This window comes from Carassius carassius, chromosome 36 (genome assembly GCF_963082965.1).
Source record: "Carassius carassius chromosome 36, fCarCar2.1, whole genome shotgun sequence".
Lineage (NCBI taxonomy): Eukaryota > Metazoa > Chordata > Actinopteri > Cypriniformes > Cyprinidae > Carassius > Carassius carassius.
In genome coordinates this window covers 18,413,386-18,557,564 of record NC_081790.1, presented here as the reverse complement: position 1 = coordinate 18,557,564, position 144,179 = coordinate 18,413,386, and the positions used below count along the sequence as shown (strand labels likewise).

Below are 144,179 nucleotides of genomic sequence, written 5' to 3'. Positions count from 1 at the left end.
GTGGAAAATGTCAAAGCAGTATCTTCTCTTGACCTGTCTCTGGACCATAAAAAAAGAAACTCCAGACAGTTGCCTGGATGAAAATGTTACACATTGAATATACAAAAAAATCCATAGATTGATTTCAAATCATAAAATCAAATACAAAGATAGACTGATTAAAAACCGATAGACCGATTACAATCATATAAGATATACCGTGATTTAAAAACTAGATGGATAAATGTTGATTGTTTAGTCCAGCTGAGGATGGTGTTTCTCAGCACATTAAATCGACAGTAGACTGTTAGATTGTCACTATGTAATTTCGCTGCCTTAAAGCTGAAGTTGTTTACAGGTTGGGTTTATCCTTGGCTAGACTTCATTAGTTTTGAAGTTTCATTTCAAGGTTTGGGCCATAGGGAATCTTTCTAAATTCTCTCTGTAAGTCTGTATCTTGGTTATAACGACCCAAAGCAATGATTGCTGCTAAAAACATTTTCAGACCCAATCTCTTGGGACGGCCACTTTTTGAGGTATAATCGCTTTAGAATTCACTTGGCTGTACACCGAGGGTCTTAATGCTGATCCTAAAACCACATTTGAAATGATCTGGTCTGCTGCCAGCAGAGTCATTTTTACCAAATACACGTCCATGCCTGGACTTGTCTATCCCAAGAAGGTATATCATTCAAAATTTCATCAGGTTTTGTGACTAATGATACCCATCTGCTTCTTTGGCCCTATGCTATTAGGGGGGAAATATGTGCTCATTTTAATATTTGTCCTATCAGTCTGATAGGTTTAGTATATATGCTACAGAACCATAAATACTCTGATCAGCAGTCCTGTATGATGTTTTAACCAATAGAAAAGTTAATTAAAGGCCAATTTCAACTACTGTAAATGCAGCTGATCCACTAAGTTGATGCTTCTTAGAACACAAAAGGTAATAATCCAAGTCTCACTTAATTAAACATGATGTAGTAAGTAAATTTTAGGTATCATAGGTATCATATCATAGGTATCATTGAAATACCATTGAAAGACCAACCTTGCCTTTCTAAACAATATAAAAGTGGACGTCGGCCAGTCAGATTAACCAATTAGAAGCCGCTTTTATCCTGTCAATAATTTTGCACGTACGCAGCAGGAAGTACAAATATGGGATTTGGAAGCTATATATTAACTTGAAGTATTATGTGAGAAATGTTTGCAGCCAAACATTCTAAAAGGAATAGAAAGAGGAAAATAAGGAGACCAAAGAGCAACAGATAAAAAAAAAGAAGCAGCAAAATGAGCGTAAACACTGTCAAAGCATTTGATCGCTGGAGGGAGCTGAGAGTTTCAAAGTGTATAAAAATGGATGCCAAGCTCGCTTTGCTTCTGCTTGACAGGTAAAAATACCAAAGGGCAGAAAGGTCATGTCTGGTTCTGGTGGAAGTTTGTTATTTACAGTTCTTTCATAGAGATGTTTGTGAGTAAGCAGTAATATTTAATAATAATAAAAAAAATTGATAAATTTAATTCAAGATATATTCGTTTTTTTTCTCAGTGCATTTTTTTTATGTGTTATTTTCTTTAAAATAAGTCAAAATGCTGGTTAAAAATGATTTCGTTTTTTGTAATTTGTATAAATTCAGATATTATTTGGTCTTGTGGAATGTTTAGGGATATGTTACAGTATGTAAATAGTTTAAACAAGGCAGTACTATACGTACAGACACTTATGTTCGCTTTAATTCAAGAAGTTACCATAACAGATAATGAATGAAGTATACTTATGGCAGAACTTTATTGATTAATATTTTTACCGTAGGAACAGTAAAGGTTGTAGGCCACTAGGTACAACATCTGGTGTCAAGTTTATGGGCTGCTCAACAAGCATGATGTCCGTCCTAATGTGAAGCAAATGGCCTGCAGAAGGAAAAAAAACTCTTTGTGGCTAAAGCACTGTTTTGAATTTAGACATATATTATTTTTTTTTTATGAAGACATTGTCACAGTGGCATTTTTATTATTAGTTTTACAATCTTGTTTGCTCAAAAAGACATTTGATGCCTGCAGTTGGTTAAGTAATTAAAATGGTTGAACACTTGTATAATATTATAAATGTAGTTTGAAGCATGTTTATAGCCGAAAATAGATTTCGTTCCATGGAAAATGGAAGCTCAGGGTCCTCTGCTTTTCGTCCTCTTGGGCTCATAAATTGTTCAGCGGGTTTCGTAAATGAATAAATCAAGTAACCTGAGGTTCTGAATTTGTTGCCGGTAATACATGTGCATCTTTGCATTTCCGGATTTCATATTTTGACAACATTTTTCAGATGTTATTTGACGTTCAAAGACATGTTGGTTATCAAACACATGGAAGCATTTATGCAATGATTTTTGGTGGTATATCCACAATTCTTTCAAGCAGTTTGTTCCTATGAGAGGAATGCAAGAGGATGAGAAGTTAAGACAGCCTAACATGGCTTGATTTGTGCAGTTTATAGAGTATATATAGAGATATAGCTATGATGTCAAAATCCGAAAGACTAATTGACTATTGGTTTCCTCAAGATTTCCCTATGGGATTTTATAATGGGTTTTTCGATTCTTGAGTAAAGTAAGGTCTGTGGTTAACAACTTGATAATACTTCTATAATGTAAACTACACACACTCATACCCCAAATATTCTTATGTAATCACTTATTAGAATCATAGATGTTTTTTTTTTTTTGTTTTTTGTTTTTCTTCAAATAAACGTAACCGTAGGGGCGTGTGAGTAATTCACTAAGTATCTTAAAGTTAATTTTACCTCAGACCTTCTGTTACTCATTAATTGAAAACCCCTATTATAAAAACCCACGGAAAAATCTTGATGGAAACCACGGCACATTAGTCTTCCGGGTTTTGACACCACGTTTGCAGCAGAGCACTGATCAAAGCCGACCAGATTTTTTGGGTTTTGTCAACCATTACTTTAAAAGTCATAGTTTTAATAACTTAAGTTGGAGCTACATGATTATGGATACATAGATAATCCCTTTTTTGTTTGTTTGTTTGTTGTGAGTATCTGCAGCACATTTCTGTTTTTGTAGCATGTTTCTGTTTGTTTGTGTTGTGAGTATTTGCAGCACATTTCTTTATTTGTGTTGTGAGCATTTGCATCATTTTTGTATTTAGTTGTGTTGCAACTATTTGCAGCGCATGTGTTGTCAAACTGATGAAAATGTTTTCTTAATTTGATGGTGCTTTTCTATTTGCATGTGTTTTGTGAAGTTAAAGTCGCGTTGAGCTCACTCGGCCACCATACCTCGCCCCTGTTTTGAAATCTCCGTCCCACACATATACAGACACAAAACCATGGCAATGATGATCGTGGAAACAAGTGAAGATGACACGCAAGCATATTCAAACAAAAGCCAGCACAGATAAGTTCTTTTAAGATTAAATTAACATTAAAATTTTATTGAAACTACCCATCATATGCTATATTCTGATAAAACTAATGTAAAAGTTAACACACATTTTGAACCTATTTCTGAGCCAGTGTTTACTGAAAGCTCAGTCCTCCTTTGTCTCTTGTACCAATTATGAGCCAATTCCATCAATCCCTCTCAGCTTCTTGCCGGTTGATCTTTGACATCAGTGCAGTCTTCTTAAGAACCTCTGCAAAACTTCTTATTTTTATTTTTTAGATATACAGCTATATAAGATAACATTAAAGCTGAGCAAACATTAGCTGAATCATAGTGATACTTAAAAAAACAACAACAACAAAAAAAAAACACTTTGTCAGGAAGATGACGTATGAGGATGCTGCCACAATTGTCTACATGCCATTCCGATAGACAACTTTTCTAGGATGTGTTTAGTAAACGTGAAATACTATGTTACTTACTCAAGTTAAAATACTATATGAAATAACGTATACAAAGGATAAGAAAAAAACAATATTGGAATATCAATGAAAGGGACAAACTAATAGAGAATTACTCTTTATTTATTGAGACAATTCTGATTTCAATTTGTAATGATAAAATCAGCTTATAATGTATGCATATGCATTTGAGATATTTTTCTGTTAGTTTCTCACATTCAGATTCTCTGACATGGACGGAATAGACCGACAAAATAATGCATAATAAAGGTTTTTTTTTTCTTTTTTTTTCACTATTGACTTCCACAGTATGAAGTCAATGGTACCCCACAATTGTTTGGTTACAAAAATTCATCAAAATATCTTCTTTTTTGTTGAGCAGAATAATGAAATTCATACGTGTTTGGAGGTACTTAAGTGTAGGTAATTGATGACAGAATTTTTGGGTTTTGTCAGCTATTACTTTAAAAGTCATAGTTTTAATAACTTAAGTTAGAGCTGCATGATTCTGGATACATAGAGAATCCCATTTTTTTTGTTTCAAACAGACATCACAATTCTGAACAGACCACTTAAAATAAAATGTAATTTACTAGAAGTTCTGACTAAATGTTAATGGCTGCTGTCTATTTAAAATGCTTAATGCTTCAAAAATGGTCTGAATGAAATGATTAAATGACTCATTAATACATACTTGTTTCATTACTGGATGAATGCGGGTTTTTTAATTAATCTCTTAAAAGATTTAATGACAAATGCATTTGTTTAACAGTCATTTGTCGGCAACTACTGATGTAACGTCACTGATATAATCTTTATCTAAGTGTCAACTTTGTTTCAAATGATTTGCTCTATTTTGATACTGTACGCTGTACAAGTGTTTATATTCAAACTAAACTTTTACCCCAGTACTTCTGTGATCATTTGAATAATTCTAACACAGAAAATAAAAAGATAAGTGTTGTTGAAAAACTTTGTGACACTGTTGTGTGGGGAAGTCGTGGCCTAGTGGTTAGAGAGTTTGACTCCTAACCCCAAGGATTGTGGGTTCGAGTCTTAGGTTGGCAATACCATGACTTAGGTGCCCTTGAGCAAGGCATCGAACCCCCAACTGCTCCCCGGGCGCCGCAGCATAAATGGCTGCCCACTGCTCCGGGTGTGTGCTCACAGTGTGTGTGTGTGTTCACTGCTCTGTGTGTGTGCATTTCGGATGGGTTAAATGCAGAGCACAAATTCTGAGTATGGGTCACCATACTTGGCTGAATGTCACTTCACTTCACTTCACTTCACTTCACTTTGGATGGTTTAAATGCAGAGCGTGAATTCTGAGTATGGGTCACCATACTTGGCTGTATGTCATGTCACTTTCTGTTTCACACAGCAGCACAGGACAAAGCTTTGTGTGCTCGTCTTCTCTTAATTAAACTTAGAAAAAGACAAATGTTAAGTTTGCATTTTAAAACAAATAGATGTTTACACCATGTCAACACCAGACAAAAGCACCGCGGTGTGGCTCAGGCTCAACACGGTGCGACTAAATACAATACAACCCATTATAATTAGTGACTCTGTCTACACTGGATGCGGCGCAACATGATAAATCCCCAACAGCAAACGGATGTTATTTATGACATACTGACACATAGTTAAAAGATTTTCAATGGTTGCTTGATCGTGTCTAGTGTAGACAGACTTGAAATGTTGTGCCGCGGCGCGAAATGAGAACTTTGCGTCTGGTGTAGACACGTTGGTAGTATGCAAGAACAATCACTGTCATTTAGGAATAAGAATAAATAGGATTTGGATCTAGATTATGATCTTTTAACCATTTATCATGCTGCTTTAATTTCTGATAATATGTGTCTCCATATATTTCTGATAATATTTTTAAAGAAACATTACACTTTTAATTCAGAATCATAATTATACATTGTATTAAAGGGATAGTTCACTCAAAAATTAAAATTCTGTCATCATTTACTCAAATCAAATCAGTTGACGCGCCCCATTGATTTTCACAGTAATTTTTCTCCTACTACTGTATGGAAGTCAGGGGCTACTATGAACTGTTTGGTTTTACCATTCTTCAAAATATATTTTTGTCTTCAACAGAATAAAGAAATTCTTACAGGTTTGAAAAAACATAAGGGTAATGAAGGGTAAATTATGTTTTTTTTTCAAAACTTTCATTTTGGGGTGAACTTAAGTAAAGTATGTAAAATCAAAATAAGTACAATTATTACATTTAGTAAAATCTAAAAAATCTCACATATCACAAAAAGTCATTGAATACATAGCAGAAGTGACAGTGCAGTGTAGCAGATAAAGGAAGATCCTCCTCCAAATGGCCTGTTATGAAGCTGCGGTCATAGAGGCTGGCGATGAAGCTGATAGTGGGCGTTTTCACTACTGGTTGCCTTAACAACGAGTCAGGTTTCTTGTCGCTAAATACAAACATTTTGGAGGCAAAAGACTAAATATAACATAAATACAAATTAAATCCATAGATACAAACTAAAATTAATAAGAAGCAGAGCCTACTTTTTTCTACTGCGTATGTTTATCTACGGTTGAGAGAAGAGCGATCACATAAGCTCTATCATCTTCTTTCTTATTGGCTGTTGCTCCCGAAAGTTAAAGGAATCTTTCTGTATCCTTTCCTGTCGACGAGGTACTCTAGCTTACCATCAAGCCGCTGGGATTCCAGGATTTGCTTGACCTTATAGATGGTTCCTTCCTCCAGGAGTAATGGTAGAGGGGGGTTCCTCTGTCCGGTCAGGCTCTGTGGAAACAGGAGGGTGAAAGGGTTTTAGTAGGGACACATGGAAGGTAGGGTGAATTTTGTATTGTGGCGGGAGCTGGAGTTTATACGTGACAGGGTTGATCTGTTCCAAGATGGTGAAGGGGCCGATGAATCTGGGACTGAGTTTACGGCAGGAAAGTCGCAGTCTGATGTCTCAAGTGGACAGCCAAACCTTCTGTCCGGGTTGGTAGGTCAGAGGAGGTGTCCTACGAAGGTCGGCTGCCATTTTCTGCCTGCACACTGCCCGTTTGAGGTGGTGATGGGCCTCGTCCCAGACTCTCTCGCTCTCCCGGAACCAGTAATCTACCGCTGGAACGTCGGAAGGTTCCCCAGACCAGGGGAAGAGAGGAGGCTGGTAACCGAGTACGCATTGGAAAGGTGTTAGCCCAGTGGTTGGTTGGCGGAGGGAGTTCTGGGCATACTCAGCCCAGCCTAGGAATTGGTTCCAGGAGTCCAATTGAAAAGAAGTTCAGCAGTTTCTAGGGCTGTGGGCAGACCCTGTAGGGGAATGTGGCAGCAGGATTTAGAGAATATATACACAATTACTAGGATTCATGTGTTACCATCAGATGGCAAGTCCATGATGAAATCCACTCCTAGGTGTGACCAAGTAAGGTTGGGAATGGGAAGTGGGTGCACTTTACCGGCAGGGAGATTGGAGATGGTGCACTCGGTGCATTCACGGACAAACCTTCTGACATCTGCTGCCATATTGGGCCACCAGAAGTGGTCTTTAAGCAGCGAGAGAAATGCGTCAGCCCCTGGGTGGCCAGTACCTACGGATGTATGGGTGGTTAGAATGAGAGCAGTGCGTTGTTACGTGGGACATACCGACAATCCAGTGGTCAGCCTGGCGGAGCAGCAGGAGGAACTTCCGCAGTGACAGGCGGTGAGGACCACTGAATGAGACTTGAAATAAGTTGGGTGGATTATCATCTCAGGTTCTTCTGTACCTTCCTCGGGACCATGGAGATGGGACAGGGCATCTGCCTTGATGTTACAAGGTCCCGGCCTGTACGAGATAGAGAAATTGAATCGGGAAAAGAAGAGTGCCCATCAAGCTTGGCGGGGGTTCAGCCATTTAGCCTCTCTGAGATAATGTAAGTTCTTACGGTCTGTGAGGACGGTAAATGAATGGGCCATCCCCTCAAGCCAGTGTCGCCATTCCTCCAGTGCTAGTTTAATGGCCAGTTACTCTCGGTTTCCGATGTCATAATTTTTTTTCGCTGGGATGAGCTTTCTGGAGAAGACACATGGATGGAATCGATGAGGAGAGCCTTGCCGCAGGGAGAGAACCACTCCCACTCCAGTGGTGGAGGCATCCACTTCCACTATGAAAGGGAGTTCCGGGTCCAGATGTACCAGGAAGGGCGCGGTAGTAAAGGCCCATTTTAGGGTGGTGAAAGCTTCGGTGGCGGCTGGTGTCCAGGACAGAGACTTGGGCTTGTCACAGAGGAGGTTGGTTATAGGGCTGGTGATGGTACTGTAATCTTTGTTGAATCGACAGTTGAAGTTTGCGACTCCTAGGAAGCGTTGGAGTTCTTTAATGGTAGAGGGTTGTGGCCAGTTGGTCATAGCTTCAATCGTCCCCTCGTCCATATGGATACCAGTTGCATTAATGATGTAACCCAGGAAATGAATGGTGGACTGATGGAATGTACATTTCTCGGCCTTGAGGAAGAGGTGAAATTCTCTGAGTCTTGAGAGGACGGATCTTACATGCATGCAGTGTTTGGCGAGGCTCCGGGAGTAAATAAGGATGTCATCAATATACACAATCACAAAGCGGTTGAGATACTCCCGGAGCACTGCATGAAGTCTTGAAAGATGGAAGGGGCGTTGACAAGGCCGAACGGCATGACCTGGTATTCGTAGTGGCCAGTCGTGGTCACAAATACCGTCTTCCACTCATCTCCCTTACGAATGCAATGAGATTATAGGCACTGCAGAGATCTAATTTTGTGAATACGGTGGCTCCTTGGAGTTGTTCTAGGGCAGCTGGGATGAGGGTAAGAGGGTATCGGAACTTGATGTTGATCTGATTGAGTGCTCGATAATCTATGCAAGGCCGCAAGTCTCCGTTCTTCTTCGCCACGAAGAAGAAGCTTGAGGTGGCAGGGGAGTTAGATGGTACAATATAACCTTGTTTGAGGGCTTCCTCCACATACTCCTCCATGGCCTTCTGTTCTGAAAATGTATCCCCTCTCCATACCCGAACAGAAGGCCATGAAAGAGTATGTGGAGGAAGCCTATATGGGACTGGTTGTGTTTGCACATGTCGAGCCAGTATGGTTTGGCCAAGAAAGCCCCAAATGTGTTTCCCCATTCTGAACCCATATAGAGGTTGCCTATGTGGGTACTACCTTGGGACAATGTAGGCAGCCTATATGGGATTAATTGTATTTTCCCATGTCTAACCCATTTGTTAAACCCATATGGGCCCCATTTGTGTCGCCCATTTAGTGCCCATGCCCTCATTTCCCATTCCCTAACTAGGACCCACATAGGGAGCCCATACGTTTTTGCCCCTGTGGGACCTATTTAGCTGACCCAATTGGGCCCCAGATAAGATGCCCATTTTGGGACCATGCCCACTTGGTGCCCATGTAGACCTAGCATAAGTCATGTGGGGCCCACATATACATGTTTGCTGGGGTGCAGTCAAACCGAGTGCTTTCTTCTCTCTTTCATCAAAAGACATGCCCCCTTACCACTGATTGGCTACAAGTATGTTTTGGGACTTAGTCAGACACTGCGGTCAAAAGCGTTTTTCAAAAATCGCTTAGTGCGGTTAAGGAGCGGAGGGCCAGGTCGCCACTACTTTGGCTAATGTACATAGCGGAAATTCTGATTAATCCTCTGTTTACCAATGTCATCTTTAATAGAGACAGTGAGGGGGACGGATCGGGTCACTATGAAACTGGGGGGGGGGTCATGTACCCCCATCCCTAGTACCATCTTTGCACCTGTGTATGACTGTCTGCAGTATCTGAATGTATCTATATGTACAGTAGACATCAGCAGATATCAGCAGAATATTACTGATTATAAGAGACAGTTCGAAAATTGCTCTTAGCGTCTAATGAAAGAAAATAACAACTTGGCAACATTCTTCCATTTCTGTGGGAATTGAACTGAAATTGTTGTGGTTTATTTTTACAACTGGAGGCTGCTCAATGTTGTGGCATGTTGGAAATCTCATTGGTTTTTATAGTGAGTGATGACAGCATTTGAAATGTTGACCATGGTGAATGTGTTGATGTGTCTGGAGCAGTTGAATGAGGTATCACTGTAGGGCTGAAAAGTGACCGAGACCCATCCAAGATGTAGGTGATAATGAAAATAGCATTTACAGACACCACAAAATTAAAACCTGTGGCTCCTGATGATATATTGAGCTCTTATGAAGCCAAACAATTACTCTGTGGATAAGTCATTATGCAACAGGAAGTCTTGTGAAAGCATTCAGGACAGTTTGCTTGTGGCTATGGATTATAATGTTGTAAATATTGCTCAGTTTGTTGCACAGACCAATCATTTAGTTTCATAAGACCTAAATATATTGTCAGAAGTCACGAGTATTAATTTTGTGATGCTTGTATATGCGTCTTTGACTCTCAAAGTGACAGTAGCAGTGGACTTGCATTTTATGAATCACCATGGACAATGAATTCAGTAAAAAATATGCTTAATTGTTCTAATGAATAAAAAAAGTGATGGCCTGAGGGTGAGTTAACAGCAGTTTTTCTTTTTCTGAGTGAACCTCTATCGCTTTAAAGCTCACAGGGATGGATTAAAAGCCACATGATTCTTATATTGATTACATTGTTTGTTAAACTCCTCACAGAGAAAATTATTGTCTTGTATCCCAGTAACAGATTATATTGTTTATATTGTTATTTTCAGTGATAATGCAAAAATATCATTGCTCCAAGAGAAGTGCGCTTACACATGGGTCCTGACTGCAGTCACCTCAGTGAGGTTGATTTGACATAACTGTCTGCTGACGGCTCCCAAATGCATCGTCTACACTTGAGTTGTGCCCTGCTCACAATGTAACCCACTTTCTTTCCCTTTTTGCTAAAAGCAGAAAAGTTCATTTTGCAGAGAACCCCCTCCCCCACCTCCCCATCATTCTTTACCTAACAAACTCGATTGATTACTTGTCACCCTGTGGGTTGCTTCCTTACTTTTGTCACTTCAAATTCTCCCCATCATCCATCTGAGGCGCACAAGGACCCGTGCTATGTCAAAGAGTGATTTAAGTGAACCCTCTCAAATTGAGTCCATGTATATGCCACGTTTTGGGGTGAGAGATTTTGAGGACTGAAGCTAAACTACAGCATCTAGAGCCAGGGAGAGGCGTTTGGCTCTGCCACAAGACATCAAGGACACTGATGTTTGTTAGCGGGGGAGCGAGGCTCAGCCGGAGGTGCAGGTACAGTTAGGATGAGGAGATGCAGGGTGACAGCCGTTCCAGGTAGATGCCAATGCTGAAGCCGTGGGGAAATCCTGAGCTCAGCAGTCTGAAGTGAAGTTAACAGAACAGGCAGCTTGCAAAAGTGCAGGGAGGAGTGTGAGGTAAGAAGTCACAGCGAACATGACTGAGCAGACGGGAATTTCTTATTGTTTACCAGAATCTGCTCATAAGGGAACGTGCTTTGGTTGTGAAAGAGGTATTGTTTTTTTGTTTGTTTTTTAGCTTGAGCTCAAAATTTTAAATATGGAAAAATCAGTGCATTACCTCAATTCATTACACTCTCTGGAGAGGAAAGGCAGATTTTATTTTATATTTGCATGTGCCGACATGTTTGTAATATTCTAAATCCAGCTAAATGTTTGTCCAGAGCATTTGCAGGAGCTTTGATGTCTATGACACACATCCTTAAGCCGTATTGCATGCTTTTGTCCATCTGGAGAAATAAAAGGTGGAGAGTTTTGCTTTACTATATATTACCTATATATTAGGCTTGCAAAGTTTGGCCCTTGATTGTCCACGCCATCAGGGTGAAGTGAATTAGGTCACCATAAAAAGAGCTTCTCTTGGAGATGAAAGTGAAAAGTGACGTGACATTCAGCCAAGTATGGTGACCCATACTCAGAATTTGAGCTCTGCATTTAACCCATCCAAAATGCACACACACAGAGCAGTGAACACACACACACACACACACTGTGAGCACACACCCGGAGCAGTGGGCAGCCATTTATGCTGCGGCGCCCGGGGAGCAGTTGGGGGTTCGATGCCTTGCTCAAGGGCACCTCAGTCGTGGTATTGAGGGTGGAGAGAGAACTGTACATGCACTCCCCCCACCCACAACTCCTGCCGGCCCGGGACTCGAACTCACAACCTTTCGATTGGGAGTCCGACTCTCTAACCATTAGGCCACGACTTCCCGCAATAATTAAAGTAGTAAGGAAGAAAACACATTCTGAGTGGGTGATTTTAGGGAGCTTGCAGGGAACATGTTGTTGTCAAGCCTAATTTTAGAATAAGCTCTTTGAAAGACAATTTGATGAAACCAAGAACCTGAAAGCTGTGAACCAGAAATATTCAAATAAGGATCAGTTGCTTTATACTTTGTCTGTGTTTGAAGGGCCTATCAGCAAGCTGTCCTGTGATTTAATACATCAGTGAAGACTTTTGATTTCTTTTATTGGACAAAAAATGAGACAGTAATTTATGTTGTGGCGCTGAGCATTGTGGAGAGGCTCACTAGATTTACAGACAGGAAGAGCAGTCAAAAACAAACTGTTCCTAAAACACCAGGGGATTTCAGTTCTTTAAGTCATTTTTTTGAAGATTTCCCCTCCGTTCCATTCCAGTTCTTTCCTGTCCAAAGTTTTAATGCCTTTGATCATGGAATTGAAAGCAGAAGATGTGGTGCACATTGTGGAGAGAGCCCGCAATAGAGACTGCTTCTGGTTAAACAGAGGGATTTAACCTCTGTTTTTCAGTTCATATTCACATTATGGGGATGTTATAAAGGAAAGGAAAGGCTTTTTACAAGTCTATTGCTTTTACCATGTTTCAGAATGATGTAAGCCTTGGCACATTTAGTGAATAGGGTATGAAGAAACGTTATATTTTAGATTATTGGACTTATGATGGATATTAACATGTAATCGTACCTGACACGTTGTTTGGGTGGTGTAAACACCAATAATACATTACTATTATAATACTGATTTTTATAACTAGACATAAATTATATGATAATGGAAAGAAATTATATAGTAAATGTCACAATAAAATGTATAATATATGATAATGATATTTATTTGATCTTTTTATAAGAGTAACTTGATTAACCGGGTTTCTCAATTTTAGGCAAATTAACTTTTTGGGGAAATTATGTTATAACGGTTGTAAAATTAATTAAAAATGTTAATTAAATTAAATTGTTCATTAAAATGAGTTCATAATTAACATTTTGGTCACCCTTTATATGTGACCCTGGACCAAAATTATAGATTTTTCTTTTATGCCAAAAATCATTAGGATATTAAGTAAAGATCATGTTCCATGAAGATATTTTGAAAATTTCCTACCATAAATATATAAAAACTTAATTTTTGATTTGTAATATGCATTGCAGATTTTTTTTGCACCCTCAGATTCCAGATTTTCAAATAGTTGTATCTCTGCCAAATATGGTCTGATCCTAACAGCCATACATCAATGGAAAGCTTATTTATTCAGCTTTCAGATGATGTATTTTGCTAAATTTACACTTAAGACTGGTTTTGTGGACCAGGGTTACATGGCCTTAACTACCATGTACATACATTTAAATAAAAAATTGGATACAATGCACTTATTGTGTATATACATGTTTTTACATTGTACTTATATTTTAAATAATACCCACATGCAATTAATTACATACCTAATTAATTTCTGTAATTACATTTATAACTGCACTGTTGACCCATTCCTTACACCTTAACCCACATTTAAAACTGTCCCTAAACTTACCCGTATCCCACCTCAGTTTATTTTTATTTTTTGGATGCAAGTAGCCTACATAATATTTAAGGCCACTTAATATAAAGTGGGACCTTTATTTTTATTTTTTTCTACAATGAATATCAATTCATCAGATATTCTTATAAATATTTAACAGATAGACATTGTTCTATAAATGTGTTTAAGCTTTTTTTCATGCCGAGTAAATAAATAAAGAAAAGCAATGGATTTGCACTTATAATAATACATTTTTACACCCAAAGATGATTTTTTTAAAAAGTTGGACTATTGCATTATGTTTAATAGGGAAATGCTGTTTTAGTCTTTCTACTTTAAATTTCACTTTCAATTTAGCGTTGCTTGCCAGTTTCTTTGTAATTATTTTTGAAACTTATTAGCAGTTTCTGAGTGAATAATTTTCATTGTACCATATTCATGAAAAGAGCCCTTTATTTGTGATAATCATTGTGCAAATTTAAATCTGTTGTCTTTCTAATCTGAATCCTTCCCTATTTCCTCTGTGCTGTGAGTGCACATTGAAAGAGTCGATTAAGAGGAGGACATGTTTCCTGCAGGAGACACCTTGTCTATGAAACACCCTCTAATGAGGAGCGCCAGTGTCGCTGTGTGTAACCACGGTGACAGTCTTCCTGATCCAATTTCGAGGCAGATTCCGCTGGCTGCTGTCACAGGCATGTCTCATACAGCCCACTCATGCTTTAGCTCCACAGTTCTGTATAAGTCAGTGCAAGAGAAGAACCAGAAGACCTTGAGGTCCTCCCGGACCATAGTGTGCACTGCTGATCTGGCATATGGCTGCTCAGTGCGTTTATTATGTGCTTCAGCAGGGAGCTCTCCCAATCTTCCTCCATTAAACAGCAGAAAGGAATAACCTTCACCTGAACCCACTCGGGATATCACTTTCGAGGCGCAGCAGGCTCTTCGTCTCCACTGCTTGAGAGAATAATGTACTTACTAATGTGTGAGCTGCATTCCTTGAAAATTCCTCGCCGTTCTTAATAGTCAGCTCAGCCGTGTGATCTCACAAAGTGATGACACAGATAAAACAGGCTTAAGATTTTATTGACATGTTTGTTTTGCTTGTTAAATGTGTACTCAATATTTTTTGTGATTAAAAAGTTTACACTTAAAGGGGCGACTAATGCTATTTCATGCATTCTGAGTTATTTACACTGTCAAAGAGTTGGATCATAATGCTGAACATGGCAAAGGATTCAAAAAATGATTTGGATGCATTACGGAATATACTTAACATACTCGAGAAGAATGTCTCCAAAATAGGGGTTGAATGACCAGATTTTTTTAAAGTCGACATTTATGTCATGAAATACGAGTCGACATCGACTTGTCACCAAAGATGTCATTAATGAATAAATAAGCCTGAACCTAATTTAAGATTTGAACACATTGTGCACAGCTATGGAATATGACACAGCGCTGCTAACATGGCTATTGCTCCCATAACAGCTAATTTTTAACAGTTCCTTTGTCTTTGGGTTGTTACATTTATCACAGATTTCTGCTCGTTCTAAATCAGATACAGATAAAGTAGCACTGTAAAGATTACATTTATATGAATGCATTAGTGAGAGAGTGATTGCGTGTATGAATTCTACCTGGCAGAATAGTGAAGGTGTGGGTTTTAGCTACCACACTTTTCAGTTTCTAAGCTATATTATTGAGAAATCATAGAACAGTATTGACAATACATTTCTTTGCCACGCTACTATGTGCGTGCAATCTGTGCATGATGAATGAGCTACTGTCTACAGTCTATGAGTCTGTGTTACAATTAAAAGCTGATGAACTTACCTGTACAATATTCTGTTTAAAATGTGCATTCTCCCATTCAGTTTCTAGCATACAGACACATGCACACTTCAGGAGTGTGCATTTATTTGTCATTTTAACTCTCTGGAAACAGAGAATAAAAGTGGACTTCAACGATTTCATATCATGTTGCACCCTCTATAGGAACAGTGACTAGTTTATGCAACCTCTATTCCAAAGAAGTGTGTTTTTGGTTGTAAGGGAAAGATATCCTTAACATCCCAAATAACCCAGTGTTACATGAACAGTGGATGAAGTAACGGAGTTTCGCAAGTGTGTTTCTTTGTTCATGTCATTTCTGTGTTAAATAAACAAGGCCCACTTCAATGTCTGATTTTCACATTGTTTGATACTGAAAGATTGAGTGGTTCTAGCGATAAAAGATCCCAGTCATAATTTGGAACGGCAGGCGGTAAGTAAAACTGCATCGAATTTCAGTGTTTTGTTGGCAGTCAGCTTGAAATTGCTTGTGACTCTTTAGAGTATGATAATATAAGACAAAACTAAAGACTCTTTGGAGAAAAGATGGATTCAATAATACTCTATAGGTACTCAAGATTAACATGAGATTTGGCAAAACTGTGTGTTTATGTCCCCTTAAAAAAATAAACAGTCATATGAGTTGTCGTTTTACAGAGAGAGGGTCGCCTCGTGTGGGCAGCCATTTTGAGATCACATGACCAGCCAAATACTGTTCTGTTAAATCCCTTCATTGGTCACATTTGCTTACAGAACAAATGAATCATGTACGTCGGCAAAAAGTGAGTGGCTGAAGTTTGTGTTTGCGTGATGCTTCATCCACACCACTAGGTGTCAGTAATGTGTCCAAGAGAGCTGTCAGCACCATAAAAAAATACTGAGAATACTGAGTATGCCTTTAAGAATAAAAAATGTGTGTCTACATAGACTTATCAGTTTGTAAGTGTGTAGAAGTTTGTGTGTTTATTTTGGAAAACTGAACAGCAGCTTTCATAACAGTGCCAGGCAGCTCCTGGCTGGCAGTTTTCTTTCTGGTCCTGTAAATGTAATTCATAAATCAAGCAGCTCAGAGACCCTGCTCTTGACTCTTGATGGTCTCCAACCAAAACCTTTCAATAAAGTCTTCTTGTGGGATGAGCCACTGTATAAAATCATGACTCCTTTAAAAAAGTGAAAGCAAAACAGGTTTGCCATGGAAAAATACACTGGTGAGGTTTAAAAACCCTCATGAGAGTTGAAAGAAATACATGGTGATGTATTTTTTTCTTCATATGCAAATGTCTATCCACCAAAACAGGGGTTTTGTGCTTCAACTGAAAGGCATGGTGTTGAGGTGTAAAAAATGTTACTGGAGTGTATGACCTACTTTTCAGCAGTTGTTCATAATATATTCATTGGGCTCAACAGATTTATTGTTTCTTTAAAGGAATAGTTCACCTAATAGTTCCTTTTTTAAGCAAATATCACAAATGATTTTTTAAGAAGATCTAATTATTTATGAACACATTTCCTGTGTTATTTCTGCTTGTGTTTACATTTTGACACCATGATTTTCAATCAGTAAACAAGTAGGACATACTTGTTTACATAATATTAGAAAAAAAATCACTCAAGCTATTTACTTTCTGAGTGATTTTGACAGACATGATATTTTATAAATAATACTAAGTGTAGCAATTCTGTTGAGTTATTATGTTTATTATGACATAATAATTTTTTTTTCTTTATATGATGTCAGGACAGTTGTATCGTTACTTGACTTTATGCCCCCAAAAAGTTGATCTTAAAAGCACTGTCCAATTTTAATCTATGAAAGAGAGCAGCATTAACATTCTTCGTGACCTCATCTTTTATTTTCCACAGAAGAATAGCTTTAGAATGACATGAGGGTGAATACATTTTGACAGAAGTTATATTTTTGGGGGAACTATGAACTAACTGTCTTGTCAAGACTTGTATTTCTGTGCTTTTAAGTGCATTTAAGCGTATGTTCATGTTATCCATGTGTCTGCTCAGCAGCAGCCGTTTAACCCAGCAGGTCACGTGGCATGAGGTTGTGCGGAAGGAGTTTCAGGAGGAGAGGGGAGAGAGGGAGCAGAGGAACAAATGTGAAACACACGCTCTGGCGGGACACACTGGCTCGGCCGTGGTTCGTTTGAGAGCCAGCAGTGACGGCAACATAGATCCAACTCCGTTTTACAGCCACTAACCAGTAACAAGTCCCTTTAGGGCTTACAGCTGCCAGCTGTGGGCCCTATCCATGCAGTCTCTGATTAAAACCAAAAGCAAAGTAAGACAGCATCTCTGTCAGCTTGCTGAAGTGTCCTCCTCTTCCTGGATAAACATGAGTGAATCATATGGTGGACTTGGCCGGGTGCACCGGAACTGGAGAGAAATTCAAATAGTGTGATACATGCATTAGGACATGTTGTTGCACATGTGGTGTGTGATAACATCATCTGTCGTTATGTGACTTAAGCATGTCAGGGACTTTGGGTGGTTCATGGCTGGACGTGTTTAGACTTTAGGTTGTGTTTGAAGCCAGCCGCAGTATGTATCTGTTGGTTTATGAATCTAAAGGTTGTGTTTAGCTGCAGTATGCATCTATTGGTTTTTCCCTCCAGGCTCTATTACATGAATTTTGCTGACTCATAGTTTTTTTTTTTTTGTCCACACTGGGCAGTAAATGGGTAGGAATGCTTAGTCTATTGTCTACTGACAATAATGTGATTACAAATGAAAATTTCTATTTAAAAGTGTTGAATATGATTTTTTGTTACATGTAAATTGTCACTTAGAAAAAGTCTAATATTTATCTAAGAATATATTAAATATTAATGATAAATATATGATTTATGTTATTATTTTAAAAATAATGTTAATGCTGCTCTATTCAATACAATGGGCATTAATTTATTATTATTAATAATAATAATATCATTATTAAAAATGTTAACATTTTAAAAACCTAAGAAGATTTTCATTGTATGTAAGAGAGCAGCATGAACATTCTTTATATATACAGTCAGACACCATGTTTTTCTTAAAGGGGTCGTGTGGGGGTGTATTAGAATGAGCTGTTTAGGAGTGGCTGACTCTTAATTTTTATAAAGAATATCTCTTTGGATTTGAGACTTTAGTCTTTGCAACTTTACAGATCTTCTTTTTGCACCAAGAGCTTGTAACACCCCAAAGAGAAACAAAAATTAAAATCGCATCATATGACCCCATTGTTTTTTTCTTTAATTGCTTATTCAACCTTTTTACACCACAGACTGAACAAAATGAAGTATTGCTTGGTAATTTGTTGACCTCGATAGGTATTTTTTAATTGTGTACTTAAATTTAACAACTGACTGCTGACAGCTATTCAACGTAATTCATTACGTACCTTTCTATCAAAGTTATCTGATATTATCTAGATGAATTCTGAGTTCATATCATATTTAATTACCATTTTCTAAACTTAGTGAATAAACTGTGATAATGTGATAAATGTTAAAGGTGTCTGAATAAATTTTGGTTTGATATATATATATACAGGAGAATGTTAGCATATATTTTATTTCATTTGTGCTAGTTATCCATATAGGCATTCCAATTATAAGAATGCTTTGAGAAAATATCGCAGATTGCCACTGAGGGTGTTATTTAGACAAGGATTACATGACCATCTGCTTTCACATTCACTCTTTTGCAACTTCTTTCAGTTCAGTGAACTAAAACTCAAGTAGCTTTCCCTCATCTGACCCTATCATACAAGTTCAAGTGATAAAACTCTCAACATTTTCCAGGATATGACCTTCCCCATAAATATAAATTGCACTTTTAACAGCTTAAAACATTCTTTGGCTGTAATAAGGGTTACTATTCAGTTTTTACATGCAGTTATCCTTAAAATGTGTTCTCTCTGCACCTAGTTTACATTTTGGAGGCCAGCTACAAGATATGTTGTAAGTTTATTGCCTAGTGTAAAGCATGATAGCATGATCCATCTGGCTGAGCAATGGAGTTGGAATGTAGAGGTTTGATTAAACCATCGTCTGCCTTCTCCACAGTGACAACCTCAATCCTTTACCTCAGCCAACGTAGCATAAGAAATAGATCTAGCTCCCCTAGTGTTGTCCCTCTCAAAAACCCTGTCTTCTGCTCTACACTTAAAATCCCACAATCCGAGGTCTGTGCAGTTATGTCATAAAGTTAACCACAGTTGACTTTTGCTTACTGAGCTTATAGTTTCTTAGTGTGCTGTTTTTGTGATTGAAAATGCTTTTCCGTACACAAATAGTTCCGTAAAAATGTATATATATATATATATATATATATATATATATATATATATATATATATATATATATATATATATATATATATATATATATATATATATATATATATATATATATAATTTTGTTTTGATTTTTCCTTTTTTTTGTTTGGATCTTGGCAGACCACTTTTAGTGCAGCGTGAACATTCTGCTAGGTATCTCCTTTTTGTTCCATAAAAGAAACAAATGGGAATAGGTAAATAATGAGTATTATTAAGGAAAACAATTGAAACTTTGAAGCTTTGAAAAATCAATTTACACTATTACATTTTAAATGGTTAACAATGTTAAAGTCTGCTTGTTTGTACTCCATAGTGTAAAGCTCTATGGGTCCTTGCATGCTATCATAAGTGCACAACATTCTTTAAAATACACTGAAGGCCTGTCATTGTACTTTCAGAGCCTTAACCCAACAGAGAGGATTGGAGAAGTAAAGGTGCTGACAGATAGATGGCACATGATCCATTTCCTCCTGCGCCACAGAGATGCATTAGATATTCTTGTTCCAAGAAACCAGCATCCAAACTCACCAGGTGATTTATTTCAATAATCCACTAATTTCATAACAGAGCAGGAAGCGTCTTCTCTAACGGCTGTGTGGTCCTGTAGAAGAATATTATGTAGGCTATGATATAAAAAATACTATGACAGATTTTTAGTTATAAGAAATAGAAAGGGGAAAATTAAGAATGATTTCTAAAAGATACCATCCATAAGCTCAACCACAAGAAGAGCATTTAATTTTTCCATGAATCTAATTCTACCATTTCCTTGACAAGTGCGAATTGCTACTCATCTTCTCATTCTGAAATTGATTAATAGGAAATGAACATATTATTTATTTTACTTCTGAAATGCTAAAATAAATTAATGGGTTAGAGTTTGGCTGGTTAGTTTTGGCAGTTACCCTGCCATTAGATGCTGTAAGTACTCAATTAGGCGAGCAAAAAGCCTGTTTCTTAATTTATGGCCATGTAAAGTAGCCATTGTTACCTTTTTCAAATATTTAATTATATTAATGCTTTCTTAGTGCCTACATCTCTTAAAATTGTGAATCTCAATCATGTTTCTGTGTATATTAGGGTTGTCAGTTTAATGTGTACTTAATTAGTTATAAAAAAAAATAACTCGATTAAAATATTTTAATTCAGTTAACGCACCGGGACCCCCAGACCTGCATGTCATCTTATATTTCATACAGCTGACAAATATAATCCAGGGCAACAACTCCATACATGAAGTAAAAGTCAAAAGTCTACTGTTATGTCTATAGCCAAATTTAGTTTGCGATTTAATTTACAGTACACTGTAATTAGGTGAATCATTTTAATCGACTGAAAGCCCTAATATACATATATATCTCTACCCCCTTTCCTTCCCATTTGAATTTTTTATTTTTTTTTTGCATTTGTCACACTTGAATGATTCAGATGAAAAAAAAAATTTTATTACACAAAGATAACCCAAGTGAATATAAAATGCAGTTTCAAATTAATGAGTTCATTTATTGAGGGGAAAAAGTTGTCCAAACCTATAGGTTACCCGACCCTACATGAAAAAGTAATTGCCCCCTAAATATAATAACTGGTTGAGCCACCCTTTGCAGCAACCACTGCAATAAAGCATTTTCGATAACTGGCAATGAGTTTTTCACGTCGCTGTGGAGGAATTTTGGCCCACTCGTTGTTTTAATTCAGCCACATTGGAGGGTTTTCAAGCATTAAAGGACTGTTTAAGGTCATGTCACAGCATCTCAATCATATTTATGTCCGGACTTTGACTTGGCCAGTCCAAAACCTTATTTTTGTTTTTCTTGAGCCATTTAGAGATGGGCTTGCTGGCGTGTTTGAGATCATTGTTCTGCTGCATAACCCAAGTGCGCTTGAGCTTGAGATCACAAACTGACGGGACATTCTCCTTCAGGATCTTCTGCAGAATTCATGGTTCCATCAATTATGGCAATTCATCCAGGTCTTGAAACTGCAAAGCAGCCCCAGACCATCACACTACCACCACCATGTTTGACTGTTGGTATGATGTTCTTTATGAATTGCTGTGTTGGTTTTACGCCAGATGTAACGGGCACAAACCTTCCAAAAAGTTCAACTTTTGTTTCATCAGTCCACAGAATATTTGCCTAAAAGTCTTGGAGATAATCAAGATATTTTTTGGCAAATGCGAGTCAAGCCTTTGTGTTCTTTTTGGACAACAGTGTCTTTTCTTTTACCTTGGAACTCTCCCATGGATGTCGTTTGTGCCCTGTCTCTTTCTTACTGTTGAATCATGAACACTGACCTTAACTGAGGCAAGTGAGGCCTGCACTTCTTTAGATGTTGTTCTCGGTTCTTTTATGACCTCCTGGATGAGTCTTTGTTGTGCTCTTGGAGTAATTTTGGTAGGCCAGCCACTCCTGGGAAGGTTCACCACTGTTCCAAGTTTTGTCCATTTGTGGATAATGGCTCTGACCCTGGTTTGCTGGAATCCCAAAACCTTTTTTTAAAAAAAAGGCTTTATAACCCTTTCCAGACTGATACATGTCAACTATTTTGTTTCTCACCTGTTCTTGAATTTCTTGAGATCGCGGCATGATGTTCTGCTCTTTAAGCATGCTTCACTTTGTCAGACAGTCAGACATGTCAGACATGTATGTATTTTTATTTTTGTTGTTTTTTTAACCTAATCAGAATAACCCAACTGCATTTTGACTGAGATGAATTGGAATGCACAATGAAAAAACATGATTTTTGAAAAAAAAAAAAAAAAAAATGTAATCTGATTTTGCAAACGAACTCTTCATATATAGCCCATTTCTGTCCCCGTAAAATGGTCAATATGAAACATTATCGGCATGGTTGTTTATGCCTTTATGTAAGCTACATTTAAATGCATATGATTTGTACTCAAATTATTATTATTAGTAGTGGCAGTAGTAATAGTATTTCTATTTTTATGATTATTTAAAGTATTATTTTCTGTCAATTAAGTAGCATGACTGGTCATGTGATGTAAACATGGCGGTGCCCGTGAGGGGGCGACCCGCACCTGTAGAATAAAACGTCGGGCTGTTCTGAAATCTTGAAGACTGATATGGTTGCCTTCTAGGATGAGTATACAGACATTAATTTCTTTGTGTGTAGATTTTAGAGAACCCCCCCCCCCCCCCTCTTTATATGTTGTAGGCCTATATACCCCCATATTCGTATTTCTACTGTGTATTAGGCATACATGTTGCATTACATGCGTCTATTGAACTTATTAAACTTTCTAGAGAATAAAAAAAACGAAAAAAAAAATATTTCCTTGATTCTGACTCTGAAGAGTGAGTTTGGCACTTTTTATATAGGAGTGAATCACAGGAACCATAAGACTGGTGTTCACTTTTTGTGTTGATGGTAAGAACTATTACGCTGGTGGTCTTAGTTGCCATGAGATGATCTGCATTTACGCTTACTGTGGACTATAGAGGAGGAGAGGGGGTTGGACAGGGGCACATCTTCCCCAGTGCACTTTGCAGTCAGTCAGGAAGGGGAGGGGGAAAGAGGGGGCAGGGTTCGCTGCTGGATCGCTTATCTGAGATCTCAAAGTCCGCCTTTCGCCCGTGCGCTCTCCCCTCTCCGCGGACCTGCCATGGATGTTACTCCTGGATGTGCATTCTTCATTATTTTCCTTCACTTTCAGAACGCGAATACTCTTTACATCGCCAACAGTATAGGTACGTGGAGATGTTGTTATTGTCAGTTCTGATCACGGTTACTTTATGCAGGAGATGCAGGAGGATCTTCAGCGTTATGAAGCAGCAACTCAGTTTCTCGGTTTCATCAACTTATACTTTTATAGAGATGAATGAGTTTTGAGAGTAAAATCATTTTATTGTCAGCGACGTTTCTCTGAATTTGACTGTCTGGAAGTTTTCATGGCATCTAAACTGAAATATCTCTAACTTTTGTCACAGTAAAAAGAACGTCATGATACAGTATATAGCTCCATTATATTATATTTACCAATTTAGCGTTGATTGTGAAACTCAAAGGAAGCGCAAAATCCACGCGACCTGTCAATAATGTAAAACAGCTGATGAATCTTGTGTCTCCTGCTTGAAATAACTGTCGCAAAATGCCGACATTAATGTCAAGATGAGTACACAGGAGAGTAAATGAAGAGAGAAAGAAGAACCATGCACATTATTTATTTACTGTCAAATTAGGAAAGACAAACCATAGTGTTGACTTAACTGTAAGCTGCTCTTTCCTGATGAAGTGAAGGACACATAGGATGCATTAGAGCAGCCAAATGTGTTTCTGCTTCTCTCATCAGCATGATAGGAATGCATGACACATTGTCTGGGAGAATAGGGTAAGATGTGTCTTAATCTAAAAAATACAATTTACAGTTCTTGTCCTGTGACCATATAGATAGTGTTTGTTTTTGTTTTCTTACAAGAATTTATTAAATGTAAGTAATTTTAAATGTATTTTAATTATTGTCTGATTAATGATTGCCTTAGAACAATCAAAATGTGACTGTAATTATTATTATGATTATTGTTATTATCTTAAATAACTAATGTCACCCCCTTTAAAAAATAAATAAATACAAATGGTCTGTCCCTATGATAAAGGTGATAGAAAATATTGTGAAATATAGCTAAATATATTAGTTTTGCACGTCTCATTTCTCCTTGCCTAGAGGACAATTTAACCAAACGGTGAAACAACTTACCCCCATCTGTTCAATGTGCAATGTTTCTATAGATTTTTCTTTTAATAAGAAATGTCTTTACATCATTAACTTTTTAAAGCTGTCATTTTAAATATTGGCTGTGTTTAGACAGCTGTACTGTCTGCACAATGTAAGCCTTGTAGTTGATTTAGAGATTGGTGGAGTTTTGACCGATTCTGGAAGCTTATGTTGTGCGATGTGAAATCTGTTGACTTTGTGTTTGCATGTGTGCGCGTGCACATTTGAATGTGTGTAACTGTATGCATGCCCCTGGCAGATTCCCTGCAGCATGTCCTGAGGGAGTACGGGCTAGTGAGGCCGATGAGCGTGGATGCAGACGGACGCTTTCTCTCCCACGCCATCTCTGCCAGCCGGTTGAGTGGGCAGGGGTCCCACCGGCGCAGGAGGAGGCAGGCCAACCAGCATGGAGAGACCAATGAGGAGACGAACTCAGAGCAGGACCACCTGAGGCACAAGGAGACACTCTTTTATAACGTCACTGTTTTTGGAGAGGAGTTTCACCTTCGCCTCAGGCTAAATTCCAGGCTAGTGGCCCCTGGAGCCAAAGTGGAGTGGCTTGAGGACGATAACCAAACACACTCTGAGCCCTTGTTGCCCAGTGACTGTTTATATGTGGGTTATGTTACCAATGTGCAGGATACATCAGTGGCTCTCAGCAATTGCAATGGCCTGGTAAGTTATTTGCTGTCTTATATAAAGCATCACTGCATGGTGTTTATCCAGTGTAATGTGGGTTAATGATATGATGGTTATTTTTTTAAAACATTAAAAATATATATAAAAAAATGTAATTCAATATATATAAATATTCCTGTTCTTAGCTGACAGGAGCGGGACCCAGTGTGGTCTTCTGCTGCTGTAGCCCATCTGCTCCAGGGCTGCGATGTGTATTCTACATACCTTGGCTGTATCGAGTCATTATTTGAGTTAATGTCACCTTTCTAGCATATTTAACCAGTCTGCCCATTCTCCTCTGTCATCAAAAAGGCATTTTCGTCCACACAACTGCCACTCGCTGGATATTTTTTTTTCTGACCATTCTCTTTAAACCCTACAGATGGTTGTGCGTGAAAATCCCAGTAGATCAGCAGTTTTTGAAATACTCAGATCAACGCGTCTGGCCACAACAACCATTCCACGTTAAAAGTCACTTAAATCCCCTTTCTTCCCCATTCTTATGCTCAGTTTGAACTTCAGCAAGTCGTCTTCACCACATCTAGATGCCTACATGCATTGAGATGCTGCCATGTGATTGGCTGATTAGCAATTTGTGTTCCCAAGCAATTGAACAGGTATACCTAATAAAGTGGCCAGTGAGTGTGTGTGTGTGTGTGTGTGTGTGTGTATCTCTATGTATATATATATATATATATATATATATATATATATATATATATAGAGAGAGAGAGAGAGAGAGAGAGAGAGAGAGATAGATAGATAGATAGATAGATAAATATATTTTTATGTAACAAATTATATGAATAAGAGTATAAATATATATTCATGTAAATTTATATAAATATTTACAAAATATATACCAGGGATCCTCAAATCTGGTCCTCGAGATCCACTTTCCTGCAGAATTTAGATCTAACCCTAATCAAACACACCTGAGCATGCTAATCAATGCCAATCAATTTCTTTGGGATCATTAGAAAATCACAGGCAGGTGGCTTTGATCAGGGTTGGAGCTTAACTCTGCACCGCATTAGACCTCCAGGGCAAGATTTGAAGAACCCTGATATATACTGTATGTGTGTGTAATTACAAACCCGATTCCAAAAAAGTTGGGAAACTGTACAAATTGTGAATAAAAACACAATGCAATGATGTGGAAGTTTCAAATTTCAATATTTTATTCAGAATACAACACAGAGATGACATTTCAAATGTTTAAACTGAGAAAATGTATAATTTTAAGGGGAAAATAAGTTGATTTTAAATTTCATGGCATCAACACATCTCAAAAAAGCTGGGACAAGGCCATGTTTACCACTGTGTGGCATCCCCTCTTCTTTTTATAACAGTCTGCAAACGTCTGGGGACTGAGGAGACAAGTTGCTCAAGTTTAGGAATAGGAATGTTGTCCCATTCTTGTCTAATTCAGGCTTCTAGTTGCTCAACTGTCTTAGGTCTTCTTTGTCACATCTTCCTCTATATGATGCACGATGGGTGAAAGATCTGGACTGCAGGCTGGCCATTTCAGTACCCGGATCCTTCTTCTACGCAGCCATGATGTTGTAATTGATGCAGCATGTGGTCTGGCATTGTCATGTTGTAAAATGCAAGGTCTTCCCTGAAAGAGACGACATCTGGATGGGAGCATATGTTGTTCTAGAACTTGGAAATACCTTTCAGCATTGATGGTGCCTTTCCAGATGTGTAAGCTGCCCATGCCACACACACTCATGCAGCCCATATCATCAGAGATGCAGGCTTCTGAACTGAGCACTGATAACAACTTGGTTGTCCTTGTCCTCTTTAGTCCGGATGACATGGCATCCCAGTTTTCCAAAAAGAACTTCAAATTTTGATTCGTCTGACCACAGAACAGTTTTCCACTTTGCCACAGTCCATTTTAAGTGAGCCTTGGCCCAGAGAAAACGCCTGCACACCTGCACTTTACATAATAAATATACACAGTACACACACGTATATTATTTCGAAATGCGATTTATCGCAAAGAATCATTATGTATGTACTAATATGTATGTATGTATGTATGTATGTATGTGTGTGTGTGTGTGTGTGTGTGTGTGTGTGCACTTGTACAGCTATCTTTGTGAAGTAGCCAGTTTGGGTTTTAGACCATCGGAGTGTGGACAATCTTGTAAAGTTAGGACATTTTGACTGGTCCTCACTTTCTGAGACCCCATTAAAGTTAGGGCTGTTAAATTCTGAAATTTTTGGAATAGAGTTCAATTCCAATTCCTGGAATCGATGGGATTAAATTCCAAGAATCAATTCCTCACTGTTGTTTTCGGTTCTTTTTCAGTGATTCTTTTTTTTAGATTGAAAGAACCTAATCTAATCATGACTGCAGGTCGTAGAAAGTATCCTTCTCATAATAACAAGCTATATTTGTAAAAAAAATTACGATACATAAATTTAAATTTTGTCTGCTTTGCCCCTGAAATTAGTCATAGCCCACAGTTCAGCAGGGACACTGTACAGATACGCTCAGACGCGCTCTCTGCATTTTCTTTTAGAATTAACATTGTCTAATATATATATATATATATATTTTACGATTATTTTAGATGGGAATAAGATCAAGAATCTCAATCACGCCATGATCTATTCTGTTGTGCAGAGCTCAAAACCCCTGAATTGCCTCACAATCGAGGAATTTCTTATTTTTGGAATCAATTCCAAGCCCTATTTAAAGGCCTGCCTGAGGGTCAAGACTTGGTTTTAGGGATCAGGTTATAACTAAAGGAAAGGTTAGGTTCAGGGTAAGGGTTTAGGTGAGGCACTTAGTTCTGTTGGGTAGGATTAGGGTATGGAGATAGAGACTGCATTGTGTATGTCCTCACAAAGTATATATAGTCAAACACTCTTTAAATATTGCAAAATTTGACCTTTTTAGGGTTTGTTCAGGTTGTAAAATATCATGTTATGTGTCACCTCAAATAAATTAATTAGTTATTATAAATTGGTTTATGAATATATTTTATTATCAAGATATTTGCACAAAAAAAGCTTTTCTTAAAACAATGATTAAGATTATACTTAAATGTATTGAAAAAAAAATGTATTTTTTTATATGATGGTTACATGACATTGCATTTTTAGACATATCTAAAATTTCATTGAAAATGTCAATTTATTGAAACTAATATGAATACAAAGAGTACATTTCTAAGGACTTGTATATATATATATATATATATATATATATATATATATATATATATATATGCCTTTATCATGGACATTCATGGCTCATGTACAAACAGAACACTGTGTTAAGTGGAAACTTCAGTATAGTAATGTTTCAGATCAGTGGTACGCTGTCTTAACTGCAGTGTTGAAAGGCGATTTAGCAACTTGCTATCGGATGTAAGAACTGCTTTTATATTGGATGTCCACCAGAGGTCCTTCCTACCGGGATTCTGTGCATGCTTGAGTGCTGACTGGCATGGTTAAAACTATTGAAAGAAGGCTTCCTGTGACATCCCAAAAAAAACACTGCACATGTGTGCTGTACATTGTGTTACCAAATAACATCACAGAGGGAAGACTTAAGTATTAGTTACTGTTCTACACCATCAAACAGTTCTCCTCACAAATCGCCCTTAAAAACAGCTATTCAGCCTTGGCAGTTATCCATGAATTAGAGATCGAAATAGATATTATTCATGTGTTTATATCTTGGATGAAATTGAAAGAATTCTTATGCCCTTTGGTGGTTTGAATGTGGTAGAGATGGGTTGAAAAGTGATTCTTTATTCAAACGCAGTTCAGCTTAGGTTCTTAAAGGAGTCATCGGATGCCCATTTTCCACAAGTTGATATGATCATTTAGGGTCTTAATGGAAAGTCTGTAACATAGTTTGGTTAAAACTTCTCACTGTAGTTTAGAAAACACCTTTTCACTCTGTTAAAACAGCTCTTTTCAGAGCAAGCCGTTTTGTTGTATTTTCCTTTAAATGTTTATGAGCTCTGCTGACCCCTCCCCTTTCTTCCGAGCCACCCTCAGAGAAACTTACTAATTTAGAAAGGTGATTTGCAAAGATTCATAAAAAAAACCTTACACTCACTTCTTATGGAGATGAAGCTGGATCACAAATGATTTGCGCGTACAGAGACACATTTAGGTAGATCGGGGTGCATTCCCTTCAAAAACAAAGCTAATCCAGCTTTGTTTTTGAAGGGAATGTGCCCCCAATTTGGCAACACTGTCTGAGCTGCTGAAAACACATCTACTGACACATTTACTCTACTAACACAATCTACTGTCTTCAGCGGCTCTTTAATTGGGCTACTTCCACACTGTTTTAACACTGTTGGGCTAGTTTTGGGCTTTTTTTGAGTAGTGATTGGGCGGGTTTTCTAGTGGAAACCTGGCAACCCTGGGATCAGATGTCAGGAGTAAATGACGACTGCTATGTTCATTATAACATCCAACAACAGAACACTTCAATCACTTAGGAGCCATTCTTGTCGACATCTGCTCCGGCTGTGAAACAATGGCGGACTGATGACACTCAGGGCGGGTCTAAGGTAAAACGCCAGTCCCCTCTGTGCTAAAAACCCTATTGTCAACCTATAATGGGAAGAGCATGTCTGTGTGACGTCACACAGACAGGCATCTAAGATCGGCTCAATTGGAGAAATGGGTAAAGATTTTAGTAGATAAAAAAAAAAACACTGGGTGGATTTTTATCATTATAGGGTGCCAATGCACTGCCAACACACATTTCAGTTCAAACTACTTGTAAAAGTGCATGTATCATCCGATGGCACCTTTAAAGGGGTCACATTCAGATGATTGAAATGAAACATACTCTCCCTTATTTTTGGGTGAAATATCCCTTTAAGGATTTAATGGACACTGGACATGGAAAATCTTGAAATGAACAAAGAACTGGGAGATCGAACAGAAACTGGCTTTGAGAATAGAGGAAACAGCTTATTTATGTTGCTTTTAAGCCTCAGCCTCAGTGATGGATACACTAGCCCTCCACTGTCTGTACTTGTAACTTTGTGGCGTTCCTCACGCAGAGGGTGCTACATTTCTGCGCCTGGAGCACGTGGAGTTTAGAGCATGTCTGGGCAGCATCTGGAGTGACCTCACAAGTACAAGCCCCTGCTCCACTGTCACTGCAGGCTAAGAGGCGGGGTAACAGTAGCCCCGCAGTGAACTCAGACACGTACAGCACCACAGGAGAGCAGGGCCTGGCTTTTAGTTGATGTAGAGTGGATTTCTGGATTATTCCTTTGACCCACAGTGTTGTCACTCTGGAGACGGAGTCTGAAGGGAAACAGTCACCTTTTTATATTCCTCATAAAAGAATAAAATGAATTTAATGTTTTATCTGGGGTGAACTTCCCTTCCCTTAAGCGAAATGCAGTCTAATTCAGCAGATCCGCTTTCCACCGGTAACTGTTTTATTCTTTTTGCGCATTAAGGGGCGATTTTACTAAGGTTTTGCCAATTTTGCATTCGTTATTTCAGCACAAAAACTTTGTTTACAAAGCTAAGCAGTATTTGGCATGTGTGGTTAACACTGTGCTGTTATTGCAAGAGAAAAGCAGCTGATAAACTGAATTTTATTAAAAAAAAACAATGTCACTATGACCATTTTTCATTGAACATGGCAGAGCAATTCTGCAAAAACTGCTAAAAAATAGTTGAAAAACTACATAAACAGACAAATGGTATAGTCAAGCACATGCCATCATATGAAAGAGTCTATTCAGGTATTTGAATCACAGAGTTTAAAGTTCCAGTTTTGTTGAATTGGAATGTTGAAGTATTGCTGAAGTTCCAGTAAACTATAGGGCCTTTCATACCACTTTAGTCCCAGAACTAAATGTACCGTACCAAAGTACTGTGACGATTTTGCGCGAAGTATTTCCCAGTACCATTTAAAGGGTTGCATTCACACGTGTGTACTAGGACGTGACGTAAGCCGGTCGACATCGATGTCATTTGTGCGCAATGTTCAATAACGTTAACAAAGAAGAAGAATGTTTACAATAGGAGGATGGAGAATGCTGTGATCGGAGCTGTGTTTTTGTTGTGTCTCAAGGGTTTCACAATAATGGACATGGAATGTCGATGTATACGTAAAGCGATTGAAAGAACGGAAAGGAGAATTACGAATCTGCAACGACAACTGGCAGTGCTACATTGCTACAAGTGCCTGCACTTCAGCATCTGTATATTTATCGCTGTTCATCATACTTGCGAAATATGTTGACACAATGTTTACAGTATGTTACACAGTGATTTAAATCATGGCAGGTAAGGGCATTTTCGAACGCGTCTGGCCAATCAATGTCTACCTACATCACGGTTTGTACCAGTTGTGCTGGTTAGACCCTGCTCTGGAGTAGGAGCTAATTTGGTTCTTGAAAAAGGTAGTCCGGTACTAAAATCGCACCCAGTTCCTGCGGTGTGAAAAAAGTGGTTAGTTCCACAATTAGTTCTGGTACTATGAAAAGGTTCCTGCGGTGTGAAACACCCTTATGTCAGATTGCAGTAGTCTGCTGTATACTCCACAACCAAGCTGCAGGACAGGGAACATGCATCATGAAAATCGTAAAACATTCAGCAGTAAATTGGATTTGCATAAGTCCTTTATCAACTCAAGTGTTAAATCCATGCCAATAGTAAATAAGTGCAACTAAATGAAACTCTCAATATATGACAAAGCATTTGTCATTCTCAATGACACATTCAAATGTGTCCACACAACCTAACTGCGCTTGATGCAGACTGCATATTCAGTTCCATTCATATTTAATGTCTTTACCCCCCACATGCACACGGACAAACACACATGCCTAATTCTTACATAATAAGAGTTTGTGGAAGAAGATAATTATGTAATTCCAGGGGCTAGAACAGATTTTATGGAGATTAAGGTACACTGACCTTTTTTAACGAACAGATAATCAATTATATGGATATTTGTATTACAAATGTCCAAATTCTCCTTTCATTTTTATAATTGTGGAAGACCAAGTCAAGAACAAAGAAGGACCTTACTTTTGTGCTCAGGGCAGTGAGAGTTGTTTCTAAAGTGTGCAAAAGTAGCTTTTTTAAGGGCCATCCAATTTTATATTGAAATATTTCTTACTAGCACTTACGAAAATTAACCATGGTTTTATTGTAGTAAAAGTGTAACCATGTTTTTTTGGAGTATTGATTACCATTTGTATAACAACATTTTTACTACAAATACCTTGGTTAAATTATGGTTAGTCCAGCAATACCATGGTTAATTTGTGGTTACCATGGTTTAACTACAGTAACCATGGTGTCTGCAGAAAAGCAGATTTCTAGAATCAGGAATGATCACTTCCTGTGGTCACACACCCCTTTTTCCCCTGAGCTAAACACTTAACATCTGTCTGCTGGGGGTACAGTTGGCATGATTAGACCCTTCCTTTAGGCTCTTTGTAAGCATTCTTTCTAGAACAAAATGTTCTGATAACAGCCATAAGGAGGCTATTGTGATTAAATTTGTATTTGCACAATTGCATAATTCCACAATCCTTTTGTAATGATCTATAATTGGCACCAAACATTTTGTATTGGCATTGGTATAAGTATCAGTGACTCATTTAAACCGTTTTCATTTGCACTCTTTATTAACCATTTTTTTTTACCCAAGCCCAGCTATGACTGAAAAGAATGTGTTGAAATGTATTGCAGGATATTATAGACAGAGAATAATACAGCTATGCCGCTTTCAAAAATGTCTTCCAGTCAGATGTTACACAAAAACATTTGAACTGGATGTGACTTGATGCTCCAGGATTCGGACGTAGTCAGTCTCAACCCCTTGTTAACCAGATGGTCCATAAACATAATGACCATTTGGCTTTGTTTTTCATGTGTTACAATTAGAACCAGGGTATCTGAATAGTTGAACGTTGACGTGTGTAACCGCTATGGCAATGAACGGATTTGCAAGAAGAACTATAACTAAGAAGTTTTAATAATCATTCTATTTATATGAGGTAATTTCCATATCTATAAAGCTCCCTATAAAACAATACAGAGAACAATATTGTTGGACACACTTTCAGAATGCTTTATTTCATTTTATTTTTTTTTTGCCATCAGACGAACTACTGTATAAAAAACACACAGCCAATCAGAATCCTTCCAACTTAAAAGAGTTTGAGAATTACCCGACAATGTAACTGCAACTAAGGCAATGTTAGTGCCCATGTGGGTAACTAATATAGCTATCATTTTGCTTGTCTTTATAGTTATAGATCTTGGTGTGAACAGGCCATAAAGTCAGCATGAAATCGAAATGGACCCCATGTACTTTGTTTGCACTCATTACTAGTCTCATGGTGAAAAATATATATATTATTGCAATTTAATCCACTGAAAAAAATGGTAACACTTTATTATAGGGACCGATTCTCAATATTAACTAGTTGCTTATTAGTATGCCTGTTATTAACATATTGGCTGTTTATTAGTACTTACAAAGCACATATTCTGAATTACCATATTCCACAACCCTAATCCTACCCAATACCTAAACTTAAAAACTACCTTACTAACTAAATAATAAGCAGCAAATTACAAGTTTATTGTGGCAAAATTCATAGTTAATGGTTTGTTAATAGTCAGAATTGGACCTATAAAATAAAGTGTGACCAAAAATTCTCAAAATGTAGTCATAATCAGAAAATTTGCTTCCCCTCTAGAATATTAGAATGTTTGATGGCTTGGGCAGGACATCCTTGTCCACTTACCTCCAACCGTGTCTGCTGCAAGCTTGAGATGGCTAGGAGGTGCACTTAAATCAATCACTGCCCTAATCTGAATTGGATGTGATGCTCCAGAATTCGGACATAGTCTGTTTCTCAACTCATTGTTAACCAGATGATCCATAAACATAATGACCGTTTGGCGTTGTTTTTCATGTGTTACAATTAGAAACAGGGTATCTGAATAGCTGAATGTTGATGTGTGCAATCGCTATGGTGCCGTATGGAATCTTTTAAGACAGCCTATAAATTGATGAGTTGTCTCTGAAAATGAAAGCAGGATAAGCTATTTTAGGATCAAAAATTGGGGGAAAAAGTGCAGGTAACCAAACTTAGAAGATCCAAAAAAGGTCATAAAGGCATTATTACAGTAATCAAGTAACGGAAAATATTTGTACGGAAAATTTTCAGTATGGGGCTTTCAGTTTTGTATGCATGTGTACACAAGAGGAACTTCATTGGAAACTTCCAGTTTTATGTATTGCTACTTTTGATAAGAAACTTAAATTATGCCCATTTTATCAGGAATTTCTAAAAAATAAATTGCTGTTTTGGTGCTCTTCGATGTGGTGTGATCGATGTATAAGAGTTTAAACAGTAGAGAGGATCACGAGTGATCGTGACAATCCCTTCCTCTTTACTACTAGTTTTAACATGAAATAAACACGAATAAACATCTCATGTAATCGATCAATCAGTATTTCAACCGCGGAAAGGTGTCAGCAAATAAAAAAGTAGTATTTCATTTACCTCAGGCAAGTGATGAGTGTTCACAGCTCGTTAGTTCGCTAGAGAAATTAAGTCTAGAGCAGAGCATTTCGAGAAATATCATGAAACAAGTTATGCACCCACTGTGTAAATGAGTATATTTAGACAACAATAGTAATTTTAGATAATTTAGAAGTACATTTTAAAACGGATTTATGTGCAATTTACATGTTTGTATACAATTATATATATAATTTTTATTTATAAAGCGCCTTTCCAAAACCCAAGGTTGCTTTAGTCAGGTTTAAGGAACAGAAACAAATAAACATCAATACCAGAAGACAGAAAACATATCAAGAGCTGGGAGTAATATACAGAGACCACATACAAAGTTAGATTAGAGATACACAGATAATGTAGATAAATATCTATAACAGGGTACAAATTACAGTCTGAGAATTAAAAAAAAAAGTGTTTCAAGGAGAATTTTGAAGGAGAGAAGGGAGGATGCTTGATGGATGTTTGACGGGGAAGAGCAATTTCACAATCTGGGAGCCACAACACTAAAAAGCCCTAGCTTCCATAGTCACCAGGATTGAGTAACAATTCCTCATTAGAAGATCTTAAGGAGTGGGTAGGAACATAAGGCAGAAGTAAGTCAGATAAATATGTAGGACCAAGGTTATGGAGAGCTTTATTAGTGAGAATTAGTATCTTGTAGTTTATGCACAAAGAAACCGAAAGCCAGTGAAGGTGATAGAGGATTGGGGTAATGTGATCGCTCTTTCTTGTGTGATTAATCAAGCGAGTTTGGAACATATTGTCGTTGTTTTATATTATTAGCTGACAGCCCTTAAAGAAGTGAATTACTGTAATCTAGTTGAGATGTATTGAAGGCATGTGTAACAGTTTCAGTATCCTGCTGACTGAGAGTGAATTGAATACGAGAGATATTACGTAGGTGGAAAAAAGCTGTCTTTACTACTTTACCAATGTGATCATTGAATGAAAGAGTGGAATCAATGAGAACACCAAGATTGCGAACTTTATTTTATGGCATAATCAGATCACCATCAAGATTTATCAGTTGACCAGAGAGTTTAGATACAGCTTTAGAGCCAATCAGAATTGATACAATTTGTTAATGCAGGCGGAGGAAAAACTGAGCTGGATGGTGCGCTAAAATAAATTTGAATGTCATCTGCATAACAGTGGAAGTTAAACCGATAGCATTTTATTATTTGTCCAATTGGTGGCACATAAATTGTAAAGAGGAGAGGGCCCAAAACAGAACCTTGAGGTACACCAGAACTGATGGATTTGGTAGATAATATGTGTTTCTGGTATATAACAAATTGTTGCCTCTCGGTCGAATAGGAGGAAAACCATTCAAGGGCTGTGCCAGGAATTCCAACTGTTGAAAGCAGTGAGAGGAGTATTTCATGAAAAAAAGTGTCAAAATCTGAACTGAGGTCTAACAAAAGGAGAGTGCTGAGAGCACCAGAATCAGAAGCTAAAAGAAGATCATTAAGAACCTTAACCAGGGTTTTTTCAGTACTGTGAAATTGATGAAAGCCAAACTGGAAGGGTTCGTAGAGGATGTGTGCTGTTAAGAAGGCCTGTAACTGGGAGGCAACAACTTTTTCTAATATCTTTTAGAGAAAAGATAAGTCCGGAACAGGCCTATAGCTACTTAGGGAAGAATGTTTGAGACCATGATTTTTAAGAACTGCAGTGACAACAGCAATCTTAAGATTTTGATAGTACAGATGGTTGATATACATGTGTATACATAGATACATACATATATACAGTACAGACCAAAAGTTTGGACACACCTTCTCATTCAAAGAGTTTTCTTTATTTTCATGACTATGAAAATTGTAGAGTCACACTGAAGGCATTAAAACTATGAATTAACACATGTGGAATTATATACATAACAAAAAAGTGTGAAACAACTGAAAATATGTCATATTGTAGGTTCTTCAAAGTAGCCACCTTTTGCTTTGATTACTGCTTTGCACACTCTTGGCATTCTCTTGATGAGCTTCAAGAGGTAGTCACCTGAAATGGTTTTCACTTCACAGGTGTGCCCTGTCAGGTTTAATAAGTGTGATTTCTTGCCTTATAAATGGGTTGGGACCATCAGTTGTGTTGTGCAGAAGTCAGGTGGATACACAGCTGATAGTCCTACTGAATAGACTGTTAGAATTTGTATTATGGCAAGAAAAAAGCAGCTAAGTACAGGAAAACGGGAAAACAGGAAACAGGAAAATTACTTTAAGAAATGAAGGTCAGTCAGTCCGAAAAATTGGGAAAACTTTGAAAGTGTCCCCAAGTGCAGTCACAAAAACCATCAAGCGCTACAAAGAAACTGGCTCACATGCGGACCGCCCCAGGAAAGGAAGACCAAGAGTCACCTCTGCTGCGGAGGATAAGTTCATCCGAGTCACCAGCCTCAGAAATCGCAGGTTAACAGCAGCTCCGATTAGAGACCAGGTCAATGGCACACGTTGTTCTAGCAGCAGACACATCTCTAGAACAACTGTTAAGAGGAGACTGTGTGAATCAGGCCTTCATGGTAGAATATCTGCAAGGAAACCACTGCTAAAGAAAGGCAACAAGCAGAAGAGACTTGTTTGGGCTAAAGAACACAAGGAATGGACATTAGACCAGTGGAAATCTGTGCTTTGGTCTGATGAGTCCAAATTTGAGATCTTTGGTTCCAACCACCGTGTCTTTGTGCGACGCAGAAAAGGTGAACAGATGGACTCTACATGCCTGGTTCCCACTGTGAAGCATGGAGGAGGAGATGTGATGGTGTGGGGTTGCTTTGCTGGTGACACTGTTGGGGATTTATTCAAAATTGAAGGCATACTGAACCAGCATGGCTACCACAGCTTCTTGCAGTGGCATGTTATTCCATCCGGTTTGCATTTAGTTAAGGACCATCATTTATTTTTCAACAGGACAATGACCCCAAACACACCTCCAGGCTGTGTAAGGGCTATTTGACCAAGAAGGAGAGTGATGGGGTGCTGCGCCACATGACCTGGCCTTGGGGTGAGCTGGACCGCAGAGTGAAGGCAAAAGGGCCAACAAGTGCTAAGCATCTCTCGGGGAACTCCTTCAAGACTGTTGGAAGACCATTTCAGGTGACTACCTCTTGAAGCTCATCAAGAGAATGCCAAGAGTGTGCCAAGCAGTAATCAAAGCAAAAGGTGGCTACTTCGAAGAACCTAGAATATTACATATTTTCAGTTGTTTCACACTTTTTTTGTTATGTATATAATTCCACATGTGTTAATTCATAGTTTTGATGCCTTCAGTGTGACTCTACAATTTTCATAGTCATGAAAATAAAGAAAACTCTTTGAATGAGAAGGTGTGTCCAAACTTTTGGTCTGTACTGTATGTATATATAATTACACCCCTACATAGAACTCATATATGAGTGTGTGATGCACAAGAACCAGTGGGGTTTGTTCTAGTGTCTGATGCACGTCATATAAAGCCGACACATCTCTTAAAAAATGGATTAAACTGGTTGATTTGAATATATTACTTTAACAACAGCTTTATGACCTTTTTGGATCTTCTAAGTTTTGGTTACCTGGACTTGAGTAAATGATGATTGGATTTTCATTTTTGAAATTGTTCACTATCGACATAAACCCATTTTCTGTTTGTAACTGCAGACTGAACACACATATAAACCTCAAAGTGTCCTCGCTGACATGTTCATGTTCTTTCTGCAGCAGAGGATGGAGCTCAGAGCTCATTGGTGAAGAACCAAAACATGTATACTCACAATACTTATGGAGCTCAGTTGGGCAGCTGTGCACTGTGAGGTCTGAACCCCTGCTAAGTGTGAAGTGAGTGGGAGGTTCACCGTGAGCTTGTGCCTCAGTTCTCCAGCAGGGGCACAAGCTGTTGCTGCAGCTAAAGCTAGTTTGCAGCAGGAAGCCTGAAATTAGCAGAATCCTCCTACTCAATGAGGTTTGGCACAATATACAAGGGGGATATCTGGGCTTGTGGATAGTTGTGTCTTTAAAGATGAAATGCGATATTTTAATATTCTTTCTCCTATCCCATTGAAGTAAGCCATAGAAGGGCTGATTTCCCATGAAAAGTGTAAACACTGTAACTGTGTTGCTTTCAAAACATTGCTTTGTTTGTTTGAGTCTTGTTTGTTTGCTCTACCCAGGCTGACATAGCAACATCAACTCAACCAATGGTGTGAGTTTGGGGGCGGGACTATCTGTTTAGTTGACCAATGGAATACAGGAAACCTGTTGGTAATGATAATTAATTTTGCAATTCCATTTGGTGATGCAATTGCCTCTGACATTTCAGACTCAGAATTCGTAGTGAGGGGAAGCCTTATGAAGTGTTGTTTTACAAGTTTATTCCACTGCTGAGATATGAAATTGTTTGTTTTATTCTTTTGTAATTATGACATCATTAGTCCAGCTCATCAGGGAATAGTACAGAAACATCTGGAAAACTGAATGGAAATGAAAAGCCCATTTCATATAAACAAGCCTCCATTTTTCCCACACATGTATAGATGTTTGTGTAACTCTTTGTTAGCAATGGGTCACAATGGTCGACTAGTCATCCAACAATTGACTAATGAGATCAACTAGGTAATTTCTCCTTGTAAATCTTTTTAGCCATGAAGTATTAATTAGTGTTTTGATTAATTATTTATTTATATTTATTATTAATTATTATTTATATTCCTGCACTGTAAAATCCTGTAAAAAAAAACAACAACAAAAAAAAAACCTGGCAGCACAAACAATGCACATGATAACACACAAAAAGAATACAATAAAAATGTATTAAATAACCTAAAGCACAGAAATGTTACACAAAACATTTAATTAGCATTTATTTGCATGTTATTTACATATAATTCAGTGTTGTGCCATCTGCATTTTTTCATATATGTTTGATGTTTTTTTTTTGTTTTTTTGTTTTTTTTACCAAAACTCTTTTAGTAAAGTTTTATATTTACTTTAATTTCTGTTAAAGCAACCACTACTACTATAGCCATAATGAACAAATTCACACTCTTTGGCCATTGTGTTGTACTTCAACTTTGAAGCTTTTCCAGTCCTTTGCATTCCTCTGTCTAGCTGATGTTGAACACAAAAATACATGTAATTAATACACTTTCTTATTAACCAGTATAATACAGAATAGCAATCAGAATCTGGAAGTAAAAGTCCCACTGACTTTCTCTTCTTTTATAGCATAAATCTTCCAAGACAGGACTACCATGAGATCTGAGCTTAAGTGATGATATATTGTTCAACTGTATAAAAGACAAATTTCTGATAAAGAACATTGCCTTAAATTCTCAAATCAAAACTTGCTGTTACCATAGAAACCCTACAAAAAACTCCCACGACCATTAACCACTGCGAATGAGGTAATCCAATCTCACTAATGTCTCAAATAACTTATATTTGTATAAATGTGACTTTTTTCAATAAATGTTATACTCAAAATGCATGTCTGTATCTCAAATTTTTTATATGTTAGAGTTTTATATTTCATTTTTAGATCGTAAAAAAAAAAACTGTATATTATAAAAACATACAAAAATTTTACATTATTATCCACAGTGCTTAATGAACTGCATTATTCATTGTTGCATTCTATTGTGCATGGTTTTCTTGACACCGACTTCGTAAAAAATTTAGTTTTGCACATTACTTGTGTGCATTTCTTTAATGGGACTCCAGCAGTCATCTTCTGTGCCGATACAATCCCTTTCTCTCCACCTTTGATGAGTGTACATTACTCTGATTCAGGGTCCGACCGATAGCCTTTAATCTTCTGAACACTCTCTTTTGATGTCAGGTTTGTTCAGTGTGGGTTTGGGCAGCGTCATGAGAGCGGTGCACAAGCTTAGAGCCGAGTCTCAAATGACCTCTGAGCTGTCTCAAATGAATTGAAAAATGCTTCAAATGTGAAACCGGGCGCTGTTTTTTTGTGGGGGGCCATCTGTCAGACTTAAGCAGCAGGCCTTGGTGGCACTTTGCACCATTTGTGTGTGTGTGTCATCGTACCATGGCGGCAGAGGATGAAAGGAGAGCACTAGTCAGGTGGGGTTGCTCAAGAAATCTCCTGGCACCTGTCGCCTGGGAATCTTTCAGAGTGCTTTGATGATGTCATTAACATTCCACCAGCAACGCTCTCCAAAACAAAGTGGCAGAGAAAGAAAGAAATAAACAGTTTGCAAATTCCAGAGTGCACAGCTCTGTGTGCTAAAGTAACAGAGCGGTTTAGAGGTACAAATGAAATCACTCTAGAGCTTTGGGCACGGGATTGACTGGGAGTTGCCTTCCAGATGGATGACAGCTCTCATTTCTGGAATGGCCTCTGCACTTTCATTGGGAATCTCAACTAAAGAGTCTTGTGATGTGGCAGCTGTGAAAGAGATAGCAGGAGAGTGGTCTGGCCTGCTTCAGAGAAGTCTCATGATACCTCAAACACACACCTCTTCTTCCTGTGGAGGGAATAACAGAGACTGGACTGAGACATGTGTTCAGGGAGGACTGGAAAGGGAATCGTAAGCCAGATAAGGAGTTCCTCCCTAAGGCTGTACTTACTTGAACACACTGTGAGAAGCTCATATCTGAATTCTTCAAATTATTGGATGACATCGAGATTTGGGTTTGTTGGTTCATGGAAAGAAAGAGGTGTTTCCCTTATTACTCTGTTTCTTGCACTCCCTCTGGCCCAGTTGTGCTGAATGTGTGCTACAGTGCTGTTTTAAAGTGATATTTCATGTCAGAGTTTCAGTCGAGTAAACCAGCTTAGCACAGCACTGCAAAAATCATTTTCTTCATCAGTATTTTTTCTTTGTTTTAAAGTTACTTTTACTTGAAAATCTAAATTATTTGATGTAATAACACTTCTTTTTCTGTATATACACTTACTGACCTTACTAAACCTTACTGACCCCAAACAGTATTGTAAATCTGAATTGAGTTCAGTTTTCTTATTCCATTTACTAATATTAATTTTTTCTTGGAACAAAGCAGGGCTTGGAAACGGAAAAAATATTTTTTTTATCGGTTCACTCTGAGCTGAATCGATATTTTAAAGTTATTGTTCCTGCACTCCTCTAATATTATTACCATTCCGGTGCGGGTGGAAGAAATACCAGTTAATAAAGTTATTTTTTTTAACACAATTTTCTTTGCCCATAATTTGCCTAATAATAATAATAAAGTACAGCATTTTCTTTTCTAAAAGAAAAGGAAAAAAAAGAGATCTGGTAACGTTAGCCAATAACCCGCTGAGTGAAATCACAGCCAACTTCTTCTTTTCTAGATTTTGGCCAAATGTATACAGGCTACTAAAGAAACAAACAAACAAACAAAAAATACATTAAAGTATTTTTAAGATATTTAATAAAAAAAAAAAAATACTTGTATAAGATTGTGTTTTGAGAGTGAAAAAAAAAACCATAAGTCATGTCTCATGTCGCATTTTATTAGCAATATTAATTTCCAAAATAATGAAGGCTAAAATGCCTTTAGGCTAAAGCAAAATGTTAACAAACAATCTAAAAACAGTTATTAGTTTCTCTCCAAAATAAATCATCTAAAGTTTAGGCTATAAAAACTTCAATCCAAACACAAATTAATTTAAGGTGAAGCTGATGCCTACCTCTCTCATTCGGCATGAATCTAAATGTTTCCATATTCCCGACGTATCTGGATGCTAAAATATGATTTATTATATAGTGTTTGTACTTTCATCGACATAAAACATCATCCTTCACATCAGCTTGCAGAGTGAGTAGCGGTCACGCTGAATGCAACAAATTTTGTTTTTAAATTTGTTTTAAAATTTTCAAATATTTTATTTTGATAATGAACAGGCTTCATTATGCGCATAAGGTCATACCAACGCTGGTTGGTTATACAGAAGCAAGACATTATTCAAAGCTGTCAAGCTTTTACAAAATAAAGAAAACTAGGGGCCCACTCTCTCCTGTTTCGTTTTCCTTTCTGAAAACTTTGGAACGTGTCACAATGAACTGTAATTTAGCAATTTTTTTCTTTTGTTTCGTTAATCTGTCAATATGATTTAAGCTAAATATATTTAGTGTATGTGCCTATATTCCTTTATATGTAATCCTATAGTTTTTTTTTTTTTTTCCATTCACAGAAGTGCTGCAGATGTGTGATCTGTTGAATTCATCTCACACTATCCTCAGATAAACTCTAAGGGCGGTGCATTGCCATTGCGACTTACCTATGATGAGTTCACAGCTGAGCAGACATTTCACTCGTTGGCTTCAGCGTCACATTTGCATATGCCGTACTACTGGAATTCGTGATTGGTTGACAGCAAATTTTAAATATTACATGGAACGATAAAATAACGTTATTAACAGTTTAATGGCCATTTCAAATTTTCGATTCTGTTCTGAACTATAAAATTTTATTTGATTTGTGTTTCTGGTTCTGTTCCTGACCAAATTTTGTTTGTTTCCCGTTTTCGTTTTCGTTCCTTGAACCAGTTCAGAGCCCTGGATTAAAGGAATATTTCAACCAAATATTTATTTATTTATGTATTGCATAATTTGTATGAACTGTTGTAGATATGAAAATTAAATTAAATTCGAAATTTCAGCTCAACGTAATATATATTCAGGAAAAAAAACAGTAAATATTGCACATGGTGCTAATCAATAAAAATGGCAAGTGAAAATACATTTTGTGAGTCAAGATTTTTATTTCTATTTCTTTATTGCTACAGATAAACTGGTGGTAACACTTTAATTTAAGATCAAATTCTTGCTATTAACAAACCATTAACTATGAATTTTGCCTCATTGCAACTCCTACATTAAACAAACTGCAGCTTATTAATATAGTTAGTAAGGTATTTGTTAAATGTAGTTACTGGGTAGGACTAGGGATGTAGAATATGGTCATGTACAATATGTGCTTTATACATCTTAATACCGTAAACAGCCAACATGTTAATAATATGCATGCTAAAAAGCAACTAGTGATAGTGAGAATTGCTCCCTATAGTAAAACGTAACCAATTACCCTGTCCATAACGAATCCTCACTGCACTGAAATTCTGCTCCTTGTGTATCTTGACTGAGGAGAGTCTGAGAATTTAGAAACATAACAAATCCCTCAAGATCCATAAGGAAAATAGCACAAAGTAAACTGTCTGTTGAAGCATCACCAAAGTCTTTAATCTACAAGGTACAGGATGTGTTTATAGTTTTGCGCCTTTTAGCCACAACATATCACATGTGTGAGAAAGCATGCAAAACTAATGGTGCGTCACACCATTTTTGTTTTCCTTATGGACAGAAAAACTAAAATTGCATTGTGGCATTATGTAAAATTTTTTTACATTTCCATGTAAAAACAAGGCTTAAAAAAACTTTTGGATTTCCAGTCAGGAGTGTTTTTGAACTTAAAGCCAAAAACACACACAAAACTTAGTTATACCATGAAGCCAGTGGGAAGTCAGTTAAAGCACTGAAGCCCAATTTCCTTCTTAATACCCTGAAATATAACATCAACTTTAGCCGTATTTAATTTTGAGTTTTGCTTGGCTTTTGATTTAATGGCTTTCTGATTGAAGGAAAATGTAAAGGCTTAAACTTGTTTTAACTGTGTAAATGCATGTGTGAGGTGTGAGTATCAGTTTTTCTTTTGTTTAAGAAAGAGAAAGGGAAAAGACAATGCATTCTTGGCAGCTGATGATGTGGAGAAGAGCCTGTAACATGAGATCATGGTGTCAGTTTAACCATAGGCCCATTGATAGTAAAGGTTTCAAGTGAGAGCTGACACCGAAAAGTTTAGAAAATTACAGTACTGTGTGAAAAAGGAAGTTTTTTATTTTTAAACAAGTTATTAGCTATTTGGCTAGGTGTCCTAATTCTCTTAGGGAAGGTCTGGTTTGTCCAGACCTCTGACAGGAAAAAATGTGTGTGGGTGTGTGTGGTCTGGCTTGATTCATATACAGCATGTGTGTGCACATGTGTGTAAATACTTTCCAGTACTTAGCATCCACCATCATTGCTTCATCTCATCAACATTCCTACTAAACTCTTTGCCATAATTGGGGAATTATTTTTTTTCATCATCTGTCATTCTTTAATAGCTCCAAAACCAAAAATCTGTGAAGTCGTCCAGAGTTTTTCCTCTGTCAGTTGTTTAGAGAGGAGAAGAGACGTCTGTATGAAATACAGGCCAGCCATTGGACAGGCTGTGGAAAAGCAGTAGGTTTGGCTCGGGGAACGTGGTTGTCTTTGCCCGGCTCAGAAGATAAATGATCAGAAGGAACATGTAAGGCTGTGTTTCTTTCTGTGGAATTTGCTATTCCACTTCACTGTGTGTCTGATCATGCACACTCAGGTTTCTGCTTTTAATTCATGATTCAATAATCCTTAAGTAATCTGACCTGGATCATTGGACTGGCACAATTTGCCAAATGGGAAACAGACTAAAATTCACACTCACAACAGATGCAAGGTGACAGCATTTATTTATTTTGAATAAAGAAATAGTTTACTTCAAATAAAAAAAATCTGTCATTCAAAACCTGTATGACTTTCTTACTTTAAAAAAGAAAAAAAAGTAAAATATGATAGGTTTTTCATTTTTGGGAGAACTTTAGACATCGTTACTTTTTATCAGATAATATTAATGATTTTTTTACGATTTCGTAATTGATCGTTGTTGTATATACAGCGGTTGGACAAAATGATGTGAACACCCAGTATAATAGGGATCAGTAAAATTTGTGTAGAGAAAAACAAACATTGCGATTATCTTTTATTAGTTTGTTGTCTATACTCACTAAGTTTTATATCAGTAGTTAAGTTGTGTGTAATGAATTCAACCTTAATAATCATCGGGAAGAAAGGAGGCGGGAACCGGCGGACAATCAAATCACATTTTAATAATACAAAATAAACACAAAACAGCGCACCAGCCCCTCACGGACGACTGGTGCGCGCAAATAAAAACCAAAACACAACTAAAAGCCCAGGCCTGGTCCTCTCTCGTCCTTCACTGTCGTCGCTCCAGTTTTATATCCTTCCATCTCCTACGTGGGACTCGAGACCGGCGGTGGGCCACAGGTGCCACTGATTTGCCCAATCACTGCCGGCCTCACTCGTGTTCCCACGTCCCTCGGCCCCGCCCCACTCGCCACATTGTGTTTGGCAGTGTTTAGTACAAGCAGCCTTGAAATGGGTGACTTAACCCTAACAGCCCAATTGTTCTTTATGACTATGATTGTGTCCACACAAAGCATGGCAAGACTTCATCAGCAAAGAAGAATGTTTGTAAAAAAAAAAAAAACCTCAAGTGAATGATAGGGACCATCAAACACTAAGAAGGACTGTGACTCAGAGCGGCTACTGCAAAATTACAGCAAATCTCAATATTCACCTTGAAGACCCTTTTTCCCTAAAAAACTTACCAGAAAGAACTTTACAAAGCCAACATCCATGAAAGAGCTTCAATTTCCAAAACTTTAATCAAAGACACTAGTGCTAAAATGAAAGAAGTAGAAAAATAGTGTCTAAAATAGTATGCACATGCACTTTTACAAGTAGTTTGAACTGAAATGTGTGTTGGCAGTGTGTGTACACAACCACCCTAAAATGATAAAAATCCACCCAGTGTTTTTTTTTTTTTTTTACCTGCTAAAATCTTTACCCCTTTCTCAAATCGAGCCAATCTCAGATCGTCACACAGACAGGCCCCTCCCACGATAGTTTGATTGACAGTAGCATTTCAGCGCAGACTGGACTGGCGTCTTACCTTAGAGTGTCATCAGTCCACCATTGTTTCACTGCCGGAGCAGATGTAGACAAGAATGACTCCTAAAGTGATTGAGGTGTTTTGTTGTTGGATGTAATAATGAACATTGCAAATGTTTTGTGTTCCAGATTCATTTACAGAAAAAGTGAGTATAAGGTTTTTTTAATGAATCTTTGCAAATTTCCTTTCCTAACAATGGACTAATTGGCAAGTTTCACAATGAATGCAAAGTAAACAGTCCTCCAGAGAGCGGCTTAGAAGAAAGGGGTGGGGTCAGCAGAGCTCATGAACATTTAAAGGATAATGCTACAGAACGGCTTGCTCTGAAAAGAGCTGTTTTTGACAGGGTAAAAAATTTTTTACACTACCATTGAGACATTTTAACAAACTATGTTACAGAACATCAACTTGTGGAAAATGGACATCCGATGACCCCTTTAAGATATTAGATCTCAAAATGATTGCCATATTCAGTATAGATAAAGGATAAAGATCACAGGCATGCACAATTGGCTGTGTTGTCCCAACAAAAACACACATGAGGAAAGCTCATCATCAATGATCTTGAGTCTTCAGTTGCATAAACACACTCAAAGACCTCATATGTGCCTTGGCTTTGCTTAAAACGAAATGAATGAAAACACTGCAAATGTTCTGTGTGAATGAAAACATGAGTCACTGCTTTGTACAGCAGATCTTCTTACAGTTCTTAGTGAAGCAATCTTGTTTAAAAACAAGGTTAATATCCCATTTTCTTATAACTAGGTTATGGTTGGAAACCATCCAAATCCGATCAGGATTGAAACCTAAACCTTAGCTGCTCTTCTTTCTCCCAAGGCTAGTATTGAATAACAGTCATCAGGAACTACAGAAAAACTGCTCTCATCTGGGATCAAGAAGAGCAGAAGCATACACCGCTGGTCTTCTATGTACTATACTCCATGACTGACAGTGTAGTTCATCATAGGCTACTCTTTCAAAGATTTCTAATATACCTGGAGTGAGCTATCAGTTAGCATTTCCATTCATCTCAATAGCATTTGCTAGGCTAGAGGTGCTTTAATGCTGCTATCAGACAAGGACAAACACATTTTATTTTTAAATTTGTTTTGTAATTTGTATTTCAATTAAATGCATCCATATGCAGAATTCTTGGCTACCTTTAAAGGGTTGCTTGATTGCGATTTCACTTTTTTTTTAAGTTAGTTAATGTGTAATGTTGCAGTTTGAGCATAAACAATATCTGCAAAGTTGCAGCTCTGAAGGTTCAATGCAAATTGAGATATCGTCTTTTAAAATTCTGACAGTTTAATGCCTACAAAAACGGCTGGTAAGGGACTACAACAAGCTTCTTCCCAGTTTCGTTACATCACAAACCCAGATAAACCCTGCCCCCGGGAACACGCAAAAAAGGGGACGAGGTCATGTTGTGCTGCTTTAGAGAAGAGGAAGAGAAAACTAGGGGTGCAGGCAAAAAATCTGTTCATATATGAATCGTGATTTTGTTTTCTAATGATTATAATGGATTCACAAGTTTTTCTAGGCCTGATTGTGTTAATGTGGTGCAGTCTAACGTGTTCATGCTTTGCTTTTTTTTTTAAAAACACATTATTTTTCACATAATTAAAATGTATTCCACACCGGTCTGTCCCTTCTCTCAAAGATGCCTCCCTTAGAAATATGCAATGGGCTGAGATTGGTCAGCTGGCTCAGTGTGTTGTGATTCGCTAAACTGCCTCTAGAGCGTGTCTGAACATCCCGCCCCTCAAGCTCAGAATGTGCTCCAGTTGTATTGTAAACAATGACGTCCTCTATATTGCTTATCAGTTTGAGCCCGATTAAGACACAGAGAATATTAATGAAGAGGATCGCACAGAACCTGTGCAAGCACAGCTTAATGGTATGTTTATTTGTTGTTGTGTCATACTTTTAGATATGCTATTGTTTGTAAATGCTGCTGCTTCTGTTAGCTTTTTAATAAAAGTTAGCTCAGTTGTATTCTGATTAAAGCTTTAATACATCACAGCAACCGTACACATCTCGATGTATAACGCTTCGCATTGCTAAGTGAAAATAAGTGTATAGATGGAAAAGTTTGTTGTAGCTGATTTGATGATCTGAATGAGAGAGAGAGAGAGAGAGAGAGAGAGAGAGAGAGAGAGAGAGATGCCGAGCAGGGCGATGCGAGGATCAGGATTGAGAACTGCTGCTTTAGAACATTGGTTTTGAAACTTGTGAATCCATTAGAATCGTTAGAAGACAGAATCATGATTCCTATATGCACAGATTTGTACATGCAGCCCTAGTTTTCTCTTCCTCTTCTCTAAAGCAGCACAACATGGCCTCGCCAACTTTGCTTAGTGTTCCCGAGGGCGGGGTTTATCTGGGTTTGTGACATAACAGAGATGGAAAGAAGCTCGTTGTAGTGCCTTACCAGCCGTTTATATAGGCATTAAACTGACATAATTTTAAAAGATGATATCTCCGTTTGCATTGAACTTTCAGAGCTGCCACTTTGGAGATACTGTTTATGCTTAAACAGCAACATTACACACTAACTAACGTTAAAGAAGTGAAATCGCAGTCAACCACCCCTTTAAAGGAGTAATTCAACTATCAGGGATAGTTAATTATGGCTATTCCCTATAATGAGCTTTTCCATTAACAACTTGTTCAATTTGTCATTGTCCACACTCTGACAATGTCCCAGTGATGGATTGGACAGGACAGAACAGTATGTTAAGTGTAGCAATCTGTCTGTCATCATTAGTGTCACTGTACCCAGCCACCCACATGCTTCTCTTTCATCCGGTTGGTGCATTGGATAAGACAAATGCCTTTGGTGTGAGAGACCCGGGTTCGAATCCACTGTGAGACACCAATGTGTCCCTGAGCAAGACACTTAACCCCTAGTTGCTCCAGAGGCATGCGACTTCTGACATACATAGCATTTGTAAGTCACTTTGGATAAAAGTGTCAGCTAAATGAATAAATGTAATCCGATGTAACTCTTTTTTACACTATATAAACAGCTTCCTAATAGCCTCCTGTGTTATGTCAGAGTCTGGCCTCTCATGGGCCTCATGCTGGAGAAGCACTGCACTGCACTTCCTCCCTGTCTCTTGGGCTCAGCTCTGACTGTAATCCTTCATCTTTCTTTCTCTCTGTTTGGTTTTCCCTGTGTGTGAGTTCTCTGTCTTACACATAAAACACTTTGTCTCGACTTCATCATTGTTAGTATGAATGTTTGTTGAATGTTAGTGACTATTGCAAGAGAAGGGAAATTATTATTATTTTTGCCTTTTAAAATACTTTATTTTTTCACTAAATGCAAATGCAATGTTGTTGGGATCCTTATAAATCGATGCATTGTGAATGCGTTATGACATAGTAAAAAGATAAATCCAAGATGGCCAACAAGGTGAGAGAAATTACTAATGTAAATAAACATTCATTCTATATCTGACAGTTTGACAGTTTTTAATTCAACAGTAGTATCGCTCTTGTGATTAATGAACAGGCATGAGTTGAACAAACCTCCTTGATAACATGACAATGACGAGTTAGTTTAGAGTTCTGAATTTTGCAGTAAGTTATATATTTATATAAATAAAGGGCGTTGGCACTCAGCATCAATACCCTCGCCATTGCACCATGGTAATCCAGAGTTCAATTTGCGGCTAGAGGACCTTTCCTGATCCCGCTTTCTCTGTCCCACATTGCTTGCTTTCTCATCTACCCTTCCTATATCAATAAAGGCAAAAAATAAATAAATAGCCATTTTAACTCTAGTGTGTTATTCAATATAACTTTTATTTTCGTTTTAGGTATATTACATTACAACGTTATCAAGTTATAGTATATTTGACAGTAAACTATAACAATATTTCAAAGATATGAGAAGTAGTTATGAATTTACTATGTAAGCGGTATTTAAGTTTTAATTATCTACTAATCTATTTAATTGCATCTTGGAATTAGCATGCAATTACTTGTCCACAATTTCCATAAGTACTCTTTTTTATATATATATATATGCTAAAATCGGCTTATTTTACACAAGTTGTAGGACGAAAGGCAGCTTAGTAGAGCTTTTGTCTTATAATATATCATGCTGTTGAAGCAGGGTTTTCTCCACACTATGATACTTCAGTTCAAATGAAAACTTCTAAATTGACATTGATTGTATTTTCTCCTAGGTGTGGATTGGGTGTAAATGAAAAATATTTCTCACTCTTTGAAGTGAAGACAGTAATTTGCTAGGCGGCGGGACATTGAAAAAAAATAACTTGCATTTTGGCTATCAATTCCTGTTAAATTTGACAACAAGAAAAGTTATGTTAGAACCAAACTGGCCACCTGGAGCCAAGAAAACTTGAAGCAATAGTGGCAATTGAATAGATACAGTGCTCATTGTTTTGAGTCTGTCAGAATCAAACTAATATCAGCTTTTTGAGCAATCACACACATATAGAGTAACCACAGAGAGTTGTGGATTTCTTATTAAACAGGGAGATTGGCCGGTTTCCACACATTCAAGTGCACACAAACACAGATAATGCATCTGAATCTGCTCATGAACTCTCCGTTGAATATTTTGGCAGATAGTTACAATTCATATCAGCTGAAGTCTGCCTAACTAAAATCTCGCTGATATAGAGGTCTTGGAAGAAGTTGGATGGTGCAGCTGGCCCGGCTTGTTCTGTTGGAGGTTTTGTACTGTGTTTCTGTGCTTCAACTGTAACGAAACAGAACATTTTATTATAGATTGTTCATACGAGGCTATTAGAGTTTAACTGTGTGTGCTTGAAAGGGCCAAAAGATAGGCATTAGCCATAGTTTTTCCATGAGGAAAGAGGGGCTTTGATTTTGATGATGGGTTCCATTTCAGATTACGGGATCTGGAGATGTCCCAAAGGACTTCAAATGGAAAGAATTAGTCGGTTGAAATGCAGATGTGGTCGATTGTCCAGTAAAAACCCAGCTGACTAGTTTTTCCAAGTAGTCACTTTAATAGGAATGACCTTATCTGATCGACGCGAATGACACTATTTGTTTTTTAAGTTATTGTAAATTATACCTCAGTCATAGGCTGTCATTCAGCAGCTTTTAAAAATGTAACTTTAAAAATGATCTTGTCAGTACTGTTCAGTGTTTGAAAATATACTCCACTCTGCCTTTGTAGGGCAGTGTTTCAGTCTTGATAATTTCATTTTATCACAGAAATGACAAACTATTTTATAGGTGCAGTCCGCAAATTGTTTGGTTAAAAATTATCCAAAATCAATATTTGAGAAATATTTCAAGGTTGTTGTCAATGATGTGGTTATTTTAACAGTTTTCTCATGTTTCAAGATCGATGCATATGCATCGTCAGAGTTTGTAATTGATAGCCTGGGATTACACAAGATTTGTATTTTAAAGACAACTAGTTCAAATGGAGAATAGTTTGCTTTTTGGGTTAAAATAATTTCTTAATATGAAATTCGAAATGGTATGACAATAAACAATCTTTAGATTAAATCACCATTGGTAGCATGATTTATTGTGATGCTTTAATGTTTGATGTTAGTCAAGTGAGCGGACAAACATCCCAGATGGTCATATAAATTTTAAATATTTTAGATAGAATTGTTTGAGGTTTAACTGATATTCCAGTACTCTTTACTAAAGCACTTTGATTAACAATATAAACTAGTGCTGTCAAACGATTAATCGCATCCAAAATAAAAGTTTTTGTTTACATAATATATGTGTGCGTACTGTGTATATTTACTATGTATATATAAATACACACACATGTATGTGTATATTTTGAAAATATGTACATGTATTTACATGCGTATATATACATTTATATAAATCATATTATTTATAAATGTATTTAATATATAATAAAACTTTTCTTCTCTACATGCATGTGTGTGTATTTATATATACATAATAAATATACACAGTACACACACATATATTATATAAACAAAAACTTTTATTTTGAATGTGACATCGCAATTAATCATTTGACGGAACTAATAAAAACTAATATTTGTACTTTTTTCCCTTACCAAAACTTGAAAACCCAAAATGTGTAGCAATTAAATTTTAAGGAATAAGTTATTTTAAGTTATATTATAATTATTTTCATTTGTAATATTATTTAACAACAACCCGGATTTCTTCTTTTAAAAGCATTTTAAAAAATTACCAACTCCAAACATTTGAACAGTAATGTGTGTGTGTGTGTGTGTGTGTGTGTGTGTGTGTGTGTGTGTGTGTGTGTGTGTGTGTGTGTTTGTGTGTGTGTGTGTGTGTGTGTGTGTGTGTGTGTGTGTGTGTGTGTGTGTACCTGGTATTACCTATGGTATGGGAACTAAATATTCCCATAAGTATAGTAATACCAGTAAATTTTTGTTCAGTTAAAAACATCCTACGCCTATGTCCTTATAAAACTTGAAGACCATGTGTTGGTGTGTGTATCCTTTATCTTAATATCCAGTGAGATTTTGCTTCTCAAGTAAATTGATACTGTTTTAAAGATTTTTTACTGGTAAACAGAGCAAAAATACTTACTTTGCAGAGTGTATAATGTAAGAAGCCTGTTATATCATGCATAGGTGCATTATCCTATTAATCACTTACTTTTTCCCAGATGTAGGATGTCTGGTAGACTCATTAAGGTCAGTAAGAAAGGAAAAGCATATTTGATCTATGGTGACATTGTAATTTTTGTTTACAATAGAGATGAGACACAGAGTGGATTTTGGGAGAGGACGAAAGTAAATGTTGGTCTGTTTTGTTTTTACATCAGCACTTTCAGTCCACGTTGTCCACGTGCGATGGCAGCCCTTCATGCAGTGGTGTCGATTTTATGCAGCGTGCGGGCATTTCCTTTGTAATGAACCCTCGGGGGAAGCAGGAGGTACTGAGGGAGGTGGCCGGATCGCTTGCTGTGTAATATTTCCTGGGAGAACAAGCTAAACGACTAGCTCAGCGGCCTGCACTCTGCTGGGCTTCAATTTTGTGATGACTGAGGGGGCTCCTCCATGACTTTAATGGCCCTGTTTGAAGTTCACATTTGATATTCCACCACATCAGAGGAGAGGTCTAACCTTGCCATCGATTGGCGTTCTCGTTCCAGCTGTCTAATTTGCTATGTAAGCAAAGGGAAAAGACCCTGTGTTCTGGCAAGGAAAAGGCAATAAATCGTAGGGACTGCAACGTGTCCTACAATCGATTAGCCCTTTGTGTCTAAAGCCTTGCAGACTCTCTCTATCTTGCTCTTATTACGTTCACAGCGCCCCTGGCAGTGGACATGGACCGTCACTCAAAGCCAACGAACCTCAATGAGACACAGCGAGAACGGAACATGAGCTGTCAAGTGTATCTGTCAGTGAATTTGTTCACTCTGGCAGAGAGATTCATATTGATCTTCGCTCGTGGTTTGGATTCACCTCTTTGCCCTCGTAGACTATTTTCTAACTGCAGTGTTTAAACGGTATAAACAAGACGATCTCATGTTTGCTCCCTAATAATGTTCGGAAACATTAGCGTGAGTTTGTTTATGCTTATGACAGGCAGTGTCACAGAGTTTTAGATATGGTCGGGCCCGAGCACATGAGTTAGAAAGAGGATGGATCGATTAAGAGATCAGGTTGCCTGAGGGTTTCTTCCAATGCTGATGAAAACATGATATAGCAGGCTTACAAAAATAGACCTCATAGCTGATTCGCTTAATGGACTTGATGTGCAAGCTTTGTGCTGTACCTACCTTTGAAAAACCTAATCTCTACTTTTTTTTTCTCTCTTTTGAACCTGTCAGGCAGGGATGATCCGTGCAGGTCAAGAGGAGTTTTTTATCGAGCCACTGGAGAGAGAAGGCGACATGACAGGAGAGGAGGAAGGAGGACCGGGCCGTCATCACATCGTCTACCGGTCCTCTGATATCAAGAAGCCGGTCGTCAATCAACCCGCTGACTTTCACCCCAGAGGTCAGATCACCTTTTTGACACCAGCTCGTCATGGAGCGCTGATGCGAGTCCTAAACATATATGTTGATGACTAGGGAGAGATGCTGAGGTTCAGTTTCTTGTCACTGAATCAGCATACATTTCTAGTCTTCTTAGTGCTGGTTTATGCAGGTTTGGTGCTGGTCTGGTATGGTTTTTTTAAGCCAAAAGAGGCTTAATGGTTAAGTTCACTCAGCAGTAAGGATTTTTCTGCTTGCCAGGTCGGGCGAGTAGTTTAGATTTGCTTGCTTCTACATTATCCCTGTGGGAAAATGTATTTATTCTAATAAAAGGCAAAAGAGCCCAAAAAAAATCTTAAAATATAACCAATGGCTCCCTGATCCGCCCTGGAGGCTCTCCTTGTCTCCACCCTGTCCCAGTCCCGCATCAGTCTCCAGGGTGCCCGCCCCCCATCTCCGATGCTGTGGTTAATGCGTGGGAAGCACTGTCCAAGATGGGGGCCATCTGGCCCATGTATGTTCCAGTTATCCTTATTTGGTACTTCCTGTGCCTGTCCTATTCATGTGAATTCGTTCCTAGTTTCATTAATTACCTTATTTGCTCCCAGGTGTGTCCCATTGGTGTCTGTGTATTTAAAGTGTGCCCAGTCCCTAGTTCTCTGTCTGCTGTTAAACGTCATGCTACAAATGTCTTACCTGAGTTCCTGAGCGTTTACCTTTGTTGATTGCAAAATTAAACAAGAATAAATATTCTCCAGTGTCTCCTCGTCTCTCCCTCTTGCAGTGTGACATATACAGTGATGTATTATTAAGACAATAAGTGTTTAAAGTTGATTCTGCTGGTATAAGGTTGCGCACACACATACTGTATATACACACACGCACACAAAACTTATCAGTTACAGCATTGCTAACTTGACAGTGCATTTGGTACTTACCGTATTTTCCGGACTATAAGTCGCACTTTTTTTCATAGTTTGGCTGGTGCTGCGACTTATAGTCAGGTGCGACTTATTTATCAAAATTTATTTGACATGAACCAAGTGAAATGAACCAAGAGAAAACATTACCATCTACAGCCGCGAGAGGGCGGTCTATGTTTTCAGTGTAGACTACAGGAGCACTGAGCAGCATAGAGCGCTCTCTCGCGGCTGTAGACGGTAATGTTTTCTCTTGGTTCTAAATGAATGCGACTTATAGTCCAGTGCGACTTATGTTTTTTTACTCATCATGACATATTTTTGGACTGATGCGAATTATACTCAGGTGCGACTTATAGTCCGAAAAATACGGTAATCAAAATAAAATAGAGTGAACCAAACATCGCACCTACCTCTGTGTCACAGTTGGAATGCAACTGAAGTAAAAAATTCTATAATTTACATAATACTTTAGAATTCAGAAACATTATATCGTACATATGGAAATATTATGGAATATTTGGATTTGTGCTATATGAGAGGTAGGATACACAAGCACAAACAGATGAGTGCACAAGCCTTTAAAGCATATTCCTTTGTCAGTCTGTGAGAGACACATTCAGAATCAGCACATGGTCACTGTCTAGTGGGCTTTGTTTTCAAGTGTGCAACTCACGGCGTTCAGTGTTCTTCTGCTGGCGACCAGTTATCAAAAAGGGTTGCATTGCTGTGGCCACCCCCTTCTGGACTGGGGGTGAATTGCCTGTATTCATTGTAAGGCCATGTGCACCAAACCGTGACTGTTCGGTATAAATACATGTATCGTTCCACCCCTAACTTGCACAGTCAAAATAAATAAATAAAGATAGGTAAAGATTTAGTTCAGTCCTTTTTCCACTGACCTGAAGGGACACCAGCATTAGAGCTTTAATCGCACCTTAAGAGTTGGGCCCGACAGGACCTGAGCCCGACAGATTTCGGCCCGAGCCCGACAAGTACATTTTGATTGACAGCTTTTTAAAAGCCTGAACCCGTTTAGAGCCCGACATTATTCAAATGTGCGCACACACACAGCTTTTATCCATTTGTCAAGAATGAGTCAGTTATACATGTTTAAAATAATTTATTCATGGCCAACGTAGGCTATAGGCCACTTGAAAGTTCGAACAAAGAAATAAAATAAGTCCTCTGTAACAACGTAACATCTCAGCATTCTCAATAGGCCTAGGCATAGGCTCATTTAGCCTAAATAGGTCAACGCACCAATAAAAACAAGTCTTTTTTAACTAATTAAATTAAGATACATTTTAAATTAAGATTGGTATTTGGCAATAACAAAATTAAGATAAAAGCTATGCCGGATTGGCTTTGCCACTATAGCAGCTGAAATTTAATAAAAGAATAATGCCAACATTAGCGTATATACTCTGCCTACATTATGCATTTAAGACTCAATTATTATTTAGTTATAATTTGAAAAAACTTTATTCACAAAGATTAGGCTAGGCCTACATTATTCTCATTATAAACATGGTCAAAACTTTTTCACACCTCAGACTTTGCTTTAGTTGCTGGTGCAACCAAAACGTAATTGCCAGAGGCAAGCCTCCATTTCACCTACTCAGCATACATTTTTGCATCTTTGCAAACCGAAGTGCAAGCCCGAACCCGGCCCGAGCCTGTGTAAGATGATATAAATTAAGCCCGAACCCGACTGAACCCGTCGGGTCCCATAGGGTCCCGTCAGGTTCAGGCAAAGATCTTCAGCTCTAACTAGCATACCAGTATCTAAAATGCAACATATTCAGATGAATAATAACAGATTTTTTTTTTTTGTGAACTATTCCTTACTAAAAGGACCTGAAGTAGGCTACATGGATAAAGTGAGGAAAGTTCTCCAGGGCTGAATCATTGCCCAGGCTGTTCATTCCCCTCCACCCCCAGCATCCCTTGTCAGATGTGTGAGGAGAGGAGCACCAGAGGGACTGGATAAAGTCATAAACGATTCACGTGTCACTTTGAGTTTGAGCAGTCAAGTTCAGCCGTGTGATATGGAGAGGCTTGACATGGGTCACAGTCCCTTCAACTTTTCATTTTTCTTCACAGCCTGGTTGTTTTAGATGGCTGCATAAATTGCTTAACTGCAATACTGTCAAACCCTATTTGACAGATATACAAAAAATATTGCTGATTCTTTTACAAGGACTTTAGGATTAGCCCTGGTAACAATACCAGTGTTCGGCAAGGCTACTTTTAAAAGTAAAAGAAATTTACTCTTACTTTACTTTTTAAAGTGATGTTGCAATCTTATTTTATGCATCATAAAAATAAAGGCCTGTTCACAATTTTAAGTGTGCTTTGCAGTTATGCTCTCGCATTGCATATTTTTAAAGTCGGATGGATTTTTTGTTATCCACAGAAACCAAACTGTTTCCAATTATATTGTTTCTTTGTATCATTATTGTTATGGCTGTAATGTGGTTATAATTACCATTATAGGTATCATTCTTGGTGTTAAACAGGCATAATTTCTTTCTTTCTTTCTTTCTTCTTCTTTTATTGGAACTAATATGTTGTTGCTTTTGTTGTGCCTTTTTCTCATTATTGGTTGGATATGTATGAAGCAAAGCTGCATTTATTACATTTTTCAGCAGATATTGTTGCAGTACTTCTATTGAATATATGTATATATATATATATATATATATATATATATATATATATATATATATATATATATATATATATATATATATATATATATATATATATGAATATATATTTGAGCTTTTGAACATTAGTGTACAGTACTTTGCTTGCAAAAAAGTTTATAAACACAAATTAAACATACTTATACCATGATCTGTCTGAATACTCCATTCTGATTGGCTGGCAGGTATGAATTAAAACCGTTTAATGCACAGGTAGTTCCAAGTCATTTTAATCACTGTTCTATATAAATGCACTGCTTTAATAATGAACTCATAGATGCACACACACACACACAGAGAGAGAGAGGTCAGAGATCGCATATTGCACTCTGTACACACAGAAAATTGTTGTCAACACTGCCCTTTATTAATAAAATAGCCAAGATAGTAGATTGCTACATTATATTTATCAGCTTTTCATCAACAACAAGGTGGTAATTATCTCTCCATCTATAATTAATTCAAACAAATGCTATGATTCATTAAAATAAATGTGATCTTACTGCATTATTTCATCTCTGTGTCTGATCTGAAGCGGGCAAAATGCTAGTGCTAATGAGCTGTAACTGACAAAAATAATGGTCGTGTTTACCCTTCCGGTAAAATACTAAACTGCAAACATCATTAACAACTTGTCGATGCTGGCAAATGACCATGGTATAAGCGGGATAATGCACAGCTAGCTTCGCTTTGCGTCGGGTGGTTCTTGGCCTACGTATCGTGCATTCAAATTGTTTTAATTGTAACTGTGCATTATCCCTTACTTATATGAGAATAAAAACAGGAAGGAAAACATGAATCATAAACTATGAAATTTTAGACCAAAATTGACGACCATGACGAAATAGGATGTGCGATTGTTTTCTTGACACACACTCTCTGGAATGACAATTCACATTTAATTTAGACTATGTAGTGGTGTAAATGTAGGAATTAAAGCATTACTTTTTAATTGTGGTTCAAATTAATATTAAACCAGAAAATAAAAGTCAGTATAAAGACTTTTTTTAAAGACTGCTTTTATAAGCTTTTTCTCCTACATCTTCAGACAGTTGTTTCAGCAGCAATTGGTGCTTTTCCTTTTTTCTTAGAAAATCAAATTAACGATAAATCAGTCATATCCCTTATATGGTATGTCTGTTTATCAGCAATATTCAGCTTTTACTTGGCAGAAAGCTTGATGTTATACTGCATTGTGGAAGTGCAGGTATGCCCAAGCCGGTACTAAAAATAACAGGACAATATATCTGTAAGTGAATCTCAATGTTTTTGAGCGAGCAGGTCTTTGGCGACATCAGCTGGAGTGCGTGTGTGCATATGAGAAGCTGCAGCTCTCAGTGCATTCCAGCAGAGACATGCTGGACTCAGACAGCCAGTGTCTACGTGGCAAAGCTTGATGAGAGTTTAAGTTCTACTTGGCAGACGTGAAGCATACAACATTGAAAATTACAGCAAAAGTAGTGGGAGGAGAGAAGGGTGAGAGGTTTTTTCCTCAAAAAATGGCTTGCAAAATATTTCATAATCAGACATGCTGGAAAAACTCCTCTGCTCTGTTTATATAATTTCTTTGTAGTATTTTTGGTTTAGATAACAGCGAAAGAGAGTTGTTGTTTTTTTTATTACCATGCACATGTATTGGTGAAAGTTGGCCTTGACATAGACTTTGACCTTCTAGGTCTGTATTGACTTCTTTTCCATTTTGCATTTACTTGTACTTTTACTTTTGACATGAGGATCACAAATGGATCTGGTGGAGGTAATGGAGACAGGCAAGTCCCTTTCTTCTTCCTATCCCACCAGATCCACTGCCCGCTCTCTGGGATCGGAAGCCTGCTCTGCAGTTTCTTCCCCCCAGGGAGAGGGCTCGATCCTCCACCTGTCTTCCTCAGAGGAGGTAGACATGGTGGCGTCAATGAAGACTCAACCCCTCAGTCCCCCCAGTATGATATGGAGGTAGTTACAAGCACCATTGTACATCGATTGGCCCAATGAGAAACAGGCTGAACCATCAAAGAGCAAATTAGATAAATGCTTTTTACAAAGTAAGCCACTACCTCCACACCTGGCTGCTATTTCACGTGGCACAGCAACTTCTGCTGGTGGTGTTTCTAGCATTGAAACACTTTCTACCAGACGTAATAGATCACCATGTGTTGGTGTGTACCGACAACACAATGGTCTCTTACATCAGCCACCAGGGAGGGCTGCGTTCAAGCCCCCTTTACAAGCTGGCGCACCAGATCCTTGTGTGGTCCCAGGGGAAACTCCTCTCACTGAGAGCAGTTCACATCCCTGGGCAGCTCAATATGAGAGCAGAAATCCTGTCGAGGCAGGGGCAGAGGCCCAGGAAATGGAGGCTTCCCCCCAAGGTGGTGAAGCAGATTTAGAGAGTTTTTGGCCAGGCTCAAGTGGACCTGTTTGCAACTCAGGAGACATCACACTGTCCCCTCTGATTATCTCTGACTCATCCAGCTTCTCTTGGACTGGATGCTATGGTATAGACACGTTTGTACACATTTCCCATGATCACTCTGCTCCCAGGAGTTCTGAAGAGAGTACGCAAGGAAGGGTCCGTCTACTGCTAGTGGCCTTGTTCTGGCCAGGCCGAGTATGGTTCTCAGACCTGGTGTCCCTTCTCAATGGCTGTCCATGGGAGATTCCCATCAGGAGGGACCTCCTCTCTCAGGTGGGAGGGCATCATCTTTCACCCCCGCCCGGAGTTGTGGAAGCTGTGAGTGTGGCCCCTGAGGGGGCACATCTCGTAGCCTCCAGTCTTTCAACTGAGGTTGTTGAGACCATGCTCCAATCCAGAGCTCCAGAAGTGGAAACCCTCTTAACTGTCCACTTGGTACTGTGCTGGAGTTCCTCCAGGTCCGATTCTCCACAGGGTTGACCCACTCCACCTTAAAAGGTCTACGTGGCAGCCACTGTGCCCTGCCACGCCCCTCTTGGAGGTCAGTCAGTGGGCAGACACCCCTAGTTACACGTTACCTCTCTCAGTGGCCCCCTCTTCATGTCCTGATTTGGGTCAAGGCTCACTCAACTTGGAGTGTGGCGCCCTCCAAGGCCTTTCTGTCAGGGATATCTATGCAGGACATCTGCAGTGCTGCTGGTTGATCTACTTACATTCTTCAGCATTACATTATCTCACCTTAGTTGAGCTCTTCCACACTAAGCAGGGATTTGTAAGTTTGGTGGCGTGGGCATACTCATTCCCATATCATTTTTACACAGCTCAAGTTCCTGAAGAGAACTGATTAGACATGTAAATCATAGCATGGTTAACGCTGGAGGCATTCCCATAGCATAGGATACAATCTCAAAATCCAGTCATGAAAATGAAACTTACATTTTAATATGGACAGTCATGGAATTTGTCAAAGTTAGCAAAAATTAATCAAATCAAATCTCCATATGGACCAGTATCTGTAAATGTTAAGCCGCATCCGAACTTTTCAGTTCATCTCAATGGACGCACAGCGCACCTGATGCTCTGTAAACTCTTTATGAAGGCGCACGACTCACCGTCGCTTTACTGATAGCACTGTTTCTCACACATGCAAAGAGAGAGAGAGCGAGAGTCTTACCACGCTGAATCGACACGCTATATGTAAACTATTCTTTGTTGTCTTCTCCTGTCAAAATAATGGAGTTCATTTAGAATTATTCATATTCATTTTCGAACAAGCAGAAGACATACCGGTTTCTCCGGTAGTGGGCGGAGCTAATGCGCAAATGGCAATTTCATTGGCTGGCGCTGATCTCTTACCGTCCCTGTTTTGATTTCAGCAAATCATTTTGACCGAACGCAGACAACGTGATTAATATTCATGAGCCCAGCAGCTCATCAATTCATAGTGCATTGTATATAAATTAGTATGATAGTACAATTAGTAGTTGTATTATCTTTTAATAATAATTAATATGATCTATTACTACTTTTTTTACAGAAACCCTCAATGACCAAAAATATCTTAAGCATCACCACCAGTCTTAAGTTCAGTTAAAATGACAAATATGCATTCATTAGGCCTAAAAGTACATTTTTACATAAAGGCATTGTGCTAGAAATATTACTATTATTTAGTCAAATGTATGTGATACTGCTACTGTTGAAAAAATGTATAAAACTTTATTTTTTAAAGAAATAAATCACAATATAATAGCAAATCCCCTTTATATACCAAAAATAAAATGTGTTTAAATTTCATAAATTAAAAGACAAATTAAATTTGGGTGAAACTTGTTTATTGTTTTTCATAATTATATAACTTGTAGAAAAACTTTAAACACAATTGTAAGTATAAAGAAAGGCATTGGTTTTATTTTTAGTGCTAAAAAGTTATTTTTTAATTAGCATATTTTTGTGTTTTGTTTTGGTACCGAGAACCGTGGATTTTCACTGGTATCGGTACCGAATACTGAAATTTTGGTACCGTGACAACACTAATATAATATTAAAAAGAATATTTTTCATCCATCATTATTCTACACATGCAAAATATTGTGGACGGAAATCTGCATATTGAAAGCAGTACGTTTCATAACAATTATAATTGGACATGACCTCACATATGAATGTGGGAAAATCTGAGCCTGATTTTCTTTCCTGGTTTGTCACTGCATTTGAGAAGAGTGTCGTTTCTGCACTTTTGTCAGTTTCTCTTCACCTCAGTCACCCTGACATTTCAACCCACACATATCACACCGCAGCATACCAAATGTGCCATAATGCCTCCAGCTAGCCATCAGAGATCGTATAGATTTATGTGTGTGGCTATATGTGTGTGTTCATGGCTGTAGAATATGTGTGACTGCATGTGTTTTTCATTTAACATTTTCCCATCCCTGAAACAACAACATTTTGGTTGTTCCATTGACTAATAGCTGTTGGCCTGGTCTGACATTAAGGAGGAGTGTTCAGCTTCCTCCTGTGCTGCAAATATCTCCATTTCTGGGCCACCTTTGCAGCAGTGCAAGTAAAGACAGTCTCTTAGGAAGAACGCCTGCGGCATTTCGTCTGGAGAGTTAACGAAGACTGATTTTGTGTGTCTTGGAATTCTGGCTCTGTGAGATGAGCTAACTCAACAATGCTGTGTTAAGTGATGATGCCTAGGTGAATAAGACATTAACCAACAGATTACAGGGTTCACTGGCTCTTGTTTTAAGATTGATGGCCAAAGTAAAGATGTGATTAAGATATCCTAAGAGATGACTGTAAAAAGGAGGTCAAAAATGTTGCTGGCTGACATCTTCATCTTCACAGGTTCACAGTTCTTGTGTGCTTGGGCAGCTACTCATTTTAAGTTGACTGTCTTGTCTCTAATCTGGTAAATACTGTACCAAACCAACTGAAACCTGCCTGGAAATTGATGGTGTCTAAAGTCTAAAGTGGTCTTCATCCAGCAGGGTATAGTCATCCAGATGTGTGGTTCACTAATTGAATTCAGTGTTCACCTTAAGTAGGGTAAATGCAGATAAGTTGAGATACTTTTGCGATTGAGGTCACTGGGGAGAAATGGCACAATTATCATGAATTAACTCTAATTGACTTGCCAATTATAGGAAATCAGATGTCTATTTATATACACTCACATTTACCATTGTTCACCAAATTTTATATCATCATACATATCATAATTTTATATACATCATACATTGTTGCACTGTTGATAATGGACCTTTGTTATCCACAAAATATTGCTAATGTAACCTCACCTTAAAAAGAAGAAAATGTGAAGTGCGACCACGTAATTCCAAATATATGTTTGACCATTTCATTAATACAAAGAAAATAACATCCGGATACAAGCAGATGTGGTTGGTAGAAAGAGGCAAGTAGAATTTTTTTTACTTACTGTCACCTAGTATAGAATAAGTACAACTTAAGTCATGTGATTCAGGGTGTCACTAAAGTTCATGGGATCTGACTTATTTTTTTTATTATGCAATCAGTATGTAATACTGTCAGTAATAATCAGTAATAAATTGGACTTCTGTTTAGAGAGGACAGAAAATATGTTTAAATAAATAAACATATTTGACATTATTACTGTTTCATTCTGATTGGCAATAATATATTTTATTCTGTGATAACTTTAGTTGTGCATTTCTCTTCATCTAAGATGTATATAATACAGTTCTACTTAATGTTAGTAAACATTATAAAGAATTTTTGTTTCACACATTATCCATATAAATTGGCATTTATGCTTAAAAATATATAGTTGCCTTTATTTTTAGTCAGTTCCTCACAAGGATAATAGGTCCTTTAAATGATTCACAACTCGTTAACACAGACCCAACACACTGACTAGTGGCAAAACTAATTGTTGGTGCAACTCCTGCATCAGTGTTTCTGTGTATATGAGAGTGTGTATGTGTGGGCTCATATTCCTCCATGCTGAGTCACGCCTTCTGAGCAGATGGACCTTCATTCATTCTGCAAGCAACATAGTTTTTCAATCAGTGAGGTTGCAATAGGAACAAGATGTTGCATTCATAGCCATCCGGAATTTGTACTACATTCATAACCATGTTTTTATTTTATCCACGTAAAACATGTTTCAGGATTGACATCAATGTTACATTGTGTGTCTTTACTGAAATCAGTGCAGCTTGGAGTTTAAGGAATTTTCCTGTTTGTTTTACATTTCAAGTCTTGTATCTTACAGTCTCATGTTCTCTGACTTAGCACGTCTTGTTTTTTTCGAATTATTTTTCCAGTCACATATGTGAGCATTGATTTAAAGCCAACCATGTCTTATTTGATTCAAAATTAACTTTACCATCAGGAATTTAAAAACTAACCAGTGTTTCTAAAGTATATTTATTAAAATAAAAAATAAATAAATAATAATAAAAACATGTCGATAAAGTCAAGCCAAGCTTCCACTGGCATATTCAAAGAGGATTTCTCAAGTTGTTAACAGATCCAAATGACTTTGATTTCATTTTCAAAGCAAAGGTTCTACTTGAAAGCTTCTAAAAGATTCAGTTTTCATTTTATCCTTGCAGTTTTTCATGATGGTCCCGTTTCCTGAATACAAATAACCCTTGTGAGCCTGATATGTCAGAGCTGACAAGCCTAGCACTCATTGATTCAAAGAATTATGATAATTGGCAACAGTTACTGACTGCCCAACCTTCATCAATATTCTGTACATCAGCATTGCTCCTTGCAGACCGGCACTGGAAACCCCAGCTACAGTTAAAACGGCTATAACTTCAGGTCAGGGGATAACTAGGAGCAGACATGTCCTCTCAGAATGGCAGATAGAATATCTTTCTATTTATAGTAAATAGCAAATAAAACGCAGTGGCACAAGGCTATTACTATTGAAATATGATTGTGTCAGCTGACATTGTGATACTCGCTTGACTGTAACAATGTACAGTGTAGTAGCACTATTTTACTGTCACTTCATGGTTTATCTTGATTTACAAATAAATATAGCTTACTATATTTTAGTTATTATAAGGGCTTATATGTTTTTATAAATAAAATGTCAAAAAAAATCCAATAATTTATAAATTAAACCATATTTTTCTGGAAAAACATAAGAAGGGGTTTGAATAAATCTTAGTCGTGGTGACAGCATTAAATGTGAACAGGTAAATTTATATTAAAGGGGTCATTGGATGCAAAATTGACTTTCATTTGTTGTGAAATGTTTGTTGGCAGTGTGTGTTCTCAGCCACCCTTTAATGATAAAAATCAACCCAGTATTTATTTATTTTTTTTAATCCCGAATAAATAATATCCCCTTTTTAAAAATCAAGCCATTCTCAGATTCTGGGCTGTGTGATGTCACACAGACCCAGGCCCCTCCCATGATTGTTCATTGACACGGCCGTCTTACCTTAGACCTGCCCTGAGTGTAATCAGTCTGCAATTGTTTCACTGAAGGAGCAGATGTAGGCAAGAATGACTCCTAAGCAATTAAGGTGTTTTGTTGTTGGATGTAATAATGAACATAGCAGTCGTCATTTAATCCCGAGATCTGATGACAATGTTAAGTGACTGAATATAGTATAAAAAACCATATATCTGAAATGATTTTATTTACTTATTTAATTTTTTTGCAAAATTTTCAAACATATACAGGCTTTTTTTGACAGTGCGGGGATAATCTTATTATCTTGAATCTGTGAATCAATATGAGAAAGCAGACTGTGTGGGTCCGTGAGGTCCGTGTCCTTAGCGGGCTTGCGGTCACACGCTGCTGTCTGGAGGGGAAACACAGAGAATTGTTAGCTGAGTCTTTTGGAGACATCTCTCACCTCTGTGTTCGTCGACGCTGCTTATAAAGCCCGCTCCTGATGGGCTGCAGCTGTGACCGCTCAGCCCGTAATGAGCAGGTGCAGGTGTGCCTGCTCTGTTTCCAGGGCGACGCTGATGATGAGAGCTCGGGCCACGCGTCACACTCACACCCCCCCCCCAAATGTGTCGTTCTGTCCCTGTGGAGAAGAGGGGAAACTGGGGGAGGATAGGGAGTGGAACCTGACAGACCTGCGAAAGTTGACCATATCCTTGAGAGACCATCGGCGTTCGCGTTGGCCGTCCCCGCTCGGTGTTGTACGGTGAAGTGGAAGTCCTGGAGCGCGAGGAACCACCGAGTCACCCTGGCGTTGTCCTTCGCTCGGGCCATCCACTGTAGAGGGGCGTGGTCTGTAATCAGGGTGAACTGGTGGCCGAGCAGGTAGTAGCGGAGCTCCAGGACTGCCCACTTGACGGCCAGTGCCTCCTTCTCGACGGTCGCATACCGTCGCTCCGCTGAGGTCAGCTTCCGGCTGATATAGATGACCGGGTGTTCCTCTCCGTCGAGGACCTGGGAGAGGACGGCTCCCAACCCGGTCTCGGATGCATCCATTTGCAACAGGAAGGGGCGATTGAAGTCGGGGGCCCTGAGCACGGGCTCGGAGGTGAGGGCGGCCTTCACGCGCTGGAACGCGCTCTCCGTTTCTGGGTTCCATGAGACCTTCTCCAGCTGCCCCTTCCTGGTCAGGTCTGTCAGGGGAGAGGCTAAGGAGGAGAAGTTAGGAATAAAACAGCGGTAGTAAACCGCCAACCCCAAGAAGGCCCGTACCTGCGTTTTGGTGGTGGGCCGCGGCGCGGAGAGGATTGCTGCCACCTTCTTCTCCTGGGGTCGAATGAGGCCGCGGCCCACTTGGTAGCCGAGGTACTTGGCTTCGGTGAGGGCCAGGTGACACTTACGGGGGTTGGCGGTCAGCCCAGCCCGGTGGAGTTCCGACAGCACCTTCCGCAGCCGCTCCAGGTGGTCCTCCCAAGTCTCGGAGTGTATGACCACATCATCTAGGTAGGCGGCGGCATAGGCCTGGTGGGGCCGCAGGAGGATGTCCATAAGCCGCTGGAAGGTGGCGGAAGCCCCAATCAGGCCGAAGGGTTGGACCCGGTATTGCCAGTGGCCACTAGGGGTCGAGAATGCCGTCTTCGGCTCGACCTGCTCCGTTAGGGGGACCTGCCAGTAGCCCTTGGTGAGATCAAGAGTTGAGATATACCGGGCCCTTCCTAGGCGATCCAAGAGTTCGTCCACTCGCGGCATTGGGTAGGCGTCAAACTCCGAGACTTCATTCAGGCGGCAGAAGTCGTTGCAAAAGTAGAAGGTGCCGTCGGGCTTTGGAACCATGACGATGGGGCTGGACCAAGGGCTGCGTGATGGTTCAATGGTTCCTAACCTCAACATCTCCTGTACCTCCACCTCAATGGTGTGGCGCCGAGCCTCCGGAACACGATAGGGCTGCTGCTGGACGATGCCGCACTCCGGGTGCTGTGCGGATATCATGCTTGAGTACGTGGGTCCACCCTGGCTGGGGAGAGAACACATCGGTGAACTGACTGACCAGGTGTTGCAGCTCCGACTTTTGGGCGGCCGAGAGGTGGGGGTCCATGTCCACAGCCACGGGAGGTCGCTGAGCGAGGGCTGCAAGCTGGGGCTTGGTCCTGACCCAGTGCTTCAGAAGGTTCACGTGGTACAGTTGGTCCTCTCTGCGTCGTCCGGGCTGCCGGACCCGGTAGGTGCCAGGGCCGATCCTTTCCGTCACGGTATAGGGTCCCAACCAGTTGGCCAGGAATTTACAGGCAGCAGTGGGGACTAGGACCATAACGTGGTCTCCAGGCTGAAACTCCCGTGGCTGGGCCGCCCTGTTGTAATGTCGTTGCTGGGCCTGCTGGGCTTTGGCAAGGTGCTCCCAGACGATGGGCATGACCCTGTCAATCCTCTCCCACATCTCCCGGACGTGCTCGATGGTGGAGCGGTGGACGGCCGGCTGCTGTTCCCAGGCTTCTCAGGCGACATCAAGCGGGCCGCTGGGATGTCGGCCGAAAAAGAGCTTGAAAGGGGTGAACCCGGTGGACGCCTGGGTAAAAAAAATAAAGTTTTCTCCTCCCCCCTCCGCTGGGCAACACATTACAACAGGCTGTTTTTGACCACGAAGTGAGGTGTTGGGTGGGGTGCCGGTTGGAGGTCCTTCCCATCGGCGACCCTCACTTGGGCCCAGCAGTGTTTGAGGCGGTCGTCCTCGTGCTGCTCTCGGGCAAAGGCCCCAGCCCCAGTTACCTGCTGGAAGAGGTCATAATTGAGGTTAGGATTATGATGTGACGACTCACCCTCTCTGGGGCTGTCCTAAGGCCAGCAACATGGGACGCCGTCGGGGCTTCGTGGTCGTCCAGTGTGGGGGGCGGTTCCCAGCGGGGCTGACTGGCTGGCTCGCGGAGGACCGGTACAGGCAGATCCTTGACGATCCCTACTTACGCCGGCCAGGCACCAGGGGGCGCCGCGATGGTGACGCGCCGTGCCGGTACTTCTCTTGTATCGCCGTGGACACAAGTGATGGGCAGTCTGGCTTTGGGTTCCGGCCGTGGAGGAAGGACAGTTGGCCGGACAAGGGTGACCGCGCTGCCTGAATCGAGGAGGGCGAGGACCGGCCGGCCATTTATCTTCACTTCCGCCCATAGGGCCTGCTTTGGAGTTTCCGCATGGACGGTGCAGCCTGCCAGCCAAGCGCGTCCAGGGGAGTGAGGAGCTTCGATGGGCATGGGCTCATCCTGTGGCCCAGGAACCGCCGGCCTGCCGACTGGTCGTTGGGTGCCCTCCGGCGCGTCTCTCCTGGACCACCCTTCAGGGAAAGGGCGGCGCTCGCTCCCCAGCCTCCCGGTGTTGGGTGGCCTCCGCCAGCTTGATGGCCTCCACCAGCTCGTCGATGTTGGTGGGGTTCCGCATCCCGGCCGCCTGCCGGAGAGTGCGGGGAAGGGCCCGTAGAAGGCGGTCCACTACCATGCGCTCCGCTACCTGGTGTGCGGTGGGACCCCCGACCAGTAGCCAATGTTGGGCGAGGCGTGAGAGGTCGGTCACTTGTGCACGGGCGGGCCGCCGTGGGTTGTAGGACCAGTCGTGAAATAGTTTGGCGGCACTAATGGGCGACAGTCCCACCCGCCCCAAGATTTCCTTCTTCAGCTCCTCGTAAGAGCCGCTCCACTCGGGGGTAAGCATGAAGTACGCCCGTTGTGCTTCTCCCGTTCAGCCACTCGGCGGCGGCCACTCGTCCCTGGGCCACGCCTCCCGGACGGCGATCGCCTCGAACATCCGAAGGAATGTCTCGACGTTATCATGCGCCGTCATCTTTGGGATGAGTTGGGTAGCCTGGGCTCGGGGGTCAGGTAGCGGAGTTCGCGGTGCGGCCGCCATGCAGAGGGCGGCGAGCTCTCATTCTGTTTCCCCTTGTCGGGAGGCCATGTGCTCCATAATCTGTTGCTGGCGGATGCTCACCTCGGTGAGGTACTTTAACAGATCCTCCATCGTTGGGGGAGGAGCGCCACCTGTGGAAACAGGAAGGGGACGTGAGAAAATAAGCCCGGAAAAAAACGTCCGTCAATAAACCAAGTGAATGGTGATAGTGATGCAGTGGGATCCTGGTCTGTGACTTCTTCACTGCAATGCCCGCATTCTCCACCAGTGTGACGGGGTGAAGAAGCACACAACACGAGGATCAAGGTAAGTTCCCCAAAGGGTGGATTTATTGAGGTGATGTAGGGAAAAATAGCCAACGTGAGGGGGTTTCCGGTGCTCAGTGCTCAGCCTTCTCTTCCTCCTTCGGTTCGCAGTGCTGTGTGGGTCTGTGAGGTCCGTGTCCTTAGTGGGCTGGCGGTCACACGCTGCTGTCTGGAGGGGAAACACAGAGAATTGTTAGCTGAGTCTTTTGGAGACATCTCTCACCTCTGTGTTCGTCGCCGCTGCTTATAAAGCCCGCTCCTGATGGGCTGCAGCTGTGACCGCTCAGCCAGTAATGAGCAGGTGCAGATGTGCCTGCTCTGTTTCCAGGGCAACGCTGATGAGAGCTCGGGCCACACGTCACAATATATTTAATACCATTTTATTAACCAATGTCTTTGGTGCTGACCTTCAATTATCCAATTCAACCAAACTAATAGGTCAAAATTACTCTAGATAAACAATTGTGCTTCTTCTTTTTATTGCTGAAGTGTGTTGAACTTTCTTCTTTTGTATTCTATTGTACAGACATGAATTTACTTTCTCTTCAGCCAGAGACTTATTCATTTAGTATTTGGTGTTAATAGAACTTTTTTATATTATAAACAAGCACGCAAGCCCTGCCCAGATTGAAAAAGTACACATTACTTTCCATAAAAAATAACTAAGTAACTTTTTGTGTTACTTTTTTAGGGAGTAACACAATGTTGTAATGCATTAATTTTAAAAGTAACTTTCCCCAACACTGCTCATGAACCTAGTCACACTTGAGTAGAGCTCCGTACGTTTGGCCCCTTTTTGCTGATTTGTATTTTTTTGTTTGTTTATTTTACGTTTTATTCATTAATAATACTTCTCCCGGTGGCACACAGTCGGAAACAACAGGAGTTTCCCCCGTCTGGTTCTCCAATTAAGAAGAAATCCAAGCCACCGAACACTGGCGATATGGTGGACAAGATGGCGAAGACTTTGAGGATATTTCTCAGAACTGAGTTGACAGTGATGCGGAATTAGTTCGCTTCACATATGTCAGTTGTTCAGTCGCTATGCTATAATTTGGATCTTCTTACAGGGGAGATAAGAGAACAAAAGAAAGTTGTCGCAGATCACGATAGGCAAGTAGCCGACCTCGAACAACAGGTTGTGGACTTACAGGATCACAATAGGCACTGCAATCTGCGTTTTGTTGAATTGCCTGAAGGTTCCGAAAAGGACGACCCTAAGGGCTTTTTGAAAAGACTGCTACTGATGTGGCTCCCATCTCTGGCAGAGAGATTGAAGGGGAGTGAGCACATCTTGTGTACTGAAGGCTCTCCTTTTATTGCACTAAACCAGGGGTTTTAAACCCCTGAGAATTTATGAATCTGAGTTAGCAAATCTTTAGCCATCCACTAAGGGGCAATCTGACTCCCACTGCTGGTCGACAGGTAGAGCAGCGTTGGCTCGAGTATCAGTCACACTTATTGACTGTGTAAGATGATTTACGGTTAGCCATGTCGGAAATCCAACCACGGATTGTCATGTTGTTATCTCAGAAACATGCTCAGCCAGCCCATTGAATCAGGTAAACTGGTTATATATTTATGTTTCAGTATAATTACGCACGCTATACCAGGGGTGGTTCTAAACCCTTTTTAGTTGGGTTTCAGCCCCCATCTGTCAACTTAGATCTTAACGATCAGGCCAATGCTGCTTCCTCAAGAAGGTTTATCACTCTCACGTGTTTTAAGTCTTGTCAGTTTAAACACTAAAGCAATTTTAAGTAATTTAATCCCAAGACGTCTCAATGCGGCCCTCATGTGCTGTGATAAAGCATTTCTTATGGCATTATTTCACTGAAAAATGTCGATAGCGCATGAGCACAGAGAGATTTGAGCATGCACAGGACACAGTTTGAGAGAGAGGAGACACGTTTTAAATGCGCGCACTCTCTCCGGGCAAGGGCAGCCCATATCTGAGCACGCATCCCCAGTTTGTGCGAGAGCTGCTTGTTAGCTGCTTTAATAGCTTTAATGAATATTTGCATTTATGGTAATGTTAATACAGTAATTAGATGTGAATATGGGGAGGGGGTGGTTTGGGGGGGGGCGCAAGTTAAATTAGACACACTTGGGGGAGGTGGGCGCATGCCCTAAAAGGTTAAAAACCCCTGCGCTAAACAACAGGTTTTCATCTTTAAACTGTTGCGGTAAACGAACAGGGAGCTCATTTTGCAGGGAGCTCATTACATAGTCAATATGTGACTATCGGGCCAATGTTGGTGCTTCAGTAATGTGCAGGTTTTTGTTGATGCCACAGATCATATTAAGGGGTGCTGGCAGATCAAGGTTTGTTCTTGGTTTGATCTGCCATAGTTCATGGGAACATGTTTACATTTTTTGAATAGTCACAGGAAGGGTGGGGGTGGGAGTGGTTTAATGGTAGACTCAACTGGTTTTATTTTCAAATTTGTATTTGTTTTATTATGCAGTAATTCTGTTTGACACCTATGACTGACCTTAATATTTTGAGTTGTAATATTAATGGCCTAAATGGCCTGCACAAACGTACAGGTTTTTGGATTTTTTTGCAGAGAAGAAAGATTGATATAGTGTTAGTTCAAGAATCCCATTTGAAAGAGGAGTATGTACATAAGTGTAATAATACGTTTTATGAAGTAGTAACTCATTCATCTTTGGATACTAAAACCAAGGGTGTCCTAATATTGGTTTCGGAGGACTTATTAATTCATATTACTATTTTAGATAAAGGTTGTGAAACAGACGGTAGAATGACACATATAAAAACAATAGTAGAGAATAGGAATATGGTCTTTCTTTCATCGTGATGCTGATATCTGTTCCCTATCTTTGTTGGATCATGATGGAAATTTATGAAGAGTATCTTTGATCCCTCTGCCATCTCATGCCATTATATGGCGATTTAACCCTAAAATGTTTCAAGATTAAAACTTTTGCAGTCAGAAATAAATTTGTTCAGTTCATTTAAATTGAACACTCAGACAATACACTCAGCAAAATAATGGCGGTTAGGTCTGAACTCAGTTCGAGATCCAGGGCAGAATTCCCGATTCAAAGATCCAGGCAGAATTACTATTTTCAAGGAAGTAGACCAAGGCACCTTTAAGCTCTAAGATTAAATAATAAGAGTAAATAATATATTCACAAAATTGAAATGTTTTGAAATTACTTGTACCCTACCTGTTCGAAAAAATCCAGTCTCTGCCCATGTCAGTTTGAGTCTTGGTAAAGTTTTAAATCCCTGCCGCCAAGATGCTCCTCTGTCGGTCAAGGATTATGGAAAGTGAAACATAAATCTATAGGGGTGGTTGGATTTATTCATTTTCTTTTCAGATTGTTATTCACAGCTTTATCATAATAGGCTGCATATTAACTTATTGGGAGAAAAAATGTGAAATCAGACATTTGAGCACTCACATATAGTCAGAATGGCATAATCATAACAGCCGGCGAATATTCGACTGTGAGATTTGTAGTCAAATCAGGCTCCTCGAATCGAAGCATCGAATAGACGACTATTTGGGGTCACCCCTAGTATTTTTATTGTTTATTTTATTTATTTATTCTTTATTTTGAAGTCTCCCAGGGGGTGGGATGGGATTCTAAATTTGCACAGTTGCTTTTTGTTTTATACTTCTGTTCCCAGAAGAAATTTTCAATAAACAGCTTTTTAAAAAAAATAAATAGGAAGCAGACTGATCGTTTCATTTAGATGAACCATCTAAAAAGTATATTCACTAGATATGTGAATATAAGAAATATGAGAAAGCAGACCATTTACAGTAGGATGAACCGATTTACTAGAATGAATCAGACTTCCCAAAGCTACATATGAAAGTGAATAAACTAGTGGAAAACCAAAGCTGGTCATTCACACATGCTGGAGTTTTCAGCATGGAGTCAAATTAGAACAAGAACTAGCATGTTAAGGTGACATGGGAATGTGCGTCCCATGCTGGAATGACACCAAGGGTCGAGGTAATTAAAAGGACATCAACACAAAGGCCAGAGTCATGGAAAAGGTTAAGTATTGGCTTAGAATACAAATGATTTTTAAAAGAGAATCAGCACTGACATGAGGAGTACCTAATGTATCTAAAAATTTTGGTCTTACTAACTTAATATTTTTATAGCATTGCAACAGCAGTTCAGCTATTTTCATAATTTTTCAAGTGTGTACTATACCTTGTAGTAAGGAGCTATTTTATCGAATGATAAGTTTATTTGTTGAAGCAATAAACAAACACTCACCTAAACATATATCCTCACTTTCATATTCTAGTGTAATGTGCTGCTAAATACACAAAAACAGATGTCTGTTGCACAGAGCCCATAACTCATTTTCATATAAATTTTGTCAAGCTAATAAACATTGCAAGATTGCTCTAAATGTTAGTTTTAAGTGAATTTGTCTAGGATTTCTTATATTTGTTTGTTCTGCTGATTTTCTTTTGCTAGCATTTGCGGCATTTTCAGTTATAGAGTAAATGATTGTTGATTTCTTGGCAGTGAACATTACTGTTTTTTATGGTGTATTTGTTGGACTTCCCATTCCATTTTGTGTGTCTGTGCTTGTTTAGAAACTAGCCAAACGTTTATGAAATTCTACATTATTATTAAACATAAATGCAAAGTTTATAAAGAAGATGTACACAGCTTTGCCTCTTCAAAACTGGGAACATTCATCAAGATCCCTCCATTCTGAACCATACAGACTGTAAACTGCTATACTTGAGAAATCAAATCTGAAAGGAACCGAAGAACAGCATTTGTTTGAATTACACTTTACACAAACAGTGTATACAGTCTTATTAGATTGCACATTAACTATTCTGTAAGTATTGATCTGGAAATCCTGAATCGCTGATCCTGTGAAAAAAAGTTTGTTTCTATTTAATTTGTTTTCATCTAAAAAGGTTGGATATTTTCATGGGTTAACAAAACACAATAATGTTGGCTCACTGTAGCATAATGGTAAGGAATCAATGCTGCTTTTCTCAGAAATTGGAGGGGGGGTGCATTTGATTAGATGTCAAGACACTGAACTGCTTATCCTAAGATGGTTTGCAAATAACGCAATGGAATCTGAATCAACAGTACAATATAAAACTTTTTGTGACTGAATATATCATATATTGTATTTAAAGTTTTTAACAAAATATTGAAACATACACAAGTTTTGTGAGAGTATCAGGAAAATCAGTTATGTCATTTACAATGCTCGATAGGAGTGGGTGGTCACTTGTGAGCTCTTTTGCTGGAATTCTGGTTTCCATAGTAACAGTGACTTCTCTGATTGAATCGCCCTTCAGGATTATCTCATTACTTCTGAAGAAATTAAGAAATTAAATCGGAACGTCAAATGGCATATAAAAATTTGTAATCATAAGGTTTACCACCTTGGGAAGAAACATCAAATTTCCTTCAGAATACACAGACTGAAGTCTGTAAAGCAAGCACATTGCAGTGACATATAAATGTTTTGGACACAATATCAAGTACCATGTAAATACCATTGTAAATAAATATGATAATTGAGAATTTTGATAAGGGAAATCAAGGCAAGGTGTCACTGAATTGGTACAGTAACATTTTTCCGCCTGTCATCCATTTAGTTCTCTCTCACCTCACACTGTCCCTCGCTCGAGCAGTTTTGGCACAGGCAGAGCCTGAGAGACATGCCTCAGTGGCACTGAACATGAAAGCCCTTGGAGTTGTGAGATTGTTTGTGCCGTGTATTAGGTGACAAGAGGGAGAATATGCCGAATGAAATGAGAAACATACTGCCACTGTTTTTGTTTATTATTGTACAGCTATTTTCATATTAAGTAATGGGCTGAAAAATGATCTTAATCTACAGTATGAACAATATACAATGGGTAGTTTCAATGTCTCATTTAAATTTGCCTTCTTCACGATGTTACATTTGAATGAGTCATATCATACACTTTTTATTATGATTATCAAGATTCCTCATGACCTTTTAAAATTATGTTAAATCATTTTTTGCAGGTTCACCTCTGGGTCTACAGGCTGGATTGCAGTATTTACCCCACCATGTTAAGAAGAAAATAAAGAGCAACACACGAACACGCAGAGAGACTTATGAAGATGAGATTTTTAACATCGAGGTTTTCTTGGGAGTGGACTGCTCTGTGGTGATGTTTCATGGCAGAGAGCACATCCAGAAATACCTCCTGACCCTCATGAATATTGTAAGTTTCCCAAATCCCATTAGCTTGAGGTGGTGGCTAATAGTTACAGAACTGAGTTGACCTGTATGGCCTATTATCATATGTCTTTTTGCTCCATACAGGTTCTTTATTGGCTTCTATTGTTCCATGAAAAAACTTTAACATCCATGGAAGCTTTGCATTGTACAAAAGTTTCTGAAAAAAAAGTTATTAAGATTATTATAATGTCTTCAAAATTGTAATGTGAAGACACTAATGTGACATAAATTGTGAAAGTCTTCACACTACACTAAAAGTGCCAGAAGAGGGATTTTGTATCAATGCAATAGAAGGACCATTTTCTTCTTAGTGTAAGGAACATTGTAATAATCTAAATAATCATTTCCATTTTAAAGAATCTTATGTCCAATGGAGAGATTACATATTAAAGGTTTTTCATGAAACAATGCCAGTTAAGAATACTTTACTGAAACATTTTTGGAAAAGCTTTATTTTTAAGAGTGTTGGGTAAGTGTCCATCTACTGTAAGTAAGTTACTTTGTATAAAATAAGTTATCTTAATGGCATTTTCAAAATTAGGCATCAGCTAAATGACCAGTATTTTATCCTCAGGAACTTATTAGTTCTCCATCTTATGTAAACAAATCAACATTTATCCAACATACATCCCTTTTCAGACAGCGCTATGGTTATGATTTGATCATACAGACATTCACATGAATTACTTCATATTCAAACAAAGAATTTGGCATTACTATATAAATTAGGGCTTGTTGGTTGGATGTTGATCCAAACCTCCATCCATCTCCCTGACAACTGCTCTGAGTCAAGAAATTACATCCACATCCCTGACAAGGTTTCCTACCTGAAAGATTGATGTATTTGAGATCCTCGACAAGACCAGACTCACAATGAACATGTTGTCGAACCTTTCCCTTTGATTTTCTTTTTCATTTTGATTAATTTTTTTGCCAGAAATTTCACACAAACAGACCCATATGCTTGACCGATGTCCCATTAACTATAGTTGCTTATTAGCATCCCTATAAAATATTGGCTGTTTATTAGTACTATTCTACATCCCTAATCATACCCAATACCTAAACTTAACAACTACCTTATTAACTATTATTAATCAGTGAATTATGAGTTTATTGAGGCAAAAGTCGTAGTTAATGGTTTGTTAATAGTGAGAATTGGGGTGTTTACTCTGTTTTAGTGCCCCTTGTGGAAATGTCCAAAATGTTCACATTTGCGTACTGTTATGAACTGCAGTCTGACATTTTGTAATGCAGCAACACACAAAATGTAATATGTGTAGCTAAAGCACCTGTCATTCTTGTACTTTGGGTATTCAAGTGACTGGATAGCAATAGCAAAGCTATTGCAACTTTTCAACTCGATACTTTTCAAATCCCTCAATGTTTTTTTTTTTTTTTTTTTTTTTTTTGCATGGTGGTTCCGTTGCTAAGCAGAAGACAAGCTCCAATGGAAGACCTTGCTGTATTATTAATTCATCCTAATGATTTTCTGGCACTTTGGCCTCTTACTTGTCAATTAGCTACATGCCAGCTACAAGCAGAGATCTAGACTAATAAAATACTGACAGGGTCCTGGAGAGGGCCAAAGACAGCCAGTGCTAATGAGAGACTCCCTGCTGAGGTGATTAGTATTGTGTGTGTGTGGGAGAGAAGAGAATAAAAACAAGAGAGTATGTGCTGATAATAGTCATTTTATGTGCCAGGTTACAGAGCTGTCATTACTGAGTATCTGAGTAGATACATGGTTTCAGGTGGGAACAGGGTTACCTGGCACTGTTTCTCAGAGACTAAAATTGCAACTTTTTCGTGCTTAGCAACAATGATAATGAACTTTTATCTTAACAACAGGGATACATATCTTTATTTTTATAAATATATAATAATGATAATTTAAATGTAATATAAAATTAAATATTTAATAAAAATATTACATACATTAAAACTCATAATTTGGTTACTCTAAAAGTCATTCCTGACATGTAAATAAATTGTCTCCATATCTCATATCTGTAAATGCGTATACACATGATTTATATTTAGTTTTCCAGTTAGTCAAATCTGAGATGAAATACATACACATACACACTTATCTAAAGTTAAGTTGGTAGCATTTTATTTTAAGGTCAAATTCTCAATATTAACTAGTTGCTTATTAGCATGCCTATTGCTAGCATATTGGCTGTTTATTAGTACTTATAAAGCACATATATAACCTTTTTCTTCTTGACATTATTCTAAATCCCTTAATCCTAAACCTAACAACTGCTAACTATTAATGAGCAGCACATTTGGAGTTATTCAAAAGTCATAGTTAATAGTTAGTTGTTAAGTGAGAATTGGTCCGTAAACTAAAGTGGGATCATTTAGTTTTATTGACAAAACAAGTGGTATTATGAGGAATAGGCATCTAATTGTATCTTTTTGTATTCTGGGGAGGGTTTGAGTGTTTTAAGAGAAACTATAGCTAGAATTTCTAAAGTGTCTGCTCTACCTAATCAGACTCCGATTTTTAAACAGCCTCTAGTCAAGCTGTCATCCATCTGTCACTGTCTTTGTGTATGAGTGTGTGTGTGGTACAGTGTTTCTTTTCTTTCTCAACACTCTGGTCATCTCGCTGAAGCCTCAACACCTTCCCAAGTTGCACCAGAGTATTTTGTAAATGAGTGGAGCGAAGCCATATGTAAGCATGGTAAAATGATCAAATATGTGTGTTTTTTATGAAGGGATGCAGATATGCATGTCATGCTTGCTTATTTATTTATTCATAGATACATTTATATTAAACCTTCCACTTCCCCCAGCTCCACCTGTCTAGATTTTCTAAAGAATTTATGTATGTTTATCTACACAGCAGCATATCTTACATGCTATATATATATAAAACCATAGTTTTACTACAAATACCATGGTTAGACTATGGATAGTGGTTATCATGGTTTAACTATGTAGTTAACTATGTTTTTGGTTTTATTTGTACTGTAGTAAAATCATGGTTCACTTTTGTAAGAGAGGGTTCAAGGTTCACCTCTAAATCCTTCTCAAAGTGACTGTAAGGGTAAGTGCTGTGCATTTTTCAGCTCACAGACAGTAAAGTCTGCTTTTTCCTGTTAAACTCTCTAACTTCTCAGAACACCTCTGGCACTGTGACAGTTTTTCCTGCCTACATAACTTTCATAGCTGTGTTATTGTCCAGACAAATTACACATCCATTCGTCACATCCAGGCTCTCTGTAGTAAGGCTATGTTTGTGTTACATTTCTACTTGTTTATCCTTTGTTTTCTTATGAATTGTTCCACAGGTGAATGAGATTTATCAGGACAGCTCCCTGGGTGCCCATATTAATGTTGTCCTGGTTAGAATCATGATGCTCTGCTCCTCCAAGGTAAGACGGCATCAGCCGGTTTCCTTCTGAAACTTTGTTGGATGACTGTGGTTGTATCAACAGCACTTCAGAGTACATAAATATCTATGAAAAAATACCTGGTGTATGACTCCAGTAGCTGTCCAGCAGAGACTGTATTGAAGTATAATTCTGGTGTCTCAAAAGGAAAGTTTCACCACTGTAACCAAGGTAGATTTAAAATTGGGTTTTTGGATTTATTTTGTAATGGATGCAAAAATGCCTTGAATTTCTAAGAATCTTAGAATTAAAAATTGAGAACAATGTTTAAAAAATAAATAAACAGCATACTGAAATTGAAAAAGCTTGATTATTGACTTCCAGATACAAAGTGGTGCCAAAGTCCTGGCCAGCAGGTTTAAGTTTCTTTATTCTTTGGACCACTTTGCATTTAATTACTTACTTAATGAATGAATGAACTAATAAATAGACTCTCAAAGCTCAAGTAGAACTCTAAAATCAAACTATAGAAAATTATCTTGAAAAAATGTCCAAAGTGATACCAAAAATTGGTTAGAAATGTATAAATGTTAAAGCATTAATAGATTTGGCTTAAGCGTTCTAATACTGAAATTTTCAAATTTCTGAAATTAAATTGTTTCAAATAACAGTGTCCGGTATTAACCTATGATTTGTGTTGGTATTGTCAGTCCATGGGTTTGATTGAGCTGGGCAACGCCTCTCAGAGTCTGGAGAATGTCTGCCGCTGGGCCTACCTGCAGCAAAAAGAGGACAAGAATGATGCAGAATACCACGATCATGCCATTTTCCTCACCAGACAAGAGTTTGGGCCCACTGGCATGCAAGGTAATACTTTTGGATTCCATAAACTTACATGTAAACATGATATGATGCAAGAATCTCAAATATGCAGGCTAATTAAAATGAATGTAACAGGGAGAGAACTGTAATCTTACCATACTTTTTTTTTTTTTTTCTTCACAGAGAGACTTACCAACTTGAGCCAACATAAACAACAGACCATTGACGACAATTTATCTTCTCTCTCTTTGCAGGTTATGCTCCCGTGACAGGAATGTGTCACCCTGTGAGAAGTTGCACTCTGAACCATGAGGATGGCTTTTCGTCTGCTTTTGTTGTGGCCCATGAGACAGGACATGTGTGAGAAAACCTTGATACAACCTTCCTCTATAATATGCCACCAGTGTTGGAGAAGCTAGTATGAAAGTGTCAAGCCTTAAGTTAATTATAAAAACTAGTAGTTCAACCCAAATCAAACTGCTAAGTATTTACAGTTCATACCACAAATAAAAAGTTAATGGTGCACTAAGTGATTTTTACCAAACATGACCTAGTCCCTATTTTGATGTCTCGTCCCCATGAGTACATACACAACCCTGGCATAACGTTGATCACAAAAACAAGTGATGATGACACATCAGCATATTCAGACAAAAGCCAGAACAGATAAGTGGTGTGAAACAATCATCAATGTTGCTCACCTATCAAAAAGAAACAACACAACCTCTGCGTCTGATTTTATCTGCCATCTCTCTCTATCTAATGTTGATCTGCTAATTTCCATCCTGTGCACTCAAATTGAGCATTTTCTCTATCATTACAAGCCCATTACTGCTGATTGGCTACAAGTTAGTTTTGGGACTCAGTTAACTATATTAAAGCTATTGGGTGGAAGGTAATATCTTTGAATATCATTTTCTTTAGATTTTTTTTTTTAATTTAGAGAAGTGTTTATCTGTGTAATAATAAAACCTTCATATTCATCCGGAAGATGGAGGCGGGAACCGGCGGACAATTAAAAATGAAACTTTAATAATCAAAATAAAGACAAAACGGCGCATCAGCCCCTCACGGACGACTGATGCGAACAAATAAAAACCAAAACATAAAATAAAGCCCAGGCCTGGTCCTCTCTCGTCCTTCACTGTCGTCGCTCCAGTTTTATATCCTTCCATCTCCTCTGTGGGATTCGAGACCGGTGGTGGGTCGCAGGTGTCGCTCATTTCCCAATCACTCCACCAGCCTCACTCGTTCCCACATCCCTCGGACTCCCCCCACTCATCACATACCCCCATCGCCCCCCGCAGGCCGGGGGGTACTCCCGAGACTGCGCTCTACTCCACCCCCCACCCCCCTCCGGGGGGGGACCGCTCACGGGGACCTGCGGGAACCTGGGGGTAGGACAGACGAGGCGAGAGAAAAGGAGATGGAAGGAGGAGCGACAGAGACGAGAGAGGGGAGAGAGGAAAAAAAAAAATTCCGGTTCCCAAACGCACTGCTGCTCGGCCCTCCACCAGCTGGGTGATCTCCTCCGCGGTGCCTGCGGTGGCACTGGACGGCCCTCGGCGGACGGCACGACACTACTCCGCCGCCCGGTGGACGGCGACGGCTCCTCCGGTTTTGGGCAGCCGGCAGGAGTGCCCCGTTTCCCTGCTCCCCCGGATACCTTCACAGAGGCAGCAGGCTCCAGCCCCCTGGCGAACGGCGCAGACTCCTCTGCTCCCTCACGGATGGCAGCCGCCCCTCCACATCGCGGGTGGCCGGTAGAGAGCTCGCCTGTCCCTGGCAGCTCACTCCAGCCCACCGCCTCGAGCGTCCATGGCGGCACACTCCTCGCCTGCTCGATGGCACCGCGGATTCACCACAACGACGAGGGATCTTCAGCAGCGCGTCCCTCCTTCTCCCGGGTTTCGGCACCACTGTAATAATCAAACCTTCATATTCATCCGGAAGAAGGAGGCGGGAACCGGCGGACAATCAAAATGAAACTTTCATAATCAAAATAAAGACAAAACGGCGCATCAGCCCATCACGGATGACTGATGCGCACAAATACAAACCAAAACATAAAATAAAGCCCAAACTGGTCCTCTCTCGTCCTTCACTGTCGTCGCTCCAGTTTTATATCCTTCCATCTCCTCTGTGGGACTCGAGACCGGTGGTGGGTCGCAGGTGTCGCTCATTTCCCAATCACTCCACCGGCATCGCTCGTGTTCCCACATCCCTCGGCCCCGCCCCACTCGTCAAAATCTGCCACAAAAACAATCAATAAAATTGAAAGTTCTGTAATATTAATTTTTAAATATTTGGTAATATTTTGTATATCATCGCAAATAAAGATGTTGTGCATATGTTGTATGTTTGAATTGTATAATAATATGCATAATATTTTTTACATATATCCATTCTCTCACCCACATTTCCATTCATTACAGAAGATGATTGTATAGACTGAGTGAGTGAATATGTGCTTGTTAATTATTATATTCAGACTGGGGATGGAGCACGACGGCCAGGCGAATGAGTGCGGGGATGAGGTTCCCATGGGGAGTATAATGGCTCCTCTGGTTCAAGCAGCCTTCCACCGCTTTCATTGGTCCCGATGTAGTCAACAGGAGCTCAGGCGATACCTCCAGTGAGTTAACTGGTTATGGTAGCTTCCTGCTTTGTAGTATATGAATATATTCTGTTATGCATCCTGTTCCTTGATTTCACATTGTAAGATAGTATAATTACTTATGCAGTACATATGACTGTCTACGTGACGATCCCTTTGATCATGAATGGCCAACTCTGCCCCAGCTGCCTGGCCTGCATTACTCTATGAACGACCAGTGCCGCTTTGACTTTGGCATGGGCTACATGATGTGCACTGCGGTGAGTGAAAGAGAGACTTTGTCACACCAATTAATCTGACATGCCATCTCACTCCACATTCAACCACATAAACTAGTTAGATTTAAAGTTAGTAAATCTGGCAATGCAGTATACTGAGTCCAAGTTAAGATAATGAAATAAAACTGAAATTGTGGAATGTTTGTTTTTATTTGAACCTCAAAGTTTACTTTTTTTTTTACATTTCAACTAGAGGAAAGCCATGACATATAATTATGATTTTAAGAAAATCTCAATAAAATGAAGAATATTTAAGATTCTGCACTATTTCTAGGTGACTAATCAAATGTAATGAAATTATTATATTGATCATGTAACTCTTTGTACAGACAATCATGTTCTTGCTTCCTTTTTTTAATCATCATGACTATATGTCTGATCTACATATTATTACTTATAAAGTATTAATTATTAATTATTAGTTATTAACTGTTCTCATAGATGCACATTTGTACTTTCAGTATTCTTAAAGGGGTCATATGATGCGATTTAAATTTTTCCTTTCTCTTTGGAGTGTTACAAGCTCTTGATGCATAAAGAAGATCTGTAAAGTTGGAAAGACTAAAGTCTAAAATTCAAAGAGATATTCTTTATAAAAATTTAAGAGTCAGCCCCCACATTTCTATGTCACGATGTGGAAAGATTTGCATAACACTACCCAAAAGTTCACACAAAGAAAGAAGGCGTAACTTTGATTCTATTGTGGCTGAGGTCGCCGCCGTTGTAGAGATGCTGTGTGTTTCATTGTGAAAGCAAAACTACTTTGTTTGGCCTTCCAAAAGAGGACGATATCTGCTTCATCATGCCTAGAACTGATCTGTGCTGGTCGCTGAGGAAATACATCAACTTTGCACTTTGAATGGCCAGATCAGCTTTCACTGCGGACAAAGTGTAGTCAAGCCCGGGGTCGTGGAATAAAGGGGACTTATATTTATATTAATTATTTTTTCTAAACAAAACATTTAATATATTAGGGGTGTGTGATATTAAATAAAAAATATATCTCAATATTTTCTGGGATTTTATTGATAATGTTAATTAGACAGTATTTTGCTGAGTGTGTTATTGTGCTGATATCTTAAGGACTACCGTGGCGTGGACAACTGACTCCTACATTTTTTGATATTCTGCATATTCTGTGTGAATCACAGTATTGATAGAAATTAATCTTTTCCTATAAGTTTAAATTTATTTTTGACCTTTTATGGGCATTTTTACCTTTATGAAGCCCTTTTTTTCTAAAAGTGTGCTTCATCTTTTCAGTCTAATTCTTAAATTGAATCAGTCAGTTAGAATAATAAGTCATTTGGTCTGTTAACAAGCAAATTAAATCAGTATTGACAAAATTCATCTTTGCAATGCAGAGAAAGCACAGAAGTTGCATCTGAAGTGGCATTTACAGTAGATGAATTTATACACTGTTTAATGCAGGACATTAATGCTTTTAATGTATTTGATTTATTTAACCTGCAGTTACAAATGCATTAATACTGTTTTGATATTTTAAACATAAAATGTGGACTACTGATATTTGAAAAAAAAAAATATATATATATATATATATATTATAAATGTGAAATTAAAACCGCCAGTGTGTAGCAGCAAGTCACTGTTAATAATTGGGTCATTGCGACTGAACCGAATAATTTAAACAGTTGATTCATTAAGGAACAAATGGCTTCTTGTTGCTCAGAGACACAAATTGGAAGTATATTTGTTGGCGAAATAGAGCAAAAACAGTCAATATTGTGTCTAAAACATAAGTGAACTGAATCATGCAATGAAAGAACATGCACTGGTCTAACCTGCTAGTTAGCTAAACTTTAGCTAACTTACATTGTAGATCTCATGGGTCATGGTTGTTAGCAAGACAAATTAACTATATTTGCCTTTTTTTCTTTTAGATAATTAGCTGTACATTCGAGGCACAGGTACTGTAGCTTGGTGTTTTGTTCATCAACACTCACCTCAGCACCAAGACAAACACAACTGGAATGGGAGGGAGGGCTGCACTTCTGCACTCTCTGTCTGTGATGTGCATGTGCCGATCAATGTACTGTACACTACACTGCTGTGCTGCAGAGACACTGAGGGAGAAAGGCCTCAGAACTCGAATGAGTCTCAACATTTCCGACCTGATATTTCTCTTTTTCATTTGTTTCATTATATATACATTTCGTATACCACTCTTTACAGAATGATGAGCTTTGTAAAAATTGACGCGTTTAAGAAAGGCGGGGCATAGAGGAACAACAATAATGTACATTATGTGGTAAATTATTATTTTTTGTTGTTGTTGTTTTTAACCTTAAACTTCATAAACACATTACATTACACCAAAAACACAACATAATGTTTTTTTTTTTTAGCAACATTATATGACCCCTTTAAAGATTGTGTATTGACAACGAATTTCTGGCACATTAAATTAAACATTTTGCCCATTAATGGTTTATTCATGGTTTCCTGTTATGAAAAGTAAGATAAAGATTTAAAAAATACATATGATCAGTTTGAAAAATAATGCAAAATAGAAACATTTCTGGATTATTATCCTCTATAATATGAAATAATGTTGTTTATGCAGGTGCAAGCAGATAATTCATCTGCAAACAAGAAAAGCAAAATAAAACAATTGAAAAACAAGACTTCTGCCACTTTCCCATTTCCCTGCCACCATGCGGCCAAGTAAACTGGGCTGGTCACATGGTCTGTGTGTATGAATGCGAGCATGACTGTTTCTTTTAGTACAGCACCTACGATCCTTGCAAGCAGCTGTGGTGCAGCCACCCCGAGAACCCTTTCTTCTGCAAGACCAAGAAGGGCCCACCTATCGATGGGACCAAGTGTGCAACAGGAAAGGTTAGACCTTATACTCAGAACCTGAGCATATACCCAGAACCAGAATACCAGATACCATTTAACATTCTTTTCTCCCTTTCTTTTTCTTTTCTCCAGCACTGTTTTAAGGGTCACTGTATCAAGCTGACGCCAGACATTCTTAGGCAGGATGGCCACTGGGGTCAGTGGACCAAGTTTGGCTCCTGTTCTCGTACCTGTGGTGGTGGAGTACAGTTCCGAACTCGAGAGTGTAACAACCCAATGTGAGTGTCTTCAAATCAGTGAAAGTGGTATTCTCGTGTTCTCACATTTCACCTCTGTCGAATTGAACAAATCTGTTCTATGTTGTAGTCCATCCAACGGGGGGCGCACTTGTTATGGAAACAACTATGAGTTCCAGCTCTGTAGCATGGAGGAGTGTGCAAAGGCCCTGGCTGACTTTAGAGAGGAGCAGTGCAAAATGTGGAACCCCCACTTTGAGCATGAGGGCACCAAACACCATTGGTTGCCCTACGAGCATCCTGAACGTGAGTGATGAGCTGATTTATTTAGTGTTATTCCTTTCCAAATCATTTTCCGTTTTTGTTCAGTCTCATATTATGCTGGTGAAAAAAAAACATTGGCACAGTCGCATGGTATTATACTTTTTTAATGCTTCCTGATGTCCGCCATGTGTCTTGGACCCCTTTCATCTTTCTTTCAAAGAAATGTGCTTTTTAAACATCATTCACGAACTTACTTTTTCTGAAAATGTTTCCATAACATATAAGAGCTAAGAAATATGTATTTGTATTTTAGGTGCCATATAGAATAACTTTTTTTTTTTTTTTGCATTTTTGCATTTTTGTGGCTTTATGCTTCTGCATTTTGTGAAATAAATACAATAAGGTTTAATTTTTTAATATAAATTAACTACATTAGTTAGTATGAACTAACAATGAATAATATTTCTATAGCATTTCTTAAACCTAATTAAAGTTAATCTCAATATTTACCAGTACATTTTTGAGATCAAAAGTTAGTTAATACACTGTTAACTACAGTAGCACAAACATTTTTTCCATGAAAAAAAAAAAAAAAAAAAAGAAATATATATATATATATATATATATATATATATATGTATATAAAAGCATCTATTTATCTAACATTTCTAACTTTTTTTCTCAAAACTGCATATCTCACAATTGTTCATATCTCACAATTCTGACTTTTCTTCTCAGAATTGAGAGATTAAATTTTTTTTAATCCCACTACGGAAACAAGTCTCATAGTTTTATGTCGTGCCACCAAACCTCCAAACAGAACAACAAAGAAAATGGAACATATATTCATGGAAAGGATGAAATCAAAACTGTCTGGAAAAAAGTGTCTGTATCTCTCCTTCAGGATCATGGTTTTTCTAGTTTTTATGTCTTTATTTGGTAACTTCAACATTAAGACTTCAGAAAGAGTAATAGGGTTGTTACTTAACTGAAGAGTTGCTCTTAGCTGCTTGGAAACATTTGCCAAAAGTTTGGCCCAGTCACTGAGAAGGGCATCAGCCAAGAGCTGGACAGCAGCGGTTGGAAGAAAAGTACATGGAAATGTGATTAAGCGGCAACAGCATCTCCAGTTATCTGCTGGGACCGAATTACTGCTACAATAAAGGGAATGCAGGTTGCCAGCTAATAACCACTCCAGCCTCCTGCTCTACTGCTGAGAGGAGAAAACAATCTTGTTTTCACTGCACATACAGTAAGAACAAGGTTGCAGTGGAGACACTGGTATTAGTTTTTTCTATTTAATTATTTTTTATGATTATTTATGTAGCAGACACCTTCTTTTAAGACTCTAAAATAATTATCTTTACACCACAAATCTGATATCAGTGGCATTCTTACTAAATCTGTCCATATGAATTGTCTAGATGTAACAAAGTAATTGATTAGTACCTACACTAAAGTGTGGTTGTAGCACACAAACATTTTAATACATTCTGTCAGCCCGATCGCTTACATTTATTAGAAGTATTAATTCTTGTATAGTTTTGAATATTTGGATGCACACTACTATTCAAAATGTTGGGGTTGGTAGGATAAAGTATCATAATGTATTTATCATAACATTTAAGTATGTTCACAAAGGCTGCATTTCCTTGATCAAAAATACAGTAAAAACGGTAATATTGTAAAATGTTATAGTAGTATAACTGTACAATTTTAGAATGTCATTTTAAATGTCATTCCTGTGATGGTTAAGATTGAATTTTCAGAAATAATTGGATTTTTAGGATTCTTTGTTGTATGGATAGTCTAAAAGAACATCATTGTTTTGGTCAAAGCTTTTTGTAGTAATGTAAACATCTTTACTGTGATTTTTGAACAATTTAAAGCACCCTTGGCAAAATAAAAGTCATTTATTATGTTTTTTTTTTTCATCTTGCCGACCCTGAACATTTAAATGGTAATTCACACTGAAATGTACAATATGAACATATTAGCAGGATTGAAAATATAACTAAACCATACAAATTATTAATTATTGCATTATTAAAAATTATTAGATTTATTAATCCATTTGGGGATATGAGCATGATCATACATCTAGTGTTGAGTGGAATCTTACAGTGTGCTCAAACAAATATGAATTGTATGAATTTGTCTGTGGTCTGTTTTTTGGACAGCTGAAGAGAGATGTCAACTGTACTGCCAGTCAAAAGAAACTGGAGATGTGGTATCCATGAAGAGAATGGTGCATGATGGCACACGTTGTTCCTACAAAGACCCTTACAGCGTGTGTGTGCGTGGGGAGTGTGAGGTAAAGGTTATTCAAACACACCCACGTAAACTATCCATCATTGAAGTCCATCCTCCAAAATGCCATAGAATGAATAATATCAGGCCTAATCTCAGCCTTCTGAGGCCTTTCCACTTCTCACTGCCTGGTAAATTGTTGATTCACTAGAACAGGACATTGTCTTCAATGGTCTGTGTTTAGCTAGTTCTGTTATTGGTGGAATATATGACTGCAAGGTCCTGACTGACCAAGTACATGCTTAGATCTCAGTGTTTTGCTAGTGGAATTAAAAGCTGATGTGCATTCCAAGATGTATTGCTTTATAATCTGAGAGGGATATGAATGTCTGGAAAAAGCTGGGTTTGAATGTGCACCAGCACTGGCACTCACCTAGGGAAATATGGGATCTGTGATTGTTTCCATGCAGTTGTGTGCTCAAGAGTGTTTCCTGCCTTTTAATGTTTATTGATTTTATTGGCAAACAGTGGTTCTGGTTAGAATTAAGATTAAGTTCAGAGTAAATGTACCATCCATGCATAAATTTTCATGCAAAATTGCTGGTCAATAGCACTATTGTCTTTGCCTTTATAAAGACATTTATTGAGGATGCATTATACGCCAAAGCAGTTACAGATTCAATTGTAAAAATGCTCTGTTTAGTTTTCTTCATCAGTATTCTTGTCTTGTTTTCCAGTAAAAATGTAAGCATACTTCAAAACAGATATAAGTATGCATAATAAGTATTGTTTTAAATATATATTTTTTTTCTTATGTCTCTATATTCCTGGCTCTCTTAAACCCTGCTCTTTGCACAGAAAGTGGGCTGTGACAATGTTATAGCCTCGGAGCTAGAGGAAGATAAGTGTGGTGTGTGTGGAGGAGACAACTCTACCTGCAAGATAGTCAAAGGAAATTTCACCCGCAGCACAAGGAAACCAGGTGAGGTTCTTCCCTCGCCACAGACGTCTTGAGCAGGTTCACTTAGTGTGTCCAACCCAGATTTATTTTAAAATTTCACCACAATCAGGAAATTCTTCATTTCTCAAATCTCATTTTTATTTTTGTGAATTGTATTCTTAGGTTTTCTGAAGATCCTGGAGATTCCTAGAGGAGCACGCCACATACAGATCCACGAATTCAAAGGAACTCCGCATATTCTAGGTAGAAGCTCCTTCTCAGCAAATGCCCCTGTGATTAATAACTCCAACACTGGCCTTCATAATTCAAGTGTCTGGCCTCCCACTGTTTGTTATTGATGGAGAGGTTTGGACTCCTCCTGGCACTGAGAACATTAGGAACTCCAGCTCAGTGGCCGTAAAGCACCTTAGTTGCTTAGAAGTAATGACTTCCAATACTGTGATTTATAGGTACAAGGAATGCATATAAAATCAGCTTGATGAAGATTGATCCTTGTTTTTGTCTCACTCTGTGCATAATTTGGACTGCATGTAGTGAAGTCCTAATTTTAAATTGTCCTCTGCTAGCGGTGAAGAACCAGGCCACAGATCATATCTTCCTGAACGACGAAGGTGATTTTCCTGAGTCACGTACAGTAATTGAGAAAGGTGTGGCATGGGAGTATACTAACAATGACGACATGGAGACAGTCCAGACCACTGGACCACTCAAATATGGAGTTCTCATTATGGTAAGAATGAGCATTATATGAGCCAAAATTAAAAGAAGTAGTGGACAACTGTAAATCCAGATTTAAAACCTAAAGAGCTTTCAGGGTTAATAAGGGCAGTACATCTAGTAATGGATAGGAATTGTTCACCAAGAATTAAAAATTCAGTCGTACTCACCCTGGTGTTGTTCCAATAGCATTTGCCCTTCTTTCTTTTTCAGACCATGAAAGGAGAAATTAAAAAAAATGCCATGCCCTGCTCACGCAAAAGATGCAAAAGTGACACACAATGGTCCCATGTAACACGTATCATACATTTCAAGTGTTTTGAGGGTTAGGAGAAAAACAAAGCTAAATGTATTGTAATATTAAAAAATCCTGACCTAAGCCATTGGTCTTTTGTGCATGGCTGTGTTCATGAGACACTGTTAGGTCAGCGGTTAGCTCACACAAGTGCACCATTGTGAGAAATCAAAATGAATAAAAGCAAAACATGAAATACAGAGCTTGAGTGTCATTGTACTTTCTTCAGTGAGTTCAGAACTTCCAGACAATAATGGTTTGTCAGTTGCCAGTCAGAATGACAGTTGATAGATATGAACACAACATATATATTCAGCTCAGAGAAGAAAGTACATGGATTGTATTTTATTTTGCATTTTTAGTAAACTATATTTCTCACAATTTTTCTGGGTGAGTTGAAATTAACTGTGGCACTTAAGAAAGCACAGTTGTGTACAGACCAATGACCTAGGTAAGAATCTTTTAAATACAAACCTGATTCCAAAAAAGTTGGGACACTGAACAAATTGTGAGTAAAAAGGAATGGAATAATTTACAAATCTCATAAACTTATATGTTATTCACAATAGAATATAGATAACATATCAAATGTTAAAAGTGAGAAATTTGTAAATGTCATGCCAAATATTGGCTCATTTTGGATTTTATGAGAGTTACACATTCCAAAAAGTTGGGACAGGTAGCAATAAGAGGCCGGAAACGTTAAAAGTACATATAAGGAACAGCTGGAGGACCAATTTGCAACTTATTAGGTCAATTGGCAACATGATTGGGTATAAAAAGAGCCTCTCAGAGTGGCAGTGTCTCTCAGAAGTCAAGATGGGCAGAGGATCACCAATTCCCCCAATGCTGGGGCGAAAAATAGTGGAGCAATATCAGAAAGGAGTTTCTCAGAGAAAAATTGCAAAGAGTTTGGAGTTATCATCATCTACAGTGCATAATAACATCCAAAGATTCAGATAATCTGGAATAATCTCTGTGCATAAGGGTCAAGGCTGGAAAACCATACTGGATGCCCGTGATCTTCGGGCCCTTAGACGGCTCTGCATCACATACAGGAACGCTACTGTAATGGAAATTACAACATGGACTCAGGAATACTTCCAGAAAACATTGTCTGTGAACACAGTCCACCGTGCCATTCGCCGTTGCCGGCTTAAACTCTATAGGTCAAAAAAGAAGCCATATCTAAACATGATCCAGAAGTGCAGGCGTTTTCTCTGGGCCAAGGCTTATTTAACCCTTTGGAGTCGATTAAAGCGTATAAGCGTTATGAGGCATTTTCTCCTGATAACCCCGGATAGAACTTAAATTACACTTTCAGTTTTGATCGTACAGATAAGAGCAATATATCAATCGAATCTGTTAAGGGTCGACTTTTTTTGTATACAGACATAATAACAACAAAACTTTGTGCATTTAAAAAAATAAAGATAACAAACAAGGTGTGCTGTCTGCAGCCTTTGTCTGCGCTGATCTTCATTTACAAACGCGTCATTAAAATGAACTGTAACTCAGTGAATATTCAACGAAGAGACATGAGAGATATATCTATGGAAAGCTTAACATATCTAATTTTAAACTAAACAAGTGCTGCCGAAAACAAATATTCTGTGATAAAGTAATCCATATGAAAACAATGTGTTATATCTAATGCGACCATGCCCACGCACTGAATGCGCTTTTGAGATTCTAATGTTTCACTGAAGCGCACGGCTTGAATACGCCCATACAACAGAAAACATTGCAGCGAGTTCAAGTTTTTTATTTTGCTGTTTGCTTCACAATGAGAGGAATAAGACATAATTCACCCCAAAAAGATGTGATATGGATTACCTCAGGATTTGAGATTTGGATTTCCTCAGAAAAAAAAGAATGAAGCACTAATAATTCCTGACTAAATGTATAATCAAGTGAAACATTATGAAGTTTCAATAACAATATACACTACTACGGTAGGTAAGGAATGAATATTGTCATTCCTTACCTACTTATTTGTATTTTTTATTCTTTTATTATGTTTTTTGTTCTGTCGCTGTCATTCTGTTGCTCTGCGGAGCTTCACGAAAACAAATTTCTCATATGTGTAAACATACCTGGCAATTAAGCTCATTCTGATTCTGATTCTGATACTATACCATTCAAAAGCTTGATGTAAATAATATAAATGTAACAAATAAATGTAAATGTAACAAATGTAACAAACAATGCTGTTCTTTCCATTTATCCCCCAAAAAACAGAAAAAAATATTCTCGGCTCTTTTCTACATTATTAATAATAATGATAATAATAACAATAAATGTTTCTTTGTTTGTTTGTTTGTAGAAAATCAGATTGTTAAAAGGATTTCTGAAGGATTGTGTGATGGGAGTAATGATGCAAAAAATTCAGCTTTGAAAGTCAGCTTTGGTTTTCCTAATAAAATGTTTAACTGTAGTAGCAAGTGAATATTAAATTACGTTGTGGGATAATTCTAAACAAACTACAAATATAAAATCTATACGTTTATTTTGTCCTCACATTCTTTCTTGTAACTCTTCCCTCTCAGTCACACACCTGACTGAATGGCTCATTATGCAGCTCATTATGCAGGCATTTGTCTTCTCAGGTGTAAATCACAATGATATTCATGATAGTTGATGCCTACTCGCATATGACTTTTACAAACAAAAAGTGTCTTAGAAAATTTAAATCAATGTATTGTTTTCTGTGAGTATCATGATGATTTTCACATCATTTATAAATAAAAATTCTAGGCTACAAGCTCCAGTTCTCAAAAGTCCCGAGAAACCAATGTTCTGTATGTGTTATATGGACTTATTCAAGTGATTTAACATGTTTAGTTTTTCACTAACCACGCATAACATTTTTCTTTTCTCAAAAGCACAATCATGTACATACATGCCGCACACATATTATTATAGCCCAGTTTGTGCTGATTGCAGTGAGTTTAGACTTTAGCCATTTAGATGTTTATAAGCAACTGAAAAAAGCACAAATGTCAGGGCATGACAAAACTTCTCCATGCCCCAAAAATACCCTTAGACCTCAGAGGGTTAAAATGGACTGTGGCAAAGTGGAAAACGGTTCTGTGGTCAGACGAATCAAATTTTGCACAAATCAAAAAAGTTCTTTTTGGAAAACTGGGATGCCATGTCATCCGGACTAAAGGGGACAAGGACAACCCAAGTTGTCATCAGCGCTCAGTTCAGAAGTCTGCATCTCTGATGGTATGGGGTTGCATGAGTGTGTGTGGCATGGGCAGCTTACACATCTGGAAAGGCACCATCAATGCTGAAAGGTATATCCAAGTTCTAGAACAACATATGCTCCCATCCAGATGTCGTCTCTTTCAGGGAAGACCAACATGACAATGCCAGACCACATACTGCATCAATTACAACATCATGGCTGCGTAGAAGAAGCATCCTGGTACTGAAATGGCCAGCCTGCAGTCAAGATCTTTCACCCATCGCGCATCATATAGAGGAAGATGTGACAAAGAAGACCTAAGACAGTTGAGCAACTAGAAGCCTGTATTAGACAAGAATGGGACAAAATTCCTATTCCTGAATTTGAGCAACTTGTCTTCTCAGTCCCCAGACGTTTGCAGACTGTTATAAAAAGAAGAGGGGATGCCACACAGTGGTAAACATGGCCTTGTCCCAACTTTTTTTAGATGTGTTGATGCCATGAATTTAAAAATCAACTTATTTTCCCTTAAAATGATAAATTTTCTCAGTTTACACATTTGCTATGTCATCTATGTTGTATTCTGAATAAAATATTGAAATTTGAAACTTCCACATTGCATTCTGATTTTATACACAATTCGTAGAGTGTCCCAACTTTTTTGGAATGGAATTTGTAATACATTAGTTTGTGTTTTTCACCAAACCCAGAAAACTTATATGACATGTCACATGGGACCATTCCGTGAAACTTTTGTGTCTTTGTTATTTTATTTTATTTTTTAAAAGCTTGATGCTGGTCACTTTCCACTGCCATTACATTATATGGTCAAGCATGAGTAGTACAGTGTATTTTCAAAAGAAAAGTTTTTTTTTTTTTGGCCAAAAAAAGAAAGAAGGGATACAGCATTAGAATAACACCGGGTGAGAAAACAATTACTTAATTTTCATCTTTGGGTAAACTATTAACAATTACATTAAATCACATAATAACAATAAATCTAGTCAACAGAATATATTTTAAAAAGTAACATGCTTCACCAATTTCAAACATCTTCTCCAGGTCCAGTCTCAGAGCATTTCTAAAGTCACGCTTTCATACAAATACATCCTGGCAGAAGATCCGCTCTCATCGTTGGAGAACACCCTGCCTCAGGATGACACAATTTACTTCGAGTGGGCTCTCAGGAAGTGGTCACACTGCTCAAAGCCATGTGGCGGAGGTACACAGCAATATAATAAGAATTGGCTACTTTTTAATTTAATAGAGATAGAGTTTTAAATTGAATTGGCAATGTCCAATATTATTAGGTTGAATTAGAAATAAATTAGGAAAGACAATTAAATTATATTTTTTAAATACATATTTTAATAGGTGGCATTTCAAGAGTTGATTATTAACCTTTAACTTTAGTTCAAATATTTTTTTATGGTTTTTTAATTATCCTATGTTAAATACAAAAAAACATTAATATTGTAATTTTATTATTGCAATTCAAAAGCAATGTTTTCACTTTTAATAAATAATAATGTAATTTATTCCTGTAAAGTAGAACATCTTGATTAAATATGGTAACCCTCATTCCCTAATGGAGGGAATGGAAACTTTGTGTCGAAGTCCAACACTAGGTGTCGCACTCGAGAGCCCAGACACCTTTGATATAATTGAGAAAAGGCCAATGGAATCGGCGAGCAAAATTTGCACAGCCGGTCTGGCCATGCCTCAGATATTCGGGTATAAATATGCCAGCATGGCATTTGCTCACTCATTTTGTTCTGAAGAGTCAGAAAGTGTCTAAACTCACTCAGAACCAATTCAGAGGGACACAATGTCTCTGCTCCCTCCATCAGGGAATGAGGATTACCATTCATAACTGAGACGTTTCCTTTTAGTCTGTCACTTTGACGTAGTGTCGAAGTACAACACTAGGGGTTCGTATACTAAACACCACAACAACTGAACTTTGTTACGAATCCACAGGGTCGCAGGTGTTGACAAGCCCAGCATGTTCCCCAAGTGGGGAAAGAACACTGTGGAGACCACATCCTACCTGAAGGGGAGGTTATGTGGAGATACATCCAAAACTCACTATAAAGACAGTACTACATAGGGATGGTTTCTTTGGAATGCTCCACATAAGGGGAGAACTACTAAGCACAGAAAGAAATCAGCTGTCTGTCTAGGGAAAACAGTGTCCTTATTAGGAACAGGGCAGTGGATTAATACACATATGGAAACACCGTAGAGAGTCACAACATTTGGAACACCAATCCATTTATGAGAGTTCACTTGATACTTACAAGTAATGGTTTCTTGGACCAAGTTTCTACGCCAAACTCAGCAACGCAAAGAGTGCATGGACAATGGAAAGGCAGTCCAGGGTTTATAAAAGGAGCTGAACTGGACAGAGTTCACATTGCCTTCTTAGAGAGGGGTAGGGCACTATATTGCAGCTCTACACCTTACTAGTCACCCTAAATCTAGGATGAACTGGCTTACACTTGCAGATATGGGTGAGTGCCCTGACTCCAAGTGGACAAGGTTAGCCTCTGACCTGATCAGCCATAGAAATTGATATGAAATACATAGTTTAGTGGGAGATTTCCTGTTTGGAGACAACTTTCTCCATCTGCTGTCTTCCAGGTTGACAAGGAGCTGTTCAGACATTCTAAAACTTGGTCTATACTGTGATGGATGCACAGGTCTCGCACCAGACACAGCAGTGACAGGCTAGATTTTCTTCCTTGAAAGGAATAACTTGCAGGGTCACCACTTGGTCCATAAGGGAAGTAATGGCAACCTTTGGCATAGATCCAAGCCAGGGTCTCAGAATAATGCATCCATGACGAAGGAGGCCTCAGACAGGGCAAACGCAATTGTCAAAGAAAGGAATCCTGTGAGGCAACAGATATGTCTGTGGCTGACTCAGTCACTCCAATCAGCTGAATCGCCAAGCCAAACAACCTGATGAGCCAACAGGAAAGGCTGGGGAATCCAGACTTCTTTTCAATGGTCTCAGTGGAACTACGTTCGATGTACCTGAGGCAGGGTTCCTGCGGCATTGTGGAGCAATGTTTTAACATTTAATAAATAGTAATGTAATTTATTCTTGTAAAGTAAAACATCTTGGTTACAAAAGGCTCACAATGGAAGAGTACGTTGCATACGGTGATGTACGAGGGAGCAGAAACTTGCATAGGTTTGTCATACTGGCTTGACATGAGACTTGCTGCATCAAAACCAGTGGAGGCAGAAATCTTTGTCTGAACAGGTTTGATACTCCATATTCACCAATTCCACCACAAATTTGGTGGCCTAGGCCCTGCAGCATCCATCTCTTATCCCCCGATGCAAGTAGAGCTGGTTGGTCATCTCTACCTGGGTCGCTTATTACAGGTGATGATGACACCTTGCTGCTAAAAGATTGCCTCCGGTCGGGCTTGACCACCAGTCCAGGCCAATGCAGGGTCAGTGCAGTACAGATTGTCTCCAGCAACAAGTAGACAGAGACTGCTACATCAGGGGCCAAGGCAGAAAACCTTTAATAGTTTGCTGACTGTCGAGAAATGGCGGTGTCACCAAAGAGACCAAACTGGAAAATATGGGAGTAAAGAAAGTGCCCTTTTTTCAGTAACCTGCATCCCCATCAGTTTGAGCCACATGTGGTGCTTCTGGACCACTGAAGTACAGTGATGATGTACACTGATGAGTTGCCCTCCCCAGAGCCTCCTGCATGACCTACGTAGCATGGAGGGAAGAGTCAGTTGTAGAGCACAGTTCCCGCATGCTGGGGTTTGGGTCCACCCTCGTGCAGACGCTACCCTAAACAACAGCAGGATAGCCATGGTGTGCAGAGTAGATGCAGCTTGTCCAGAAGCAGTATAAGCTCTCGCCACAAGGGACGAGGAAACTTATATGCACTGAATGGGAGTTTTAGACATCTCCTCCAGATGGCAGCGTTCTTGATCATTCTCTCCACCTGGGGGACCCCCATATATTCCTCTTGCTGGTCGCTGTCAAGGGTAATGAGAAAACAGGTACCGGTGCAACGTATTAGAGCACTTGCGGTTGGAGGAACAAGAAATCTGCAGGAATTCATCCGCTGGAACTGCTCCCACAACATCTCCTTTCTCCCCTTCAAGGGTACATCATTGAGGTCCTGTAGCCGGAAGAGCAAGGGCCCGGACAGCATGCAGATGAGGTGACTTGTGCTTATAGCCATGTCCTCACAAGAGGGATATAAACCATCCACAAAAACTGCTTTTACGAGGAAATTTGCTCTCAAAGGTCACAGTTGAAAAAAAAAAAAAAAATTAAGTGAAGTGACATTCAGCCAAGTATGGTGACCCATACTCAGAATTTGTGCTCTGCATTTAACCCATCCGAAATGCACACACACAGAGCAGTGAACACACACGCACACTGTGAGCACACACCCGGAGCAGTGGGCAGCCATTTATGCTGCGGCGCCCGGGGAGCAGTTGGGGGGTTCGATGCCTTGCTCAAGGGCACCTAAGTCGTGGTATTGAAGGTGGAGAGAGAACTGTACATGCACTCCCCCCACCCACAATTCCTGCCGGCCCGGGACTCGAACTCACAACCTTTCGATTGGGAGTCCGACTCTCTAACCATTAGGCCACGACTTCCCGTGAAGCACCCAGTGGTACTCTCACTACACTTATCTGTGTATGGGTTATAGAGAAACCACTGTTTTACCATAGATCCTACGCATCGGCTCCGAAAAACAGAACGATTGAACAAATGCCACGCTGGCCTATTCATACCCAGAATTCTGGGGCATGGCAGAGGTGCCTGGGCTCCGACGTCTGACCCCTAGTTTCAGACTTTGACACAACATTGAAGTGACCAAATTGAATTTTTACCAGCCATTACTCCTGTCTTAATTTTTTGTGGAAATGTTTAACATTTTTTTTCAAGATTCAAGATGAATGGACAGTTCAAAACAACATTTATATGAAATATAAATCTTTGTTTACATGAACATTAATGACTTTACTGTCACTTTTTAATCAACTTAATCCACTCTTCCTAAATAACAGTATTATTATTTTTTTTATCAAATATAAGTGACCCCAACATTTTAGAAGGTAATGTATGTTTATTTGTAATTTATAATAAAATGTACAAGTATTGTTTTGTTTGTTGGTTGTTGTTGTTTTTCTTTTCATTCCTTAAATTGCAGTTTCATATGCTGTTGATTAACGTTGCTAAAATAATCTAATTCTTAATTCAACTCAACTGTTACAGACAAGAGCTTTGAGTGAGGCTTGGATCAGAGGTAGGAGACAACAGCTTCTATTGTGACGTTTTGTCTGTTTGTCTGGCTTTTAGGGAAACAGTACACACGTTTTGGATGCCGGAGGAAGTCGGATGGCAAAATGGTACACCGCACACTCTGTGCCAACATACCCAAGCCTCGCGCCATCAATCGAGTCTGCAACCAGAAGGAGTGCTCAGAACCAATGTAAGCAAACGAGGTTCATTGTGTGGTAGTTTTCAAACCAATATTATACAGTTGAACTGTTGTAGCATCTAAATGAGTGATGGACGATGGTGTAAGGCAGGGTCATTAGACTTGGTCCTGGAGGGCCGGTGTCATGCAAAGTTTAGATCAAACTTGCCTCAATACACCTGCCTGGAAGTTACAAGTATTCCTAATAAGACCTTGATTACCTGCTTCAGGTGTGTTTAATTAGGGTTGGAGCTAAACTCTACAGGACACAGACCTCTAGGCCACAGTCTGGTGACCCTGGTTTAATGAAATCGTAGGGTTAGTGGATATTTTTTCAGTGTGTGTTGTGTATTTCAGCTGGGTGACAGGAGAATGGGAAGAGTGCAGTAAATCATGTGGTAAGACTGGTTCTCATACTCGACCTGTGCGCTGTGTGAGACCTGAACTGGACGGTTCATACAAAGCCATCAATGCTAAGTATTGCAATGATGACCGGCCCGAAGGGCGACGATCCTGTAATCGTCACCTATGCCCTGCACAATGGAGAACTGGACCTTGGTCTCAGGTGAGTATGAGTAAGATTTAGAGTTTGACAGTCAGATGTTTCATTATTCATGCACATTTTTACATTTAGATTACCTTTATCTAGCACTCAAAGTTAATCTTTCAAATTGTCCTATTTAATAACACTGTTAGAACACAAAATATGCCTAATATGCCTAAATTCAAAATTAATGATTAATTTTAGTGTTCACTGCTTTGTTTTTAATTGATCAAATAGATCAAATAGTAATAAGAAAAATAATAAGTAATATTTGTGATTATTGACCATAACATGAAAATTATTATCAAACATATCAGCCAGAATATCAATGATATTCTAAAAGAAAAAATCTTGTATCAACATCTGTATCAGTTGAGGTGTTTTAGCATCAGTGATGCTATAATAAAGGACCATCATTATGTTAAAGCAACAGATCACCCAAAATGGTATTCTCAAAATATTACTTCTTTAATGTAGCAACCTTATTCTCAAAACATTATGCCATTATTTAAGTAATGTCACAACTTATTCACAAAGTCTTAATACAGTGCAAAATTACACTACTGGCAGAGCCACATCAATGCACAGGCTTACCTGGACTTAAGCCCAGTAAACAGATGGTTATGTCTTAAGTGAGCATAAACAGTTGTGGAAAAATCAAATATGTAATAGGATTCGTGATTTAGATCTTTATACAACAGCTTTACCTAAAAACAACGGGAGAAGAGAGGGAATTACTCCTCTTGACTGAATAACTTTTATAGCTTTATTATTTGTAATTAATACACTAAAGACTATGCAATTATTAAAGTTACATTTGATTATTCAATTTCTGTATGTCTTACTTGCTTCTGTAGAATAGATGTAAAAGTAAAGCACTGTAAAAAAAAAAAAAATTCAAAAGCCTATATTGTATTTTCTCTACTGTTTATTTGCATCTTTGTTTAAAATTTTTAATAAGCTAACAGAGGTAAAATAACAAGATCTTTATGTAATTTTTCCTATAGTAATGATTATTAAATAAATAATTGGAGGAAAAGATGCATTGTGATGCATCATAATAAATCTAATCAAATCTTGAGGCAACAGAAGATACTCACTTGCGATTTGGCCAAAAGGGCTCAATAGTGGTTCAAATTTTTATTTGCCCTGCCACAAAAAAAAAAAGAAAACATTGTATCATTATTTTTTCAATACCAAATTTATAGATAGGCCTAACTGTTAAATTTTACAATTCTCGATTCCAATTATAGACAAGTGAACAGTCACTAAATAAGAACAAATGAACCAATTATAAACAAAAGCACAAATAGCCTAAATAAATTGAAAATGCATTTTTGAGGTTTGTAGGTGTTCAGATACAGAAATGTGTTCTCAGAACACACAGAATGGAGCTCTCTCCTGCTTCCGCTTGATTGCCTAAACCCACTTGAAGGTTTACATTTCATGACAAATCCGTCATTTGTCCTAAGTGTCTTTCATGCTTCACTATCATTAAGGTAAATTAGTGACTTAAAAAATTGCATGTGTAAGATTAGTAAAAATGTAAATGAACTTACCAGCCAGATCCACAGGCAGTTAAATATATTTGTGAAGATATTTGAACTCAAAGTGTGGAACATTTTGTGAAGGTACACATTTACCTTCAATAATTTACCTTCCTCTGTTCTTTAATGTTAGTTCATAGTGCATTTAACTAACATTAACACATGCAATTTAATGCTACACATTTGTATATAGATATCTGTGTAAAATATGTCCAGCATTGTGCATGTTTATTTCATAAAGTGATATTTGTGTATATTTTATATGACATATAATAATCTTTTGTTAATGACATTTATAGCTGCAAAGTGAGTGAATGTAGGCTTTAGTTTTCATTGATGAAGGGCCCCTCAATAGGTAAAGCCCAAGGCCCCTTACAGTTTTAATGCGGCCCTGACTACTGGCACACTGTGAATGTAAAATAAAATGTGATTTATTCCTGCAACGGCAAGCTGAATTTTTGATAATAACTGGGCACAAAATCAGCATATTAGAATGATTTCTGAAGGAGCGTGTGACACTGAAAAATGGAGAAATGGCTACTGAAAATTCAGGTTTGCCATAAATTACATTTTAAAATATATTAAAATGGAAAACAGCTATTTTAAACTGTTAAATATTTTTTTCAATATTTTACTCTTATTTTTCTAAACAAATAAATGCAACTTTGGTAAGCATAAGAGACTTCTTTCAAAACACGTTTGACCTGTAGTGCAGGTTAATCGATTTTATCTTGTTACTGCATCCTATTCTGCTACTTTGTGTGTTTAAATGTTCTGCATGTGTGTGCAGTGCTCAATGACCTGTGGTAACGGGACTCAGGAGCGGCAGGTCATGTGCAGCACCCCTGATAATGCCATCGGTGTCTGTATGGATACCAAGCCTGAGACCATGAAATCATGTCTGCTGGCACCGTGTCCAAGTGAGTGTCCGCTGTGACCTATACAGCTCCTCAGATTTCACTTAAGACCCTTTTTAAACCAAAATAACACTGTTCCTAAATCCTGTCTCATCTACTAGTTGACAGAGGGAACTTCCTCATCCAGTGGCTCTCCAGAGCAGACCCTGAGTTCCCAGCGCCCAAGATCTCCTCAAGTAAACGGCCCAACTCCAATCATCAGCCTGCTGTGTGCTGCATGGCTGCTCTTTCCTGGACCCTGCCTCTATCTCTTACCCTATGGCTCTGTTACACTCTGTCCTGACCACTCTCCTGTTCCTCTCAGAGTCTTAACTTTTCCTTAATCCGAGGAAATTCTGTGGGCTATTTCCTTCCTCTGCCCTTGTTCGCGCTGTACTTAGTCTTCTATAGAAACGAGGGCTAAACACAGCCTTAAATTGCATTGAAAAAGGGCACTGGTGCTTGTGCGGAAGCAGCCTTGTTTTGAGAAGCTGTGACGGTTGTGCTTTGTCAGGTAATATGGATATGACTGTTGTAATGACTTCCGAGGTGAATCATTCAACAAACTCTACAAAACAAACTCTTCTGTGTGAGGAAGTTGGTCCGGCACTGTCGGTAACTGGAGCATTTCTGTCAGTTTGTAAAATTAAATACATATATAAGATGAACATAATATATCACAAAAATGACAATGTGGGCCATAACCTTAATTTATTTTGACTGTTTAATGTCATGTATTTTTGTATATATTTTCTTGAAAAAATGGTTTAAGAACCGAGAATATACAGTAGAAGGAGTATCGAAAAGCTTTTACGGAGCATTTCATAATTTTTCAGGGATTTATTATTCCCTATATGATGTAAAGACTAGAGTGGTAAGATGGTGCATGCTTTTTGACACATTTTTATTTTATAAATCGGTTGCGTGTCGATGTTTGATATCCTAATGAAGGATCAAAAATACCTCATGCTTCTGCGTGTTTGTTTCCAGTCACATCAGCAATTTTTGCCTTATTTAAGATTAAGGGCATGAGAGTTTTTACGTTTGCATGTCCACCAAAATTTCAAAAAGAGGCAGCTAAAGAAAAGAACAACAACAAATATGAATGTTTACAGCTAAGCAAGTGTCGAGGGTGGCTGCTCCTCAGCTCTTCTGTTACAGTATATCATGGTCTCTCACTGCTGTATGATTCTAAGTCTGTGAAAAGATGAAGCTATAGCGATTATGAGACTATGTCTAAAGGCCTTTTTTAAAACTATACAGCAATTATGTGTATATATTAAATAACGCTGAATATACTTAGTAATGGTAATAACATATTCAATGACTGTTATCTCTTACACCAGTATCAAAAGTAATATATTGTATTTATCTATGTATTTTGAGCTTACAGGCCATGTTTCCTTGCCTGAAAAGTAATGATTTGAGATATGTATACAGTATATATCATGTTTAAAAGAGTATCTAAAGTTATAATGATATTTTAAAGGATTATAAAGTATCTGACTGTGTGTGTGTGTGTGTGTGTGTGTGTGTGTGTGTGTGTGTGTGTGTGTGTGTGTGTGTGTGTGTGTGTGTGTGTGTGTGTGTGTGTGTGCGTGCGTGCGTGCGTGCGTGCGTGCGTGCGTGCGTGCGTGGGCATGTGAGGTCCAGTTGTCCAGTTACTGAAATAAATGTGACAGGGTCCAGGCTGAAAAAGACTTTGATAGGAGCTTTACATTGAAGGGTGGCATTTGTTTAGACTGTTCTTCAAGCCCGTTTCTGGAATTACATATTCAAAACACCTCACATCTGGACTTATTTGTAATTAAAACTGGTTTAAAATGATTTCAGATGGCGTGTTGAAGGCAGCGTTTGACCTGTAGTCAGATCTTTGCTGAATGCTGGCCCCTGTAGGTCTTATTTGTCACAGCTCTTTCATTCCAGAGCGTAGCATTTCCCTACATTACCTACAGTTACAGTATGTGGTTGTTTAAATGAAACCCAGGATGTGCCATTTCCATTTTTATAATTATATTCCTCAAAGTTGTCTGTTTTTCAATGGATTTGATGGTGTTGAGATGTTTTACCAAAGTGTTTACTAAACTGTGAATGGTGTGACATTTCAAAACGGTTTACACTGTACTCAGAAAAGTTGTATGTGTTGTCTTGTACATGCTCTATATTTGACAGGAAGTCTCTGTGTAACTAATGTGGTTTCTTGTCAGCTGTGTTTATGGGAATAAAGGGTCAAGTAATATTCTAAATACTTAAATCTTCTGAATTTGTGCTCTATCATTTCATGTCGCCATTTTGCTTAGACTAACATTATTTCCATATCACATTTTCCTAGATTTCATTGTTGTTTTCTTGTTATATATTATATTATATTATATTATATTATATTATATTATATTATATTATATTATATTATATTATATTATATTATATTATATTATATTATATTATATTATATTATATTATACATTGTATACATTTTTCTTAATTTATATATAATGGTTTATTTGAACATTTCATTGATATATTTATATATATTATATATATAGTAATAAAAAATAATAAATAAATATATATATATATATATATATATATATATATATATATATATATATATATATTTCCCATTATCATATTGACGTTACTGTTTGCCAGGGTCACGCTGCTGCATGCTTCTTTCATGTTTATATTTCAAATACTCCTTTATATATTTATTTTAATCTCCTATTATTGTATTGAAGTCCATAACTGTCTGCCAGGGTCATGCATGCTTTTTCATTTTCATATATTACTATTATCATTATTATTATTTTCTAATCTTTTTATTTGCATTATTTCCTATTATTGTACTGACATCAGTAACTGCACACTGATCATCCTGTTGGTTTATTTTTCAGGGTCCCGCTGTAAAGGAGACAAGTCTGTGTTCTGTCAGAGGGAAGTTCTCAGTAAGTACTGCACCTACCCAGGCTACAGGCAGATGTGCTGCAAGTCCTGCAAAGAGAGCAACCACTCCTCTGAATTCAACCTGACTAGACCCAGGATGTACACCACTGTCACTCCTAACATAACTCCCACTGCAATGGTTCCCATTCGCATGACACAGCTGTACAGGACCTCACAGAAGCCCGCCACAACAATCACACCATCGGTCAGCAGATGGAGAAACATCAGCACAGAGCCCAGCTCTTGGGGCTACACAACCACTGTGAATCCGATAACCCTAAAACCAGCAACCACAGTCCCTTTCACCACTGGTTCTGTCACTGTGCACACGAAGCATCCCAGCAAACTCGACTATGAAGAGGAAACTAGCACCCCCTTCTACGAGGATGAACCCTGGAGCGACGTCTCAACCGAACATCTCTCAGAATCCGAATCGTCAGAGTCCATCTCATCATCTTTAGAGTCTTGGCCAACAACTCCACAATATAAAACCACACCTGAGAATAAAAACATCGAGACAACTTTTCTGACAACGCTACAACCTAACGTTACTGCAACAACAAGCGCTCCTGCCATAATCAGTCTCCATCGGTCAGAAGACAAGAAGGAGAATAACTCCATCGACGTGTCCTACAGGATTGTCAATCCGAACGAGGTCGCACTTAACCACTTTGTTCCCAAAAATCGAGTGCCCTTCCGTGAGAAAACGCATAATAAAAGAATTCAAGAGCTTCTTGCGGAGAAAAGACAACGGGACTTCCTGCTTCAAAGACTGAAACGAAAACCAGGAGACTGATACATTTCCTTTTCTTTATCCCTGTGGTATTTTGTGAGTATATTTTAAGTGGTTTTACGGCCTCTACACTCTTTCTTGGCATTTGCAATATTTTTACAGGAAATAACCTCAGATCGCAGTCATTCATGTAGTGTCTGTTTAAGGCATCTGATCGGTTAGAAAATTGACCCTAGTCATGTTTGGTTGGGTTTTTTTTGTTTTTTTTTTAAGATGACATTGCCCCAGGGATTTACCACACACACATACCACAAAAAGTTGTGTTGTTTGTCATTATCTCACTTTTAAAGGTTTACTGGCCCAGCTGAAAACATAATTAAATCAGCTCAAGCTGGTTTGCTAATCAAAGATGGTCTGGTTTGGTAGTTTTAGATGGGTTTTGTTCAAACCAGCTGAACATTCTGAACTCCTTTTTTAATAAGGAGAATGATGTTTCAACATTTGGTGTATCTTGTCCAAAGTTTAAGTCATCTTACCTGTAATTGCATTACAGAACAGTATATATAGAGCTAACTGCCCAAGGACTCCCTAGGAAAATGAACTGATTTTAACATAAATAAAACCAAAAACATGATTATGGTTATGCCACAGTAACCATAAATTAACCATGGTTTTGCTACACTTAACATAGTTTAACCATAGTGTAAAACTGTGGTTATACAAATGGTAATCAATACGTCAAAAAACAACATGCTTAATACACTTTTACTACAATAAAGCCATGGTTTATTTTCGGAAGGGACATGGATCTTGTGTAAAGGTGTGGTCACTTGTGAAATTTAGTGTACTTTTGTGGGCAAAAAGGTCCCACAATTTGTGTGACCGACTTGACCCTGATGCAAAATCGGTATTCAAAAATCCTTTGCCCTCATTAAATTCCCAGCTGTGTAGATTCCTGTTGAAATGTCTGGATTTTGACAAAGAAAATCAGCTGAACAACTACTTTTCTCAGAAATTTCACATAAAAAGAGGTCTACTATATCATCAATAGTGTAGTGAAGTGTGAAGCACAGTTCATACAGAAGTCACTTTTAAACCAAGCAGCATTCTGTTGATCAGTGCGGTGAATCTGTATTGGGAAATATTTTGTCTCTACACGGAATTCCAGATTCCAGATTGATTCCTATTGAAATGATTGGATTTCACGTGTGGAAATTCGTAAAACAATGGTATTTCATAGCACCTCGAATCTGGATACTCAAACCTTATGTTGAAAAATCATACTTCTCAGGGGTCGTAATGTGTTCAGAAATATTCATATTCTTCTAAATGAACAAATGTAAATCAGCTGGTTGCAGCATAATGGAATATAAACTACTTCGCACTTCAGCAATATGCTGAGTAAACAGCAAGACACATCGCAGCAGGCAAATGTGTCGCAATGTTTACATGGGGAAAAACCAACACAGATGGATGCCCATTAGGATGACTGCTGTGGGATTGCTGGTCATCTCTTGACATTTTGGAACAAAACGTGAATTCTGTAACCACATGGCTATTTCTTGCAAACACTTATCTGGCTTCTCTCTTAATAAATGCACAGATCTGAATCCCTTCGTAAATGTTGTAAATATGAGCTAGAATTTATTTTTTGTATTTATTGAAGTACCTGTGCTTTCTCCCAAAGCCGTTTTGTGTTTATTAGACCACTTTGCGCTTTTTTGTGCATGCGGCATGAGTGACAATCCTACACGTATCCAAGAGCCAATACTATGATATCTCCTCTACATTGTCCAAACACTGTATTGAGAAATCAGTGTACATTAAAAATGCAATAGACATCTGCATTCTTCATTTATGACCGTCCACATTCTTGATTCAAGGGGTACAAGTGGACGTCTGCATTTTTGATTCATCACATTCTTCACTTAATAAAGCTGCAAATGAACTAACAGTGTTGGTCTCATTCCAGCTGTGTGTTAAGAAGAGCAGAAGTTTGGAAAAGTGATTTTAAGCAGAAACCAACTGATGGCCACAAGATGGCGGTGCTTCTCTCTGTATTGGATTTCTTCTTCTTCTTCTTTTCTCGAGATTTGTTTCAATCTGCATGCATAAACTACCATTAAGCTGGTCACATACATACACACACATTATTATTATTATTATTATAGTTGCAGACAGCAGATGGCAGTTTAGTGTTATTTTTGTTGTAACTTTAACTGATATTTTCCTACTATTGGGTGGTCAAGGTCTCAAAGTTGTTGTTTTCACCTTAAAGCAACCTTGTCATTAGACAAATGAAACGATGAAGGCCTGACAAAAATAGCTTGTTAATAGCTTGTGCTGCAAAGTCAACACAACTATCAAACTTTCAGTGCTGCTGGCTATAGCCTAATAGACTTTAGATTTATTATAATAGTCCTACATTACAAACAAGCTTCATATTTCATATTTACTCTATGAATACCACAGTAATAGCAGCATTACCTACTGAACTTAAATAATAGGACTAGGCAATTAAAAGCTGAAATATTGTCTCATTTTATAATCATAATGTAGCCAACATTGCAATACATAGAGATTAATGATGTGTGTAATAAAGTGACCTTGTAATTGTGCACAGTAACATAGTAGGCAGCTTAAAAATGTCCCTTATCAAAGCTTCCCCGTGACACATGTTTATATGTGAATTTCCTCATGGCCTTTATATCAGATGACTGTCTTATCTTTGTGGAAAACACAAACAGGACAAAAATAAACCTTATCTGCATTTACAAATTGTGGTCTCGTGGCAAACACTAAGTTGGAAATATAAAAATGCATTTCCTGTATTTTGATAGTGATGATAGTTATTTATATCAGACAAAGTATATAAAACTTGAAGAGTTTCTAGTCCTAATGTTTGGCTTGATGTTTACATGATGCTTTTGTGACTGTTTTTATGCTATTTTAAAATGAACTTATGTTACCTTCAAATTCCTTTAATAATATACCTATTCAAAACCCATTTGACCGATATTATTGAAATATCTCACAAGATAAGAAAATATAATAAAAGTATTGTGAAAAGCTATTAAAATGGCCTTTTAATAGTTCTCAAACAAAAGTTGAGTATGAAATCACAGCAGCTTCCAGTTGAGTAGAACTGTATGGCTCATCACCAGTAAGAAATATGACCACAAATTGTGAAAGCGCACACTGTTGACATATTTTAAATTGTAGCTTGTTAACATAATTGTGTATGGATCCTGCTAATCTGCATATATACCATCAACAGGAATTTTCTGACGTGCTTCCAACTCGCATACAGTATGTACAGAACATTTACAACAAACAAAACCATTCATGTCGCCCAATCAATATTTCATGCCTGTATTTCTTACTGCAGAGAGCAGCACTGAAACTTTAATGGTCACTCCATTGCGTGTCCTGCTCTGCTGAAGTTGACTTTGTCTTAAAAATTCCTGAATAATTCAGTTGTGGAAAAAAAAATCCTTTGATTTTCCCTGAGGCCTTATTCTATCTCCCTTCAACCGACGCACACTTCTGCATGGTGGCGTTTTATATAACCACATTGTGTAAGAGTTACTTAAAATGAACCTTGAATACTGGCAAACTAATGGTGTTTTTTTTTTTTTTTAGGGTAAATTGCTTTCTGTGTTTATGTGAAGTAACATGCTGTTGTGTAATTTTAGTGTTTGTGTATCATGTTAGCTTTGAAATGCTGTGACCAAATCACATTGCATCTCTTTAAAAGGTTTTTGCAACTCAAATAAATAGACATTGGATATTTGCATACTCAAATTGGACTCTTAAATCAACTGTGCCAACCTCAAAATGTTAACAAAACGTACAAATTGTCAACAAATTGAGCCACATTTTCTTTTATTGCTAGAAGAAAGTGACTCCATTATGAACTGGCCCTAACATCCCTGAGTCATTTCTTCACTAATAGGACTGACTTCACCTTCAGGCCATGCAAGGTGTAGATGCATTTGTTTCTTCAGCAGAAAAGATTTGAAGAAACTTATCATTACAACACTTGCTCACCAATGGATCCTCTGCAGTGAATGGGTGCCGTCAGAAGGAGAGTCCAAACAAATGATAAAATCATCACATTAATCAACAAGTAATCAACACAGCTTCAGATGATTCATTGTTGAGCAAGTGATGTGAAATCTAAATTTCTCCATATCTGTTCAGATGAAGAAACTAATTATTCTACATCCTGATTGGAGTGAACTATTCCTCCAATGGTAGGGAATGGAAATCGCATTAGTATATATGCTAAACGTTCACACATTAACTATGCACATGTTCAGAAACTATAACTGTGCAAATTGTTACAAACACGCCAGGTTCCACCTCCACACAATCACAGCGCACACCCTCACCTGAATACTAGATCACCACCACCTGTTCCTCATCACCCACTCATCAGCGCTGCACCATAAAAGCCACACACGCACTCAGTCTTCGTCCGGTCACCTTCGCGACAAGATCATTCCTGTATGCTTACTATTAGGACTTACTCCTCTTCTACTCTCTCTCCAAGGATTATCTCCGAAGGACCCAGTTTCCCGAAGTGTGTGTGTGTGGTTCACCGATCCCTCCAAGAAGTCACAGCCTTACCTGCACGGATCCAAACTCCCATTCACTCCTCACTACCTGCTCCTCTGCTTGTGTCTTTAAATAAACATCTTCATCTGTTACTCCTCAGCTTCCAGAGTGATCCGTAACAGATGACCGGACCAGCACCGACAGGCACAAGCATGAGCCTCACGGACCCCTTTCAAGATCTGGTAGATGCACTCCATCGAAGACTCATGTCAGCCCCAGCATCTCCACCACCAGCGAGCACTTCCGCCGCTCCTGTCATCACTCCTTCACCTGCCCTGCACACCAGTCCCATGGCCAGGCCGGCGCCCTACTCTGGCTCGGCAGAGGAATGCAGCGGCAACCGCACTTGTATCCAACGGACCGCTCTAAGGTAGCCTTTATCATTTCCCAATTGCAAGGCAAAGCACTACTGTGGGCAGATTCACTCTGGACTCAAAATAACCCAGTTATCCAGTCTTATTCTAGCTTCATCGACCATTTCCGAGAAGTTTTCGGCAGACCTGCCTGGGATTCTTCGATAGGTGAGAAGCTGTACAACTTAAAACTAGGGAAAATGTCTGTCAATGAATATGCCTTGCAGTTCAGAACTCTGGCGGCCTCCAGTGGATGGAACGAACAGGCTTGCTAACGACCTACCGTCAAGGACTGGAACCCCGAGTGCGGTTGCATCTCGCTGCATACGAGGATACCATCGGCCTCGAGCGATTCATCCAGCTGTCCATCCGCTTCGCCACTCTTATGAAGACGTGCTTAGAGCACCAGGGCCAGGCGCATTCCTCCACTCCACTCTGCCGACCAGAGAACGTCAGCTCCCCAGAACCCGCCAGCGAACCCATGATGGTAGACTCCTACCGCCTCACTATGGCGGAGCGTCAAAGACGGCTGGCCCAGAATCTATGCCTTTACTGTGCAGCTCCGGGACATACCATAGCTGAGTGCCCCATCCGTCCCCCTCGTCCCATGGTGAGTGCCATTCTCCCTTCACGATACCAAATGAAACCACTCACCACTGTTGTGACACTTACTGCCACTGATTAATCTCTTCCAGTTTCCGACCTCCTCGATTCTGGGTCAGCAGGCAACTTCATCCCCGGCGCCCTCTGCCGTCAGCTCAAGCTCCCTACTACGGCCACGCTGGCCGCTAACCAGGTCCACACAATCACCGACAAGCCGTTGAGCAAGAAGTACATACGTCACTGTGTGGGTCCCATCTCCCTCCAAACTGGACTCCTGCACCATGAGGAAATCCATCTGCTGGTTCTGGAGGATTCCACCGCTGACGTCATCCTAGGGCGCCCATGGTTGGAGCAGCACAACCCTGTTATCTCCTGGAAGACAGGAGAGATCCTGAATTGGGGCGAAGCTTGCTTTCAATCATGCATCTCCGGTTGCCCTAGTCCAGTTGAACATCCCCCCCGAACCACTACCAGTCTACTCCACCTCTATCGAGAGCCCTGTCGAGAACCAATCCATCACCATTCCTCAGTGCTACGCCCCCTTCAGCGATGTCTTCTGCCCAAAGCGGGCCTCCACACCGGCCGTGGGACTGTGCTATTGATCTGCTGCCGGGTGAACCAGTGCCAAAGGTACGGATATACCCCCTATCCGTTCCCAAGGAGAAGGCCATGGAGGATTACATCAAGGAGGCGCTGGCACAAGGATACATTCGCCCATCTACCTCCCCTGCTGCTTCCACTTTCTTCGTGGCAAAAAAGGATTGAGGTTTGCGACCACGCATCTATTACAGAGCACTAAACAAAATAACTCAAAAATTCCGGTACCCACTTCCCCTCGTCCCAGCAGCCCTGGAACATCTCCGTGGTGCCACTATGTTCACCAAGTTGGACCTCCGCAGCGCGTATAACCTCATCCGGATACATGAGGGGGACGAGTGGAAGACCGCCTTCATCACCCCTACTGGCCACTATGAGTACTGCATCATGCCGTATGGGCTTGTTAACGCCCCCTCCGTATTCCAGGATTTCATTCACGAGGTGCTCCGGGATTTCCTCCACAAGCCCGTCCTAGTTTACATTACTCCCGGAGCCTGGCAGAACATCAGCACCACGTTGCGGAGGTCCTGCAACGCCTGAGGGACTACCAGCTCTATCTTAAAGCTGAGAAGTGTTCCTTCCATCAGCCCTCAGTGCAGTTCCTTGGGTACACCATCGACCGCAGTGACATCCGGATGGACGAGAGGAAGGTGAGCGCAGTCCGGGACTGGCCCATTCCTACCACTAGATTAGATTAGATTCAACTTTATTGTCATTATGCAGAGTACAAGTACAGAGGTAATGAAATACAGTTAGCATCTAACCAGAAATGCAAGAATATAGTGTTTTATATACATAAAAGTGCAGAGTAAGTGAAGCTATGATATACAGAATGTACAGTGGAGTTGCTATATACAGTATTGAGCAGAGTATGTACAGAATATAAATAGGAATGCAAATGTAGGGATTGTATGTACATTATGAACAGAGCAATGTAGGATTATATATACATTATGAACAGTAGCCATGTGAGAACAGTGATAATAAATACAGTTGGATGAGTGTGTAAAAGTATTGTTAAACAATGTATTACAGTATATACAGAATAACAGTAGTGCAATGATGTTTTTATAGAAATAGTTTACTGTGCTTTGTACAGTGACAGCTTTAGACAGTTTACAGTAATAGCTAGAACAGTGTGCAGTCTGTGCAAAATATGATTAGTGCAAATGCATGTGTGTAAAGTACTGTGACCAGTGCAGTAAAAGAGCAGGTGCAGGTTAGATTGGTGGTGTGGCGTTCAGAAGTGTCACAGCCTCGGGGAAGAAGCTCTTCCTGAGCCTACTAGTGCGAGAGCGTAGACTCCTGTAACGCCTGCCGGTTGAAAGGAGGGTGAAAAGTCCATGGTTAGGGTGAGAGGCATCCTTAATGATGTTCCTTGCCCTGCCCAGACAGCGCTTCTGATAAATGTTCTCGATGGAAGTTAACTGGGTGCCGGTGATCCGTTGAGCAGTTTTCACCACCCGCTGGAGTGCTTTGCGGTCAGATGCGGAGCAATTGCTGTACCATACTGAGATGCAGTTCGTGAGTATGCTCTCAATGGTACAGCGGTAGAATTCAGCAAGGATCCTGGAACTCAGGTGAACTTTCTTAAGGCTCCGTAAGAAGTAAAGGCGCTGCTGTGCCTTTTTGACCAGTGTGGAGGTGTTATGGGACAAGGTGAGGTCATCAGAGATGTGGATGCCAAGGATCTTGAAACTCGACACACGCTCCACTACAGCTCCGTTGATGTAGATGGGTGTGTGTGCATGACTCCTAGTCCGCCTGAAGTCCACAATCATCTCCTTAGTCTTCTGGGTGTTTAGTTCCAGGTTGTTGGTGGCACACCACACAGCCAGGTGCTGGACCTCATCCCTGTAGGCTGACTCGTCGTCATCCTTGATCAGACCGATCACCGTGGTGTCATATGCAAATTTTATTATGGTGTTGGAGCCATAAACAGGAAAGCAGTCATGGGTGAATAGGGAGTACAGGAGAGGGCTTAGTACACAGCCCTGTGGCACGCCGGTGTTCAGGGTGATGATGGAGTATGAGAGGTTATCTAACTTAACAGCCTGAGGTCTGTTCGTTAGAAAGTCTAGAATCCAGTTGCAGATGGGTGTGCTGAATCCAAGCTGGCTGAGCTTGGAGATCAGCTTGGAGGGGATTACTGTATTAAATGCAGAACTGAAGTCTATGAACAGCATTCTCACATGTGTGTTTTGACTGTCCAGGTGGGTGAGGGCAGAGTGAAGTGCCGTTGATCTCCGTGTTATTTTGATCAAAACGAGCATAAAAGTGATTGAGCTCGTCTGGGAGGGAGGCAGAGTTGGAGGGGGGCACAGAGTTAGGTGGTTTGTAGTCTGTGATAGTTTGTATGCCTTGCCACATACGCCGGGGGTCTGAAGATTTAAAGTGTTCTTCAATCCTCTGTTTGTGTGTGAGTTTGGCCTGGCAGATACCCTTCCTCAGGTTGGCTCTGGCTGAGCTGTAAGCCTCCCGGTCTCCAGACCTGAAGGCTGCATCTCTTGTTTTGAGCAGGAGGCGAACCTCTCTGTTCATCCAGGGCTTCTGATTGGGGAAAATTTTTATTTTTTTGTGTGTCACTCTGCCCACACATCTGTTGATGTGCTCCAAGACAGAGTTGGTGTAAGTGTCAATGTTGATCTGAGAGTTTGTGGTGGCCTGGGCAGCAAACTCACTCCAGTCTATGTGCTGGAATTGATGTTGGAGAGTGGAGTCAGCACCCTCCAGCCAGATTTTAACAGTCCTTATTGTAGGTTTCACACGTTTGATGACCGGGGTATACTTGGGGAGCAGGAACAAAGAGAGGTGATCAGACTGACCCATGTGGGGGAGGGGTGTGACTTTATAGGCATCAGTCACATTAGTATAAACGTGGTACAATGTTTTATGTCCCCTTGTAGTGCAGGAGACATTCTGATGAAATTTAGGGAGAACAGATCTTAAAGTGCAGTGATTGAAGTCCCCAGCAACAATAAAGGCTCCATCCGGGTGCAGGGTTTTTATTTGCTAATAGCAGCACAAAGTTTTTCATAGCCATGTTAGCATTAGCGTCCGGAGGTACATAAACTGCAGCAGCAACAATGCAAGTAAACTCACGTGGTAGATAGAATGGCCTGCACCTGATAATCAGGAACTCCAGATCAGCAGAGCAGTAGGTATCAACAATGACAGAGTCTTTACACCATGATTTGTTTACATAAATGCATACTCCACCACCTTTGTTTTTACCAGAGGCTGCTGCTACTCTATCAGCCCTGAAGAAAGAGCGCCCATCCATATGCACCACTCTGTTTGCGACATCGTTGCAGAGCCATGTTTCAGTAAAAAACATAACATTGCAGTCCATAAGCCATTTCTGTGTGAGGGTCCAGATCTTTAGTTCGTCCATCTTGTTCATCAGAGACCGTACATTGGCAAGGAAGATGCTGGGCAGAGCTGGTCGATGTGGGTTTAGCCTTAGCTTAGCACGCAGCCCTCCTCGCTTTTCCCCCGTCTTTGTTTACGGTCTCGACGCCGAGCACTTCCGGTCGGTACTAGTGATCTGCTTGTCCGCGGTGATCTCAGTAGCTCCGGCGGGAGTTCGCTGAAGTCGAAAGGACGATCTAAAACTATGTTGGAACACCGTTTGTTGATGTCCAAAAGTGACAGTTTACTATAGCTGTACTTCGCACAACTGAATCGCGCGAACACGAATGAAATAACCAGGTAAATTAACACTATTTTCCGAAATCTGGTAAGACGCTGAGCCTCGCGATGTGTTCGCGCCGCCATCTTGGTCTCATGGAGCTGCTATCAAGGAGCTGCAACGATTCCTTGGCTTTGCCAATTTCTATAGACGATTCATTCATAATTTCAGTACAATCACCAGCCCTCTTACCAACCTTCTCCGCCAGAAACCCAAATCTCTCTCCTGGACTCCTACCACCACTGAAGCCTTCCAAGCCCTCAAGCAAGCCTTCACGACCGCCCCACTCCTAGTACATCCGGACCCCGATCGACCGTTTGTGGTGGAAGTGGACGCCTCGACCACCGGAGTGGGAGCGGTCCTTTCCCAGCAGCAGGGGACTCCCAGTCGCCTCCATCCATGTGCCTTCTCCAGGAAACTCAACCCGGCGGAGGTAAACTATGACATCGGGAATCGGGAATTGCTAGCCATCAAACTTGCCCTGGAGGAATGGAGACATTGGCTAGAGGGAGCCAAATACCCGTTTCAAGTTCTCACTGACCACAAGAACCTGGAATACCTTAGAGCAGCCAAGAGACTCAACCCCAGACAGGCCCGCTGGGTGTTATTCTTCACCCGCTTCCAATTTTCCATCTCTTACCGCCCAGGGGTAAAGAACGTGAAGGCCGATGCTCTGTCCAGATGTTACGCTCCCGAGGAAAAATCAGAAAATCCAGAACCCATCCTCCAGGACAATATCATAGTCGCTCCTATCACCTGGTCAGCTGAGACTCTTCCTCCTGCCGAACCTCCTAATGACACCCCGCCGGGTTGCCCACGAGAACACTTGTACATCCCCAGGACACGGCTCACTCCACTTATCCACTCCACGCATACATCACTTGGCACTGGTCACCCGGGGGTCAATGAAACCCTCTCGTTGCTACGGGAACGCTTCTGGTGGCCCAACATGGCCTCGGATGTCAGAAGGTACGTGAGTGGATGTACCAGCTGCGCCATGTCCAAGAGTCCTCGCCACCTACCATCTGGCAAACTCCTTCCTCTGCCCGTTCCTAATCGCCCGTGGTCACACCTAGGGGTGGACTTCATTACGGACCTTCCACCCTCTGACAATAACACATGTATATTGGTAATAGTGGATAGATTTTCTAAAGCTTGTCGTCTTCTTCTTCTGAAGGGCCTACCTACTGCCATGGAAACGGCAGAACTGATGTTCTACCATGTCTTCAGGTACTTCGGCATCCCAGAAGATATCGTGTCGGATCGAGGCCCCCAGTTCATCTCCCGGGTATGGAGAGCATTCCATTCCCTCCTAGGTGTGGCCATCACCCTGTCCTCCGGCTATCACCCCCAGTCTAACGGGCAGACGGAGAGGAAGGTCCAGGAGATCGGACGCTTCCTCCGTACCTTCTGCCACAGCCACCAGAACTCCTGGAACCAATTCCTGGGGTGGGCCGAGTACGCACAAAACTCCCTCCGTCAACCCACCACTGGACTCACCCCCTTCCAGTGCGTACTTGGCTACCAGCCACCTCTATTCCCCTGGTCAGGAGAGCCCTCGGATGTTCCCGCTGTCGACTACTGGTTCCGGGAGAGCGAGAGGGTCTGGGATGCGGCTCATCACCAGCTACAGCGGGCACTTCGCAGACGCAGGACGACAGCCGACCTTCGCCGGTCCGAGGCTCCCCAATACCAACCCGGTCAGAAGGTCTGGCTGTCCACCCAGGACATCCGCCTGCGTCTACCCTGCCGCAAGCTCAGTCCCAGATTCATTGGCCCGTTCACCATCACCCAGCAGATAAATCCGGTCACATATAGACTCCAGCTCCCTCCTGAATACCGGATTCACCCCACATTCCATGTGTCACTCCTGAAACCTCACCATCCTTCTGTTTCTCCCTCTACAGAATCTGGCGAGACGGAAGCCCCCCCTCCTCTCCTCCTGGATGACGGTGCAGCCTACATTGTCAAGGACATCCTGGACTCCCCGCGGCGTGGGGGTCAGCTGGAATACCTCGTGGACTGGGAGGGATACGGTCCAGAGGAACGCTCCTGGGTCCCACGCAACGACATCTTGGATCCCACCTTACTGGATACCTTCCATTCCATTCACCCCAATCGTCCAGCTCCCAGGGGAAGAGGACGCCCACCACGTCGTCGGGGTCCCCAAGGATTATCTCCAAAGGACCCAGTTTGTGTGGGTGCGTGTGTGTGGTTCACCGATCCCTCCAAGAAGTCACAGCCTTAACTGCACGGATCCAAACTCCCATTCACTCCTCACTACCTGCTCCTCTGCTTGTGTCTTTAAATAAACATCTTCATCTGTTACTCCTCAGCTTCCCGAGTGATCCATAACAAATACGTAGACTTAATTTTAAATACTATTATTAACCTAAACCTTTTTTGTGAAATGTTGTCCAAGCCGGAGTCAGAGAAATGTCACTATGCAGTGTTAACTAAGAACAATATTTTCAGTCCAACAGTTAATCAAGTTCATTTTCAAGTGAAACATTCTGTAATTAAAAAGAAATGCTCTTCAGTCAGCTGTCAGATGTGAATGTACAGTATTTGAGTTCTGGTTACAATGTTAACACTTTAATTATATCTGATACTCAGGGGAATATACCACCAAAGTTCAGTGTTCTAAATGAGATCCTAAATGAAACTGCCCTAATTATTAAATGGATAATCTGAGTTATGTAGTTTTGAACATGCATTTATACATAAATGATTCACTAGTTATCAGTCATTATTGTTGTTATTATTGAAAGACTGCTTTTAGAAAGACTTATTTTATTCTGTATATAATTAATTCTATAAGTTTTATAGATTAAAAATTTATAGATCTATGATCTGTTAGCAGCACAAAAAAAACATAAAATTAAATAATCAATTAGAAAAATTACAGAGAAGCTTAAGATTGTCATTGAAAGTGACACCTGTACATTGTACATAAAAAAATGACTGCTACAATCTATCAAAACTAATGAACAAACACCAAAGCCCTAAAATGTTCTAGATGGTCAGCTAAGTAGGTATTTGAGACACAGCTAATTATTGATTCAACAGCTTAAAAATTTTTTTTTCAAAAATAACTAGCAAATATCAAAGGAGGCTAAGCTATTTTCGGCATGCCATATGTAGCTCCATCAAAGCCTTTGATGCCAGATCACATGAAGCACGCTTTATTTATTAAAGTGACAGGCAGATGATGCAGCAGTCACGAACAGAAAAACATTGAAGGTATCGTGTCGTCTGAGAGCAAAAAATCTTTAGTACCAAACAAGCTGTCAGTGCTGTGGGTGAATGATAAAGGTCATCTTTTCAAAGGATCTCCGTGGGTCGCTATCCTGCACGTGATAAACAGGTTACACGTGCTGCAGAAGACGTGCACAGTTACTCATAAACCAGACCTTCCAGTTCACGGTACATCTAAATGCCCTGCTGTGTCGTGTTTATTGAAACATCTAAGCACACAGACGCTTTTTCAGATTTTATTCTAAACAAATCGAACAAGAAAAAAACTGCTCATAGATGAACTGTCACATCGCTAGATACAGGATTTAAACTACTTAACTAAACATTATTGGTAAGCTAAGTGTAACCAGTGCATATTATTAATCACACATGGGTTATTATTGCAAAGTCTGTTTTGAGAGTTTTGTTTATTATAGATTATGATTTTTAAAATAAATAAAAGTGACTCCCTATTCCATTAAAGGGCTTGTGTTTGACATGGTATTGTTATGTTATGATGATCAAACTCTTCATTAACATCAGATGACACATTCATTTATACACTTTCTTTTAGGAAAGAACTCTCATATAATTTTTGTAAAACTATACTACATTTTATTGGTGGTAAACAGTGTGAATCTGTTTATCAGTTGGCTCAGAAACCAAAGGAAGTGCATTTCTGAGTCACTAGCCACACCTAAAGAAGTAAAACACTGTTTTCAAACAGGTTTCCTACTTCCTATGTTTACTATCATTTAAATAAACAGTTAGTATCACCCCTAAACTCACCTTACTTGTTGGCCCATTGTTGCTGCATCTGGCAGTTTAAACATGTTGTAATGTTTTAATAGCGCCAGTGATTGAATTGGGCACTCCTATATTTTAAATTTTCCTGCACTTTTTTGTGTATACTGGCACTTCTGACATGTTGCCGATTCTGAGAGTAAAAGCTTCTGGGTCTGGGTGATATCTTCTTCTTCCGGGCATTAGTCTCGCAGTGCGGGTTCCGCCTATTGGCAAAACATTCGCCACTTGGCTCGGTCGTGGGCCCAGTGGAGTCATCAGCCCTTCCTCCACCATGGCTCCTCTCTGCGTCGGCTCCACCGTGGACACCCGGGAGTCCATCCTCTGCCCGAACTGCCACCTGTATTGTCTGCCTGCCTTCCTGCCATCCTTTCGCCATCCCCTGTTACCATACCAAATCCACTTCTTTGTCCTCTTCCTAAGTCCCCCTCGATCCCTCCCTTTTTCTCTGCGGTGCGAGGTCGCGCCTTCCAGGAGGGGATTGAACTGTTAGTCCTATGGACCGGTTATGTAGTCTTTTCTTTCACCATGTGTTTATCGTGACCTACTTTCTGTCTCCCGTTGATTGTGTCACTTGGTTCAGGTGTGTCTCATTCATTATCTTCATTTGCTTTATTATTTAAAGTGTAGTCTGTCCCATGCTCCCTCGTCCGGTATTATTGATGTAATTTGTGAATGTTTCCTACGTGTGTCACCTGCCTGCCTATCGTGGATTTACCCTCTTGTAGATTAATTCAAGATTATTTGACTTGATCATCTTCTTTGTGCACTTAATTCACCATAGCGTGACAGCTGCATATTAAGCAGAGAATGTTTTAAAAGTGAAAACACATGGATTAGTTTTAAAATCTGATCTTTGCCTCTTGGAGCAGATGGGAGCAGATGTGATTCAGTTCTGTGCTGGAAATGACCGGAACGTGTGAATCTCTTTATTGCTGAGAGTGGCTGTCAGCAAAAGATGGCTAGATGAGTATGAGAATACATCAGCTCGGTGTGACTGCAGTTCATTGAGGCCAACACAGTTCATTCCTAGCATGATTCGCACACGTGTTGCCATGGTTTTCTGTCTTTCTGCACTCACTGCCTGTGCTATTAGTCTTTATTACAAAGCTCCATACTTCTTCTGTATTCCCTCTTGTCACTCATTTTGTTCTTCTTTCATTTGACTCAGGTCGACCTATTTAGCAAGAAGACTCTGTACCCTTGGGTTTCTGACTATTATTCTCATTATTAGACTCCTTCTCTTATCTTTCTCCATCCTCCAAAACAGCTTTTGGTTATACTCACACACACAAACAAATGGTCGCAGGCATGAAAGTGGAGTTTTAAATTTAACTTGAGCTGAGTATTCGCTAAAAACACCTTGATTTCTGAATGGGTGCATTTTTCACTTTATAATAGGTGTGAATTATTGCATTGATCAGCCAGTTACAGTGAAGTGGAGGAACTGCATTCACTCATGTGACTTTTCAGCTGTATTTCGCCCACCTTTCCTCTGAAACTTTGTCTGTTGGTGTCTGAATATTTGAGGCACTGATTTCCAGAGGCATGAGTTTCACTCAAGTTTTGATTTTCAGTTTTTATTGCAAAAGCAGTTCATTTAAACATTATGTCTTTATTAATGATATTAAGGTGGTTAAAGGGATACTCTGCATAAAATGGAAATTTTCATCATTTACTCACTTAACACTCTCACAGATGTAAATAACGTTTTTGCATAGACAAACGAAAACATTATTTGTAAATATTAATATTTCTCATGAACCCACATATAACAGTTGGACTGAAGTGATGGCTTTAGTTAAAACAGTTTAAATATTAGTATTTTTCTCAAACGTATTGTTTCACTTCAGAATCAATTACAACTGGTGATGTATAGATTACTATCATGCTCACTTTGTGTGTTTTTTTTTAAATATCATCAAGCCGCAACACAATGGAAATAAACGGCAACACAACAAAACTAGCACAACACAATGGAAAAAAGCCACAACAAAAAAAAATTAGCACAACATAATGGAATCAGGCCACAACACAATAGAAACAAGCTGCAACACAACTAAATTAACAGAACACAACAGAAATAAGATGCAACACAATAGAAACAAGTCGCAAACACAATAAAATTAGCACAACACAAACAAGCTGTAACACAATGAAATTAGCAGAACACAACCGAAACAAGCTGCAACACAACAAAATTAGCAGAACACAAATAAGCTGTAACACAATGAAATTAGGAGAACACAACTGAAACAAGCTGCAACACAATGAAATTAGCAGAACACAACCGAAACAAGTCATAACACAATGGGAACAAGCCACAACACAACGAAATTAGCACAACACAATGGAAACAAGCCACAACACAATGGAAACAAGACACAACACAGCGAAACTAGCACAACACAACGGAAACAAGCCACAACACAATGGAAACAAGCCACAGCACAATGGAAACTAGCACAACACAATGGAAACAAGTCACAACACAATGGAAACATCTCACAACACAATGGAAACAACTCACAACACAACGAAATTAGCACAACACAATGGAAACAAGCTGCAACAGAACAAAATTACCACAACATAATGGACTCAAGCCACATCAAATTGCACACAAGTCACAACACAACGGAGCTGCAACAACGAATTTAGCAGAACACAGCCGAAACAAGCTGCAACACAATGGAAACAAATCACAACACAATGAAACTAGCACAACACAACAGAAATAAGCCACAACACAATGGAAACAAGCTGCAACAGAACTAAATTAGCACAACATAATGGAACCGAGCCACATCAAATTGGAAACGAGCCACAACACAACAGAATTAGCACAACACATTGCACACAAGTCACAACACAACGGAGCTGCAACACAACAAAATTAGCACAACACAACCGAAACAACCTGCAATACAATGGAAACAAGTCACAACACAACACAATTAGCATAATTCAAAGGAAACAAGCTGCAACATAAAGGAAACAAGTTGCAACCCAACACAACAGAATCAAGTTGCAACACAATGGAAACAAGCCACAACACAATGATTCGAAACAACAGAAAAAAAGATGAAATTGAAATTAGCACAGCACAACAAAAACAAGGCGAAAAACAGCAAAATTAGCACAGCGCAATGAAAGTAGTCCTATGCATTGAATTGTGGTGATCTTGTTGTGTTGTGGAGACTTTGTTGTGTTGTGCACTATGAGGGTGAGTAAATAATGAGAGAATTTTTGATTGGAGCAATGTCCCCAGTATGTTTTCATAGAGATCTATGTCCTGAATAATTATATTTACATTTTTCGGTGCATCTGGCCCAGTCCATCCTTGAGTCAAAGTTCTAGTTAGCTTAATAGTTAGCTTATTTTTAGCTTCTTCTAAATAAAAGTGTACTAAAATAACAAAAGAAATAAGAAATAAAAATAAATAAACAACTATACAGACTTTAAAAAAGTAAATAAATGAATGAATAAATGAATAGATAAAACTTTTAATTTAAAATGAATACTGAAAATATAAAAATAAACATGTTATATTAATATATGTTAATATTAATAGACACTATCACAAAGATACTAAAATAACACGGCCGTGAGTGCAGTGAATTTATTCAAGCAGACTGAAATGCAAATATGAAATATGAAATATGACCTCTGACCAGAAGTCAGATAAATGGAAAAGGATTATATTGAATTTAACAGGGCTGGTCTGTAAAATGTTCTGATTTCCAAACTGCTCCACCTTCAAAACAACCTCCTCCCTCTCGACACGTCCCTCCCTTTCACCCCCTCTCTCTTTTTCTCACACCCTTCCTTCTCAGACAAACATTTTTTAAGAGTGAACATGATGTTTGTGGTTTAAACAGGACAGTCTTGTGAAGTCTATATTGACGGCATCATCCGATAACAGCAACAGCTCACTCAACGACTGTGGAATATACACAACAACAGTCTACAATAACAGGTAAAAGACATTGCACAACAAATTTTGTCATATTTTAATCTGTATATCTGGTAGGTTTACAGGTAGATAAATTCACTAGGGAAATATAAGATCAGTCTGGCTTGAGAAAGACAGTATACAACAGATTTCTCTATGTATTTTTGTTGAGTTTTCATTCAGACATACAATCTATATGCACTTGTAAACATTTGAGGCACCACATGTGGGGAATCGACCCTGTACGTTGGTGTTGTTTGTTACATTGATGCTCACAAGTTTACTGCCCTTTTCCAACGTGTGATTGCAACGTGGACATGATAAAAGGTAATTGAAAGCTCAATATACCTGCAGATGGAGCTATATATAGCTGTACAAACAACTCTCTTCACTCAAGATAAGAACACCATGTGAACCAAGGTCAAAAAATAGAGTTATATCTCTAAAATCAGTAATAAATTGACTTGATTATTTCCTCATAAAAAACAGCAATGCTGGAAACATTATTTATGAATGATAAAAATGCTGCTTTGGTATCAGGAATGAAACAAATATATTTTTTGATCTCAGTATCAATCGGGTCTGGGTATTTTATCTATTAAAAATATTTTTTTGTTTGTTTTGTTTTTACTCTCTCTTTATTATCACAGATGTGGGGGGTGCTCTTATCTTGTCTAACTCTTTTTCCTTGCACTGTCCTACCAACTTCTTCCCTTCTCCTCTTTCGTTCTCCCCACCACATCAGTGAAATCCATTTTGCAAATGATTCTTTACAGCCACAGGGACGGGAATGAAGGTGCTATTTTTAGCCCTGACCAAGGGAGGAGAGAGAGTGAGGCGCACGAGAGAGGGCGAGCAAGCAAACAGGCAAGAGAGAAAGAGGGAGGGAGAGAGACGGGGGAGAAAATCATTATTTTTGGTGTGTGTAGCAGCAGTTGGAGGGTTTGAGCTGAGGCAGGGAGCGGAGGCAGCAGCAGGCAAGAGGAGTCAAGACGAGAAGAGTGGAGGAAGAAGAGACCCACAGCAGCTCCAGGAAGCCGGAGAGACCCCGCTCAGGTGGGACACGACATGCACCACTGGCCTCAATAGAAACCAGAACGAAGGTTACATCATCCTTGATGGTCTTCATATATGACACAATTCCAGATTAGATTATAAATCTATTTTAGGTTCTGATTCATTAGGGATATGTCCAGAGTTTCTTTGAATTTCATCAATTGTCGTCAGAAATGACAAATGCCAGATGTCCATCGTAATGGATTGTGTTTGACATGTCTTGATTTATATTGCTTTTGATCTTGAAGTATATTGTGAGTGTTTTTTTTTTTTTTGTGATAATGGATTGTCATATGAACATTTGAGGACTGGGAAAATCCAAACAGGTTTAGGCAGCGTGAGACAGTTGAAAATAGGAAAGGGTGGGAATCGGTGCTTGGTTGTGTACATTGGTCTGCCACAATAAAGAGGGGAGATTATTTGGGCATGGGGTGGTGGGGGTGTGGGGAGGAGCTGTTTCAGTGTGTGTGTGTGTGTATGTGCTTTCCAATTGCTATGAAATCTGAGCACAGGCTGGGATGTGATGGGAAGAGGCGTTGCTATGGAGACTGGGCTTGCACGTATTCCTGTAACCAATCCCTCCCATTATATACATTGATTTTTGGCATTTACTGTACAGAGCATCAATAAGGAATGATCAGGCAGGTAATAATGACATCAAAAACTATGCTGTTTAATAATGAATTAAGCAATAATGTGGGTTATTAATGTCAAAGCCAACAAAAGATGCATTAGAGGTCTGTGAGTGAAAGTGTGTGTGCTGGTGAATTGGACATGTTTGTTAGAATCTTAGTTCACGTTAATTTCAACATTTAGGCCTACTAATACATTATTAAAATGAAAATTTGTATTTGCGTTTTTAAATAATAGTTAATGGTCCCAAGGTATTTTAAACAACAGTTAACAGTACTTTTATCAACACATGTTTAAAAAGATAAATACTGTTACAAATGTATTGATCATTGTTATACTTTATGGTAAAGTGTATCTGAATGATTTTGTATGCTTTGCAAACTGCAAATATACTGTATGTTGTTATGGGTGCCTAGAGAAAACTGTATTGTTCTGAGATTTAAATTTCCTAGATCAGGAGAATTAAAGGGGTTTCATTTATGTTTCATGAATTGACTTAAATTGCCTTAAACGCCTAAAGAGAAATAGAAACTGTAAGAGGATTGATACTAATATTAATATCATAAACCAGAACATTTTAACATGTGAATATTTGAGTTAACATATCATGAGTGATTCTAGTTATATGCATATCAAATACATAAATAATAACTCTTAGTCAATTATAATAATTAAAACTCTTGTATGAAATTATATAAAAAAATATATTTTAATATATTTTAATAAATTGCATCAGTTCTTTTTGTCAGCTGTATGAACTGTATATCAGTAATGGTGGTGTATTTGTTTGAATTTATTTGTGATTTCAATGGAACAGTTTTCAGAGAGGTTTTTTTACAAGTTAATTGCTGATTTTTAGAGAGCTGAAATGAAAACAATTTTTCTGTTTCTAGGGAGAAATGTCTGACGATAAAGAGACATGTTAGGTCACATTTACCGTTCAGAGAATATTTGCAGCCGAAATCCAGACATTTCAATAGGAATTCATGTAATCTAAGGGCAGAATTTGCAACGGGTTCCTGTTATTTGCAGGGTAGTAGGTCCTTACCGCTTTTTGGCATGTTTGGAACTGGGAACGATTTTAGTTACATAGGAAAGCCTTTTAGGGGGGACTAAATTAGCCCTTAATTCATAGTTTGACTCAGTACAACAGGAACTACCAGTGGTGTAAATATATGTTGTTTGGCCGAATGCTTGTCATTCAAAACACAGACACTCACCATTTTAAAAAAGCTGTGTAAACACACAATGCCAAAGTCCAGGCACTTCTTTGTCCTCCATCTTCCAGTTGTTGATGCTGTTGAATTCTCATATAAACAAGTATTAATAAATACTGTTGAAAATGTGTTGCTTATTGTATAGTTAATGTTAACTTACAGGACATTCTTGTAAAATGTTATCAAGAAATCTTATGATTTTCATTTCCTATCATTTAAGTATTTATTTAATAACCCAATATTTCCACTTTTACAGTCATGCGTCCCAGGTCCAGATTACTGGCTAAACGTGGCCTTCCCACCATCAGGGAGGGTTATGAGGAGCTGGTGCAGGACCTGAACCAGACCAACAGCCAGCACACCACCACACAGGACTACTTCCTCTCCATCTGTCATCTGGCCCGGCCCACCTTCCCTCTGCATGAGCCCGACTGTGACATCCTTTCCATCAGCCCTTTGGATTCCCCAAAGCCCTGCCTACGACTACACCGACTGCATCAGCATCTGCAGACTTCACAGCTCCACACCTCCACAAGCAGTGACCAGACAGTTGAACAAGCCCATAAAGAGAAAGATTCCATCAGATCTGCTCCGTCAGAGCCTCTGCAGGCACAAGCCGCCCCAGAGGAGGACAACGGATGCAGAGGTGACATCCCAAGCCCTACAGATCCGCTGGAGTACCTCTACAGCCACAGAGGTGCTCTAGCACTCTCCACCAGAAGGAGCAGTATTCCTCCGCGCCGGCCACACAGCGACACCTTCCCATGCTGTTCCTTTGCGCCTGACATCCAGCGGAAAAGCAGCTGCCCAGAGCTTAGTCTGCCTGAGACGGTCCCTGTGGGGACGGTCCTGCAGCGGTCACCGCTCAGCAGGAAGAAGCTGGATGAAGGCAGTTTGGCCTCACGTAGTGGCGTTCCCAACAAGTTTGATGGCGCCCCTGCTGGCTGGAGGGGAAAGAGCAGTCGTTGCATGGACAAACAGACCATAGTGTCCCACTGGATCTCAGAGTGCCGCAGCACATGGAAGGAAGCCCGCATTCGCGCATGCATGCTGCCCGCCATTGCCGAGAAGTAATGTACGCCTGCCAAAATCTATTTCTGGCGAGGTTGAATATCACATAGAGTAATGTGGATTATTGTGAAATTATTACTTTGCACTTCAGGTTTATATGCATATACATTTTTGATGTATTTTTAAACTTGTGACCCTATGATGGTGAGATGGTGCCGTGTTGATAGCACACCATAGTGTAGAGTTACAATGAATGTCAATGATGACTGAATCAGTACAGTAATGTGCAATCGTAATCAATAAATGCATTGATGTTGGATGCCTTTAACATTGTTTGGTGAGATTAAAAAAAAAACATAATCAAAATTGCAGTTCTAATATATGAAACTCAATGATAACAGCAATCTATGATATTAATAAATAAGAATCTCACTGTGTCCACAACTATACTTGGCTGGCAAGACCCAGGCAGCAACTGTGATGCAGAATAAATATGCCATGCTTCCTTGAAATATCATCAAACATTTGATGACATTTAGAAGATTTATTTAGGAAAAAACTGGGATTAGGACTAGGACTAGGACCTATTTACACCATGGATATGTTCAGAGATGTTATGTCCAATTGTTATTTCTATATGATATCTTGAGTAAGTGCTTCTTCGTTCACTGGTATTTCGCAACAAAAAGGCTAAAAAGCTTTAATAATTCACTGCCACCTTCTGACAACAAAGACAAAATTTGTTATGTTGAAAATGGCTATCATGTTTGTTTTCCAGGCCCTTGTGTCGCAGTTTTAAAAAATGGAGCATGGTGTAACAGCTTGCAAGCACAAATATCAGCTTTAAAGTGAACTAGATAGTCCGGTTGGAGGATAAATGATTAAATATCCTTGTTAGGAATCACCTTTGTTAAACAACAGACCATACAATGAAAAATCTGACCTACATCATTTTGATTTTCAGAACTACGTCAAAAGGCCAATGTAGAACTGCACTGTTATCATGTTAGACTGTTTGTGCACACCCAGAAAATCCTGTTTTCTTGGCTTTGATTAGGTGTTTCAGTTTTCTGAGATTGTCTTACTATTAAAAGATTAATTAGTACAGTTGCATGTGAAATTGTAAATTATTTTGTATTCATGCATATGAAATTTCTTTAAATTATTATTATGGATGTAATGGTTTGAGGGAAACTGTATATTACACCATATGAGAAAAGAAAAAATCTGTTGTTTGTAAATTTTCAGCAACCTTGTACTATTTTTTTTTCTCTCACTTTTTTAAATTAATAAAATGTCTGTGTTTTATGTATGGATTCTGTGTGTTTTTCCCCGTTCCATCAAGTAGATTAAAATTACAATGAGTCATCTGAGACAATTAGTAGTCTATTCCATTAGCTGTAATGTTGATCAGACTAAACCTGTTAACCTAATGACTTTTACAATCTATTATTTATATCTATTTAAATCAGTTGTATTGATCAAAAGAAAAAGCTAGTGAACATTACAGTTTAGCATAATGCCCTCTAAAGGTGCAACTACTACGATTTCACATGAAAATTCTTTTTGACAAGTGACAAAATGCTGCAGTTAAGGTATGTTTCATATGAAATAATATTCAACATTCAATATACATATTATTTCAATCATTTTTTTAAATAAAGGCAACAACAGAGATTGCATTCAGTTTCAGTGCTGTTTTAGTTTATTACATCATTTGGAATTTTTTTTGCTTTCTAAACTGTTTAACTGTTGTAATGTTATGCTATCATTTAAAAACTGTGTATGTTAGTATTTTATATATGTGTATTATTTTATCTCACATGGCGTAACTAAAGTTTATAGCAGGTGTTAACAGTGATTAAAAACTACAACAAATGTAAATGGGGGCAGGGGTGGGGTGCTACACCATTCAAGTTAATGTGATTAGAGAGAAGAATTATCCCACCCCCTTGTGTTAATCAGGTGTATCATGCCCCCCACCACCATACACCAACACACTACACAACACCCCCCATTTAGGGCGTTCTCTGTTGCTGCATTGTCCTGCGGATCAGCAAATCTGGTCAGATACAATTACTGCTGACCTGGATGGGTTAGGGACATTCACATTTTTTGTTTGACAGACAGACAGACAGATGATAGAATATTACTAGGATGCTCTGGACCACTACTTGGTGGTTCAGGTAGGAGAAGTTAAGTTTAAAGACCTTATGCATCAGAGAAACAAGTGTGCATCAGCCATCTATAGAATTTTGTCTTTGAACTTCTGTTTTTCAGGTATCTTTATAGCAGCTGGTAAAGTGGTGCATACATTTGTAACAGCATTTAAAGATTTATCAAAACTTTATCAAAAAACAACTTTTAAAAATAAATTCCAAAGGCCTCTGTTTGCTTTAAAAAAAAAGTGTTCTGCATGAATGGCTCTTTGAATTGGCACCTACCTTCACAGCACCCTTCAAGGAAGCAGAAGTAGAGGGCCCACTGCCAGGGCAGTGATAGGTGGGTGCATAGGGGCCCCTATAGCGCTCCAAATGGAGGGTGTTATGTAGTGTGTGTTGGTGTTTGGTGGAGGGTGTGACACAGCTGATTAACACAAGAGGGATGGGGTGGTTATTCTTTCCAATCAAATGAGCTTTAAATGGTTCATTCATACCACCCAACCCATAACCCTTAGTTACACCACATGAATTAAAAACCATAATGCATACACAAATAATTTCCTTAAAATTATACAATAGTACAAAACATAACAATGTCCATACTTTACAGTCACAGAGTATAATAATTACACTTGTGTGAACTACGTTGGTTCTTATAACTCTGAAAACATCTGAAAGACAAGTATTTTCTTGTAAATCTTTGTATTTTTCTAGCCATGTCTTCTGTACACAAGTGTAAATTTTTGTCTGTCAAACCTCTTTTTATTGTCTTTTGCAATGACCTGAAATATTATTTGAGTACTATATCTTCTTCCAACAATGCCAAAGCTTTAAAATCAGTTACATTATGCACAAAGTATAATATTTATGCTTTTTTATATTGAAAACAAAAGGGACTCGAGGCATTTCTATCTCTCTTGAATTTATTTAAAGGATATGTTACCCCTGGCTCAATTAATATTATTATTTTGTAAATGTATTATTTTTTATTTTGTTATTATTTTGTTTTACTTTTGTCTATTTTACTTGCTTTTTACTTTACTTGCTCTTTGTCTACTGTTTATAATTATATTATTTTTTGTTTTTGTAGAGGAAAACTGTATTTGCTGTTATGTTTGTTCAATAAAAATAAAAAATAAAAAACTTGTGAACTACAGTGCTGCTGTGTATTTATGTGTCTTTTACTGCCCCGTGTGGCTACTTGAAGTACTGCAGCAGCTGCGGAGATAATCGAAGTATCGCGAGATTGAGCGGGTATTCTAGCCACAGCTGTAATGTGTTGGTTATTGTCAGAGACCCAAAGGAAGGGGAGGTTATGGCAGATACAAAGGCCAAATCTTGTCAAACATCTGTGATGTGTAATTTAGCCATTCGGTTAAAAGTGCCCTTATTACCTCTGCTGTAGAGGAGGCGCGGGAACTCTTCAGCAGGTAACGTTAGAAACAATTGAGTAGCGCGCTCCGCAGTTTGCGAGCGCACCTCAAACCGGTTTCAGTTCGCCAAATCTGGATTGAACAGCTAGTCCGCTCATTAAAATACCATTTAACAATTATTGTTGTATTTGTCAAAATATGTGGTGGTGTTCAGTAAAATATTTATTAATACTTTCAAACTTAAACGAAACAATGTTTGAAAACAAAAGCGAGCTTTTGTGCTAACATTAGTGCGTTAGCTTTTGAAGTAACGTTAACGTAAATGATCGTTAGCGGAGATCAGTAACGTTAATTTACTGGGAAAGTGAGCAAGCATTAACGTTGCATCAGCAGGACAACTCGTGTAATCCTATTACCAGAATGCACTGACTCTCACCACACTACTGCTCACTCTTGCGTTATCACTTAACGTTAATGTTTAAAAGCGTTTAACGTTAGTGTAATTGTAGATACAGATTCATTTGTAGTCTGTAACTTATAGCATTAGGTATATTCTCAGTCAACTGGTTTATACTGCAGTCTCTCAAAACGTCCTTATGTTTTCATGGATTTTGATGCGTTCTCTAGCTCTTTCTGTCTTTTCCTGGCTGTGCTCGTCCTGGTGCCCCACAATGCTGAGTGAGCAAGATCACCCTGTGCTCTAGCAGTGGTGCTTTGGCTGCCCTTCACTGGTAAGAGATGGTCACATTTGATTTAATAATGCCACGTGTCGATAAGAATAGATGTGTTTTTGAAATCTAAACGTGTGTAGACAAAACCCTCTCCCAGCTTGGAGAGATTTCCATTTCACTAGCACTAAAAATGATTGTTTAAAGAATGTATGGTCTCAGATATACATACATGTTTACTTTGAAGTACCACCACATGATCTAAATTTATGTTAGCAGGACGAGGTATGCATTAGAAATCATTTGTCACTACTAACTGCATTTTAAAGATGTAAATGTGCTCTTAAATAGAGTTTCATTGTATTGGACATGGGAAGAGTGAGCATATGGTGGACACCACATGATGTTTTTTATTTTTTTAATACAAATTTTTTTTCCCGGTGTCATTCAATATCAGTATTTATCATGACATGTTTAGTTCATACCATTTATGGGGAAGTTTGTTAGACCTCAGAAATGAATATAAATGTAACTTTTTTTTGTTTCTTTATTTTTTATACGTAAACTCCATAGAGTAAATATTTCCTTTTTTTCCCCACTGGATTCTGTTCTTTATGACAGATTTATTATTTAAAAAAAATTATGTCTAAGGAAACTAATTCCTAAAACATTGACAGTTTAATGAATCTTTTATTTTTGTCAAATAAGGTGCTGTAAACTATTAATTAAAACATTTAATAAAAAATGTTTATTCTTTATAATAATGTGTTCAATATTAATAATAAACAAGGTTTTAATAAATTGTATTGATTGTAGTTATAATGAGAATAATATAAAGAATCTATTTTGTCAATTTAATTTGATGCGGACACCAAAATGTTACATCTTTTCTTTAATCCTAAAATTAGGATTAAATAAAAATTGTATATATATATATATATATATATATATATATATATCAATCATACATGCATGCATACATTGAACTCTTTCTTACATTTTATATTTTTAGGAAAGAATAAGAAGCACTTCTTCCGGTACTTAGTGTCTTTCATTCCAGCATAAGAAAACATTTCTGGAATCTTCATTTGAAATAGCATGGATTTACACAGTTTATGTATCTCAGAGGGGGTATGGATGCATTTAAACTGCAGATACAGATGTACAAATAGGCCTCATGTTTTGTTTTTAACATAAAACGTTAAAAAAATATTTGAAATAATTTAAAACATGAAAAAAATCGTTGAAATGTGAAATTAAAACTGCCAGTAGGTGACAGCGAGTGAATGTTAATGAGTGCGTCATTGAGATTCAACCGATTCATTCAAACAGCTGATTCATTCAGAAACAAAGCATTTGACCATGTTAATGAGTGAATCACTGAATAATTTATGCAACAGATTCTTTCAAAAAGCTGATTCATTCAAGTTAACACCATCCATTGCTCAGATGCAAAACAGTGCTGTGATCTGGTTGGAACAATTTTCAAAATTGAGAAAAATCAAGCAATATTATGTCTAAAATGTAAGTCATTTAATGCTTTACTGAACTTGAATAAAATTATTATTTAATGTGTTCATGCATCTGCAGAAAAATGGTACTCTTTGTATGAAATAGATTAAGTTAACTAAGCCTACATGAAATTATATAAATATAAAAAGCATAAAGACAGATTTTTGCCGTCTACAATTTAGAATGCCTGGAAATTTGAGTTTTAATAGACTGATAAATCATGTGTGTGCACTCTGTGTGGTTGGGGATATTTGGTGGCAGATCATTACAACAACCCTTCCCATATCATTGCAGACAATGCTGTATCTCACACACCCCAGCCTCGACTTGAGTGGGAAATTAAATCATCAGCGGTTGTGCACGGCACATGCTTGTTTGCACATGAGCAAAGGTGTTTTTATGAGTCTAACTTGCAAATGCCAGACCACTCAAATGTATTGGAGTAAAAGTATACATTTTAATTAGGAAATGTATTGGAGTAAAAGTTGCCTGAAATATAAAAACTCAAGTACAGATACTCCCAAAAATACTTAAGTACTGTAATGAAGTATTTCTACTTTGTTACATTACAACACTTTTTAGTTTTAAGTTTTACTTTTTTACTTTTAAGTTTATTATCAATATTGTGTATTATCCCACAATCCCAGGTGTGAAATATTTGTCCAAAAATATCAGGGATCTTTGAATTTCAGCCACTCTGTGCATAGCAGAGGATTGCAGAACTTTCTCTTTAATGATTAATCTGAGGCTGATGGATAGTTCATTGGTCTTAAACTCAAATATTGCTCAGTTAATATGTTACTTGTTCCTTGCTCTTAATTTCATTTGTAGATTTGATCCAGTCCCATCTGATCGGGTTGTCCAGACTGTCTTCTCTTTTTGGTCCACCAGAAACACTTCATTCAGTTGCCATAATGTCCAGACCTGGAGATCTTCCAGGTAAAGGAGAGAGGCTTGTTTATTTTACACATTGCAGTGCATAAAATTACTTTCTAAAGGCTTGTCAAGGGTTTTAACATATGTTCACCTTTGTTTTAAATAGCTTTAAGAGACAATATATGACAGATATGACAACGTTTACTCTTTTTAAATGCAATTAAATTGTGACTGCTTGACGAAACTGTTAGTTCATATGTTGTTGACACAGTGCTTTGCTCTTTTACCTCAGCCCTGGAAGCAGGTCCAGGTGTTTCAGAGGGACTCCTCGGGGGAATGTCCATCCCTGTTGGGACGACCCGTCGAGCTCACGGCTATGATGATGATCTTGAGTGCCCTATGTCTTCACCTCCATCTGGCATTAATATTAACAACCTGTGGAGGCGACCTCTTATACCTGAAAGGAAGTTTGCACGACTTGCTGAGGTGTGTGTGCACTGCTCATCTCTGACCAGGTTTATTATAATTTTCACCACCTGGGGGCACTCCATACCAGAATTTAAGAACCGCTGTTGTAGGCTAATTTAACAATTCTTCTGGTATGTCCTGTTTGTGTTTAGGAGGATGAGTCGGAAGGAGGGGTAAAACAAAGTGCTACCTTTGAATACACTAAACCTCCAGTCCCTGTGGTGAAAGCCAAAGCCTCGTCGGTCATGAACTCTCTCATCATCAGTAAGAATGTTATGATGACACTAGGGTTGGGCGATGTCTACCAGATTGGCATTAGACGATGTCTACAGTGAAACATCGTGATGGACAATGATTTAGGGGGTTGGGGTGGGATTATGGTGTGTGCCCAAGACGTGAAACAAATAATGCGTTCTATGGAGCCACTAAAAGGCTAGCTGCTTGCTAGCAGTAGCCTGCTGGATTAAAGTACATGAAGGTTAATTTACCAAATACACAGAGTAAGGAGTAATGTCTGATAGAACGATGGCAAATGATTTGCAGATCCTGAGCACCAATGACAAACATCTAATATTGTCAAAAGTGTGGTAAGTACTGCCGGTTCGTAGTATAGAGTCCTTATGATCGCGAATCTCAAGGTGAAAGTAAAATGACAGCGTGTAATAGAAAGTGGTTTCAATAGCGGCTTCCAGATGCCCGCAATTTATATACAGTCGCCTATACTTACCCAATGATATAATTGTGAGAAAAAGTATTGAAATATTTTTTTTTATCCTCCCATCTCGTAGGCTATTTACTCCCTTTAGGGTTTCCATAGTACACTTCATTTCCTTTTGGAACTGGGAAGCGGCGGATTGCAGGGGAGTGAGGATGGGTGGGGGGAATCACAATGTCAGCTTAACATCGTGATGTCTGTAAGCCATCGGCGATGGACGATGGCATCATCTATCAGCCCAACCCTAGATGACACTGCCTTATGCATCACATTTCAAGTACTAATTGGTGTAAAACAGTGGCCTTAATGGGACCTGTTACAATGCATTGCAGAGCAGACCCAGGAGAGCATGCACAAGTTTGAGAAGCAGGCAGGACTGACTGATACAGGCTACACTCCTCACAAAGGCTTGAATGCAGAGGAGACCCACTACCATCGTCTGGCAGAGTCAATGCATGTAGGCAGAGATCCTCAGTTCAACAGGCTCAAATGTCAAAGTGATCTGACATCTCTTAAATTGTGTTTAATGTATAAATCATGTGTTTTGGATGTTGTAGAAGCTTCAAATGCAAAGCGTAGATGCCAAAGAAGAAAAACAGCCATTGTCTGGTCAGTCGACGCCTGCCGTGACTCCTCAGTCCTCACCCAGGCAGATACGCAGGTGCTGAATGAGTCAGCAGTTTCACATCCTTTTGTATTAATCAAATTGTGGGTTGAAAAATGAGATGGTAATTTTGTGTGTGTGTTTGGCAGGGGATGGTTCAGCACTCAGGGCTCCACCGGTTCTCTCACAGGCTCTGAGATGAGCACCAGTTCCAGCTCCAGTGTAGATCTGGCTTCCAGTGATGGACCTGTAGAATGCTGGGGCACTTTTGGACCACGACCTCAAGTCAGCAAGTCCACAACTGACCCAGGTACAGATCCAGCCATAACCGGTAAACCAAAGGCTGCACTTTGCATCTAACTAATCCATTCTGCATATTCTCTTTAAATTTGAAATTTAAACAAATGACTGCCAAGTGTGTTAAAACAAACCTTTATAAGTCAATGTAACACTCAATCATAAAAAAATAACAATCAGCATGATTTGCTTAGATTATAGCTCCTATATTGATCCTTACCCTATCATTCCTACATCACAAGACACACATTAACAGTAGATTCTGGGGTTTAATTTAGATTATTCATAATTTTTATAATCCAGCATGTTGCTCCCAACCTTTTAGAAGCAACCATGTGCCTGCAAGGTTTGGGAAAGATACTTTGAAATTGTTGTTAATCGTCAAGCTACTTATAATTAAGAACATTTGTAGTAAAAACAGCCTGTATTTTGATTTGATTTATTTGACCATTTTGTTTAAAATATGATACATCTTTGTATTATACAGTGAAAGAAACATACAAAGTCAGGATAACACAATAAAGCCCTAGGGCTTATTTCCATTGGGGTCCTGAGTAAAGGTAGACAAAGCAAGTGGCAATAAATCAAACATCAACCATCACATTCATATAACACAAAATAAAAACCAAGACAAAACTATAAAATATTGTCATACTAACATTGGCATCTGAGCCATTTTTTCAATGCCAACTTAAAACCTCCTAAACTTCTGGTCGTCTTTAAATTCCCTGGCAACCTGTTACACAAGCTTGTTGCGACAAAAAAGGACTCTTTACCTAAAGTAATCTTAACTTTTGGAGGTACAAAATCAGTAGAGCTGCCGGTAGCTGTGTACATCTCTCACTCTATTAAAATAATTATTCAGATATTTGGGGACAGCCCCATGCACAGTATGTACCATGCACAGATGAATCTGAGAGACACGATCCTCTACTTTTAACCACCCAATAGTCTCAAAATGAGAAATATCACGATGAGTTCTCAGGGGGAGGTTCAAAACAAGCCTTCTAGCCCTATTTTGAGCCGTCTGAAGCCTAAGTTTCAGGTGCTTTAAGACACCATTATACCAAGAGCAACATGCATAATCAAAATATGGCTGAATTAGAGCATTTGCCAGAATTAGCATAGCTTTTTTTGTCCAAAAACTTTTGTCCAAAAACAAAAAAACATACTCTTTGATTTACCTTCATAAGTACCTTTTGTGCTTGGCCCACTCCAGACATGTGGCAGTACAGCACACAGCCAAGGTAACTAACCGAGTCCTTTACATTAATCTCATTATCACCAACTAAAACCTTAAAACCAGGGGATCTTTTTAATTATATCCCCAGACAATAGAAGGCACATACAGATGATTAAATCTCTGCCGTTAATTTGCCGCTTAGCTCCAGCCTTTGATTCATGTCTGGCTGAGTACCAGCTGGGATACAGGAATATATCCAACAGCGTTTTCTTTCCATAATCCAACTGTTTAATAACTTAAAGTTTGTTTGAATGAACAAAGTTGCTTTGTAAGCACTCTTCCATGTCAATTCTAGGGCCATTGACTGAGACATTTCTTATAATTATGTAAACTAAAAACATCACAAGCACACCAAACTTACCAGCAGCCATCTTGTAATTAACCTTCTCCGTATGTTCATATAATGTATTGTTTTTTGATTTGTCAAAATTGATAAACGTCAACAGGCAGGTTCTTACCAAGAATGAGAATAAATATTTTATTCACATTCCCTTCCAGGCTTCTCACTTGAGTTTTTACTTTCCTCGAAGACTGATTAAAAAAAGCAATATACTGGAGAAAAAGAAAAAATCAAATATATGATTTTTAAGCTTATTTATAAAACCGACTGAATGAGCCACATTTGAAACCAATGTAAAAATTTCTTGTATACACACATCATCTCAAATCATTTATGTAATATATTTTTAATAGCTAAAAGGTTTTATAAGCTAGATATACTTGGCAGCTGAATTATGTTGATAACTGTTAATGATTTATTGAACACTGGGGGACTTTGTTCACATTTGTAATTTTATATAATGTGTGTGTTTGTGTATATTTTGCATTTGGATGCATTTATCCCATCCAAAGTGCACACACACAGAGCAGTGAACACACACACACTGTGAACACACACCCGGAGCAGTGGGCAGCCATTTATGCTGCGGCGCCCGGGGAGCAGTTGGGGGTTCGATGCCTTGCTCAAGGGCACCTCAGTCGTGGTATTGCCGACCCGAGATTCGAACCCACAACCCTAGGGTTAGGAGTCAAACTCTCTAATCACTAGGCCACGACTTCCTCCTCTGATGAATTTCTATTCATCAGAGAATTCTGAAAAATGTATCTTCCACAAAAATATTAAGCAAATATTGCTTTATTATATAAGCATTTTTAACTACTTTTCTGATTAAATAATCAGAATAAACTACTTCTGTACTTCTTTTAAACTAGGGATGGGTGATATGGGCTCAAATGTATCACGATAATTTCTGATATTTATTGTGATAACGATATCAATGATGATAATTGAGGGAATCCTGTTTTTTGAGAGAAAAGTGTTATCTTTCCTATTTTTTATCCAAAATAGGGTTTTGTGAGCAGTACACACGAATGTTTAATTCATATTGGAAGCCGGAGGGCTAACTCCACACATGCACCATAGAAGTAATGCTCTAGGAAATCACTAATATGGACAGAGGTATCCAGTGATCGCTGTAGCTGAATAAATGCAGATAGAGAAGTCTTGACCAAGGAAACGTGAAAACAATATACATGCGATTGCACAAAATATATGGTCTTTGTTCTTCAAGCAATCTTGGTTATTTATGAAAGGATAAAGTACAGTCGTGGCCAAAAGTTTTGAGAATTACATAAATATTAGTTTTCAAAAAGTTTGCTGCTAAACTGCTTTTAGATCTTTGTTTCAGTTGATCTGTGATGTACTGAAATATAATTACAAGCACTTCATACGTTTCAAAGGCTTTTATCGACAATTACATGACATTTATGCAAAGAGTCAGTATTTTTGCAGTGTTGGCCCTTCCTTTTCAGGACCTCTGCAATTCGACTGGGCATGCTCTCAATCAACTTCTGGGCCAAATCCTCACTGATAGCAACCCATTCTTTCATAATCACTTCTTGGAGTTTGTCAGAATCAGTGGGTTTTTGTTTGTCCACCCGCCTCTTGAGGATTGACCACAAGTTCTCAATGGGATTAAGATCTGGGGAGTTTCCAGGCCATGGACCCAAAATTTCAACATTCTGGTCCCCGAGCCACTTAGTTATCACTTTTGCCTTATGGCACGGTGCTCCATCGTGCTGAAAAATGCATTGTTCTTTACCAAACTGTTGTTGGATTGTTGGAAGAAGTTGCTTTTGGAAGGTGTTTTGGTACCATTCTTTATTCATGGCTGTGTTTTTGGGCAGAATTGTGAATGAGCCCACTCCCTTGGATGAGAACCAACCCCACACATGAATGGTGTCAGGATGCTTTACTGTTGGCATGACACAGGACTGATGGTAGCGCTCACCTTTTCTTCTCCGGACAAGCCTTTTTCCAGATGCCCCAAACAATCGGAAAGGGGCTTCATTTGAGAATATGACTTTGCCCCAGTCCTCAGCAGTCCATTCACTATACTTTCTGCAGAAGATCAATCTGTCCCTGATGTTTTTTTTGGAGAGAAGTGGCTTCTTTGCTGCCCTTCTTGACACCAGGCCATCTTCCAAAAGTCTTCGCCTCACTGTGCGTGCAGATGTGCTCACACCTGCCTGCTGCCATTCCTGAGCAAGCTCTGCACTGGTGGCACTCCGATCCCGCAGCTGAATCCTCTTTAGGAGACGATCCTGGCGCTTGCAGGACTTTCTTGGACGCCCTGAAGCCTTCTTTACAAGAATTGAACCTCTTTCCTTGAAGTTCTTGATGATCCTGTAAATTGTTGATTTAGGTGCAATCTTAGTAGCCACAATATCCTTGCCTGTGAAGCCATTTTTATGCAACGCAATGATGGCTGCACGCGTTTCTTTGCAGGTCACCATGGTTAACAATGGAAGAACAATGATTTCAAGCATCACCTTCCTTTTAACATGTCAAGTCTGCCATTCTAACCCAATCAGCCTGACATAATGATCTCCAGCCTTGTGCTCGTCAACATTCTCACCTGAGTTAACAAGACGATTACTGAAATGATCTCAGCAGGTCCTTTAATGACAGCAATGAAATGCAGTGGAAAGGTTTTTTGGGATTAAGTTAATTTTCATGGCAAAGAAGGACTATGCAATTCATCTGATCACTCTTCATAACATTCTGGAGTATATGCAAATTGCTATTATAAAACTTAAGCAGCAACTTTTCCCGTTTCCAATATTTATGTAATTCTCAAAACTTTTGGCCACGACTGTATATTTATAATGCAATGGTAATCGACATAGCCTTTATCATTGTATATAATGCTATAAAATAGTATGATTTCAGTCTTATTCTGTGATATGAAACCACATCTGATCTCAAAAATAAGTTATTTCAAACACTCAACTATGCTATGAAGTTAATATGGAGAAAAAGCACGTCAATGAAGAATATCTTTGTTGGACAACAGGTTTGTAAACAACTCATACGCATGTAAAACTGTATTGAACATGTGTTACTGTAGTATATTTACTCGAGGCTCAGATGAGATTTTTATTTTATTTTTTTACTGATACCAATTTGAACAAACAACTATTGGCCGATTCAGATACCGATATTTTAAGCAGGGCTTAAAAAAAAAAAGATTTTCAGTATATTAAAAAATGTTTCAGCATGGATAAAAGAAACCCGCTACTCCTAAAAGCGTTTTGAGAGGGGAAAAAAACTATGTAAATTAGTTGGCTGTACGTTGCATTTATTACATTCAGAAATAATGTAGGGTAAAATAATGGTAAATAAAAGCAAATTTGCAGACACAATGAATGGTCACATAACACACTCTTTCGGTCGTGTAGTATGAACGGACATCTGCATATGCCACACAGCTCCCGCACTCTCCATTAGAAGTATTGTCGTTTGTCAGATAGCGGAGAGCCAGTTTGAAATGCAGTGGAAATGCCAGTATGACGAGGATTGATTTAATTTTAAATCAAAAACGCACCAGTGTAAATGTAGCCTTACATCTAAGGGGGTTGGGGCCACACTACAGCCTCACATGTACGCCACATCTCTGAGTGTTACCGGTGTAAACTAGTATGTGTGTTTGAATTGATGCTGACCGACTGTGCAGACCAATCGATGTATTACAGTACAACGAGAGTTATTGAGCGCAGACTGCTCTGTGCGCTTTAGAATCGCTCTCACGGATGTCAAACACCAATCGATCTGCACCGTGTCTCTAGTTGAATACACCAGCTAGTGCTGCGTGCTTATTGGCTCACTAATGCTGATGAGATGAACCCCTTAGGTATCGAAATTTGGTACCTAACAACGAGATGTTTTTGCTTAATGCTTGGCGGTTCGTGACATATCCTCGGATAAACTCTAACGCCAGCACATAGCCATTGAGACTTACCTATGATGATTTTACAGCTGGGCATTTCACTCGTTGGATGCATCAGCGTCATGTTTGCATATGGCCGTACTATGCCGTCTTGCGAACTATATTTTGTACAGATTTAGTTTGATTTTGTTTTGGCAAGTATTTAATTACTTTGCCCAGAGAAAAAAATTGGAATATGCAACAGACATGCAACTCATTGTCTCAATGCAGTTAATTAATAAATCATCGGTATCTTCCCCTTTCATGTTATTTCCGATATGCCGATGGCTTTGAACTAATCAAAAAATCGGCCAATAAATATCAGCGGCAGATACATCAGTGCATCCCTAGCAACTAGCCCCTGCAGAGACCAATTCTGTTCTACATGTTTATACTACTAGACCAATTACATTGGAGGACCAGATCTAGCTGCTGTATAAAATGCTTTAAAACTCTGCAGAATGAGAGATTTTTTTCACATGTATTGCAGATGTTAGAGGTTCATTGCCCCCGCCCCATCATTGTCAACATACTTAATTTCATTCCTGTATGTTTACAGGGGGCTTTGCCCTGCAGTCCTACAAGGGAGCTCAGAAACCCACCCCTATGGAAGCGATGAAAGCCCAGGCCACCCGCTTGGCCGAGGACCCCACAAACTTCAAAGCTCCCCCCAAGATGGAGATCCCAACCATGGAGGGGAAGAGACCGATGAGCCAACCTCACAAACTCAAACACCGGGACATGAACGTCTTGACACCCTCTGGATTCTGAGAGAACTCCCTACATCCCCCTCAGCTGTACACATAGTGAACCGTAGCTGGTCTACCCTTTCTCTTATTATCTTGTGCTGTCTTGCTGTTGGGTCACTGCATTGGTAATTGCTTTTCCCTATCACAGACTCATCCTTTTGCTAGTGTGGAATTAAATGTTCATCCTCAGAACTTGTTGTGTGAGTGCGTAGCAGCATTTTTGCTTGTGCTGTTGTCATTTGTTAGCCTCTTCTTTGCTTTGCCTTTTAATTTTTCCTTAAAGGCAGGGTAGGTAATAAATGTATAAACAACTTTCTTCCAAATTTGTTTAAACTTTCTATATATATCAATGCATAATTAAAATGTAAGTACTCTGATTAAAAAAAAGAGTATAAAAATCGAGTGACTCTAGACAGTTTAATCTGTATTAAACACAGCTCATTATTTCCATTTCGGGACGAAACATAGGATTGGCTTAGGCGACTGTCACTCTCTCGCAACCATGGCAACCACCCTTTTGCCACACATGACCTGCCCACTTGCGCGCGCACGTTTGATTTGAGGAATTCAACAGGCACGGATCCTAGGAATACCAAAACAATGGCAGAGAAACAGCAAGCAAAATTCACAGTACCGGCCTATGCAGTTAGTGAAGGCAAACCAGGCAAAAATAAGAAGACAGTAACAGTACAAGAAAAGGCAATGAACAAAAAGTCTTTGGATAAACAAAGAAATAAAACGCGAGTTAATATCGGCGTGGCTTTCCAGCGATGGCGAGAACTGAGGGAACTCAAGGGGCTGAAAAGTGACTCCTTGATGGCTTTATTTCTGCTGGACAGGTAAATCTTTATTTTTGTATTTTGATCATACATATTTTTTTCATGAAGCATGTGTCATTAGCACACGTACATGTGTAATATAGCTAACATAACATTACTTAGCGAGCCGTAGTAGAGACGATAAATAATCTATAGGAGCCCAGAAGGGAGGGGGTGGAGTGAATGGAAATAATGAGCTGTCTTTAAAACAGTCGTGAGAGGTCTACAGACACTCGATTTTTATACTTTCTTTTTCAGAGTACTTACATTTTAATTTATGTATTGATATATAAATAAAGTTTAAACAAATTTGGAAAAAA

General features: G+C 39.0%; 3 protein-coding genes across 9 annotated transcripts; all 3 read left to right on the top strand.

Annotated features, from left to right (window-relative positions):
• Window positions 1-23,305: 23,305 nt before the first annotated feature.
• LOC132117375 (A disintegrin and metalloproteinase with thrombospondin motifs 2-like) lies at window positions 23,306-106,800 on the top strand. Its single transcript, XM_059526635.1, has 22 exons — window positions 23,306-23,490; window positions 24,775-25,190; window positions 54,350-54,518; window positions 76,171-76,373; window positions 79,693-79,776; window positions 80,445-80,601; window positions 80,811-80,916; window positions 83,048-83,191; window positions 83,301-83,433; window positions 86,200-86,313; window positions 86,410-86,555; window positions 86,644-86,819; window positions 88,958-89,091; window positions 89,886-90,009; window positions 90,151-90,231; window positions 90,555-90,718; window positions 95,256-95,415; window positions 99,546-99,678; window positions 100,024-100,231; window positions 102,548-102,677; window positions 102,776-102,850; window positions 105,548-106,800. The coding sequence occupies exons 1-22, from the start codon at window positions 23,406-23,408 to the stop codon at window positions 106,390-106,392; spliced, it is 3,987 nt and encodes a 1,328-aa protein (XP_059382618.1). The 5' UTR covers window positions 23,306-23,405; the 3' UTR covers window positions 106,393-106,800.
• A 17,260-nt stretch (window positions 106,801-124,060) lies between these two features.
• Window positions 124,061-128,570, top strand: LOC132117367 (uncharacterized). 4 transcript variants are annotated; one of them, XM_059526622.1, is made up of 3 exons: window positions 124,061-124,213; window positions 125,119-125,245; window positions 127,352-128,570. In XM_059526622.1, the coding sequence occupies exon 3, from the start codon at window positions 127,354-127,356 to the stop codon at window positions 128,167-128,169; it is 816 nt and encodes a 271-aa protein (XP_059382605.1). In that variant the 5' UTR covers window positions 124,061-124,213; window positions 125,119-125,245; window positions 127,352-127,353; the 3' UTR covers window positions 128,170-128,570. The 4 variants fall into 4 exon arrangements, with proteins under 4 accessions (XP_059382605.1, XP_059382606.1, XP_059382607.1 ...); XM_059526623.1 differs by having other exon boundaries at window positions 124,064-124,213; window positions 125,122-125,245; XM_059526624.1 differs by lacking the exon at window positions 125,119-125,245 and having other exon boundaries at window positions 124,071-124,213.
• Window positions 128,571-131,566: 2,996 nt separating this feature from the next.
• On the top strand, window positions 131,567-143,316 carry LOC132117366 (putative monooxygenase p33MONOX). Of its 4 annotated transcripts, none has more exons than XM_059526619.1 (9): window positions 131,567-131,698; window positions 132,269-132,372; window positions 134,664-134,760; window positions 134,990-135,183; window positions 135,318-135,429; window positions 136,213-136,337; window positions 136,438-136,541; window positions 136,634-136,794; window positions 142,852-143,316. In XM_059526619.1, the coding sequence occupies exons 3-9, from the start codon at window positions 134,736-134,738 to the stop codon at window positions 143,061-143,063; spliced, it is 933 nt and encodes a 310-aa protein (XP_059382602.1). In that variant the 5' UTR covers window positions 131,567-131,698; window positions 132,269-132,372; window positions 134,664-134,735; the 3' UTR covers window positions 143,064-143,316. The 4 variants fall into 4 exon arrangements, with proteins under 4 accessions (XP_059382602.1, XP_059382599.1, XP_059382603.1 ...); XM_059526616.1 differs by having other exon boundaries at window positions 134,653-134,760; XM_059526620.1 differs by lacking the exon at window positions 131,567-131,698 and adding an exon at window positions 132,053-132,188.
• Window positions 143,317-144,179: the final 863 nt, after the last annotated feature.

Bases quoted from the DNA above. Each gene is read 5' to 3' on its own strand.
- LOC132117375 (XM_059526635.1), top strand. From the start codon at position 23,406: ATGGATGTTACTCCTGGATGTGCATTCTTCATTATTTTCCTTCACTTT. The intron at 86,820-88,957 runs GTGAGTGATGAG...TTTTTTGGACAG, and splicing joins GCCCTACGAGCATCCTGAAC to CTGAAGAGAGATGTCAACTG. The intron at 99,679-100,023 runs GTAAGCAAACGA...TGTGTATTTCAG, and splicing joins AAGGAGTGCTCAGAACCAAT to CTGGGTGACAGGAGAATGGG.
- LOC132117367 (XM_059526622.1), top strand. From the start codon at position 127,354: ATGCGTCCCAGGTCCAGATTACTGGCTAAACGTGGCCTTCCCACCATC.
- LOC132117366 (XM_059526619.1), top strand. From the start codon at position 134,736: ATGTCCAGACCTGGAGATCTTCCAG. The intron at 135,430-136,212 runs GTAAGAATGTTA...AATGCATTGCAG, and splicing joins CATGAACTCTCTCATCATCA to AGCAGACCCAGGAGAGCATG. The intron at 136,795-142,851 runs GTACAGATCCAG...GTATGTTTACAG, and splicing joins CAAGTCCACAACTGACCCAG to GGGGCTTTGCCCTGCAGTCC.